At 40.1% G+C, this 102,549-nt stretch overlaps 8 protein-coding genes across 17 annotated transcripts; 5 read left to right on the top strand and 3 right to left on the bottom strand.

Annotated features, from left to right (window-relative positions):
- The first annotated feature begins 2,952 nt into the window (after positions 1–2,952).
- Positions 2,953–23,945, top strand: lepr (leptin receptor). The gene is made up of 21 exons (XM_026345218.1): positions 2,953–3,342; positions 5,969–6,026; positions 7,362–7,414; positions 8,460–8,687; positions 9,927–10,056; positions 10,707–10,897; positions 12,952–13,106; positions 13,749–13,887; positions 15,267–15,427; positions 15,541–15,640; positions 15,735–15,834; positions 17,000–17,214; positions 17,427–17,581; positions 18,197–18,347; positions 18,476–18,558; positions 18,767–18,980; positions 20,605–20,811; positions 20,917–21,000; positions 21,115–21,211; positions 21,675–21,750; positions 21,848–23,945. The coding sequence occupies exons 2-21, from the start codon at positions 6,013–6,015 to the stop codon at positions 22,760–22,762; spliced, it is 3,468 nt and encodes a 1,155-aa protein (XP_026201003.1). The 5' UTR covers positions 2,953–3,342; positions 5,969–6,012; the 3' UTR covers positions 22,763–23,945.
- Positions 23,946–34,866: 10,921 nt separating this feature from the next.
- On the bottom strand, positions 34,867–49,021 carry lurap1 (leucine rich adaptor protein 1). The gene is made up of 2 exons (XM_026346528.1): positions 48,185–49,021; positions 34,867–40,397 (listed from the first exon to the last, which is right to left on the bottom strand). The coding sequence occupies exons 1-2, from the start codon at positions 48,395–48,397 to the stop codon at positions 39,522–39,524; spliced, it is 1,089 nt and encodes a 362-aa protein (XP_026202313.1). The 5' UTR covers positions 48,398–49,021; the 3' UTR covers positions 34,867–39,521.
- A 2,700-nt stretch (positions 49,022–51,721) lies between these two features.
- Positions 51,722–56,498, top strand: ttc22 (tetratricopeptide repeat domain 22). 2 transcript variants are annotated; one of them, XM_026342897.1, is made up of 9 exons: positions 51,722–51,779; positions 51,874–52,157; positions 52,842–53,142; positions 53,389–53,444; positions 53,533–53,648; positions 53,848–53,966; positions 54,989–55,150; positions 55,339–55,491; positions 55,580–56,116. In XM_026342897.1, the coding sequence occupies exons 2-9, from the start codon at positions 51,895–51,897 to the stop codon at positions 56,114–56,116; spliced, it is 1,707 nt and encodes a 568-aa protein (XP_026198682.1). In that variant the 5' UTR covers positions 51,722–51,779; positions 51,874–51,894. The 2 variants fall into 2 exon arrangements, with proteins under 2 accessions (XP_026198682.1, XP_026198692.1); XM_026342907.1 differs by lacking the exon at positions 51,722–51,779 and having other exon boundaries at positions 51,895–52,157; positions 55,580–56,498.
- Positions 56,499–58,065: 1,567 nt separating this feature from the next.
- On the top strand, positions 58,066–60,183 carry LOC113151908 (cornifelin homolog A-like). 2 transcript variants are annotated; one of them, XM_026344775.1, is made up of 4 exons: positions 58,066–58,107; positions 59,237–59,338; positions 59,466–59,653; positions 59,791–60,183. In XM_026344775.1, the coding sequence occupies exons 2-4, from the start codon at positions 59,272–59,274 to the stop codon at positions 59,923–59,925; spliced, it is 390 nt and encodes a 129-aa protein (XP_026200560.1). In that variant the 5' UTR covers positions 58,066–58,107; positions 59,237–59,271; the 3' UTR covers positions 59,926–60,183. The 2 variants fall into 2 exon arrangements, with proteins under 2 accessions (XP_026200560.1, XP_026200561.1); XM_026344776.1 differs by having other exon boundaries at positions 58,068–58,107; positions 59,234–59,338.
- Positions 60,184–68,942: 8,759 nt separating this feature from the next.
- LOC113152846 (cornifelin homolog B-like) lies at positions 68,943–73,033 on the top strand. 8 transcript variants are annotated; one of them, XR_003297925.1, is made up of 6 exons: positions 68,943–69,034; positions 70,589–70,680; positions 70,908–70,949; positions 72,273–72,385; positions 72,492–72,640; positions 72,723–73,033. XR_003297925.1 is itself a non-coding variant. In XM_026346314.1 (3 exons), exons 1-3 carry the CDS (start codon positions 72,322–72,324, stop codon positions 72,822–72,824), a joined length of 315 nt encoding a protein of 104 aa, XP_026202099.1. In that variant the 5' UTR covers positions 72,273–72,321; the 3' UTR covers positions 72,825–73,033. The 8 variants fall into 8 exon arrangements, 1 of the variants encoding a protein (XP_026202099.1); XR_003297928.1 differs by having other exon boundaries at positions 68,946–69,034; positions 72,293–72,385; XR_003297927.1 differs by lacking the exon at positions 70,908–70,949 and having other exon boundaries at positions 68,953–69,034; positions 72,293–72,385.
- A 16,966-nt stretch (positions 73,034–89,999) lies between these two features.
- LOC113152845 (cornifelin homolog A-like) lies at positions 90,000–92,460 on the top strand. Its single transcript, XM_026346312.1, has 5 exons — positions 90,000–90,058; positions 91,325–91,348; positions 91,705–91,773; positions 91,896–92,083; positions 92,165–92,460. The coding sequence occupies exons 3-5, from the start codon at positions 91,716–91,718 to the stop codon at positions 92,342–92,344; spliced, it is 426 nt and encodes a 141-aa protein (XP_026202097.1). The 5' UTR covers positions 90,000–90,058; positions 91,325–91,348; positions 91,705–91,715; the 3' UTR covers positions 92,345–92,460.
- A 95-nt stretch (positions 92,461–92,555) lies between these two features.
- Positions 92,556–99,026, bottom strand: ttc4 (tetratricopeptide repeat domain 4). Its single transcript, XM_026346311.1, has 10 exons — positions 98,750–99,026; positions 98,466–98,583; positions 98,219–98,380; positions 98,002–98,079; positions 97,700–97,824; positions 97,523–97,609; positions 97,088–97,329; positions 96,929–97,013; positions 96,607–96,689; positions 92,556–92,839 (listed from the first exon to the last, which is right to left on the bottom strand). The coding sequence occupies exons 1-10, from the start codon at positions 98,858–98,860 to the stop codon at positions 92,740–92,742; spliced, it is 1,191 nt and encodes a 396-aa protein (XP_026202096.1). The 5' UTR covers positions 98,861–99,026; the 3' UTR covers positions 92,556–92,739.
- A 286-nt stretch (positions 99,027–99,312) lies between these two features.
- On the bottom strand, positions 99,313–102,295 carry pars2 (prolyl-tRNA synthetase 2, mitochondrial). The gene is made up of 4 exons (XM_026346310.1): positions 102,156–102,295; positions 101,068–101,409; positions 100,407–100,652; positions 99,313–100,323 (listed from the first exon to the last, which is right to left on the bottom strand). The coding sequence occupies exons 2-4, from the start codon at positions 101,389–101,391 to the stop codon at positions 99,442–99,444; spliced, it is 1,452 nt and encodes a 483-aa protein (XP_026202095.1). The 5' UTR covers positions 101,392–101,409; positions 102,156–102,295; the 3' UTR covers positions 99,313–99,441.
- Between the last annotated feature and the right edge of the window lie 254 nt (positions 102,296–102,549).

The raw sequence follows: 102,549 nt of genomic DNA, 5'->3' as shown, positions 1-102,549 counted from the left end.
TCCATCTCTATAAATGTCAGTGGGCCGTGAAAGTGCCTCCATCGTGACGCAGATCAAGGAACTCCACTTGCAGATTAATCTCCTCCTCTTCTTACAGGCATGCAGGTATGCAAATGATGCATCCTTTCTACGTCATAAGGTTTGATGGTGACTGTGGGTACTATCTCATTCTGTCGCCCACACAAACACTGCTGCACACAAACCAGTGATACTATACCTGTGAGGACAGTGTTGCATTTATTCCCTCAGGTTTGCCACATACCTCATGTTCTCCCTTCTAACCTCAGGCTGATTATAGTTCCAATAAATCTGGTTTGTAACTAACACTGTTGCCACACTGCAGGAGTCTGAATTGGCTGGCAAGCTGCAGACTTCTCCAAATCTGAATTTTCTCCAGATGCAGTCCAAAGTTTTGTCTCCTAGTCCAATTGCATGAAGGTCTTGATCAATTGGATCCATTGAATGAAAAGAGATGAGCATTTATAACACTGACTAAAACCTACATTATTTTTTAATGTAACAGGAAATGATGCAAGTGCAAGCTCTACGAGGTCATTCAAACTGTGGTCACTGAACTAAGCAAAGATAAAGCGTTTGTTTTAGAAAGTCGAGCAGTATGTTGTTTGTTTTCTGAGTCCGTCAGTGGAGGAGCGCTGTCTGTTAACAACACACTTCAAATTATTATTTTTGTATTTATCTTTATGGTTTTTAATATAGAAAATTGTGACATAGAAGAACCTTCTTACTGTGAATTATTAAATTAATGTGGTATGGGTTCAAACTTCAAACCCAGTTTTAAATACATGGCAAACGGTGTGAGGAGTTTTGTCCAGATAATGTGATACTGTATGTACACATTCAAACTAGTACAACTAGTACAAACGGGGATATTTAAGGGGTAAGTCGTCACATTTGCACAGATTTTTGTTGTCATAACATCAAAAAACTTACTCATACAGTATGCTCACTTTGAAAATCAATATGAATATGACCTAAAATGTCACAAATGGACTGTTTTACGTCATTTTTATTGCCCTTTTATTAGATTTTAAGTTAAAGACCAGTTGCCAGAGTGATGCATTCAGTGCTGTTTAAGTGGTAAACACTACAAATAAATTTTAAGCAAGTGGAAACAACTGATAAGATTCAGACACACATGAGCATTGTTGTGTCCGTCTTTGTTTCTGTACAGTAAATGTCATTCTTTACTCTGGATATGTGACTATAGTGATAGATACACCTTGTTTTCCCACTATGAATCCAGCCCTTTCCTACCTCTGTTTTTTATGGATATACATCTTCAGTTTGTAGTTCTGTAAATCTATAGACATTAGGCGCTAATAGAGCAGATTCAGATTTTCAACTGAGGCAGTGTGGAAATTAAAAATGGTTATTAAAACACTGCTCTAAAGTATAAATACAAATTTACAGATTTGAGGCTACATCACCCAGGACAACAAAATCCTTCTCTCAGTGGACAGTACAGTTATTTATGCAGGATTCTCTGTAAAGCTGATCAATGTCCAGATTTTCTGTTTGCATTTGGAAAAGTATGTTGACTCAGTGGCACTGCCAGTGAGTTCACAGTGAATAGAGAACGTTAATAAATAAGTTTATTGATCTAAAGACCTACATCACAAAACAGTTTCTAAACAGATTGCACCTCCGTTTGTCCTTTACACTGCTGCAAACTGTACACGAGGGGTTTTACCAGACAGTAATCTTTCTCTACTTCTCAAGAAGTCAGAGACATTTCCCAAGCAGAAGGGAGTGGAAGACAGAGACGCTGGGGACCGTAAGGCATTTAATCGTCATCATGACAGCAGTCTGTCATCACACACAGTTGTTGATACATGGGAGTGGCAATGCCCAAAGATATTGTAAAAGGACAGATAAGTTTTCTGCACATTTTTATCTGTTTTTAAAACATGACCAACAGTCTGTGTGAGGAACACGTTCTGCTTATCTAACTACTGCAATGTCAAACCACTGAGTATCTCTATGAATCCTGAAAAATAGCATCTGTGTGTAAACTGGCTCAGAGTTGGACGGTGTCCCACAACATGCCACGGACTGAAGAATCTGTGGAGTGTTACACCTCTCAGGGATGCGACCTTTTTCAGTCTGTCTATCATTACTGGCAAGCGACATGGAGACATTTTAAAGTATTTACTCTGCATGTCTGACCACATTTTGTCACTATTTAGCAGCACTTCACTGGCAGTCGTCTGAATAATAGGATTCACATGCACAGCTGCAGACTCACTCAAAAATGTTGCTTGAGAATCATAAATCAAGAGAGGAAGTTACTAATCCACAGAGACCTCATGCAGGGACTGAAATGTTAAGCTACAGCTAAAACAGCTTTTTAAAAGATATGCCCAAAACTGGATGAACAAATAAACAGTCAAATGTATGTGACTGACTTTTTCTGTCTTACTGTGCAAAGCTGCAACCACTACATCCAACTATGTTCCCAGGGAAAAGCTCTTCTCCCCTTTGACCTTGCACAAGAGAAAGTGAATTAAGATGAATGGCTGGATGAATATCCTTAAAATCTAGACAAAAAAAAGATGATACATGAATATTAAGGCTGCCATTTATTTACATTAGGTTAACGTGTTGTAGTTGCTGGTCCGTAACATTTTAAAACAGCATCATAAACTATAGGTTGATTTACCACATATGTCACATATGGCAATGTTCATTGTAAATGTGTTCATCAAATGCATTTCATTGTGCACCAACATTTTATTTGAATACAGTGACCTATTATATAAATATTCTCAGTTAAGCAATACTTTCTACCCCTGCACCTTAGTTTGCTTTTCAAACATGGCCTGGCACTGTACTTCACATCAGGTGGGAACTGATGTGTTTAACCTGTTCTACTGAGTCTAGTTTACACGCCAACATACATAAATACTCAGGGAGCATAGCTCAAACGTGTGCCGAAACTTAACTTGAGGAAATGCACGGATGAACGAGGTGGCTTTGAGCAATTCGCGACCGGATGGCAACAAGCGTAGGATTTCCGTAGGTGCCCCTGAACGCCCCGCGGTGGGCTGGCCGCTGTGGTGCGTCGGAGCGTCTCTCTCCTCTCTCCTCTCTCCGCTCGTCAGTCTCTTTACTCCGGGAAGCCGAGCTGAGGTTTACGTGGAGGAAACAGCTGCAATGTGACAGAGAGAGACAGAGAGAAACCGATTCATTTGGGGAAGTCTTCAAATCCCAGCTTCGGCCACAGACTCTTCTCTCGGCGTCAGTGAGGATATAAACTCACCTGAATGAACTCGGACTGAAGGAGAGTTGGACAAGAAACCTGCACCAACCTTCAGGAGCCATGTAAGAAAAGTCTCATTTTTATTATCACTCATCATCACTCTCACTTTCTTGTACCCACATCATGACATTTCTCCTCCTTCCTTTTCACACTGACATGGGAAATTACTCACCCACTCTCAGTTCAACTGACAGCTCGGATGTTTTTACATGATCTATTTTGCGTTTTGCCTCCTGTCAATCAGGCATTTAACTATAATAGACCATACCTGACACGACAGGATCTTCTTCCACATATTAAAGTTTCACACATCAACTGTATTATTATTTTTTATTATAGCCTGTTTTCCTTTATTGATGTTGGGGCAGGAAACACTCACTTTTATCAATTCCTACTCCACGTGTGTGGTATTTCTGTGGTTATGTGCGCACCCTGTGTTTGGTGAAGTATGGTGCTGCTGCTGTGGCTGCTGATGGGAGGGAAACAAGCCCCAGCGCGCCGCCGTGCATAGCAGCGCTGCACCGGCAAGGAGTGACTCAGACCAGGATGAATGGCTGGCAAGGTGGAGTCCCCGGAGGACTCACTGCCAAGGGGCAAGATTTCCCTTGCAACTGGAAAATTGTTTCATGTCCCGATCTAACAAATTGTTTCCAAAGTGATGAGGAAACCGGAGAATGGGAAACAATCGAGGTCTTGTTTGGAGATGTGTTGTTCTGCATGTGTGGTGCACAACTCTGAGATGAGGAAGTTTGGGATTGGAAATTGAAATTTTTATAACAAAACACAGCTTCAAGATAAAAATAGCAACAGATAAGCATTTTTTCTTTAAATCTGGGTTATTGACTTCCACTCGCCTTACTTGACACACACATGAGATCTTATGAGGCTGGACTGGACATGGATCCTCTTTTCGATGGTGTCGACAGTTCATCAACCCCTTGCCACTGCTGCTTTGCTTCATCTGTCATATCCTGGTGGCTGGTCTCACGCCCTGCTTGTTCTCGCCTTGGGAACATCTCACTGACTCTCTCATAACAATCAGTTACTCACATCATCTCAATAAATATCTGAAAATGCCCGAAGCCTAAGAAGATATCTTCAAATTCTGTTGCCCAACCAAAAGTCGACAACCCAGTTTAGGTTCAAGACAAAGAGAAGCTGTAAAAACTCATATTTGAGGAGCTGGGTCAAGGAAATGTTTAGTTTTGCTCAATTAGTCAAAATAAACCAGTGCTCAGTGCTCAAGGTAAGAGTGGATTTAAACTAGTTCATGATATTAACACATTTCTGTCACGTCTGTGTGAATGTATCAGAGATGTTGTGATGGATTTTATACTGTGACATCTATCCTATTAATATGTAAAGTAAGCATTTGTAGCCGGTGTTGCAGATCAGTGAGTGGGATTACTTGGCGGCAATGTTATATTTTTTATATTATTTCATATTAATCCTGTTAAACAACAACCTGAGAAAAGGCAAAAATAACAGCAAAATAACACAAACGTTTATATTTCATGTGTAAAAATATATTCTGTGAAGTTTCTGTTCCAGGTAAAGACAAACCCCAGAGATGTATTTATAGATAAGTAGCAGAAACAGAGCACAACAATAACATGTTTTTACTTTTTACATGAGATAATGCTGTTAGTCAGTAGGCTTTGTTTTTTTACACCTGACGGTGGTGACAGTTGTGCACTTTACAATATGGAGGTAGAGCTCTGAAGCTGCACAGCTTTTCTTTTCCATTACACTACTTTACATCCCGGACTCAAGTATCTGTCTTTATTTATTTATTACATTTTATGCCAATCCCTGGGTGACGCACCCACTGTACACACTGACAGCACCTTTAAGTTTCGCAACACATTTTCAGATTGATTTGCAAAAGATCGGCTGATTATACTCAGTTCCTGGCATGAGCATGAACACACACACACACACACACACACACACACACACACACACACACACACACACATGCACACACACACGGTGCTGTTTTGACCGCATGCTGTGTGTTTGTCTTGGTCTAGCATATCAATGAATTAATAGATGTGGTCACGTATTCATTTATTGCCTCGCTGTTCTAGTTCGGCACAAACACAAGCAGAGACGAGCTTTCTAATAAAGCACAATCTCAATCAGAAGGAAGCCCAACATAAATAATTTATACGTTTATAGTGAGTGAGAAGCACTGTATGGTGAAGTATGGTTATGAGAGGAATGAGAGGTTGAAAGGTTAAGCAAAAAAACAAACAGTACAGTAGCACAGTTATCTAACCGCAGTTTGCTGTAAAATAATTCTGTCCCATGTTGACCTCTAGATAAAATACAGGAGTGATTATATTCCTTTCTCATGCTGCATGGCAAATTTGCTTTCTCTTGAATGAGCATCAGCTGTGGGGTTTTTTATCAGTGAAGGGAAAGGAGAGTGGGACGTGCTTCTATCAGCGAGACATCTGCCTCTGAAATAGGATGTGACTGAGAAAGCCTTTGAATATCTAATACCTACTAGAAAAAATCTGATGGTTCTACTGTTGCCAAGAATTTTAAGTTTGTTTTTCTCATTTATGCCCTGTTAGCCTGATTTATTCCTTTTTACGAAACAGGTCTCCTGTGTGATTTAATTGACTTCCATGACCACAGGAAGCTTCTGAAAACCTCCTTTTCTCTCTTCTTCCTCCTCAGTAAGATTCATCCCAGCCAGAGCCCAGCTAGGCCATGCTCATACTATGACAACTACAATGTAAGTATATCTGCCATTAGTGAGATGAGTTGAATTTCCTTTCTGTGAAAGGACGAATGTTTGGATTGTTCATGGTGGGAAGTCCCCCGTTCTACAGATGAAGCTTTCAGTCTTGAAACACTTGTCTGATGCTGTTTGTGACTTTGATTTGAGGAGAAAAATAACACTTGTTCAGCTTTCAAAGGACCAGTGGAATAGCAACACGGTAATTCATTGTAATTATATGAATGCAGCATTTACTGTCTGTCAGTCTGAAGCTGTGAAAGTGTCTTTATTGTCTTTGTGGCAAGAACACATCTTTTACTGAGATTATGTTTTAGACGCAGCGAGAGGATTTCAGGGACATAAATGAATGACACAATGATGATTGTTTCTATTGTTTCTGTCATATTTTCATACATAATCTATACATGGAGCAGACTCTGCAGAATCCTGAACTTATTTCTTAGCAACAGGTGATGTTCTCATTGTTAAGAAGTAAACCTCGAACAACGTTAATGTGTGGGTTTACAAGTGAGATGTCAGTCACAGAAGGATGACAGAAGAGTTAGTCACCTCAGTCTACTACACAGACTAATCTGTACTCTATGGAAGTGATTTCCAAGTAGAGTTTGTGTGTTCTAGGAGGCACCTCTGCAGTTGTGTGAGACTTGTTGTGCAACACCCAGATGAAAATCTGTTTAAATGAACTCATCTGGTTTATATTGACGTGCACTTGAGTTCACCAGACAAAAAGACTGGGATCCACTGCTCTAGAATGAACATCAGCAGACACCGACTTTTTGTCTCCCAGTACCGACCGTTACTGTGAACTGCTGACCAAGGTCTGGTGTCACAATGCTTCACAAGCGCGACTCTGTATCAGATGAGTCATTACATGTGTACAGAAGCTGTTCCACCGGTTCCTCCACTGTTCTGTGTAACTGTGTCACACTGCAGTTGGCATCGGATTGTTTGGTTGGCACACTCCCCACTGCTTTCCCATAACACCTGTTCTTTTGTAATAATTTTAATAAGATAAGATTATAAGATAATCATTCATTGTTATAGCATTAGGCATGAACACTCCAGGATCCACTCGATTTCCAGCTAAAAAAACAAAAACTAACTGACAACAGAGAAGTCATTCCTGATTTTCACATTGCTGCAACATGGTTCTTATGACATTTAGCAAAAAATATAAAAGCATATGAAAAAGTGAATACTTTAGTGTCCCATACCTGACTAAAGATCTGTCTTCTGTCTGTTTTCTCACACAGTTTCTATCAGTTTTATTTGTTCTACAGTCTCTCTATACATTCACCCATTGTTTATCTCTTCTCTGTTTTTCTACAGGGTTCGGTCTGTAGTGCTGACAGTCCTGATGCATATTTTCCTGGTGTCCTATGGTGAGTGCTATCTCCAACACACCAGATGTGACCTCTCAGCTTGTAGGATGTCTTTTTCCAGCTTGTACTAGTTTTCTTTTGAGGGATAGATTTTAGATTATTCAGAATTCGTCCTGTGTTTCAAACACTCCAAAGGCAGTGTTTCATAGGCACTTGAATGTGCTAGGGGATGATATTAACTCCAATATATAAACTCAAAATGATTTCAACTATATCAAAGTTCAGTTAGATTTTGGTTTGTGTGGGTTTGGGTGTGACATTGATGTTATTTGACAGGAACAGACGAGGCATCAACACCTAAAACCTTTGATTGTGTTGTTCTCTGTTCTCGCCTTAATATTAGACACGAGGCTCTAATAATTATCTCTGAAGGGGTTAATTGGGATTCTGTTTTGGGGCCACCTTTGTTCCTCCATAAGTACCGTCTGTTTTGTAAAACATTATCTATATCCATTTCATAAACATACATTTTTATACAGATGACACAGTCTTGTACATTAGAGCTTATGGGAAAACAAAAATGTCAAAGTGAATCAAAGAGTAACAGCTGACATCAAATATTCATGAATTAACGTTAAGGTTGCACTCAACACAGGTCCTATAATCTTCTGATGCACAGCACACAGCGGCTTTGTATTCTTGAGAGACTAATTGTGTTACATTGGGGGGATTTCCCACATGTAGCTGCAGTTGCCAGAATGAAAGCTGTCAAACTCCTCCACCAGCCGTCAAACCACCAAAATGTCTTTCACCTGGGCCCAAATCGATAACATGTCATTTTCACTAAGGTCTTTGTGCAAGATGTTCCAGAGCCGTTGATATTGCATAAGGTTTTGGGGAACAGAAACAAAGCAAAGCAAAAAGTCTCAAAATGTTCTTGATGTATGATGAAACTTGTAACTTGACAAAATGTTATTTTATTAAACATACAATACATACGTGTACAGATTCTGAAGAAAAAGATTAGATATCACTGTGTACATTTATTTATGACAAATGTATATGTAATTTATATAAACATTTAAACTTCTCTCTCTGTGAGCAGGTGCTTATGGTTTGGAGCCTGAGGAGGGAGCCTCTTTCCAGGGAGGTATCCTGGACCTCCCATGGCAGGATGAGTTGTGCTGTGACTCACCTTCAGCCCACCTCGTTGTGGAGGGAGACGGCACACATGCACCAAAGACAAACCGCTCTGAATCAAACCTCCCACACAATCCCCGCTGCATCTTCAGGAGCTTGACAACTGAATCACACCCTCATCAGCCCTCTGGCAGTAAGAGTTTTCAATTAATCATATACTGTATCGTACAGGTTGTTGTGTTGGGTAAAACAAACATTTACCACAGAGATGCTGTGCACATTGCAAGAGAAATGTTGAATTGCGTCTTCATCAGCTTGTCAAGGCTTGTTAATTGCTCCCTTTGTGCTGTACGAGTACATACACAAAGGCCCACTGGTGCTGCTGATAGTTTCCTGATGTTCATGTTTGACCTCACGCAAGATGTAGAGTACATACACAAAGTATTACTAGTTCAGTTTACATGAAACATGTGAATGATACACTTGAGATCCCAAGTAGCAACAGAGTAGCTGTATGATGTGGCTTCTGCTAATCAGAACAAACAGCGGGGTTTGTATGACAGAGCCTCCCCCAAAGATCAGCCTGATAGACTCATTACACTTTAATGGCTTTTTAGCTGGCGTCCCTCTGAGCTTTTCGTCAGGGCGAGCAGCCGTGAGTGCTGTGATCAATTCACAAGATTGTACGGCTCACAAGGATTCCCTCGTCCTTTTATCAGCCAGCACAACAACCACAAATGTGCAGTTCGCCCTTCTGCCACCAGAAGTAGTGCAGCGCTGCTGTGTTATAGCAGGCATTGATAGTAAGACGGTCACGGAGTTTAAAAAGCAAATGGGAGCGAGTTCAAGTGAGTCATAATTATAAAACGCTCCCTTAATATTATGAGCGTGGAGGTGAAGGTGGAGTTGAGGCAACATTGAGACATGTAGGAGGTGATGAGGATTCGTTTGTCCGCATCGATCCATGAGGCGCTGTGACGCATTCGAATCAATGGCGATTAGCTGAACCTTGCAGCCTTGTGTCTCAGCAGTGATAATTAAATAGAGAAGCTAAAGGCCTGCACTCTGCCTACTGATTGCTTTTTAGGGCCTATTGACAATCAGAAGTGGGATTTGACTCCTGGTACACACAGACATACAAACACACAAACACACCCGCCAGGTCAACATGTTGCTCATTCTTGTTTACATGTTATTCATACCTACAGTATTTCATTCATCCCTTTTGCTGCTTTGAGCACTAGTACAAGTATTATGAGTTCTGACTAAGTCAATTAACACGCTTCATGGCTTATAATTCACTCTGCGATTTTATTCTCAGAATATTTTATAGTTTTTCTGAGAAGCTTTTATTAAAAGGTCAACTGGTGTACATGACATCTGGAGATGGCACTGACAGTACTACTAAAATGCAAATGTAATTTCTTGTCAGGCACCTGTTTGGACATACTGTGCAGAATTGATGAAAACTGGGAAAAAGTAACGTGTGACCTCCAGTCTCACAGCCAACCGTCAGACACGCTGGATGCTGCTCTGATGGCGATCAGCTTACAGCGTTTGTTGTGAGTATGCAGCCGTGCCGTCCTGTCGTGCTGCTCACATCGTGTGAATCGGTGTGTGTGTCTAATATGAACCTTTCCCGGCTGCACAGTGGGAGGTTAAGCATGTGTGTGTTTACTTTGATCAGCAGAGGAAAAGCTGCGTGATATCATGCTGGCTCCAGGGCTCTATTGTGGAGGAGAGGAAGAGACCAGCGACCAGCGACCAGCTATCTATCACGTGCTTAATAAGACATGCCAGACATTATGTTGCATTGCAGCTGTTATGTAGTATGTGGCAGTAAATCACACTATATAACTGTCCCAAAAAGAGGAAATGTAAAATAAAATATGTTAGAAAGAATTTCAGTAGTTTCCAACCTACAGAAAACCACATTACCATAAGTTACAAATGGGAAGTTTAAAAAATTATTTAATTTGACATGGCACAAATGACTTAATTTGCTGTAAAAGGAAAAAACAATGAAGCAAAAATGTAATTTTACTGCTTTGAAACATGAAAATCACATCAGTGCAGGAGTAACACGTTTTCTCAAGTCTGTTCAAGTTGGCACACAGATTGAGCGTCTAGCTTTCATGTCATGTTCTCCCTTCACATGTCTCCACACATTGTGCTGATCAGACCTAATAAAATATTTTGTTTTCATTTCCAGGTCTCAGAAAGATGACTCAGGGGTAAACAATGGGCCAAACGCAGACGATAATCCAGTTGTCTGTGAAGCGGTAGATTCCTTCATGTGTTCAGTCGCACTTGGCAATACAACAAACCTTGTTACTGTGGTGACCGTCAGTATTTCGGATGCTGTCGCCCCACCAGTTTTACTTAGGAGTCCTGCTCGACCTGGTAAGAATGGGTGAATATATAAACTCACTAATTTTCCCATCTTCACTATTGGGGCTTGTTGCTATATAACGTATTTATTAGATAAATAAAAAATCCATATAATGATGACTATAATGTTATTAACTTTTTACGGTTGTATTTAGGCACTCACAGTCCTTTTTAAGGCTAGAGAAGAGAAAGTGGTCTGGCCTAATGGAGAAAAAGTTCACAGTAACTTTAAACACACATTTATTCAACTTAAAAAAAAACTCCACAGAATTTCTCCAACCGTAACCAAAGTGCTTTTCTTGTCTAAATGTAACCACACACGGGACTCTTGTCTGGATCTGCACTTTCACATTCCTTCACATTTTTCCCCTCACCTCCCTCCAACCACCTCCTCACTAGCAACTTTTCCTTTCTAAAAGCAGGGCTTCATTCATTCAAAAAAATTGTGTTGCATCAGAACAGAATCATGGGATTACTTTCACTCCAAAAATCTAGTCATTGTTAAAGTTAGGTTTCATAGTCATTGCGGCCACTAGAAGGTTTACCACTAGATGTTGCTTAACAATAAAAATGAAACTATTGGTTGTAGTGAGGTGGTTGCACAAGACAGGCCAGTCTCTACTAACTCTCTTTAGTTATGACTGTGATGAGGTTGGTTCTGATTTCCATAAATCGCTAGAGTTTCGATGAATTGTAACTAACCACTTTTTTAGATTCATATAACAACAACAACTCAAAACAGATCTTTATCAGCCTTATCCTTTTGGCAGTCCATGAAGCAGAATGCCAAAAGCTTCTAAGAGATCTACTAAAGCTTTTGAAAAGCCACTTAATTTACACCAGGCATTTTGAAGTAATTAGGTAAGGCCACACATAACTGTAAAATCTTTAAATACATTCCAGTAAGTCATCAAATATGCATGTTCGTAGCATTCACCTTTTTTCTGGAAGTCTTTCAGTTATCAGCATTAATGCACCAAGAATAAATTCATCCTTGTATGACGATGATGCAGACCTTTACTGTTAATGCACCACATTTTAGTGAATCCAACTTCAAATTGATGAAGCTGGACAGATAAAAAGATGTATTCTGTTGTGACTGGCAGACGTGACTGGAATAAAGCTGAGAGCAGCTGGGCCTTGGCCTTGAGAGTGTGTGTGTGTGTGTGTGTGTGTGTAAGAAAGAGAGACCACATCTGTGCTGTGAAATCTCCACAGTGATAGACAAGGACTTTACATTCTGCGTTTGTTCAACCTGACCTCCTCAGTTAAACTGTCAGAGCAGAACAGAAGCTGAGTACTGACCCTATGTCGTCCCTGTTTTATTAGTGAACATATACTCAAGTACTGAAGGGCAATAGATATTTAGCTACTATATACACACACACACACATTGTAAGACACACATACTGTATACATCTAAAGATACAAGAACCATGTTGGAGGGACATTTAAATCTGAATAATGTATGTAATAGTATGTACAATGATCTAGTAATAGTATAGTAATTTAATAGTGCTGAATGTCTGAAAATGACAATATTGCACCATCAAAACATTTAGCATATTTTAATTGCTTAAATAAGTAAATAAATCATCTTAACAAATTATCAAAACAGTTCACAGTAGTAATAAAATAAAAAATGCAAAACAGCTAAATCTATTATTCATGGTTTATGTTGCTGCTGTTGCTTTTTTTTTTACTTTTTTTTTGGTATAAATGAATTCTTAGATCTAAGACTGGTGTACAGTTCTTTACCCATAACATGAGAGTAGTCTGGAAAATAAATAACTAAGCTATGATTCATAATGCTGAGCAATCTCTCCTCCCCCTGTGGGCCTCTTTGTGGTTTTATGAGACTCAATTATCTCAGGCTGTATTTGTCATAATTGATGGTTGAACTGGGACATCTTTGTTATGTGCGGTGCTACGCCTGTCTCACTTCAGTGTGAATGAAAATAAATATAAGTCTCGCTAGTATGAACATAAGGTTGTATACACCACAGATGATTTATATGAAAATAACTCCAGCTACAGGTTTTGATTAGATTTTTCTTTTTTTACAGAGAAACCAAGTCCCCCAGTCAACCTTTCCCACATTCAGACTATTGAGGCAGAGCTGATTTTACAGTGGGCCGACCCATCCGACTCGCCGGCTGATGCTGGGTCCCTGAGATATGAAGTGCGATACTCCTCTAACAGCACTCATCCAGTCTGGCAGGTAAGCACTGCACTAACCCGTCACAACCTCTCATATAGTATAGACAGTGAAAAATTGGCCTGAAGAATGAATCAAATGATTTAGTTTGTTGCTGATACAACCATGTAGGTCCACATTTAGGCTTATAAAAAGAAATTGGAGTACAAAATGTCAAGCCTGTGCACGGTGATGTAGAAACTGTGTCTGTTACATCGTGTTTTTCAGAGCTCAGGACATATTTATGATGCGTTAGAGAATCTTACACATTATGCCTCGAGTCATGAATCCACTTCTGTTCTCATCACTGCAGCAGTGCTGCCGATTCGCAACACAAATTTCCACTGAAGGTGATGTGTTTATTCAGTGTGGTGCTGTGTTCACAGTCAGCTCCCACCGTATACTTAGCAACAGTCTACTCATTGTTCAGCAGAGGCTTTATGGTCTAATGAGGAAATTTAGAGTGAATATTAAGGAGATAAAATAGCCTTTAAGTCGCTTTTTAAAGTAGTTTACATTATGTTTACTGTACATTTGATGAGACAACAATGACCTCTGCCATCAATCCTAATATAATGATAATCATGATAGATTTTCTTAGAATAATAAAACCTTATTCAGCAGTTAGATGTGTCTGTGTGTTTATTCCCTCTATGTTGTGTCCAGATGTTTGCGGCCGAAGAGCCCAGATTGTCCCTGAATCTTAAACCCAGGTTGAACTACACCATCCAGGTGCGCAGCTCCGGCCCGTATGAGCCTCCGCTATGGAGCGACTGGAGTGAAACCCACCACATCTTCCTGCAAAGTAAGAACCATTCGCTTCCCTTGAGAGTATTTTGGTTTATGACAATATACCTGCAAGACAAAAGACATCAGCTGCCATTCATATATTTGAAGATAAACCTTTATTCGTCCCGCAGTGGGAACATTTTACTGTCGTTTAGGAAGTTTATGCTGCTATGAAACATGTAGTTATTAAAGTTAAATTTGTATCGCATGACACACACAGCTAAAAGCATTTTGGAGACAGTTGTATACAGGATTTTCAACAAATTCTCTCAAAAAGAAAAGCTTACAGTCAAGATTAACATATTGAATGTTCCTCTTTGGGTATTCAATGATCCTAACACTAAAAGTAAAAAGCTACCATTTCATCACTTGGCAATGAAGTTGGCTGGTTAATTATAATCCATTCACATTTTCATGTCCTTAAGGTGAGGACTGAAAAAGGTTCAATTACTCACCTCAGGTGGATTTATGTCAGTGCCAAACCATTCGAGTGAAACTCATTAGTCTGAACCATCGATGAACACATTTCCATAATAGAATTAGAGGTTATAGTTAGTGTCTAATAGTATGGTGTAGAGCAATGGCTTGGAAAAAAGAAAGATGTCACAAGCAGCGTATGTGTAAATTAAAAACAAAGACGCTTGGAATTGAAAACTGAGAGAGTTGTTTGCACACTCCAAATGACAGAATTAAAAACAATAAATACATTGGTAGTGTTGGCCGTTTGGTAATTTATGTCCTGCTAATTAAAATTTTAATCAGCCTCAGGGCTTCAAACAGTGCATCAGACTGCTTTTACTGGAGCCTCCTAATGATTGCGGGAAGTTTTACATGAACAGCAAAGCAAATGAAGTCAAGTAAATGTACGTATGACTGAGTATTAATAAGGCAGCAGTAAAAAATGACTACTTTAATATTCACCAAGTTAAAAACCTGAAACAATTTCATTTTAGTTTTCTATAGTTTTGCTTTTGTTGAGCTCTTCACTTCGCTGAGTCACATGAGAGTCACTTCTTTTTGCTGAGTCAACGCAGATGTTTTGGCTGGTTCTTCTGAGGAGGTGTTTAGATAAAGACCCTCGAGCCGTCATCCTGAATTAAGTTCAGACCCCGTTTCAAACTACAACAACAACAAAAAAAAAAAGTTGATTGTCCCTGAACAAAACTTTTTTCTTTTATAAAATTAAGATTGTGGATGAATGAGAATGACTCAGATGTTTGTTCCACTGGAGGTCTTTGTTTTTTTGTCCCCTTTCGTTTATCTTTTTGTCCGTTACTGAAGAAAAGAGATTCTATGAAAAGTATAAAAGCAGTAAGAAGAAGAGAGATGCTTGTTGTCACAAAACATTTTCTTTGAATAACATCCCACCATGTCTTTTTCCTTCTGTGTGTGCAGCTGTGAGCTACATCCCTGACACAGTGGTGGCACGACCAGGGGAGAACGTTACAGTGTATTGTGTGTTCAATGACCACAGCATCAACGCCAGCACGGCCGCTTGGGTGCTCAACTTCCAACAACCTATTCATCCTAGTCAGTACCACACAGTCAATCAGTGGGTAAGAAAAGAAAATGTCCTTCCAGGACATATGAGACCATTCTCAAAAGCTTGTCTGTATTTTTGGAAAAGAGGGTTATCCCATAGATCTGACCTTTTCCTTATGTAAACCAGGTCAGCCAGGTCACAGTGCGTCCCTCAGAGACTCGGATGTATGACCTGCTGAGGTGTACACAGGAGTGGAGCATCCCTTACAGCCAGATTTATGTAGAGGGTGAGTTTTTCTACCACCTACATACATGTATGCTGCATATTGTATTATGTACCGCTCTTCCTGAGTTTTGTCTTACATATCTTACATGTTTCAGGAGCTTCTATTGATATAACATGTGAAACCAATGGTGACATCGATGCTATGGACTGCAGCTGGAAAAATACGCAGTTAACTAAACCCAAATTTCAATACAGGTAAAGCAGCATTTCCCATATGGTCGTGTTTCTCTCGGGTCAAGTGTTGTTGAATGCCTTTACAGTCTGCGGCTTTGTTAGTGACACAGATATGATAGAAATGAAGGAAAAAGGAAGTAGTGAACACAAGCAGCAGATCTGTTCATAGGTGAATCACAGTAAACGTGACCTTAGTATGAAACGTGTCTCTGTTTGTGTGACTCATGGGGTTAAAAGTTTGTGTCATCACACTCAAATGAGCTGCATTGTCCTAAAGTAAGATAGATGATAAAAACATGTAAAGTACATGTACAGACAGCCCATTACACCCACCCGGGTGAGGTGTATATCAGTGCCATTTCAATCTGTGACACTGTTGAAACCTGAGCTCAGTGTGTTGAAAATCTGGAGGTTACTGAACACAATGTACTACACAACACCCTGGAAATACTTGCCCAACCCTGCTCAGTATGAAGTATTGGTATTAATGTTTTTGACCTCTGAGCTGTGCCAAGTTTCTAGACTCTAAAATATGAAGGCCAAACCACAACCATGTCCCCAGCTGATGGCTGATGTGCCTCTTGTGCAACATCATGAACAAATTCTCCAGTTCTCCTTGCTCCTAATTCTTTTTATTCCAGAGATATTATAATATTTTAAAGCTGTAGTTGGATTAACTCAGATTATTCTTTGTTCTTCTTGGTACAAGGTTAGCACAACTGATCGACATGATGGTGAATAAGCTTTGGGTTTTGCTTGATAGAACTAGTATGAATAAGATGTGTGCAGACCACATTGTAAATCAGCATTTAAAGTTGTCCAAATGTTCACACATGAGGTTGGAATGAAATTGTGGCATCGTAAAGAGGGTTAAAATGTGACGTTATTGAGTATTTGTCATTATGCCACACATTTTCCAGCATTGTTATTTCCTCTTTCCTGGAAAACATTAAGTGAGGCCATTCCTCACATGAATAGTTCCATAAATAGTATTGTTAACAATGAAAATAACAAGCTGAAAGAGAAGTGAAGAACTTGGCCCTTTTCTCTCTACACAGCTGTCCAGTCAGAGCACGATGTGGGAATGGCTTTTAATCAGTTTATCAGATTGTATGTAAATGTGTGAAGGATGATTTGTGGGTAAAGGTAACAAGATTACACATTTCTTTGTATTATTTCGTGCCAGGTGGGCCGACCTGCCCTGTGATGTGATGGAGGAGAGGGAGAGAGCGGGTGAGGAAGTCGGGGAGATGGGGCCTGATTGCCTTCAGGTTCGGTCCAGACAGGAAACCTGCACCATCCAGCCTCTCAGGATGAACTGCTACAAGCTGTGGCTGGAGGAGCCGTATCAGCTGGGCCCTGTCAGGTCCAAACCTACATACCTGTCACCTATAGATCATGGTAAGTAAGACAGATTCTTGATTGGAACAACTATCCACTACAACAATCATTCAAGGTTTATAAGGGCTCCTTCTGAAATCCCTACAAATAATGAGTTTAGAATTTATTTTTTGATTTGATTTTAACTTTTTTAAATGTGTTAACTTACTTTAGATTTACCCAGTTTATCATCAAAATCTGTAAAACTGTCCTGTTTCTTCTTTCCCCTGCAGTAAAACCTGACCCACCCTCAAATGTGAAGGCAGTGAGCCAGAGTAGCGGAGTCCTGATGGTTACTTGGGAGCCTCCGTCTTTGCCCGTCGAAGGGCTCCAGTGTCAGTTTCGGTACCACTCACCGTCCTCTGTGAGAGGCCAGCCGGAGTGGAAGGTGAGCTTGTCTTTTTATTGATTTAATAACATCAACTATGGAATAAAAGCTTGGTCTGATCATTTGAATTGCTGCCCTTTTAGTAAAACTATTTATTCTAAAAATCAATTCACATATAATTATTGGGTAATTAGGAAACAGGATGATTACAGCGGAGGACTAGCAATCTACTCTTTATTTTTTATTTCACTATGAAAACAGGACTATGTTCATATTAAATTACCTTTAAAAATATGTATCTGCTTCTAAGAAACAAGCTGATCTCTAAACAATAACAGGAAAAAACTAAATCGAAGCCCCAAAGGTATAGCACTCTGCTGGTAAATATAAATACTTGTCATATTTAGCTAAATGAAGAAGGCTGCTTTGACATGGACTTGCATATATATTTTCTTAGATTGAAAAATTCTATTGGAGGTTGGGACATAATAGAATAATTATCTATGACCAACCTTCACTCAAAACAATGATAAAAAAAAAAAGAGGAAATCATTGAATCAGTGAATGGAGGAAACAGATGTGCTCTGCAGATGAGATATTTCCTATCATGATGATATTCTGTCGTTTTTTTCCCTATTTAGTTTCCTGTAGTTTCTAAAAATGTCATGTCTGCAGGTCCAGAGTCCAGTGCGGATCCCGTCGGCAGAGGTTGCGGTGCCCGACATGTGCAGTGCGTATGTGGTGCAAGCACGTTGCATGCACACCAACGGCACTGGCTACTGGAGCGACTGGAGTGAGTCAGTTTACTCCACCGCACAAAGCAAAGGTAAAACACAGTAATACTAGCCCTGATCAAATTTTTCTTTGTTTTTCTGTTCCATTATCATTTCCATCACCAAGGGAATCAGAGAGGTAAGAGCTGTTATGTGATTTAATATTATGTGTCCTCCTCAGTTCCTGAGCGTGGCCCTGATTTCTGGAGGATTCTTCAAGACGATCCATACAGAAACGAGACTAATGTCACGCTTCTATTTGAGGTACACATAAAAATGTATTAGCATATTTCATGCTTATATTTGGGCAGGTCTGGTGACCTCATTGGTTAAGTAGTAATATCTGTGTAGCTTAACCCTCGGTTTGCAGAGCTTGATTACTCGATTACTCCACAACCTGAATAATGTGACTCTAAAAACAGTTACCCCTTTATCTCATCGTCATGTTTAAACATTATACGTTGTTTTTCAGCCATTCCCAATATCAGACCACTCCTACTGTGTGGATGGATTTATTGTTCAGCACCAGACTATGAACGGCCCTGTTACGAGGGAGCAGATCGATATCGTGTCCTCCTACAGCTTCGAGTGGAACCAGGAGCTTCACACTGTGACTGTGGAGGCCTACAATAGTTTGGGGAGCTCCGCTAACAACACCATCATGACACTGGACAGGCAGCCTAAACGTAAGTGAGGTGGAAGTGTGACAGAAAGTAAATAAAACTTCATTTATTGCAATGTTAGCACATTATACATTAAACTGTGTCCTGAGATGATTATTTAGAGTTTGCACAAATGTGAAACTTCTGCTTCAGACATAAAATCTTACTGAGGTCAACACATTGAGATCAAGATAAAATAGAAGCGAGAACAGAACAGAAAGGATTCAAATTCTCTCACATGATGCTCTGTCCGGGTAAAGACATCAAAGCGATTTTCCAGTTCTGTTGCATTTTGAGAAATTCACGTCTACAAACGTGAGCTTAAAACAGTTCCTTTCATCAGTGAGATGAATGATTCACAGATTCATGGTCAGTGCTTACTGTACATTCACAGTCACAGTTGTGCTGTCAGCTTTAATCACAACTGCTGAAAAACATATGCACATACTCATAGTTTCCAGGAACCTGTATGTGCACACTAGACACGTGAACCTCTTTTTCCTTTTTTCTATATTATTATTTTTCTCTCAATAATATGTTTCTCAGAAACATCAGTTTACCTACCATTCATTACCGTTACGAGCTTGTCTCACATTAGATGCATTTTTACCTTTTACACAAAGATGTGTATATCTGGGGAGCTTATTAAGACCCCTCTACCACGAGTGTTAGTTTCGTACAGTATGTGCTATTAGATGCACTCAACAGAAGTAACGGAGTTCATTTTTAATTAAGAGCTGTTTATGTGGGAACATTTGTCTATCCTGTCTCTGATAATGCAGAGAAAGGTATTGTCATTAAATCGCTAACTGGCAAAATCAAAATGGCTTTCCAGAAAAGCTGTTAGGCATTTTTCTATTTGTATCCTGAGACAGTGTGTTTTCAGTGCTCTTTCACGGTAAACTAGCAGCACAGTAAATTGGCAAACAGCTGATGTAACTAGTGTTGCTGTTACAGGGTAATGGTTCATATTATTTTCATACTGAGTAAATCATTCAGTGAGCTCTTGTGCCCTGTGTAGAAGCTTCTGCATTATAAGTTCATGCTAATTTATTTCCTTCAATTTGTTACCTGTGCACTGTGAAAAGACACAGAACCTAATGTGACTATAAATCAACATTTTACATTGACAATGGTGATGACAGCGGTATATGTAAGGGTTTACTCACTGTGTGGTTAACTGTCTCTCTAATTTAGCTGCTAATGACTCAGATATCCACTTGCAGTAGATGGAGCATCAATATTGAACACAACTCTAAATTAAGACTTACATTGATTCGCTGGATGTGTAAAGAAACTACACCCCAGTTGGTCATAAAATAATGTATTGGAGGTTTTAATGTATGTACAAAATTGTAATTCTAAATAGAAGCATCTTCATTGTGCACTACTATCAGCCACGGTGCAGTTTTTGATTTAGCCACTGCACATGCTGTTATCAAAATTATATAATGATGACATTCATTGATTTGAAGTGCTATCATCAAGTGAGTGATTTTTAGAGACTTAAACAGTCAAAACCAAGAAGAAATCTTTATTTTATTCACTTCACTTTGAGTTTATGCAGCACTTGAATCCAAAGAACACAAACAACTTGAGCGTTTTATTGCACTGACTCCGCTCCGCTCTGGTTGTTTTTTTCCCATAGGCCGTAGTGTGCGTTCTTTCCACGTGTCGGTCATCAACACCACCTGTGTGTCTCTGTCCTGGAGCCTGCTGGACAACAGCTCTGTGCCTCTGTTCATGGTGGTCCAGTGGTTGCCACACAGGCAGCAGGACTCTGATATGCACACAGGCCAGAATGGAGAAACATGGGTCAGACTTCGCTACACAGAGCATCCTGTTTATTTGAGAGGTAACATGTTCTCTTCCCTTTCTGTTCTTGCCCTCTTCTTATTTCTCACTTTAACCAGCTTTTATTATAAATCTAACCTGGAACTATTTTGGTGCATCCTCTCAGGTGATTTCTTTGACTCTGAGGAATTTGGCTTCTACTTGCACCCTGTGTTTGCAGACGGAGAAGGGGAGGCAGTGTACGCTATAGGTATGCTCACTACTCATGTTTCTGTTTCAGTATGAAATCAAAATGTTTGCATAATTGGGATGTGCTCATTGTATTACTGCTGTAGGTGTGATGTGTGTTTTCTACCTGTTGTAGCCACCGGAGGAAACCCTGCAGCCTACGTTATGCTGATGATGCTGATCTCCTTCCTCTCAGTCGTCCTGCTTGTCACGTTGGTCATCTCCCAAAACCAGTAAGAGCTACCAACCATCAAGTCATGATGGTCAGCCTAAGCTGATCACAGCAAATGTTACTTTTTGACTTAGATTTTGCAGCTTTTTGCGTTTTCTGATTTTTTGGTAGCAATTCTAAAGCATCGGCATACACTGATGTGGGATTTTCCCCACCCCACAAGCAAGATTTGATAAATGATGGTAATCTCTGGGCTGCCATTTAACTTAGGGAGCAGAGACACTGACCATAAAAAATTAGAAGTGTGACATTTAACAGGTCACCAGGGTGTAATTGCACTTGATGTTAGCTGGTGGGAGGCGAAATGAGGCAAGAGTGAAAGGGAGGGAAAACATTAGTGGTTAAACAGTACCAGTATCCAAACCAATGTCTGCAGGTGCTGGACCAAAACATACAACAAAGACAAAATGAAAAGAGCCTAAGTCGTAAATTCAAACTAAATATCTGTTGCATTTTGTTTCCAGGATGAAAAGGTTAGTGTGGAAGGATGTTCCCAACCCAAACAAGTGTTCCTGGGCTAAAGGTCTAGACTTCAAAAAGGTAAGAGCAAGAACTGCATTCTTTTCAGCAAATTAGATATGCAAGTTCATCCAGTCGTCACTACATTCACTTAGTTGTTTATCGCATCTCTCCCTAGGTTGAAACCTTTGACCACCTGTTCCGAACTGCAGAAAGTCTACAAGCTTGGCCACTGCTGCTGCCCTCTGAAAATATCTCTACTGTTGTCATAATGGAGAAAGCTGACCTCTCAGCTCTGACTACAGCCTTGATCCAAACCCCACTAGTGTCCCTGAGTCCCGATCCAGCAACTACCTTGACCATGTCCCCTCCTCCAGGGTTCGACTCAAAAGTTGAACAAACTCAGTTCATGGAGAATGAGGAGCTCCCAGGTGGAGTCCCTACCTTTGCGCTGCACCCAAGTATAGATGAGTTACTGCCAGTCGACCCCCCAGCAGACGAGCTCCCTGTCGCCACGGACAGCTCTGCCCAGTCTTCAGTTACATATGCCTCTGTGCTGCACTCTGATCCAAAGCCGCCGTCGCCCCTTCCTCTCAACTACAAGGATGGTAGTGGCAGTAGCTCCAGTGATGAAGGCAACTTCTCAGCCAACAACTCTGACATTTCCGGGTCTTTTCCCGGCGGCCTGTGGGAGCTCGACAGCTGCAGGGGTGGAGAGATGGAGGACCCGCGGCGCTCCTGCTCCTATAACTCTGTGGAGGAGCTTTCAGAAACAGAGCAACAAGATGAAGGGGACGTTAAAACAAGGAAGGACTTGTATTATCTAGGAATGGACTATCCAGCAGAGGATGAGGAGAGCGAGGAGGAAGAGGAGCAGCGAGAAGAAGAAACAAAAACCGAGCTGCTTAAAAATGTGGTTTTGAACAGTGAAGACTGTTGTGTGGAGTTACACCCTTTGCTGGGTCCTCAGGATTCAAGCAAACCCACTGAACTGCCATCGATGTCCACATGTGGCTTTTCCCCAATGTACCTGCCACAGTTTAGAACTGTTCCATGTACGAGACAGCTACATGATAGCAAACCAAATCAGTGACCATTGAAGCGGTTGTGCTGGGCACTGCGTCATGATTCAGTAAAGCAGATTTGCATGTTCCTCTCAGACACAGTGAGGTGCGGAGCTGGAAAATGTAAAAATACCTCGACTTGGATTTAAATCAATGCTGCTATAGTGTTCTGGGGGGAAAAGACGTACAGTGGCAAAAAAAGTATGTGAACCTTTTGAAATTCTGTAGTTTTCTGCATTAATTTCTCATAAAACCTGATCTGATCTTCATCTAAGTCAAGAGTATGATGTCTTCTAGATGATATAACAATGTTTTATGAGAAATTAATGCAGAAAATCACAAAATTCCAAAAGGTTCACATACTTTTTCTTGCCACTGTACATGCAAGCAGGGCACAAACCTCACTTACAGATGTTTCTTTCTTTCTTTATGAGGCTTTATTGCTGCTGCTGCTGCTGCTGTTGCACTTGCACAGTATCAGTTACAGATGCGGGAGCATTTAGTGGAGAAACGGCAGGCTGTGCAAGTGATTGGGGAGGTAGTCATCTTGTGACTTTAAACATCCTGTACATATTGTACTGTATATTACAAAAGTGAGGACACGTTAAATGCATATCCAAAAGATGTGGGGAATGCAGCGTGTGCATACATTTGCTCCATTGCTTTATAATGTGGAAAACATGCTGCCTTTCATCCTCTTGGCTTCATGTTAAGCAAAGAAGCTTCAATATAAATAAATCAAACAAATGCACAGAATGCAGTTTTGATTTTCTCAAAGCACATTTGACTGTGAAGGCAAAACTGGAGCAACTAAATACAAACAGTCGATAATCATTACAAGTGAAGGGGATTAGGTGCTGCTGGTGATGGTGGATGGTGGGCACAGGATTTATGGTTTTTGTTATCAGCTTTCTTGTCAACATTTACATGGACTAACTCACCCACCAACATAAAGAATGTCTTTTTTTACATTGTGCTGTATTGTATTTGACTTTGTTGTCAAAGTATGTGAGAAATGTGATCTATTTTTTCTGTGTTTGACCATTAACACAAACACCTGCTGTCGGGTGTAAAAGAAAAGACAAAAGAATGTATACAGCTGAAGCAGAGGATGAAGACACAAATGAAAACTAAAGGAAATATGGTTGAAAGAAATTGTCTATTTTGAGCTTTTGTCTATTTTTCATGGTGAAAATAAAGTATTTATTGTGACTATGTCTGGTTTCTCTAGTAGGGATATGTGAACTGTTCAGACTTACAAAAGATCAACTTCTGAAATAAAAAAAACAGGCTTCAGGTGATCACATGCAGGAACAGCACAAATGCAGAATTAAGAAATTCAGGATAAGTGAAATATGTTACAATGAACATGTGCACTGAACAGCTTCAATGTCTTAAATGTGATCATCGCCAGTGTTACTGAGAAAATTTTGTAGAACTCCTCCTTGATATAGAGCCAACGTCGGTTATAAAAACATGGACAAGTGATTTTATTGTCAGCGTAATCCTTCTTATTGTGCAGCAAATAGTGGCTTTATTGAGATTTTCAGCATCCCTGAACGAATAGAGGAACAACTTGCCAAGTGCCGCAGGGTTACACACACCATCTGTGGGAGAGAGAGAGTGTGACTTCCCGCTGTCTGGTGTTTTTTACATGGACCCAAAAGTTGACAGAAATATCAAGGATCAGACCTGTACCAGAAATCTCTCTGATGCCTTAATGCTCGTCTGAGTATCAGTGTTTCCATTGTCAAGAGAAACTTGTGAATGGAAACATTCATTTCTTTTTCAATTCAAACATATAAACATAAAAATTATTCTCTGTGAGGTTAATCTATCCTGGATGTTAGCAGACAAAAGCATGCACCCTCATCAAATATGCATATCACGCTGTCACCTTGAGGCCTTGAAGCAAAAACAGTACTTCACAATGAGGGTTGAGCTGCAGATATACACGTGGGAAGAGGATGCTTGCACGGTGAAGTACTTTTAGGTATGTGACAAATAAAAAAAGAGCAAAGTAATAGGGATACTTTGCTCATTTGTTATTGATTTTATAACCAGACTGCACACATGCACAAAATTAAGGTTTGTTGTTTTTTGAAAATGCACAACCATATGTTGGCTTCAACAATGATTTATGTGCAATGGCTCATAATTGCAGTTTTGTGCGGTTATATTCCACTAGAGGTCACTCTAAACTAAATCAAAGAATAAACATGCTCCAACAGGCCTTTTGTTATTAAGGCAGCCTTCACTACAAAAACTTCCGTTGTTTAAAGGTTCACAAATGTCTCAACTCACCTCGAGCTAAACACAAAATGATATTGGTCAACTAAAATTCACTTTGAAAGAATAAGATCAAACTATTATTGTTGGGAGAACGATTGTCCTGCAGTGTTTCCAACTATATGCATTTCCATTTTGCAGCCACAAGGAGTCAGAAAAGTACCACTGAGAGAATCAGAGGGCTGGAAAGCTGTATCCTTAAAGGCCCTCCCTGTTTTGTCTATTATATTTGCCATAGAAGGACATGATGGTGCAGAATGGTGCTGGCTTTGGCACAGAGGCTTGAAAGTACTGAGGCTTGATGCTGTGCTAGGTTCAAATATGGTAACAGAGAAAGAGGAAACAGAGAGGTGGAGAAGTTACAGCATGTTGATAGTCCTGAATATTGTGGACTCTATTTTCTGAACTGTGAGGTGACTTCAGGGATCTCAGTTTGAACGCTATCGGACACAAATGTAAGAATAGGAGAGCAGACAAATTACATTCCACTCATAATCTCAAAGATCCACAATGAGAACTGGGCACTAAGAGTGATGTCATGTCTGGTCAAGTGACTAGCAGACTGCAGAAACTATTCCTGATCTTCAGACCCCGGGAGTTAATGAGGCTGTGAGACACCACGGCCTGTGGAAGAAATGCTGCACATGTGAAAGCTGATCTCTCAGCTGTGATGAGTTAACCTCATCAAGATCTAATCTAAACAACTGCAGAGGTGAATGACCTTTCAGTGAGAATAAGCATTTTTGTAGTTTAAAGTTCAATAAGAAAAACACCTGCCTTGTTCCACTGTGGGTTCATTTAATCTACTCTCTTTTTCTCCTCGTCACTTCCTCTTTCCCACGTTGTCAAATCCCCCCATGAGCATTCCTGGTGTCACCATATCCGACCGATCATCTTCCAGCTTGTGTCCCTTGAGCTGAACAATTTTTGGATGCCATTCCTGAAATATCACTACATTTCTATCACGCAACTCAGTTACTCCACGTCCCTACTATGACCTCCATGATGTCCAGAAACATTTTCATCATCAAGAACGCTAAAATCCTTTTTCATCTCTTTTCTTCATGGGCCTCTGCTTAATGATAATGTATCACATCAATTTTCTAATTGCCAAAAATCTGTTGCTTAATTTGCTTCCATTTCACTCTCCTTATTAAACCCGTGTGATTGAATTTGAAGAAACTGTCTTTGAAACTTTCACACTTTGTAGTGACTTGGTGCAAACAAATTAAGAAGCTGTGAAATGTAGTAATCTTGTTCTCAAGATTGAGATTTTGTTAATTAGTGGAGTGACTGTGAAGATTATGCACATTAACTTCCCTTTTAAAGACTGTGTAAGCTGTTGAAGGTTCTTGGCACAAATGAGTTTGTTAAAAGCCATTAACTTTGCTGTGAGTGTTAAAAATGCTAATTAGTGAATCGTAACTAAAGAATGTTCTCATAAAACTCATTTTCACAAACAAAACTTTGCACATACATTGTAAGTTCAAGCTCAAACGTGCTTTATTTGCATGAATGTATATGTAAATTAATCAGATTAGTGTAACTAGAGTCAATCCCAGACACTGGGCAGGAGGCATGCACTATTAAACAGAAGCGGATTAATAATATATACTGTAGGTCATACGTGCATGATTTATATTCTAATATCAACTTGATTCTATGAACTTTCATTTAAACAATTTCTCCATGACCTCATCATCGTCTCTACCAGGAGCCATCCATCTGGAAACAGGAGTGCAGTCTTGTCCTGTACAAACACTTCCACAGAAGGTTTCCTCACTTCGAAGGAAATATCTGTCTGGTACAACAACGTGCTTCAAAAACAAAGCTACATGCTGGAGCTGATTTATTTCTGAGCTGGATGGCGGTCATATGGAAGTGATTGAACTGAGGTGGGAGGTGGAAAAAGAGAGAAAGTTATCTGGATGTGTTTTTTTCCCCATCATTCCAGGTATTCACTGGTTTAATTTCACAGCCTTTAGGTAAACTTGTTCTGAGGTGGTGCAGTAGACTCATATACATACAAATGTGCTAATGTAACACAAATGCACAATGTAAACATGATCATTTACATTATTTGTAGGAAGGATGTTAAACTGAAAATACTGTATATCTGCAAAATCAAAACTTCTACACTTACTTTTTTGTGTCTGCACCAACTCCTGAGGAAAAAGATCTGACTCTGTAGTTTAGTTTACTACAACAGATTTACCTGACTATTAGATTAGATTAAATAGCAGTTATCACAGTTATCTATCTATGCATTAAAGGAACTGTAGAGTACTCGTTTCCTTATTAATTAATCTGACTGATCTGAATTACATCCAGAAACAGTGAAAGTTCCCATCACAGTATCTGAGAGAAAACTGTCTGCAAAACCTGAAAATCTAAAATATTCTTTAACCTAATGTCAAGAAAAGAGGCAAATTCTCACATTTTGATTAGTGCAGGCTTAATCTAAATATTTTAACACTGCTATCCTCGACAAAATGTTGACATGAATTCTGGCAAATAGTGGCAGTAAGTCTGGCAGCCCAGGAGGAGTTGAAATGTTAGAGTGATGAATTTCACTGTAGTTATGCAAGAAACCACTTACAACTGCAAAATAAATACATATATTCAAATTAAATGTTAATTAAAATATAATTTACCTAAGCCCTGACTACATGATATGTCAAAGTACAAATATACAAACAAATAGACATCACTGACGTCACTGCTCATGCTCTGGCTGTCGCCATCAACCATGTTAATGGGAATCAGACCAAAGATTTACAAGCTCGACTTTGTTAATCCCTCATTGATCATCTGGCATTCATTTCTGTAGCGATCACGAAGGGCTTTAGCTACTGATGTTTATCCATGATGGCTTCGAAAGCTTTAGCATCTGTGGTAAAGGTCAAATTGTGGCAAGTTCACGACAAAACTCCACAACCATGACAGAAATGAGGAAAATCTGCCTTTGCTGGTGTAGAACCACATGTGCACGCTGCACTGGCCGTCCTCCTCCTTTCAGTAAACAGGGTTTGGTTGCCAGGCACCGCAGTTAGCTGGATAGATTTGGGTTCTCTGGGAATTTAAAGCCTCTTGCTCTCTGTAATCTGTAATCTTAGCTCAACATGGTGTAGTGAAATCAATGTGATGAACATTCATAACAAATGTAGAGAAGCCACAATGAAAAGGCGCTGGAATAAAACTAATTAGGTAAAAGTATCTGTAGCCACAGGTTGAAGAGAGCAAACAGAGTGAGGCAGTGTAAAAAGGGGGAAATGGGGTGGGGGTGGGGAAACAGAAGCTGTTTTGACCCCTGGGACCCTCTCTTGGGGCCCTTTCTGTGCAGGAAGCCTCTGAGAGGATTTGGGAAGATATGCACATTGAGCTCTCACCCCATTGCTCTCCAAAAGGGTTGTAAATATCTGAGCTATTTAATGCACGTTGCATGATTTATCTCATCAGACACTTGGGGAATATGTTGTTTCAGGTCATGGGACTTTTTATAATTCACTTAAAAGAATTTAAAGGAGTAAAAGTTACAAGGTTTAGATGTGGTCCAAAATTCTTTGTCCCCTTCTCGGAGGTCACTAAAAGAGTCTGCAGTGTATGACGTTTCGATATTTATCATTATTCCGATAACACATTTTATGAGCTGCTACATTATGAATTCCATGAGATAGTGATGCAGGGCCTTGACTCATGATGGTCCTGCATCAGGACTATGCAGACAGCCCTGAGTTTGACTCTAAACAGCTAAAGAATGAGCTGAATGCTGACACTTGTGGATCTTTAAAAAGACTAAGAAAAAAACCTTGTTAGTGTCCTCAAAGTAGAAGTTGGAGTTGATCCTTTAAATATTTACAGCAAACCTACATTATGACCTGTGGGGGTGGATTATGAAATATGGTTCATATCTGACTCACTTCTTATCAAGCATCTCTTCATTTTCCCCTCTGATGTACAGATCCAAACAATGCCAACAAGAGTAATCACTGTGCAGTACTGTAGGGTTCAGTCCAGTAAATATAGACCATCCTATTACCTCTCTCAGCCTTTCAACATTCTTGTTTTGTTGGCGACTGGAGACAAAATAAAAGGGTCACCCAAGCTTGATTGTGACAAAAAGAAACATCCGTGCTACTAGCACCAAACATGCTATCAAAGAGCTCAGCCTTCAACCAAAACCATTTGCATGGCCAACCCATTTGTCCAGTTGTTTGTGGGAGGAAAAACATGAGATGCACGAGTCTTTGAAAGCTACCCGGGGCAACCTTTTTTCCAAGCCTCGTCTGTTTTAAGTGGGTCAGATGAATGAAATGCCTCCATCAGCCAGTAAATGTGTCACAAAGCATGCTTGTCTCTGGCTAATAGGGTGAAAGAGGCTCAGCTGAATGCGCCTCCTTTCATTTTGACACTCGATTAAGGCCTAATTGGTTTGGGTTCCACTACCAACATGAAGAAGGGCAACACCCCAGGCTTCTGTGCACTTGCTCCCCATGTTCCGATTCCCCTCTCTGGAAACTAGTCCTTTGATCTGTGGGCAAGCAGAGCAGGTTTAAGTCCAATGAGTTGAGCCTACATTTTCTTTGAACATGTGTTGAGTCATGAATGACGTAAGCAATGAGAGCATGACACAGGACAGAGGGGAATACAGCTAAGTGCAGACATGGATCCATTTATCTTTGAGAGTCTTTATGTGGGTGTGAAGGTACATCCTATGCACTTGGGTGTGCACAAAACTGTGTGTATGTGAGACACTTCCATACAGTAAGCTGCATCAGCAGTACAGAAGCCCCCCTCTTTATGGTGTCTTACACATTTACTGTAATGCATTACGTGAAAGCTCCTTCACTGCTCTCCGGAGGCCTGTTCCACCATTCCGCCTGCCTGTAGTCATGATTAGGTCTTGGCAGATTAAAGTCCTCAAAGGCTCTACCTTGCCAACAAATCGTTTCCTGTACACTGCCTTTAAATTTAAGAGATCATTTTGCATGTTTCTTAAAGATTGCAACTATTTTACTGTATCATAGAAACCTGTGTAATTGTATAATGCATGCTGCTGCCTATCTCTATTGCACATTTCCCTAATCTCTTATTCTATTATATTCACAATTAAAAGAGGAGAACAAGATAAATCAAAACGAGGACCCCTTAAATGTCTCAACACTGACCTGCAGGCAAGTGTGTGGTGTTTTAAGCAAGGCTTGAAAACATGTTTATGCTTGCAATCCTGCTCACAACATTTTTCTTGCCCGACACACCAGATTAAGATTTTAGCGTCAGAAATCAGATCTGACTTCTGCTGAACAAGTTCAACTGAATCAACAAAAGAGACTGTGCTTGGTTGACATTTCTCAGTTTCTACTCACCCACTCATTCCTCAGAAGAGTGAACACATGGAACAGGAACTCATGCGTGACAACACCTGTGGAGTAATAATCTTTTTGAATCTCATTCTGTTTGCTGGGTGTCCTGAAGGATTCTGTTTCAATATGTATTTGCAAGGTATTTTTTACTTTGACTTATTTTGATCTAAGCTCAAAAAAGTGGCTTCTCGTGCCCAAAGTGATGAAATAATTTACCGGTACATCTGTCTCATTGGAACAATAGTGAATTGAAAGAGAATAATCCTTTTCTACACTGCTGTTTGCTTATTCATCTTCCATGGTGTTAAACTGGAGAAGGAAACAAACCATTAAATAACTTTCTTTTGTTTTGGTTGCAAATTCAACAGGGTACAATTTAACATTTTTGTAGTTTATGGTTGTTTGTTTATACTTCTGTGAACAACAGTTGTGACAGGAAACGAGAATATCGTGGAGGGATAATATACAACATCTGTACTGCTCTTCTGTGTTTCGAAACAACCAGTAGTTCAATTTGAGGTTCATTTTGAAAACATTAATAAATGAACATTCTTACTTGATAATACTGAAAGAAAGATGACAAATCCTTAAAATAATTGAGCCGTGGAAAGCCATGCCTGCTCGGAATACTGTATGCTCAAACAGGCCCGTTTGATCTGACAATCTGGAGACCACAACATATCGACCGCACAGGATATTTTCAAAATGAATAAGAATGAATCTGGGAACCTTGACTTTGTGGCCACGGATTAAATAATCAATACTCCATTCAGTCTTCAAACAAACTGGAAGTGATGTAACATTGAGGTTAATTGTCAGTGAGATATCTGATGTTTTCTCTGTCAGTTCAGTTCACTGTCTGGAAATCTGACGTCTACCTATAAATATATTTACATTGTTCAATGGGATCAACCACAGTGAATCTGTAGAGTACACCAGGCTCTGGCACTCCTGCTGAGAAACTGACACACACACGGACACACACACACGGGGACACACACACACACACACACACACACACACACACACACACACACACACACACACACACACACACGATTGCACGTCTGCTAACACAAACCAGATGGCTTCATCCCCATGTTGTGAGTTTCTTCACCACAAAATCGTTGAGTAGCCATTGGAAACTCCCAAAAAGCATGACTTCTGCTGACCTTGACCCATGTTGAATTACATCACTTGGTGGGAACACCAAGGCCTGGTTCTGCCCCCTTGTTTGTTTCCCTCGGAGTCCCATGGAGCCCTGGGAGCTCTGGAGTAAAAACACTGAACAGTAGCAGCCAGCTTGGGGGACGGCCGTCCACATTTCACAGTCTAGGAACGTCCTGATGTCCTAGGATTCAAATACTGCAGTTTTTAATGTGAGGAGGAAGAAGATGTACATAGACCTTTTCAGTTGGATGACATGACAGATCTAGATTTAAGAGACTGGGACTAAACTGTCTTTATTTGTGTTTTAATCATACACATACCAAAGGTGGACTAAAAAAACTAATGCAGTGCACAAACTATATCCTCCAAAATGGTTAGGAGCTAGGTATACCTAATAAACTGGCAAATGAGTGTAGAAACATGAAGGAAAAAACAGCTGATATATGATAAGGGCAACATGGAGCCATTAAAAGCTAAAAAGCTATTTCAGACAGTTGCATCAATGAATTGGCCTTAGATAGGAAGTTGTTATTCAATTAGATTTGTGGAAAGGAAGCTGGTGCCCACGAAATGTGAGCAGAAAGGGAAACTAATCCACTCCACAAAAAACGTCCAATTAACAAGGCCAAAAAGGAAAAGTTTGTTGGACGGAGAAAAGTAAGAATGAATTCACTGCTCTGTCACACTGTATATAGAGTTTCAGTCATAGGATTTGTCTTATTTGCTCCTCATATCCTGTTGCATTACTCATACTTGTAGCAACTGTTGTCACATCAGATTTTCCTCATGTCTGGTGAAAACTTATAAGCTACAAACAAAGAGGAAGCTAAAGTCTGGTATTCTGGCTTTGACGCTCACAAAACCCCGACAAATTTCATTAAATTTACTTACTTACTTTAGCCCAGTGAGCTCATACTCTTTCTTTCTTTTTCTTTTACAGGCCAGGTTTCTTTATCCACTCAAACTAAACTGTGAAATGAAAACTGGAGTGTGACTCACTATATAATAGTATAACAAAACACCTTTTTCCAGTTACACAAGACGTTGCACTCCTCTTCTATACTCGAGTTTTGTGCATTTCTTTCTTTCAAATATTATTTTCTCATTTATTCGGCCTCACTGTTGAAATATTTATTCTCTGTGACTCTTGAGGCAAAAGAAATCACAATGTGGTTTCCTGTCACATCACACTGAGGCTGAGCAAAGGAGGGCCTGTGGTGTTTTTCTCCCCAGTTTTGGAAGACCCAAACTATTTTGAATGGTTGCTGTCATGACATTGAGGGATACTTGAAGAGATTAGTGGTGCTGTGTGGCTCATCACAACCATAATCCTTAACCCGACTGGATGGGTGACAGAGCGGCAGGACAGCTGTAAGCGAAAGTGTTCTTACGGTATCACTTGGATTTAAGTGGACAACTGAGATCTGCTGCATGTTATCATGTACAAACATTTCTGTACAGGCAGATTTAATCTTGTTCATGTGCTCTAATTTACACCAGCCACCCCAGTGTGCTGTGTTTCTCTAGTGTCCTCCACCCTGTCTTGTGAGCAGGAAACCTTCCTCCTTCCCACTGTGCTTTTACAGCCTCCCCACACTGTTTGCTTGCACTGAGCCACTGTGGAAAACACACGCTCAAGTGGAAGTAAAAATACCCCGACAGAGCTCTGAATGAGACACAGGTTGAAGCAGGGGCATTGACATAATCCGTCAATAAAGTACACAATATAAAGTGCTGCGCTACAGTCTCCTTAGCATCAGCGGGTCCGATGGCTTTTTGTGGTTGTTGGTTTTAAAACGAAAGTCTTTGCTGACACAGGCATCAACAGCCACAATTGCTCAGCCTGTGTCAATTAGCAGAGCTGGGCTTTACCAGACAAAGCCACTGTCCCTGGACGGCTGACACAAACTCCAGCAAGCATCAGACTCATACAGTACACTGTCTCACAATCTCACAGTCTGAGAGGTTGAGACAAGGCTTATACTTTTGTAGTAATAGTGGAAACTCTCAAGCATGCATTAATTCATTTAAAGTATTTCCACTGCCCCGAGATTAACTGTGAAACATTCAGTCTGGATGGATGTTTCCCAGTACGACTCAGTACAACATCAATGCTTTTTCCATTTACTGTTTAAACATCACATACTCTACTGTGACCTTAATGCTATTTAATACCACTACGATGCTATTAGAGATGGCTGAAATGTGTTTAGAAAGAGAATCTGTTTGTTTTGTCCTTAATACTCTAATCCTCACAAAATAATCACAGAACAACAGAAATAAAGTGGCAGCTGGCAGCAACAAGGTAACTGGAAAAAAAAGGTGTCAAATAAGTTTGGCTGATGTGGAAAGAGACAACACTCACTGAAAAACAACAACAAAAGATGGAGAAGACATCAAACTGTCTCTTCTTGATTAAGATTCATTTGTCGTTTTAAAGAACTACACTGTTCACTCCTCACTAATCTACATTTTAGCTGCGACAGCTGGAGTGTGGCTCTCACACACCCACAGGGCACCCTCACACCCGTCCTCTTACCACTTTTTCACCCACAGATTATGCTTCGATTCGGAGAGACCACAGCACTGCATCACACCTCCTACCACCTTTTTAATCCCTTCAGTAATTCCCCACTCAGTCCAGTCTGAGCAGATTTACCCAGCAGACAAAAGCAGCCCAGAACTCATTGTTAGATTACATGTTACTGATACTGTCTGTCCTCTTTTAGCGCAAACAGGGGGATCAGGGACACGAGTAACACTGGATTTATATACGGCACACACTGAACACATACGCACAAGTATTTCAATGTATATATGACGTTGATATGTGTTGCAGGGTGTCCTGGATAAGGACATGAGTCATATAAATGTAGATAAATAACTTGTGTATTGTAGTATCTGTGCTGAGAATAAAAGCGACGCCTCTTCTGCATTCATCAAGCAGCATTGAGGTTGTTTTGGGAAATGACTATTGAGTGCTCTGACGGCTAATGCATCTGCATTGATAAACCTTTCTGATGTCAGGGCCAAGTATTGACCTGCAGAAAGGTTCACTAAAAGCACTCAGTAGTTTGCATTAAGAGATCAGGAGAGACAAAACAGCAGCTGACGAGCAGAAGGTGGACATGTTCTTGGTTTTGAAGGTCTCATTTGCTTTCTCTTACAGGACGTGTGTGATTCAGAATAAAGAGTTTCCCCAAACTAAAGAATCAAGGTCGAACAGCTGAGTACGATGTTTTCATGAGTATTGTATTCCTGATTTGATAAAGGAATAAAAACACAAGCAAAAGCATTTAAAATATCTTTAATCATTGGATAAGTTTGCGTAATTCACACACTGCATAATACAATTCTCCACATTGAACATAATCAGTTATTTCTTTAAATTTTCCACTTTACAAAGAAAAAATAGGAGTATTTTCTCTGCACACGTTGCATAACAATATAACAAAAACGCATCATACCATGGAAATAAACTGTTCCAATCACTCAAGCAACTTATTTTATTCGACTGAGCCAGTGAACTGCAAGTGTTTTTTATCTCCAAATCCTCTAAGCTGTGTGTTCTCTGTTGAAGATTTGGACATCGATCACTTATCAGTTTGGGTTTATTTCATTTTTTTTTAAATTTCTTTGAGCAGTCTGAGAACAAAACACACCCAGCAAAGAAATAAAGTATAAATTAGATTCAAGAACCTTTGAGAAGGTGTACCTAGAGATCCACGTCAGTCCTGGATAAACTGTGCTCGTGTGCCTGTTTGTGTATAAGGCAGAAGAAAACAGCAGGACACTGGGAGCGGAAACTTCCTGTTATACGTCTGCATTTTAGCTTTCTACAAATTGACTAAACTGGCAGGCAAAAGGCTCTCGACAGCATTTCAGGTGCATAATAGAGAGGGTGACCAAGCTGTGCACCACTGGTGAGAAGGAAGTGGGGGAGGAGTGAGAGAAAATGAAATAAAAAGCAATGACTTCTGTATGTACAGATTAAATTACAGTAATTTAGTTTTCTACAATGAAAAGGGAAAAAAAGAAATAATGTGTTCTTTTATGTGAAATATTAGGGAAGTTATAGCTGTCATTGAATGGTTGGTACAACACTTGAGCCCAAACAGTGTTTTTGTGACCCGGGGACTCAAGTAAGTAAGAAAATGAAAATGTTTTCAGATTTTTGAGTGTGAGGAATCACGTTAACATTTCGATGAGAAAGATGTGCCTGTTTTTCACACAATTTGTTCCAGCATAATAACAGTTGATTTTCTAACCACAAAATGAGATTTAATCTTTTTTGTGACAAAACATTTTCATTTCCAAGAAATATTAAACATTCCCTCTGCCAATAAGTTTTACATAATAATTCAGTGGTGTTAAATCAACTTTTTGGTGCTTGGCAGGTTAAACTTCGTACACGAGGCACCTTTGTGTCATTGTTTATACACTGTAACTACTGACTTATTTATTAATGCTTTATGGTTAAGTTCGAAGCCATTAATAGGAACAAATTCTAAATTGTAAGATTATAAATGGTTGCACTGTTTTCCCAGCCCCATAACCTCATATTTACTCATAATATTAGTTTACAAATAGGTGCCTTGTTGGAAAGATGTATTTGAACATGTAATCAGAATAATCTATAAAAGAGTTTATCATCCTTTTAATTATAATTCTGATTCTATCTGATGATCCCCTCACCTGTCATCCCTTACCGATACTGACTCTGCAGTAAACATTGTTTTGTGTAGCCCCTAGAACTGAAGCTGACTTGGTTTCGTTGTCATGGCAACAATGCGGCTAACCACTCGTCTGTGTTATCATGCTGTTTGCCTTGTGCCCAGAATAGCTGGAGGGCGCCTGGCACCTGAAGCCAAGACAAACACTCATCACGCACTGGGCATCTGACATAATCCTGGTCATCATAAAAGGATAGAACAGAAGAGAAGGATTTCAGGGAGCTTGCCTGCCGAGTTGTTTACCTGCATATTTTCAAAAAAATTCAGAAAAGTGAGATGTTTTTGTTTGAGCTTTGACTGAAAGGTATTTTCCACATGCTCACACACAGAGAAGCGATCATCCCTGTGGTTCAAAAACAACCAGGCCACTAGTGATGCTTCATGGCACCTAGACTGTCAGTAATCATTAAATCAATAAAACAATAAAACAATGTTCATACTTCTATGTTAGACTGAATGCACCCAGTGAAAAACACTGTGGCTCAACTTGGTTCATGTGGTTTACAGTACACACACTATAGCTTCATGTAATGTGTTTTACAGGTTTGTTCCCAGCACTCAAATGTAGATTTGTTTCCCATATGGTTTTGCTAATTTAGAAAGAAAACCATAAATTAGCAGAGTAGACAATCTTTCTGGCATGCAATATTGTTTTACAGCCAACACATGTTAAAAAGGGAAGGAGGGTTCAAATGACTTAATGTCTATACTGTGGTTGGATCATATACCATGGATGAAATACTTATTCACAGATGGGTAGAGGCTCCGTTTATATTTAGGGAGAGAGAGAGAAGGAGATTTTGAACTTGTTCCAACTTATCTGAGAGTTCAAGGTCCAGTTTTAGTTCACTTTTCCTTGCCTGTCTCCAGGACTAGCCCGTTTCTGTGGTGCTGGCTTTATGGTGCCGTCTCCAGTGAGAGGGCATTGTGTGTGCATGATGTGTGTGTTGGCACGGACTGAACATTTCCATCAAACCAGTGTGGTGGTGGAAAGTAGGATGAAAAGAGGCAGGAGGAGAAGAAGGAAGGAAACACTTCAGAGGCTCAAACAAATTGAGATGCTGCAGTTCACATCTTGACGTAGCTGCATATAAAGAGAGAATTTACAGACACTACTTACTGTACACACACTTATACAGTGCCTTTTACAAGAACCTTTTACAAACCTGTTTGTCTTTGGTCTGTATAGACAGTTACGTGCCAATTATGCAATCTGTGGCCCTCATGTTTGATCACGTGGAGCATTACTGCTTTAGCATTAACATGACTATCTGCATCAGTGGTACGGGGTGTAGTATTGCTATGATGAATGAGCTTAAAACCTTTGGGACTCGTATACTCTCATCAAAATCTGGCAGGTAGTCGATATCTGTCTCTCTTATTCACAAGTGCGTGCACACACACACACACACTCTCTTAGACACACACACACACAAGCTGTGAGCAGGTTGAGCAGCTCCTGTAGGACAGACAATATTATTAGTTTTCAATTGCTGTGAAGAGGCTGCTTATGTAAGCCAATAGAAAGACATCAAGAAATATTGCTTTTCTTCTCTGATTGTGTTGTGTCTTCCGCACATTTCTCACAATGCAGCCAATAAAGCTCTCGGTGCACAGCATGCAATACCCCACCAGCCTACATAACACATTTACCACTCAACACTCAAGAGCACACAGACTGTTGGAGGAGCCTTTTGTACACGCAAGCATAGGACAGGGGGATGCAAAAATAATATTTTAACTCTGATTATCATAACAACAGTGCAGTCATCTCAATAGGGGAAATTACAGGCATATGTAGTTAAGGTTTACATCGATCAGGCACAACATCTGCTTTTAAAAACGAACACAGCTTACCATAACTGTTAAAAAGAAATAAAACAAAAATGTTCAGCCGTGTTCAGGATTTGTCTACAACCAGTCACAACTATTACCTGATGCACAGAGTAGCTGTATTGTAATTCAGTGACTATACAATATTGCAGTTGGTTTCTTTAAGCACTGGAAGTATCAGCTCCACAGACACACTAATGCTAACAGCGGGTACATTTATATGTCAATAAGAAACTTTTACTAACCTCATTTTCCTGTGTTTTTCTATTTTGTTCCTTGTTTGCAGGAGAAACATCCAGATTCACATTATAAGATTGTATCACTCAGGTGTTTGATGCCTACAGTGTATTTTTTCTGTTGTTGACACTCTCACAAGTAATACTAAGTATTCCATTATATTTTCCAAAATTAAGGGTCTGTACAATACATTTTATTTATGTTTATTGAGAGGTTTATATAACAGTCAAACTTGGGTCTTATACTATAACTTTTAAGTTGAATCAGTGATTTACTTGTAAAGAGAAAGTGGTAAGTGGTTTCTATCCCAGGGGTCAAGATAAATCCAAGTGGTCAGAAAGGAAAAAGAACACAAAAGAAAAACATCTATCATCCATTTAGTTTATTCTTTGCTTTTTTTTCCAGTTAACTACGGTCAAATTTTTCTTTAAATTGCCCCAAATTTAACAATCCAGGAAGGAACATTCTTTCTCTGGTTCAAACCCATGGCCACAGTAAGGTCATAATTTGTAATGAGAGACCACAATTGTTTGACTTTACAGAGTCAAAACAGAATAAAAGGGATAAAAGGTTGGGAACCACTGCTGTAGAAGACCTACAAAATGTCAAGGGGACATATGAAGTAATCACGACCCAGACCAGAGCTCTGGATAAAGTATAGTACCTGTAGTATTGGACTTAGTGAAATTTGTTTTTAATGGGTTAATACTGTATACTACATGTCAACCTGAAATCCTGTTTCAGCTCTCTGGCAGATCATCTCGCTGTGCTTTGTTTCAAGGAGGAATTAAATAAAAATGATATACAATCAGGGAATGCCAAGAAAGACCCTGAGAAAAATGATGACACAAGATTTTGAAATAGATTTTTCTAAGTTTGTGTGAGGCAGCCTAGTTTGGCTGTGTGTGTGTGTGTGTGTTTGTCAAAATCCTGTTATGTGCATCCATCTTAATACTGACATCAGTGTTTTATAGCAAGTTAGTGCAGTCACAGGAAGGAACAACAGAATAAAAATGTTATTTTTTGTCTTTCAACAAAGAAAGCGCCACTATGTGCATTTCACAACAGCAGGTCGTTCGTCTTCCAACCTTCAATGATCTGGTCTTTTATATCACAGAGGGATTATTCAATCATTTTATAAGTAGCCTCTGTTATTATCCTTCTTACAAGAATGTCACGTCTTCTTGTGACTGTACCCATCGCCAGTGCGCATCGTACTCTAGATGCATTTTACCATTCATTTTGCAGGTATCCAAGTCGATCTTCCCGTTTTTGTAAGGCTTGAGTTTTGGGCTCTGGCTGGTTCCCAGTTTCTCGGTGAGGCTGGAGCAGGTTGGGCTGCCTGTTTGTGTGGTTGAGTTCCCAAGAACACCATTCACTTTAATTGACTGGGTTTTGTCCTTAGCAATGGGGCTTTCCTTACCAGTCTCTGCAGCCTTCGTCCACACGGTAGCATCTTGTTTGGGGACCTCAGACTTTTGTTGTGAAGACTTGATGAGAGCAGCTGGTTTCCCATTTCCAGTACTTCCAATCCCAGTTCCACAGACAGCATTAGTAATCCCAGTACCTGCTCCATCCTTCTTATCTGTCCCATTTCTAGCTCCAACTACATTTTCATTTGCAGCAGCCTGAACCCCACTTCCACCCCCACTACCAGCCCTCACCCCTCCTCCAGCTCCGGTCCCAGCTGCTGTGACCGTCCGGCCCCCAGCGATTGCTTCTGAAACCAGTGGTGTGGTGGAGCATATGACTGACTCTGAGCTAGAGGGGCAGTATTCATCCATGTCATCTGCCAGGGTGTCCAGATAGCTACCGATGGAGATGTTGTCTAGCTTGTCATTGGGGTCCTGCAAACTGCTCCAGGAGCCTCTCCAGGACGTGTCGGGGCCCTCTCCAAGGCTGTACTGGCTGCTTGTGAGGCTGCTGCACCGGCTGGTTAGTGTGCTGCGTTCCTCCAGCAGCCATTTCACTGCCTCTATGCCCTCATGGACCGCCAGCAACTGCTGCAAGATCTTCACGTCCACAGAGCGTAAGTGGGCCTGAGGAGGGGTAGGGGGACAGGGGGAAGTTGCATGAAGACAGTAAAGTTCAGTATTGAGCACAATGAAAAAGTAAAATTCATATTTGGATAGCAGTTTGCAATAGGAAAAAAAGTTATGTATGACACCTAGACACACACTCAACCTCAGGAAAGAACCAGGACTCAGCAGATATTTATTTAAAGTGTTCAGCTTTGGCTCATGAGACAAGTGCAAACACCATTATAATGCTATTAAACCTTTGTAGATTACCATAATTGGAAGTAACATATAACAGAAGCTGGCAGGTCAAGTATGCACTGCAGCCAAAATGGAAACAAATAAGGTTAAGATAGAGGGGAAAAAGCTTATAGATGGAAAAATCAGAGGGACAAAGAGGCAAGAGCGGGAGAAAAGTTGTGAAGAGTGCTCTAAGTGGTGATTTAAGCTGAGTTAACTAAGCGTTAACACTGAAATATGGCCAAAACTAACAGTGAAGGAGCAAATGTTGAGATAGAAATCCAATTCTGTGGAAAATAAGACACCTTTGAGAGAAAACTCGAAAGCGAAATAACACGTTGAGTGAGATGTCTAATGTCCTGCGAAAAGTGCAAATTATACTCAAATGTCATCTGGTAGAAATAGATAGAAGTAATGATTAATCGACAGCAACTGCAATTTTCTAATGTGACGTGTGAGGTTGAAAAAGCTGCACAGAGAGAGAGAGAGAGAGAATAAAAGGCAAAGAAGATGGTTGCGGCCATGGAAAATTCCTCTTTAGAAGACATTAACAGAAGTCTTGGGTGAAGTGCAGGACCAAGAGGTGATATATGGCTGTAGAGTTCAGAGCTAGGCCTGATGATATCCACCCTGCTGTGCAGATTGCCGTCTCTTTCGAAACTGAAGTCTTCAATTTCTCTGTGTCCTTCATATTATCTTTATTACTTTTTCTGTCTCTCACTGAGCTCCCAGCTCTGTGAGCAGTTCTGCTTCTATGATTCTTATAGACTGTAAATGTATATACTTATTCTTCTTTTTTATTCTAGCAGTATTTTTACTAGTGAAAGGCAGAAATGCAAGGACCGTAATGCACTTTGACCTGTCGGGGTCTTTAAATACCTCTTATTTCCTTACGATTCAGCAGGTTAAGTCAAGATATTTTTCAAGAGAAACATATTGATTATTCAGACTTGCAAACCTCCTCATTTCTTATTTATTATTCAGGAATTGGAATTCAAAATCACAAAAAAACATTTTAAAATCCCTAAAGAGTTCCCAAGATAAAGATAAGAAGTGAAAGTGACTTGAGACAACACTGTTATGACTTACATACAAGTATCTAGTGGGTTACCAAAACCTAAACCAGAAGAACTACATGTCAAACCCCAACCCTTACCTAAACCTTAACCTAACCCTGAGCACGACTTTATTGCTAACCAAGAAACCAAGTCTTAATCCTAAAATACATAAATGATTAAGGTCGTGGGGACCTACCCCTTGTCCATGGACAGGAGATGAGTCACACACAGACAGACAACAGACATTAGCCGAGAAGCACAAAAGACATTTAGCGCAGGAGATGAAGCAGAACATTGGAGATTTTGAGCCCATTTGCAGGAAAGTAAAGGCATCAGCTGTATGGTCAATGTGGTGCAGATCTGCTGACGTCAAACCTGCACTGTACATTAAATTACACTGGCAGACAGACTTCTAACAAAATGCGGTGAAAGGCAAACAGATTAAAAGGGAGACCAAATTTAAATACATATATCTTATGCCATTAATCTACTGTACATTCAACACACGACTTGAAAGCAGAGACAGATGAGGAAGTGCAGAAGATCAACAACCACCACGGCTCTGTGTCTCTGTGTGTATGACTGTAAACCCGCTGGCACACAGACATGTGGGGTGGGGTTCAGATTTGAGGTTTGAGGCTTTGGGCTGGCAGAGACTGAATGCCTAATGAGGGTGGCAGTAAAAGTAGCTCCATGCCTGTCAGCGCTGAGGTGGCACAGTGCTAACAAAGTGCTGCTGAGCTGGGCCTGTCTAAGTCTATAGATCCAGTAAACTCATTGCTGCTTCCACTACCCACTGTTTTACTGATTGTTGTTTAGTTTAATGTGTACTAAGAGGTGGTTAATTTGCACAACAAAACTAATATTCAGCAAAAGATGTTGCAAGGGATGTGTAATCAAACCACAGCTGTTTGTAAAACGCATGCTACTGAATTTGAGCTTTTACATTCATAAAAAGTTATTTTCTCTAAAAATGGCAGAATACATATTCTAAAAGCTTTTGTGGTGATTTACAATAAATTACACAAGCAGTATAACCAAATGCCAGATTAGTTCTTTTCATCATTTAAACTTTATTACTAGTGCATTTTTGTTTTTTAAATGCTATCCAGAAATCTACATTGTAGGTATTTCTGTCTTGCTAAATACAAATATGCAAATGTGTCCTTTATGCAAAGTGGATTTGATATTTTTTCAGAGGATGAAAACACTCTTTGTGCTAACAGTGGAAACCATCCAGTTTGTATTCATGCCAACAGCATCCTGCACTGTGTATTATGCTGCTGCCCCTGGAGGGATTTCTTTCATCTCCATTATTTTCATTATTTCTGGATTGATAACAGCTTTTAATTACACGATGAAGTCAAACATACTCATTACAGAAAGTACTCTGGGAAAGGTAAAAGGTCAAACTGGGGCCAAAAGGGTTTTTTCTGATGGCATTTAGGATTGGAGTGGCCGACTGTGAAGCCTTAAGCAGAAACACTATTATTCACCTTTTCTCATTATTTGTGCCATTGGTACACAACAGAGTTGAGATTTCCTACTCGGACATAAGGCCGAGCACCTCCTGGCTGATCCATAGGATTCTGGAAAGCTCATTTTCCTGCTTTTTGCATCTTGTACACCTACAAATAAAGCAATGCAAATATCACCTGTGTATTTCACCAGCATTATTCATTAACCTAAAAAAATATATTACAAAAAAAGGATGGGAATGTTTTTCAACCATTAGATTTGATTTAAGAAGATGACTAGTTGTGGTTCTCATACACATGTACATGTGTACATACATGTACTTAGAGAACATGGTTCCCCAGTGTTGCACTGAGATTGAGGAAAAAACACTGAAACTGACGGTGCTGAAACCACTAACTTGGACTTACTGATTTCTTTGTGTTTTAAAGTAAGACTGAGAGTCCTATAATACCATTGAGAATACAGTGAGAACATTTCCAAGTGCTCGAAACGTTGGTGTGTTGGATATTATGTTGAACTTTGGTTTTCAGACACATTGTAGTTTTCCTTGGATACTTTCTTCAACATTTTTTCTGCCAAAATTTAAATTTGAGGCAGAGAAAATTGTGGTGTAGCCCTTTGGATCACATGTTCAGACCATGAACCTTGTTTTTTTTTTACATGGTTGCACAAGACACACAAACTGGAGCTACAGCTGCTGCCAAAATCAGACACAATGCAGATAAAAACTGTAGATGATTCCTGTCAGATGCTTTGTCACCTTGTGTACTTTTCTTTCTAGAACATATAACATGCAGCTTTTGTTTCCAGATATTGCGTATTGGACTTTTCCATGAAAGTCATTGATGTCACCTGGCTGGTGCTATCGAAACAACATTTAATACATATACTAAACAATTATTGGATAATAATCTTTAGCAGCCTAGATTGACATTCAGTGAAGATAAAGCACATTGTGAGAACATACTGTATGCACAGTTAAAGCCTGACGCATGATGCAGATCATCCCATGTGGTGAAAACAGCTTGCCAGTGCCACACATCTACCTAACAGCCTGCTGAATCACTGCCAACAGGGACAGCACAAACACACGTTCCCCTATACCAGCAAAATAAACAATCTCTCTCTCTTTTCGCCTTCCATCTCCTTCGATATCACTCTCTGTCGTTTCACCTTCCTGATCAAACTCAGGCTTTCTGCAGAGACATAACGTCCTCCAGTCTCCATAATACTGCAGAAGGTTGTCGCTGTTTCCCCATAATTCTCTAACTGCTTCATCTGTCTGTGTTCATCCCTCTGCATCATCTTTATCACTCTCTTCTCCCTTTCAGACCACCCAGCAGACATGTTTTGAAAGTCTGATCAAATCAAAGATAACAATTTGTACGAAATTACAGCACAGATGGAAATTTTCAGCTTTAAATTTGGCCTCTAGGTTTCCACTTGACATCTTAGTGCAGGGTAGCTGCCCTCTGCAGATACAACCCCTCTTCATGAACAACCTAATGTTGTGGCTGACAGCACATTATGATATGAAACCTGGTTCTGGTTTTCCTCAGCTGTGAAATCTGATAAGTTCAGGTTCATTTCGTAAGTTAAAATATATACTTACTAAAACAATAGAGATAGTGGGAGGACATAAAACACAGCAAACCAAATGTAATGTAGGAATAAAGGGACCCAGGTCATTTGACAATTATTTAATTAGACTGACTCTATCAGCAGCCAGGCAGGGAAAGAGGATTAAATTGACAAGCTCCAGTCTGCACTGAGAGCTGACTTTGCAATGACATTAATCCGCCCAGAGGTGAAGGAGTGACAGGGAAAGGCTACAGAAAAGGAGTGTGACATGCATGGGGCAGTAACACAGCATTCACCCTGTACTGTGCTTAAAATACAGGTCATCAACAAAGTGCATGAAGTAGCTGGTACACAAAGGGCCTTTACTGTGTGCATGGCAGACTGCCAGTCTACTGTGGTTTTAAATGTGTGTCTCTGTATCCAGCAAGTCTGTTTAGATCAGCGGAGAGGGTGTCTTTCATCAGACAGCTGGAGATTAATGCAAAACACAGAAGCTTTAAAACCGTCCATACAGAAATGAACTGCAACAATAAAGTTATTAATAACAACATTTAGCAGCTCATAGTTCTCTTAAACGTCTACCATACGACACCGAGCCGCTGCCGTGAAGAAGTATACGGTATACAGACTCCGTGTCAGCAGACAGTCTGAAGCCAGATGTCAGAAGCCAATAAGATCACATCAAAGGCTCTTCCATTAATCAAGTGCACTCTTTGCTCTGTGTATTAGTATCTTTTTTTTTTTCTTAAACATTTCTTTCCTTTCATGCCCTTTTGTCTGACACCCACTGTGTAATTCATGCTGATTTGTCAATGTGTTTTACATAAAATGAGCTTGTAGTTTGCCGAAGCGCTAACGCCAGGATGTTTGTTGCAGTCTATCACACTGTAAGGAGCAATGAAAATGCAGCAAACTGTAACACCCTGTTTTTCCTGACAGTTCAAAAGATGCTGAGCAGCATTTCATTACTGGTGGTGACACGGTGACATTGTGGCCCACACACATACAATACAGTAAATCCTTGATCTTATAGCAGACAGATGCTGCAGCCCTCTATCGCTGTGCTGTAAAGTTACAAATACAGAAGAGTAACAGATGACTGTCTAACAGAAGGGCGCATATGGTATACACACAAACAAACCACCTCAAGTGAGAAAATGAAGCAGATATTAGCCTGCTGTTGAACATCCTGTCCACGTATGGATGTTAGTATGTGTTTTATGAGCTTATCAGCACAACAGAAATCAGAAGAAGAAAAAAGTGAGAAGAAAACACATCATAGGACGCTGCCAGATTAAAAAAGGCTGCATGACAGTGTGTAGATATGAGCTTTTCCCTATAGCATTACTCTGCAGACACTCTGCACGTGTTTTACTGCACATCTAATTTCTGCTGAAGGTGCAATGCTAAGATTTTGTGCTTCCACACTTACATTACACTGTCGTTGATGAATGAAACACACACACACGCACACACACAAAGAGGAACAGCCTGGCTCTGGCCTGAAGGTTTCACTCCCAGGAAGTGGCTCTTTATCATTAACACTTCTTCCTCTCAGCACTCCCTCCTCTGTAGCAGGTCTGATTGAAGACTAAAACTGTTAACAAATCAGTTCTGGTCCTCTGCTCTTAACAAATTTATAGATATTCTCTGGATGTTTTGTGAACATAATCTTGCAAACATGCTATCATCTGGAGGTTACAACTATTTTTCCTACACTAGTCCCATTTTGATATCCTAATAGTTATATTCTTCCCTGAAAATAACAGGCAGCTGAGAAGGTTGGAGACCAAATACCAGCATGGATACTAAAGGAAGACCGAGTGGATACGCTTGAACCTTAGAGTTTGATGGGAACACAATGAAAATAAATAAATAAATCATTAATAATAAATTAATTTATGATAGTGTATTACAATATTATGATATACGATGCATAATTCTTCCCACAGGCATCCCACATAATTCTAGTTTGGTGCATACCAAATGATACTGTTACTACAGTAAGAGTTCAGTTACAGAAAGGACAGTGCTGTTTCCGCTTTAAGACAGAACAGACTCCTGCATTTCAGCTCCCAGCAACCTAAAATCCTTGAGTCAAATAGGTTCCCTTTCTCTGATGTGGCCAAGCTGATAATGTGTTTTGAATATCTGGATGTAACCAGTGTGTTTTGAAGCAACTCTCTCAGAAGACAGCTCGCTTTGTTTGGGAGGTCGGTTGTGGCGATGCAAGTGCTGTGTCCCAACCACAGACTGGGTGCACGCCTGCATCTGCCACAGGAATGTATGACATACGTGATGCACAGAAGGGGGAAAAACAACTGCAGGATGGTGTAGAGTCATTATTGTTACAGAACTCCACTGTTTAGATGAGGCTAGATCTGTGTACACAAGAAGACAGAGAGACATTTGAAATGAAGAAGCCAGTGCTTAACGGGAAATAATCTGCTGTGTAAATGAAAACAGAGTGAATTCATCACATTTCTACATCTGGTGGTCAGCTCATTACCTAATAACCACAGCCATCAGCAGCTGTTGCCATGAGAGTATGATTAGCCTTCATCTTTTATCAACCATGATGACTGAAATTAAAAATATCATTGATGCACATGTCTTAAAATACAACTTTTATAAAGGTTAGGCCTAATCATCATTGAACAAACATGGGACTGATGCATGTAACTCATCAGGTAGATACAGTGTTCACCATGTTGAGAGTTTCTTCTGATGATCAACCAGTAAACCAGCAGGTTGGTATTATTATTATTAAGTCAGTGGCTTATTACACATATACTAATGCTGGCATATACAACAGGTAGACTAAGTAAAGCTCCACTGTAAAAGCAAAAGTAACTGAGCACTGGTGGATGATATAATACTGGAGACCTACTGCAGGTGTCAATACCCCGGTGTTCCTGAAGTGCCATGCTATGGATACTGACATTTAATAGGGAGTTCCAAAGTAAGTGTGCAAAGGTGGGAATAAACGCTACGAGTACATCTCACTGGAGTCGAAACACAAACATCAGCTGCAGATGTTCAATAAAGAAGAAGAAGAAGACCCTTAAGCCCCACTGTCTAATCAGTGATGAGTTTAACCCCACAACAGAAACTCAGCACTAAACAGCATCAGAAATCAATAGTACAGATGTTATTTGAAAGGCCGGCTGTATTGTTTTTCATTGACCAGAAGTATAGTGGGGTGATTGTGCTGCATACAGTAATACACCATCTATGCACATTTTAAACAATGCCTGAGTCATGATAAACTGATCTGCTGATAAATATTTTAGAGCTCACAATAGTAGTGTCCAGTGGAGCAGAGAGCTGGCTCAAATTCACAACCTTAGTGGAGCATCACTATATTATCTGTATACAGTGGTGGGTCTGCCACTCCACCAACAGCCTGCACCACCACCATCACACACACACTCACACACACACTCTTACCATCTCTATCTTTAATTTCCTGATCTTTTCATCCAAACTCTTCTTCCCTGTATCCTTACTGGGGTCGTGAGCGGTCGCCAGCTTGGCGTCTCCGCGGAGAGAGGGCGCCTCCTCCCGCATCCACCTGAGCAAACCCTCGGGGGTCTTTCGGCCGATCTTCACCTCTATGTCTTTCAGATCCGGGACGGCATCGGTGACGGTGCCTTCATCCATCGTGTCCGCGACTTTAAACACAGAAGATCCACAGGACAGAGGTGACGTCCCTTTCGCGTCTTGGGAATCGCTGCGAGTCACTTCCTATAGGATTGAACGGCATCGTATGCGCCCCCAGCTGAGGAGGACTGCGCCAGGAGGCAAATCATATGACAGCAGCATCACAACAACGTGTGGTCAATCCAGACTAAATGCAAACAGACGTGGGTTTCCTTCAACTATATCATAGTTTCTTCTTAAAATGACCAAGTGCCTCTGAAGAACTGATGATTACTAAGTAAAAGCAATAAAACCTCTTATGATTTGCAGCTTATTTCCCGTGACTTGTCCTCAAATACAGCCTGATCTCCAGAGTCCAGTATCCTGTGTGTGACCGCTGTAGTCAGATGAAGGGCTGATGTGGCTTGTTGGAGATCCTTACGCTGAGCTCCATTGCGCATATTCCACCTGCATGATGACAGTGAGCAGCTACTGCGGAGTGGGAGAGTGGACCCCAGACGGTGAAGACGGAGAGAACGACATGGGACAGCTTCCAGCAGGAGTTTCACAATAAAATGTGTAGAGGAACTACCAGAATAAAAAGGCAAAAGAGGGGACTGAGTGAAGAAAAGGGCTGTGCAGCACAAAATTATCAGTGGAGCACATTTAAAGCAGGCTCGACTTAACCTCCTTTGTTTTTATTGTGCACTAATGGTGCATGTTCAGTGACAAACTCACTACTGTGTAATCACTTTCAATCGTAATCACTGGGAGCAGATGGTTTAAAAATGGAGGAAAAGTCTAATTAGCGTAATAAATTCTGACACTAAAGATCTCATTACTCTCAATAAATGTATGCAACTTTATACCCTGCAGCTTTATTGCACATGGCAACTTTTCTGCAGACAGATTTTCTCCCTGAAGGGGGGGCCTGGACCTCCTCATGCAGAACCACAGGTACTGCAGCTGCCATAACACATCAGAATAAAGCTTGTGGTTGTGAGACTGGGGAACTGGCATAGTGTATTGGCAATGATTTTGGGTAATGAAGATTAAATGCTGCTGTCAATGGAAATAGATATGGTCTGTTAGAAACTTAATAAGTTGTGTGATGAGCATATTTCCCCTTCTGACATTTTCCTTATGGCTGTAAAACACTTACACTCCCCGTAAAGCACAGGGACACATGACTAACAAAGGTTTTTACCATCAATGTGTTACCTTTGAAATTGACAAGCAGCTAATACCATTATTCATCTTTTTTAGTCAAATTTCTTTGCTACAGTTTCCTCAAAATGCTTGATGAATGTGTCTGTTATACACAGGCTTAACAAAGAGACATTCAGTGGTGTAATTTGCAGTCAGAGAAGGCCTCTGGAGAGCTGAGGAGATGCTTTTCAATGTGAACAATCACTCAGGGTGCCAGAGACAAGCTAAGAATGGAAATACAGTCATAGTCAAAGGTGATGAAGTGGTTTACAGAGGCAGAGGAGTTCTCAGCTGCTAAAACCGACTGGATGTACAGTGTGATACTGTCTCAGAGGAATCAGATGGATAAGGTTGAAGTCTGTAATAAAACTGGTCATTAGTGTTAAAGAACAACACTTTTAAGGCAGAATTCAGGATCTAAGGTGGATTAGATATAATAAAGTCTTTCTGATATGATATGAAGCCTGAATACAATGCAATCCCTTGTTAACAATACTGTTGGATAGTGTTACTGACAGATACTGAATATGTAACACAGCTCAGCCTGGTGGGAGTGGATATGAATGTGTAAAGTCTGGTGTTACCAAGTCTTTTCTGTGATACTGTGATTCTTTTTACTACACTTATTGTAGTATTGTAGTGAGATTATCTCCCCAGTAATACCTTTGTTTTGTCTCCCGGCTGCCAGAATCCAACTTCTATGATATAAGTTGCAGCTTTTATGAGCAAATTGTTGAAAAATTGTCCTTAATTAAAGGCTGCACAGTCACACAAACAGGCCTCTGTAGTCATTATGTTGCTATGCAATCTCACCGGTATCCATGATGACCACCATGGCAACCGTTGTCAAGAGGAGAACATTTTCAAATTTCTGCACACCCACATGGTACAAATGGAAAGAAGGATGCCCACTTAGAGACAGAGGTACTGTACACGTTATGTAACACATGGCAGCTCTAATCTTGGGGCTTCAGGAGCAGCGCTGCTGGTTCAGCACATTTCAAACCTGACAGAGGATCTGTTGTGGGTTTGTACTCTCTCTATTTACATGGGGTTAGGTTACAGGCGCTTCAGGCAATCCTCATTTTCAATTTGTATTTTTCTTTGTTTGGTCACTAACATTTCATGTATTATAGCTTATTTATGACTTTTCCAATTTCAACACACCACATACTGATACAGATTCTGTATTTATATTTGTACAGTTTTGCTTTAATTAAAAACACTGTCGCCACATATAGCTGCTATTGCACCACAGCGGTCAGGAAACACTCCTCGTCCGGTCCAGCAAGTGTGAATTATTCCTCATGGACACTTTCGACGCAGGCCTAAGCTTAGTAGCTTAGCACTCTCATTGTCTTTCTCTTGTTCCATTTTCATTCTGCTTGGCTGAATGTAAAAACAATCAGAAACCAAATATGTGCTTATCATTTGTTTATCTGATGTTCTAACAGTAATGGAACTAGGATCCCTCAGATTCATAATGATATCTTCCTTTTGCTGAACCTCTTAGTGCTTACTGCAAGCATTTCTATCAGTGGCTCATCACATTGCTGTGTGTTTTCCTTGGGTATTTAAGTCATGTCTAAACAATTTCTTTCTTTAAAAGCACTAACATAAATGATACAGAATGTTTGATTGAGTTTCAGTGTTTCCCAATTCACACTGAGCCTGATGGTTTACATTCTTGTAAACTACAAGAATGTCGTTACAGCTCACACAGATAGAGGCGGAGAGGGGCTAAAACAGCTAAAACCTTTAAAAACAATTTCTTACAAAGCCCAAGATGTAAATAATACCATGTTGTCAAAATGGACTTTAATGAATGTCAGCTGGTTCTTCTGTGAGTGAGTCTATGAGTCAAAAGATAAAGATAAAGAGCAAAGATAAAAGAACTTCCAAGAGCTGCAGTCTCCTTTTTGAAAAAGACAAATGAATACAGATAAAAACTGAGAATTTATGTGCTTAAAAATACAGAGAATGTTATAGATGATGACCGACAATGAAGCAGTTACAAAACACGTGTTAGAAAAACATTTATCCACAGTTATACATTATTTCCACGTTGCACTCTGTTCCACTCCCTAGTCACTCCCAAGCCTAACCTGTCCAACCTGTTTGTACCTGGATGACAAGAGTGGGTGGGGGAGTTGTGTCACAATAGGTTAAACCGTACGCTGAGGAAGACAGGAAGGTATTTCAATCAACTGGAACTTCAATCAAAATATATAAAGGCAGTGTTTTTACTGGATTTTAAGGTTTTGTGTCCTATTGTCATTTTCATCAAGGCTGTGGAGGAGACGTCGGCGATGGAGTCGGAAAGCACAGAAGATATTGAGTCTCTTATAGAGGACATGGACTACATCCCTGGCCACTTTCACCTGGAGCTCAACCTCAACTGTGATCCTAGTGGGCCTGTGAAGCTGCGACACAGGGACACCTATCTGAAACAAGAGAGCTTGCGAAGCGAGCTAGAGACTGAAGTTGGAAATCTGCAGTATGCTGTCCGAAATCTTCTGGGGCTCCTGGCTTTTCACCTTGAACAGCTGGACACAGCAGAGGAAATATTTAGGTGATGATACACTGACAACTTTTGATGGTATAGTGTTTGGAATATTTGGTAAGCAGGTTAGTTTTCAGAGACATAATGGTGAAACAGGTTCACATAAAGAGCTTGACAGTTAAGGTTGGTTAGCTTTGCACTGACTCGTCCTATTTTGTATTATTTATGGCAACTTAATTTCCTTCTGTACAACACAGTATTGTATTATTACATTTACAATCAGTAGATGAAGCACTATATTTTATTCATTCATAAGCTATAGAGCTTGCAGTAGTATTTCAGTGTCTTTCAGTTTGCATCTGATTTTGTACTTTCTCTTTCGGGTTGAGACATTTTGCTTAATGTTTACCACATTTGGCATTTTATCTAGCCAAGTTACCACTTGCTAAACAGCATTACACACAAACCATAGCTGACTATAACAACCAAAGTTACAAGTTGAACAACAGAAAGGAGCACCAACACTGTCAGAGTTCATCCTAATGTGGATATGAACAAGATGTCATGGTCATCCAACCAATGAATGTCAAGAGATTTCCTTATAACACAAAAATTTCCACCTTAAAGCCATGCTGGGAGATTTGTTTTGTGCAAAGCAAGAAGAAAGATAAATTTTAAAATGACTTTGAATTCTCTCTTTCTCAATGGATAATCATTTTGTAACCTCTATATTTCTGTCTTTTGGTCTTTCAGGAGCATTTGTAAAGAAGATCCTGGAAACCTCAACGCCTGGGCTAACCTGGGCTATGTGTACGACAAGCTGGGGAGAGAGCTGGATGCAGGGGAGTGTGTAGAGAAAGTGTCCACCCTCATGGGTTTAAATGGTGGCGAGGCCTCTCAGGAAGAGACGAGGCTACTAGCTGCACGCTGCCTGGCTGAGCAGGCCTACGTTTATCCGTATGATGTGGAACTCCACAATGAGGATAACCTGAGAGAGAGGCTGATGGTAGCTCTGACATTGTACAACAGAGCCCTGGACTACGGTGGACAACTGGTAAGAGGGAAACACACACAATGCTGAGAAAAATATCTGGAAATGTCAGTTCAGGGTTATGTGAAGGCAAAGTTCAGACAATAACTGCATTCATGAGGATATGAAACTTTTATCTTTTTAAGTTTCATATCACATTTCATAAACAGATGCAAATTTTTCTTCAATCCAGGGTAAAAGTGTGTTCCCCCTATTCCTGCACAGTCGATGTCATTTTAATCTCTAAATAATAAGGATGATTTTTTTCAGATACCAACCGAGGAAAAACTAAGCTGGTTTTTCAAAATGGGAATCATCTACGTAAGGTACAAAACTGTTTTTAAAACTGAATTTTACAAATAACCACAGCACAATTTCATGTTTTCTGTTTACCAAGTTATTCTCTCCTCACAGATTGGACGACATAGTAAAGACCAAAGATGACTCTGAATACTCCAGACTCCCTCACTTCAATAAAGGACTAAAGCTTCTTAAAGAAACACTCAAATCTGACAAAATACAACACAAAGGTAAACATAGCATGTTTATATGTATGTTGTATGTATTTATGTAAGCTCATACTATATCTTTTCTATTTTACATTAAAAGATGTTATGCAGAATATACAGTACAACACTTCAGGCTATATTTGATTTATGCAGTATATTGGAAAAAGCTATTATAATAATAGTAATACATTTAAAAATCCTAATTCTGATATGCCTTCAGCTCTTGCCTGGTGTTATGTTGGCATCATGTTGGAGAGGAAGGACGAGTTCACCGTTGTGCCTATGTCTATACATGACTGCGGCCTCTCGGCCTCTGATCCTCTTACCTGCTATGGGACTGTAAGTTAATTCACACATAAACATTGTTTACAGAATATAAAGCAAGCTAACAGAAACCCATGAGGACTGTGTTACCTAGACTGGCTCCAGGAGTCACTAAATCTCTGTTCTAGTTCTGGTCCTGATGCCATCAACAGCCTAACTCTCAGGAATTGTGCCGAGCAGCTTGGTCACATTTTTACCTAGATTTCCAATTTGGCCCTCAGCCAGCAAAGAGTGCCAACTCTGTGGAAACGATCGACTGTAGTCCTTATTGCCAGGCTCTCCCACTCCAGGTCACTGAATGATTATAGGCCTGTAGCATTAACCTCAGTGGCTATAAAATCATTTGAGAAGTTAAGTAGAAAGATCATATTAAGCCTCACAGATCACCTTCTGGACCCCTTGCGGTTCGTCTATATAACCAATAGGGGAGTGCATAATGCAACCATAACACTCCTTAACCAGTCTATAAAAACCTGGAGAGGAGTGGAAATCATGCTCGACTGTTGTTTGTGGATTTACCATCAGCATTTAACACCATCCAGCTCCAAATGATGGTAAAGAAACTCAGTGAACAGTTTGGTTTGGACAGATCTTAGACTTTTTAACCTGCAGGACTCAGAGAGTGAGAGTGAACCGACACTTCACAGTATCAGCTGGTTCATCACAGGGCTGTGTTCTCTCTCCTCTCTAATATATCTTAAAACACAAATGACTGTATCAGCAGGTTTGAAAATCGTTGTATCTTGAAGTTTGCTGATAGTCAGCCCGCTGAGCAATGACGAGTTTTCTCATGGTCCTGTGGTGGATGAATTTATTAATTGCTTCTCTGAGTCCTTGCTTGAGTTGAATGTAAATAAAACTAAGGACATGAGTATTGATTTTAGACGTAATGCACAAGGTTCTGTCAGCACTGTAATAAATGGCCAGGCTGTAGAAACAGTTGAGTCCTTTAAATACCTGGGCACCATGAATGAAAATAAACTGAACAAAATACAAAAATGCTGTGTACAATAACATTTCACTGTCTGTCTCTCCAGGCTATAGATTTGGCAAGTAATGATGCATTCATCCTGAACCTTCTGGCCAGGGTATTCTTTCTGATGGGCAAACATGAAATGGCCACAGGGATCTGCAACATGGCCCTAAGTGTGCTGCCAGACCCAGAGCTTAACTGGCAGGCCTACTGCACCCGTGCTAAGGTACTGCAGTCAAATTATATTGAGTCAGCGTATAAACCCAGTTACCATGCTAAGTACCTTTAGTGTTAGAGGATTTTTAATAGCTTCAATTCATTTTCACTGTCACTTGCTGTAAAATATGATCATACACCTAAATTTGAGAAGATGTTCAGTGTGCATTAAAATATTTATACATGTTTTCCTTTTAGATCAATGTGATGCTCTACATCAGAGACCTAGAGAAGGCAAAGTATGGCCAAGGTCCCATCCCCGACCGACAAAAACTAACTGAGGCCAGGAAAGATTTGGATAAGGTGCTCACTGTGCGTCCATGTCTGAGAACTCACCTGGAAATGGCACAGGTAAATACACAAACTACTGATGGTAATATACACTATATATATTTTTTCTTCCCTGCCAAGTGTTTCAGATTCATGTGTTCCCCTCTAGGTGCTCTACTACATGGGTGTAGATGCCCTCCAGGAGAGCCTTATGGTGGATGAAGGAGCAGTGAACAGTGCACTGGTGAGTTTGTCTCATGCCCTGCAGTTTGAGATGGGTGACACCTTGCCAGACCTCCATGTGCTCAGAGGGCGCTGCCTTCTGTTGAAGGGTGAGGAGCAGAACGCTGCAGACTGTTTCAAACAGGCCATGGACTTAGAAAGGCCAGGGAGTACAGACACCACAGCTCTCCGCTGCCTCCTGCAGGCCCTCCTGGCTTTGATCATGCTGGGAGGACCTGACTCCAGTCCTGCCATCACTCAACTTGAGATGTGGGTGCACAAGGCAGAGAAGATGTACTCTGTAGACCATGTGAAGACAGAGCTGAGGTGCCTTTACAGGACTCACACAGAGGAGGTCACACAGTTATCCAGGGCTCTGATCAGTACAGGACGAATGGATCTCGTAAGGAGGCTCCTGGACACAGTCGTGCCTAAACAACTGGCTAAGAAGAGAATAATTGCAAGATCTTTCTCCTTAACATAAAGCCAATATGTGACTTTGTATATCTGTCACATGTGACTGTGACAGATATACAGACATGTGACCAAACAAAGCCAGGCATGCAGTAATTAACCTTTTGACAACATTTCACGGATAAAAATAAACAGCAGAGATGCACTGTAATTAAGCTGCCTTTGCCAAACCTCAGTATGATGTTAAGCTGTGATTTTGCTCTCATTGAGTTGCCTTTTATTTGGAGGTCATTACCGCTGCTGACCAGCAGATGGGGATATACACTAAGTAAAAGTTGCCTGGTGGACGGTTTTGTTTTTTTGATGCAAAGATAATTTAATTAATAAGTCTTTAGAAGCTTTATGAACAAGATGTTTGATGATGTGGCAATAAATAAAAGGCTAATTTCTCACTCATTGTGTGATCTATGGTCTTGACCTACAGACTGGCGACTAAACAAATGAAAAACCTTTAAATAAGATGATTAAATAAATTAATACAGGGCACCAGGGGTTCAACACCAAATGAGGGGATGTGTTTTGAAAGACTGGTGTTAATAACTGCAGCATTATTCATTTTGCAGTGCAGGTGAAAAAAGGAGCTTTAAATACTCTTTACAGCCTTTTTTAGTGGACTGAGTGAGGTGGAGTTTACCCTGATGTCATGATGATACAGTCAGGTTCCATACACACTGCTCAAAAAATAAAGGGAACACATTATAATTCCAATGTAAGTCCATCACATTATCAACCTGTCCAGTTAGGAATCAATTTCACCTGCTGCTATGCAGTGCCCTCACCACTAGAGGTAGCATGAAGTGGTGTCTGCAACCCACAGAAGGGGCTCAGTTAGTGCAGCTCATCCAGGAAAGCACATCAATCCACAGTGTGGCAAGAAGGTTTGCTGTGTCTCCCAGCACAGTGTCAAGAGCATGGAGGAAATAACAGGAGACAGGCCTGTACACCAGTAGATGTGGAGGAGTAGACACTATGTGCTCCTTTGTGCAAGGAGGAACCGGAGGGGCACTGCCAGAGCCCTACAAAATGACCTCCAGCAGGCCACTAATGTGCATGTTTGTGCTTAAACTGTCAGAAACTCCATTAGAGCGTATGAGGGCCCTTATAACTTGTAATAAAGCTTCCAGCTCACTGTCGACATTGTTCTAATCTTCTGATGAGTTGTCCAGCTTACATATACAATATATGTGGTGATTCAGAGAGGAAATCGTTCTCCCAGGAAAAGCAACATCGGCTGTTTCAGCAAATTACCAAAACATGTTTTCATTTTCCAACGAGCCCTTTGCACCCACAGGAACTATTCATACTGACATTTACACATTGTTTTTTGCAAGTTTCCACTCCTTCCTTTATTGTATTTTAAAGGTTGTTATCTTCAGAATCTATCCCCATGTGTCCCCATGGGGATAGATTTTCATATACATTTGTATGTGTGCAACTACTTTCATTTAATATTTTTATATATTCAGATATAAATGTGAATAACTCTGTAAAGACAAGCCTCAAAAACCGTGCATCACACCTGCACCAGAGCTCATGTGGCTTTTAGTGATGATTAATGGTGGCCAAGTCATGCCATGTTGGGTGTGATCCCATACTACATGTTGTACCTCATTCCTCTTCTGTGGACAGGTGTCACAATGCAGAAATATGGTATCTTAATGTAAATCATTCTACATTGTAATACTGCTTTCACTGTTTGGGTCAAATCTGTTTTTAATATCTTCATGTTTCAAAGCACTGAATTAAAATGATCTTTACTGACACAGTATAGAGACATTGTCCTAGAAGCCAGATTTAATACATAAAAAATTTTAATGTTTAAGAAGATACAGCTTTTTTGTGATTGTCATTAATTGGGAAACAATAGATGCTAGTCTTCACCTCTATATAGCCACAGTTTCAGGTTCTGCAGCATTATTTGTTCGAGTTTCTCTCACTCCTCCCTCACTGACAGTCTTTCACAGCTTTCTGAGGTGACAACAGGGTTTCCAGCTTGATCAGGTAAGAGCTTTAATTTGTCTTGAATAATATCAGATATACCAGTTAAAAGGAAAATAAAAGTTGGATATGAGTGATGTGAAACTTAAATAGCTCAAGCTAAACCAAAAGAAGTGTCCACAACAGGGCAAACTGACTTTAACTAACTTAACAGAGGCCACCAATCATTGCATTTTCTTCCACTTCAGTTACTTATTCACAGTAATTACATACTCTAAGGAAATTTTTGGTCTAATTGCTAAAACATACAGTAAAACCTTAAGGCATAAGGCATATATATGTTATATATATATGTCATATTTCTAAAATCTACCATTATATGTGTATGTTTTGTTGTGGTTATTCCTACTGAATTGTTGGTTGTCCAAACTAAAATTGGGGTCATTCACAGTATTATTATTAGTGGAAAGCTTCAGTCTGACTCTCACCACAGTCTAACCCAGGGTTCTGCAAAAGGCTCCAAAGCTTTAGCTCCAACAAGCACACACACCCATGAAGGGTGTGTTAGCTCACACACCCTGCAGAATGTAGCAGCCAAGTTAAGGTAAAAAGTTGTTATTAAAAGGCAGTTGTAGGCAGTTCTTCAATACATAGGTTGATCACGGACAGACAGTGATGATTCATGTGGATAGACTGATTTTGATTTAATGATTTCGCTGCACACGTCTGTTACATATCACATACCTATACTATATCACTCAAAAGATCCAAAGAACACTGTTTGTTAATAATAGTAATTGTGCTCATATTGTAATTCTTGATTTTTTAAAATTAGCATTTGGCACATGGCATTGTTGTCAGTATTGCTGTGATTTAATCCTGATGCAGATTAACAGAGGCTAGAGGCTAAACATCCAACAGAAATAATTTATGAATAGGTGGATATGCCAATCTACAGTAGATCCCATAAATGTGCCCTCACAGACATCACTAATAAAGCAGAATGGATCACTGGATAACTATTTACAATGTCACTGTATTTTATTTTCTATGAAACTGAGAAATTGTGAAACCAAAACATTGTAAAGTGTTAAGAATGCTAATCTGCTGTGAAAATATAATTCATTTGGTTTGCATAATTTGTGCCCAGGTTTTCTAACTATACATGATACTGATTTCTGTGCATCAGCAGGTTAGTTCTCTATCTGTGGTCAACTTCAACAACTAATGGCAACTCAACCGATGACAAACTGGAGCACCGGTCTGTTGGACTGTTGTGAGAGCATGAGTACCTGTAAGAATAAATTTAAAAACTTGATAATATTCAAATTTATGCTATATTTTTTCTCATTTGTATTTTCTCCTTCAGTCATTATGAGAGTTTGAGTTTTTGCCACTGTGTTAAAACTTTTGTTTTTCAGGCTGCTATGGTTTCTGGTGCTGCCCTTGCCTTGCTTGTACAGTGTCAGCAAGTTTTGGAGAGAACCGTTGTCTCCCATTATGTGACATGTTAAGCCCGGCCATAACGTCTGCCCTTGGAATACCTCTGTGTGTGCCTCCCGCAGTTTTGTCCATGAGGGTTGCGATCCGGCACAGATATGGCATCAAGGTATCAAATGATTTGAAAAAGTTTTGCAATTTAAATGATGATAAATTATAAAATTGCTAAAAATGTGACTCATGATTATTAATACATCACATTTGTGAAAAGAGCACAATTTAAAACAAGGCTTTGTCTCTGTTCAGGGTTCTCTTTGTAAGGACATTGCAACTTCCTGTTTCTGTGAGTGGTGCTCCTGGTGTCAGATGCATCGTGAGCTAAAATATCGCAACGGTAACACCACTGTGATTGTCAACGTGCAGCCTACTCAAGTGAGATGAGTGGATACTGAGCATGTGCCGCTTCTCGCCAACCTGTTCTCTCCTGTGAAGGAAATTTAAATGATCACAGATCAGATAGTGTGGTGGTAACTGTGCGATGGTGGTTCACTGTAAAGGAAATATTTTTATTTGTTTTGCTTTTAAAGTTTTTTCTTGTCCATTTTTACTAAGGACACAGGGTGTTGTGTGCTGTACACACTGTAAAACCTCTTGAAAGAAATTTGTGAATTAATTATACAAATAAAATTTTACTAGACTAACTTGCTGCTTCTTGTTTTGTGACTTTGGTCTCAGAAACACAGAGTTGTGTCCTCATGCTGAGAATGAGTGGACATGATGCAACTCATTTGAAAAGACCATTGATTTAGTAGACTTGGCAGAAACATCGCAAGTCACCCCACTGTGGATGAAGATGATGAGTGTGAGAGCACAGTTAAGTCTAATTTGTCCTTCGCCTTGCTCTAAACAAGATCAGCATTAGTGATTATCTTGATCCATAATAAACGTTGTTCAGGCTTTCTTCCAGCCCAAAAAGACTTACTTTTTTACAGGCTTCTTTCAGGCCTGCTCCTCTTCTCAGGCTCCTGGCTCTCAACTTGTCAGTGTGGGCATTGGCTTTTAATGTCCATACTTCTGCAGCCAGTGTCACATGTGCTACTGCTACTGATGCGTTTGTAATCTGACGTTGGTTTGTAATGGCTCCAAGAGACATTCCTGACTGTGACTCATTTCTACACTGACCTTTGGGGACTTTTCAATTGTACTGTGTGCTGGTTAAACCAGGGAGTGCTGACAATCAATCATGAAGAAGAAACTACCAGCTGATAATAATTATAATCACTAGCAGAAAGTCAACACTCAGTCAAAATTAACACCATTTGGATGAGATTTAAAAAGTCTAAAAGTTAAGTTAAATATTCATTATAAAAAAAAAATCTTTGACAGTCCATCACTGACAGTGTAATGTGACTTATCATACAAATAAAATACTTACTGGCCCCAACTGGTACAGTAAGAAAAGCACAGTAGGTGCAGCTCAGGGCATTTAGCGGAAAAGAGAAGTTAATATTTGTATTACTCAATCTTTTTGTGACTGTGAGTAAATATTGTTGTATCAGTGATGAAAACAGGAGATGTGAAGACGTGAATAGAGGGACAGGAGAACTGCAGTGTACCTGTCATGAAATGACAAAAACTCTGGTGAAATCCTCTATGTTCCTGTCAAATGTCGTTAAGTCCCGGCATTCACAATAAAAAAATAAAAACAAACAAACAAAAAACTAACACTGATGATAATTCACTATTATTGAGCTGAAAAAACAGAAACACCATCACAATGACCCTTAAGAACTCATAGGTAAACATAGAACGGTCACACTATTCATGACGTGCACTCATTTCATTCCTCTGTGCCAACAGATTCTGGTTTTGCAGCATTGTTGGCGCTTAGTTGTCCAACATCCACAGTAAAAACCTCCTAATCCAAGGCGTAGCCTTTCATTCAGTCACAGCTTCAGATGTGCTAAGAAGGCATCAGCTCAGAATCCGGTAAGATGTTTAAGTCTGTTCACAATTGAATTTTTATCCTAACACTTAATCTCACAAATTGAAAAAATTAAATGTACTGAAAAGATAAAGAGAATCTTTGTTTAAGCCAGAAGAATTTATCATCCTTTATGCATCAGTCCTTGACAATACTTATCAACCTGAACAACTGAAGGGATTGCTGACATCTATTATATATATTGAAATATAAAACTAACAACATTACAGCTTGTAAAAACTGGATCTCAATGTTTTTGTGCCATTTTTTTTTTTTATTTAGAAGATTCGCTGAGAATCTGTTTCCTGCTGATTCAGAGCATCGTATTCAGTTTCAACTCCTGTATAATCATTTATATGATTTACAGAACATCTTTTGTAACTCAGCACATAAAAATGAGGGTTACACTCTCATATTTAATCATTAGATTATTCGGTTAACTGATGGATTCTTGTGCAGACATCAACAGTTTTACGAGAGCCTGTAACTGTTTCTACTATAAATGAATTATTTTTTACAATTTATTCACAAAATAGTGAGAAATGTGCTATTAGCAATTAGCCAGAGTAAAAAATTTATATTTTGTTAACTAGTAGCAAATTATTTTAAAAACAGAGACATTTCTCACAATAACCATAATTAACCATATTTTATAAATCAGTAACTTTGTAAGAAAATGTGTGGAGTGAAACTATTTTCCTCTAAAATGAAAAAAACAAAACAAAACAAAACAAAAAACAACACTTAATTACAGTAGTTGAGTAAAAGGATAGTACTGATTAACAAATAGCGAAGGGGTTTGTAGTAGTGTAGTTTATCAACAACACAGCCACAGGCAAAGGTTAAAAGTGAAAGGAAATTCCTTTGCCCTGAGTGAAAACAGTAACATGATCTCTGCTTTTCACACTTTACTGAAAAGCCGCAATCTAGTAAAACAACTCATGTAAGTCTTGTTGTCACTGGTTCAAATATTGTGTGGAATTAAGAAGACAAGTACAATATAAGGTTCTCCTGAAAAACTTTGCGTTTCATGAGTAACATAATGACATTGTTTGAACATATGTTTGTGATTTCTGTGCAGTAACAGTGTGTTGTTGACTGTCCGTAAGTTCAACATCCAATGGCAAACTCCTTGACAGACTGGGACAGTGATCTCTGTGACTGCTTTGAGAACGCGAGTACCTGTAAGAATCCATAACACAAATTTGACCTCTGTGTTTTTATTGGGTATTTTAATTTGAAGAGCGTATTCTAGTCATACTGAATCGCTTGAGACAGACTGAACCTCTCTGTTGTATGATTTTTAGGTTGCTATGGCTTCTGGTGCTGCCCTTGTCTTGCGTGCACAGTGGCAGGACAATTTGGAGAGAACCGCTGTCTCCCACTATGCGACCTACTGAGCCCTGCAGCAGCAGCAGCCTGTGGGATACCTCTGTGTGCTCCTCCTGCAGTGCTGTCTATGAGGGTCGCTATGCGAAACAGATACGGCATCAAGGTATGGCATGCACGTATAAAAAAATTACACATTTCACAAGTGACTTTATAACTTCACATATATTTTTTGGGTTCTCCTCAGGGTTCTGTCTGTAAGGACATTGCAGTTTCCTGTTTCTGTGAGTGGTGCTCCTGGTGTCAGATGCACCGTGAGTTAAAACATCGCAAAAAACAGCCAACTGTCATTAATATTCAGCCTGCTCCAGTGATGATGATTCCTGGTAACCCAGCTCAAGCTGGCTTTGCAAGCCAACCGGGTGTTATTGTTGTTTCCCACTGAGAATAGCACAGTTTTAAATCTAGGTAGAAATGAGATTCAGATGACCTAGTATGTGTGTATGTACAGTGTCTATATATATTATAAATCATTCATGGTCAATAAAAGCTGGCAACTTTATAAAAAATGAAAAAATACCTCATTAATGTCAAAGTGAAAACAGGTTTCTATAAAGTAATGTCAATTAAATAAATATATACAAGGTGAAATCTGTGTTTGCATAATATTCACTCCCCTCAGGTCAGTATTTATTCAGGAATACTGATGAACCAATGAATGCATCTTCCAGACACCCTTTTTTTTCCTTTGGAGACACCCGTTTTCACTTTGACATTAAAGTATTTTTCTAGTATCTAGTATCTAGTATTTTTTCTGATTTTTTTTTTGTCAAATTCTCCAACTTTAATTCACCATTATTGCTTTATAATGTCAATAAGGGATGAAACATCCAAGGGGGTGAATACTTTTTATAGGCACTGTAGGTATGCACTGAAACTAATGCATGAAACTAATTAACATTCTCCACAATTTTAATAATAATGACTAACATGACATATATATCACATTTATATTTACAGTAATAATTAAAAGATAAGTCACCAATCTGATAGCTACAGCTGCAATTCCAATTTTGGAGATCCTCCTCTCCAAGCCAGAGTTTTCTATGTAATACTGTTTTGCCAAATAAATGTCCCAAAAATTCATATGAAAGGCCTGGAAATGAATGTCAGATGATCACAGAACGGTGTCAAAAGCCCAGTGCCCAAATCAGAGAGGGTGTTTTTTCTTAATGAAACCTACAGATCTGTTTATCAAACCTACACAGCTGTCGACAGGAGAATACTCCAAAAAACAGAAAAGCATCCTGACCAAGCTTGAAAAGCTAGTTTACTAGCTGTGCTGGGCACTACCCACTACAGCAAGTCCTTTGTCAAGGATCTGATAAGCAGCTGCACTGGATTAACATAGTTTAGTATGGGACTAAGTATTTAGTAGACTGTGCTGTCTTTAAATTACAAGCACTTGCTTATTTTACTGATCTCTCATTTATCTAATAAATCACTTGAATCAAAAGTCTTAACATGGTTTTCAATCTGAAACTTGAACTTTCATGTTTGATTAAACTGGTTGAAAAGATTGTGTGCATAGGTAATCAGAGATTGTTCTTACAATCCTTATAGTTTAGTTTATTTCGGAAGTTGGCGCTAAGAGAAAATACCCTTGAGATATTTAATTTTTTACTGCACTGTTTTATCAAGGTATGTATAACACAAGGTGCATACAGGCCAGAGATTGTTAACCTGATTTCAATAATGTGACATGTGTCTGGCAGGTGGCCACCTGATCCTGTTCCAGTTAACAGTAAAAGATGATGAAAAGATGATTTAAGGAACGACTCATTGGACAGGTAATTATTGTCTATTTTAAGTGTTTTCACAGTTCAGCTGACTAAACATCTTTAAAACTCTCCTAAAAAATACTTACCGGGAGCCTTTTGCGATCTCGTAAGCAAACAATCTGTCTTGGGACGATACAATGGTGAACTGTCCCCAGACCGATGTGGTATATGTTTTTTTGTAATTCCTGTCCCCAACGCGAGGCAATGGCGTTTAATTGCGCCTGTTCTGCTGAGGTTTCTTCCCAGCGGAGTTTTCCTCTCCATGTTTCTATGCTTGCCAGTTCTCTTTTGGGCTACATGGTTTTTGTTGTCTTGAGCACTTGACTAGTTTAAAAGTGCCTATAAATAATTTATTATTTATATAGAAGCAGGACAAATGTGGTTAATGAGGATTTTACTTTCATTATTGTAATTTCATTTGTCAAGGAAACTCTTTTTGGCAGTAGCTAATCCATGTATCATTCATTCATTCTGTTACTATTTACTGTTGGTTACTTGTCCTAAATGAATTTTTAAAACTATATAACCATATATACTAACAAAAACTTTGATTGCTGAGTTTACATCATGTTATTTAAGTACAAACTGGTAACAACAGCACTAAGTCCTAGTGTGTGCATATGATGAAGAAAGCCATCCATCTTAAACAAGAGTTTCCTGCTCCGACTGAGGGGAGACGGAAATCCTCCCAGCAAAACTGAAACATGCTGCAGTGATTCGTATCTTCCTGTAAGCATGCGTCCACTTTGTCCATAATATAGTTCAGATCATCGTCTCTATTTGTGGATGATGCTGCCATCTGGAGGAGAGAATATCAATGAATAGTACGGACCGTTACGGGGTAATGTAGGGGTAAAAAAAACAAAAAAAAAAAGCTAAAAAAAACTTTGTAGGTAAAGATACTGTGATATTTTGCGTGCTGTTCCTAACCTGAGGTATTTTTTTTTTATTTTCTGCAGCCTCCTTCAAGTGTAGTTTGTTTTAGGGGGTTTCTCTAGTCAATCAATGCATATATGGTGGTAGCTGTGCTGTAACTCTTTTGGCGTATTCCCTCGTCCATTTTTACTAAGGACATAGGGTGTTGTTGCTGTACACACTGTAAAACCTCTTCAAACTGATTTGTGATTGAATTATACAAAAACATAAGGAGGTACCTAACTAGCTGTTTCTTGTTTTGTGACTTTGGTGTCGGAAAAACAGAGTTGTGTCCTCATGTTGAAAATGAGTAGGCATGATGAGCTACTCCCTATTTTTATGATTTAGCAGACTTGGCTGCAAAGTGAACATTGCAGCGGTAACAACACTATAAATGAAGATGGTGTGTGTCAGCACAGTCAAGATTAATTTGTCCTTAGCTGTTCTTGTTTTAGGTTTACATGTTGAAATAGTAATTAGACAAAACATAGTTCTTGATAATGACCAGAAACCCAAACAGTTGAAGGAATTGTTGACATCTACTGTATATTGAAATATAAAAACTAACAAAATAACAGCATGTAAAAACTGGATATCACCGTTTTTAATATTTAGTATTTTAGTAGTAAGTATTTCTGAGGAATCTGTTTTCCACTAATGTAGAGTGTTATTGTTTATTATTCAATTATAATTTGACGAGGATTTGTATGCATCGGTTTCAACAGCAGGTGGTGATAATGCCCTGTAATGCTACCTGGCACCTGCCATTTCTCAGCATAGAAGAAGCTAATTGAGCATGGAGAAATACAAGTATGTGTTTCACTAGAATATCAAACCCGTGTGTTTTGTCTTTGGAGAGTGGTTTTTATGCAAATAAACTTCAACTACAAGAACTATTTGGTGATACTATTAAAAAAAAACACACACACACAGCATCCGGCCACATCAACTTGTGACCACTATGTCTGTACATTTAGATAACTCCAGTTGTCTTCTGATGTCTGTTTTTAACACTAGTAGGAACTGTTGTCTCAAAAAATAAAAATCTCCAAAAAGCCAGCAGTTCTGCCTGGATGGGTAAGAAATTCTCAATCAAATTCAGTTTTATTTATATAGTGTCAAATCACAACAAAATAATCTCAAAACACTTCACATAATAAGGTCAAAACTTTATAGATTTATAGAAATAACCCAACAATCCCTCTTGAGCAGCAGAGAGTGACAGTGGACAGGAAAAACTTCCTTTAACGAAAGAAACCTCCAGCAGAATCAGGCTGAGGGTGGGCGGCCATCTGCCTTGATCTGTTTCGGTGAGTAAACAGTAGAGAGAGTAGCGGATAGTAGACAATAATAAGGACCAGACAGCAGCCTTGTGGCGCAACCAGCGAGCAGGACCTTAGACATTCAGCCTCATCCCATGATGAGAACTGGCATAAGGTCAGAAACCCACCCACCAATGAAGTACTCGTAACTGCGTGTAATTGAATATTAGGGTGTGGAAATGCGTTTTCCGTTTTGATTTTAGAACTCTACAGATGTCAGGGAGGTTTTTCCATTAATACATAGGTATGTATCCGGCCTGGGCACCTGACCGAAAAACCTGCGCTGTGCTGTGAATGATGAAATGAAGAGGTTTATGATTTCTATGTGTTGTTTTAAGTTGAACATCCAACGTAAAATTCCTTAACAGACTGGAACAGTGGTCTCTGCGACGTGTAACAATCCATACCACAAATTTCACCAATGTGTTTTAATTCATTTGCTGTTTTAAACCTCTCTGTTGTGTATTTTTTTAGGTTGCCACAGTTTCTGGTTTGGCCCTTGCCTTGCGTGCACAATCTGGAGAGAACCACTGTCTCCCACTATGCGACCTACTGAGCCCTGCTGCAGTAGGAGCCTGTGGGACACCTCTGTGTGCTCCTCCAATTGTTGCTGAACCAGGATTCACATAAAAAAAAAAAAAAAAAAACCAACAAAAAAAAACATGCACATAGGATAGAATGGAAACATAGAATGATCATACTATTAATAGTGTGCACTCATTAAATTTTTCTGTGCCAACTGATTCAAGCTTTGCAGCATTATTGAGTGAGTCACCACCTGTAACTGTTATGTTAATAATGGACCAAATTAAAACACTCAAACAAGTACATGAGAAAAAGGCTTAGGTAAGTTCCAACTAAACTTGGTAGCACGAAGTAACAACCAAAAGTAATAACAAGTACAGAAAGGGAACAACAAAAGGTGCGGTAAGGACCAGTAAAGGAGTAAAAAAATCACTGCAAACATGAGCAGGCTAAAAAACACACAGGGAAATCCAAAAGGGCACACAGGGCCCAGTGATTTTTCATAAAAAGAAAGTTAATTTAAAGTTAATATTCAAGCTGCCCAGAAACCATACTGACCTTCCAGGTGCATTTCACCTTAACATTTGACTTGACAATTTGCACCATTTTCATAATGTAATGCTTTCTTGTTAACACAAAAAAAAATAATAAATTAAAATAAAATAAAATAAAATAAAAATGCTAGATTTTATCTTTGTACTTCAAAGACAACTGTTTTCACAACCTGTCCACTGTATGGAGTTTGTTACTTCAATAATACAAAGCCAGCATACAGCCAGGACTTAATATGTGGCTGGATTGTGTAATGGTAAGATCACCCTTACTCTTACCCTGCAGAACAGGAGAAATGCTCAATCAATCAATCAATCAATCAATCAATCAATCAATCAATCAATCAATCAATCAATCAATCAATCAATCAATCAATCAATAAGGCTTCCAGTAGAAACTGGCCCTCCTTGCTAAACATAAAGCCTGAATCACCATCCAGTGCATCCAGAAAGTATTTACAGTGCTTAACTTTATTATTGTTGTTACAGCCTTATTTCAAAATTGATTTAATTCATTGTTTCCTCAAAATACTAAAAAAAAATACCCCATTATGTTAATTAATAATAATAATATAACTATTTTGGGGTAGTTTATCCCAGTCTTCTTCACAGTATCTCTCACGCTCAGGCTAAGGATCATCAGTGGACACAAGATTCACCAGAACTCAAAAACACCTCTTTCACGCTGACAATATGGGATATTTTTTTGAGAGTTTTAGGAAAATAATGAATCTATGTTGGATTAAATAAATAACAATAGTTAAGCACTGTGAATACTGTCCATTAGTTGATGATGACACAGCCTGATAACAACTACAGGTCCTATCAGGTTTTATTATTAGTTCTTCGTGCTTAAACAATGATGATACATTTCCAAGGCACATTTGCTAAAATACCAGCATAATTCATTTCTGAAGAACTGTTGTGCTTTTCACTGCACTGGTCTCTGTGTGTCTAAATTCAGGTTCTGCAGCATTGTTTGTTGTTACAGGTGTTCGTAAACTCCTGTATAAAATCCCTCCTCTCAGAATAGACAATTTCACAGAGAGAGACAAGAGACGACAAGACTCCCATCATATTCAGGTATGATCTTAAAGATTACTAGTTCAAATTATAGATTTGTATCCTAAGATTCTAAACATTTACAGTATTTACAAATTCAAAAAAGCAGGCTTATTAAAAGCAAACAAGACATACAAAAAAACTGAAGCCCAGTGATTTTTCATAAAAAGAATGATTAGCAGCCACCTGGACCTCATTCTCACCCGAAACTGCAGCTCAGATAATATCTCAGTCACTCCTCTATGCATCAGTTCACTTCTTCATTCAACTCACAGCCTTTCCTCTAAACTTTACATACTCCCACTCCACTTGCCATTCGTTACTCTTCCATATACTGTATTTTAAAGAAAGTTATTTATGAAAATTCACACACATGAATGTCCTGCTGTAGAAATACTTACAAATACAAATTTGTTTACTTTCATTTCACTCCCTGATTGGATTGTACCACTTAAAGTTAATACTCAAGCTGCCCAGAAACCATACTGACCTTCCAGGTGCATTTCACCTTAACATTTGACTTGACAATTTGCACCATTTTCATAATGTAATGCTTTCTTGTTAACACAAAAAATAAAATAAAATAAAATAAAAAAATAGTGCCAGATTTAAGTGGGTCGATTTAATTGACTTAACCCTGTCTTCTGGTGGAGCCATCATCAATGTGCAGCTGTTCACCAACAATTTTCCCATGGGGATTGATTTTCATAAATTTTTTATCTGTGTACTTCAAAGACAACTGTTTTCACAACCTGTCCAGTGCTGGTAGGTTTTTCCCTGTAAAACAACGTTATGCCACTGTAAGGAGTTTGTTACTTCAATAATACAAAGCCAGCATACAGCCAGGACTTAATATGTGGCTGGATAGTGTAATGGTAAGATCACCCTTACTCTTACCCTGCAGAACAGAAGAAATGATCAATGAATCAATGAATCAATCAATCAATGAATCAATCAATCAATAAGGCTTCCAGTAGAAACTGGCCCTCCTTGCTAAACATAAAGCCTGAATCACCATCCAGTGCATCCAGAAAGTATTTACAGTGCTTAACTTTATTATTGTTGTTACAGCCTTATTTCAAAATTGATTTAATTCATTGTTTCCTCAAAATACTAAAAAAAATACCCCATAATGTTAATTAATAATAATAATAATATAACTATTTTTGGGTAGTTTATCCCATTCTTCTTCACAGTATCTCTCACACTCAGGCTAAGGATCATCAGTGGACACAAGATTCACCAGAACTCAAAAACACCTCTTTCACGCTGACAATATGGGATATTTTTTTGAGAGTATTAGGAAAATAATGAATCTATGTTGGATTAAATAAATAACAATAGTTAAGCACTGTGAATACTGTCCATTAGTTGATGATGACACAGCCTGATAACAACTACAGGTCCTATCAGGTTTTATTATTAGTTCTTCGTGCTTAAACAATGATGATACATTTCCAAGGCACATTTGCTAAAATACCAGCATAATTCATTTCTGAAGAACTGTTGTGCTTTTCACTGCACTGGTCTCTGTGTGTCTAAATTCAGGTTCTGCAGCATTGTTTGTTGTTACAGGTGTTCGTAAACTCCTGTATAAAATCCCTCCTCTCAGAATAGACAATTTCACAGAGAGAGACAAGAGACGACAAGACTCCCATCATATTCAGGTATGATCTTAAAGATTACTAGTTCAAATTATAGATTTGTATCCTAAGATTCTAAACATTTACAGTATTTACAAATTCAAAAAAGCAGGCTTAAGCAAAATTACTGATCTCCACTTATTGTATATTACATAACTACACAATTTGTTTTTAGTTTTTGCCAACAGAGGGATTGACTATCTTCAAAGTTCTTTAAATTGTTTTGATAATATCCTTTTATAATGTTACAGGTCTAAGACAGTGTAACTCTAAAACTACAAGATATATGTATTGTAAGTACTCTTGGCATCAGCATCAAAACATTAAAAATTAAATTAAAGAACTTATTAAATCCCATGCAGACATCATACTTTGGAAATATATATAAAATCTACATTTGATGTTGTATAGATTTTACTTTTAGTATTATAATTTCAGAAATATTCAAATAGGTAAATGAATAGACATGATGAGCAACTCCTTATTTTAAAAGACCATTGATTTAGTAGACTTGGCAGCAAAGTGAACATCACAAGAGTCACCCCACTGTGGATGAAGATAATGAGTGTGAGAGCACAGTTAAGACTAATATGTCCTTTCCTGTTATTGTTTTGGGTTAACATTCTGAAAGAATACTATATAAATACTCATAATAAATACTCATTACTTTAATGAACGTTGTTCAGGCTTTCTTTCAGCCCCAAAAAGACTTTTACTTCAGGCTTCTTTCAGGCCTGCTTCTCATCTCAGGTTCCTGACTCTCAACTTGTCAGTGTTGTCAGCATTACTTCTGCAGCCAGTGTCACATGTGCTACTGCTACTGATGTGTTTGGAATCTGAAGTTGGTTTGTGATAGCTTCCAGAGACATTCCTGACTGTGACTTATTTCTACACTGACCTCTGGGGACTTTTCAATTGTACTTTGTGCTGGTTAAACCAGGGAGTACTGACAATCAAACATGAAGAAGAAATTACCAGCTCATAATTTTAATTATAATGACGGACAGAAAGTTAACATACAGTCAAATTAACACCATTTGGAAGCACAGTAGTACAGCTCAGGGGATTTTAGGGGAAAAGAGAAGTTAATATTTTTATTACTCTTAATCTTTTTCACTCAGTTTTTAATCGGTAACTTTGTTAGCTGTAACTGTTTTTACTATAAATTAATCTACTGATTATTTTTACAATTAATCCACAAAATAGTGAGAAATGTGCGTCACAATTAGCCAGAGTGAGAAATTCATATTTTGTTAAGTAGTAGCAAATTACTTTAAAAAAAAGAGCCAATTCTTACAATAGCCATAATTAACCGTATTTTATAAATCAGTAACTTTATGTGGAGTTAAATTATTTTCATGTGAACTTAATTACAGTAGTTGAGTAAATGTATAGTACTGCTTAACAAATAGGGTAGTATGATCTCTGCTTTTCACACTTTACTGAAAAGCTGCAATCTAGTAAAACAACTGATGTAAGTCTAGCTGCCACTAGTTCAAATATTGTGTGGAATTAAGAAGGAAGACATACTGTACAATATAAGGTTCTCATGAAAAACCTTTTTCAAAAGTAACATAAGGATATTTGTTGAACATAAGTTTGTGATTTCTGTGCAGTAACAGTATGTTGTTGACAGTCCGTATCTAAAGTTCAACAAGTTCAACAATGGCAAACTCCTCGGACGACTGGAGTAGTGATCTCTTTGGCTGCTTTTCAAGTGTGACTACCTGTAAGAATCCATAAAACAAATTTGACCATTGTGTTTTTATTTAGTGTTTTCTAGTCATACTGAATCACTTGAGATAGATTGCACCTCTCTGTTGTGTGATTTTTAGGTTGCTATGGTTTCTGGTGCTGCCCTTGCCTTGCATTCACAGTTTCAAAAGAATTTGAAGAGAACCGTTGTTTCCCACTATACGACCTACTGTTTCCTGCTGCAGGGCTGTCTCTAAGGGTCACCATGCGAAACAGATACGGCATCAAGGTATGGCATGCACATGTAAAAAATTATACCTTTTACATGTGTATTTATAACTTCACATATATATATTTTTGGTTCTCCGCAGGGTTCTCTCTGTTCTGACGTTGCAATTTCCTGTTTCTGTGGGTTGTGCTCCTGGTGTCAAATGCATCGTGAGCTAGACATTCGCAAAGGTAACACCAGCTGAACTGCCAACATGCCCAGATGAGTTCCTGGATACTGAGCTGTTCTCTCCTGTAAATGAAATTTAAATGATCACAGATCATATATTGTGGTGGTAGCTGTGTCATGATGGTTCACTGTAAAGGAAATATTTTTATTTGTTTTCCTTTTAAAGTTTTTTCTTGCCCATTTTTAGTAAGGACACAGGGTGCTGTGTGCTGTACACACTGTAAAACCTCTTGAAAATTTGTGATTGAATTATACAAATAAAGGTTTACTAGACTTGACTTTTTCCAAAGAGGTGTCTAACTTGCTGCTTCTTGTTTTGTGACTTTGGTCTCAGAAACACAGAGTTGTGTCCTCATGCTGAAAATGAGTAGACATGATGAGCTACTGCTTATTTTAAAAGACCATTGATTTAGTAAAATTGGCTGCAAAGTGAACATCGCAAGAGTCACCCCACTGTGGATGAAGATGATGAGTGTGAGAGCACAGTTAAGATTAGATTTGTCCTTCGCTGTTATTATTTTGGGTTTACATGCTGAAAGAATACTAAATAAATACTCCTATTTTCAGGTATACTGATTCATATTCAGTAAACAAGATAAGCAGCTCAAGTGATATTCAATCGATAAGTCTAAAATTATTTCGTGATTATCTTGATCCATAATAAATATTGTTCAGGCTTTCTTTCAGCCCCAAAAATACTTTTACTTCAGGCTTCTTATCTCAGATTCCTGGCTCTCAACTTGTCAGTGTGGGCATTGACTTTTAATGTCCATACTTCTGCAGCCAGTGTCACATGTGCTACTGCTACTGATGCGTTTGTAATCTGACGTTGGTTTGTAATGGCTCCAAGAGACATTCCTGACTGTGACTCATTTCTACACTGACCTCTGGGGACTTTTCAATTGTACTGTGTGCTGGTTAAACCAGGGAGTGCTGACAATCAATCACGAAGAAGAAACTACCAGCTGATAATATTAATAATTATCACTAACAGAAAGTTAACATCCAGTCAAAATTAACAACAATTGGGATGAGTTTTAAAAAGTCTACAAGAAGTTAAGTTAAGTTCAGTTGCCACTAGGTAGGATCTTTGGAAAAACCTTGATCTTGGTGACTAAGAATCACTATAGACATCTATTTAGTTCCTTAGCAGCCTGTGGGATACCTCTGTGTGCTCCTCCTGCAGCGCTGTCTCTAAGGGTTGTCATGCGAAACAGATATGGCATCAAAGCATGGCATGCACAGATCATATTATATTATATATTATATAAATATTATACATTTCACATGGGTATTTATAACTTCACATATATTTTTTGGGTTCTCCTCAGGGTTCTCTCTGTAAGGACATTGCAGTTTCCCGTTTGGATAGGTCTCAATTAGACTTCACATCATGCCACTCCTAAACATTCACCTTGTTGTCGGTAAACAATTTCTGTGTAGCTTTCGTTGTATGCTTTGGGTCCTTGTCTTGCTGGAAAACAAATCTCCTCCCGTAGTTTTCTTGCCAACTGAATAAGATTGTCCTCCAGGATTCTTCTATATTTTGCCGTATTCATCTTTCCCTCTACCTTAACAAGCCTTCCAGGGCTGGCTGCCCAGAAGCACCCCCACAGCATCATGCTGCCACCGCCGTGTTTTACAGGAAGGATGGTGTGTTTGTGGTAACGTGCAGCGTTTGGTTTGCGCCAAACATAGTGTCTTGTCTGATGAACAAAAAGCTCCATTTTGGTCTCATCAGGGCAAAGAACCCTCTTCCACTTGACTATGGAGTCTTTCACATGCCTATTGGCAAACTAAAGTCATGATTTAATATGAGTTTTCTTCAAAGTTGGCTTTCTCCTTACCGCTCTCCCATAAAGCTTTGACTAGTGAAGAACCTGGGCAACAGTTGTGGTATGTGCAGTTTCTCCAATCTCAGTTCCTGATGAGTCATCAGAGTCATCAATTCAATGCAATTTATTTGGAACCCATCCTCATATGGCTGATTACATACTATGTGTTAGGCAGCAGGCAGTCCAGTATAACAGTTAATGTCTATAAGCTATGTCATCAGTGGCCTCTCTCACTACTCTCCTTCTTGCACGGTCACTCAGATTTAGACATGTGCTATATTACAATCACTGGGAGTGTTCCTCTGTCTTCATGGTGTAATAGAAGTCAGGAATACTGAAGAAACAGTGACTGGAGCTTCCAGATATTACTACTTTGTAGAAACCTGTTTTCACTTTGACATTGAGGGTCGCAAAGTCGCAAACTTTAATTGACCATGATTGCTTTATAAATAAAATAAAAGGATGAAACATCCAAGGGGGTGAATACTTTTTATAGGCCATGTAAGTATTCACTGAAACTTACACATGTAACAAATTCACGTCTTTACTGGCTTCTCGTTCTGTAGCTTCCTGAGAACTAAACAACACTTTATGCTTGGATGAAATAAAAGAATCAAATGCCAACAATACATCACTCGAGCCAAAGTCAACTGAACTCACTGCCAACTGAGAGGAGCTACGAACACAAACATTAATTGCTGTGTTTACATCATGTTTTTAAAGCACAAGCTGGTAACAACAGCACATCTATCTTTGTTTTCTGCAGTTCACAGCGGAGCAAATAACAGCAGCATGGATAAATTGGTTAAACAAGAGCTTTTTGCTCTGACTGGAGCAAAACTGAAACATGATGCAGTGACTTATATCTTCCTGTAAGCATGCTTGTAAAAAAAAAAAAAAAGCAAGACATTAATTGTTCATGTAGTTCAGCTCACCATTTGCTGATTTCTAACATGGCAGGATTCCACTTAATGACTCAGGGCACCATGTGGCTCAGAGTATAGTAAAAAGGATCAACACAAAACTCTCTAATGGACTAAAAACATTCCATGTTTCCACAATGTTATTTGGTACTGGAAACACATGGACACACACAACATGCTATGGGCTGTGATGAAAAAAAAAAAAAAACACATCTAGAGCTAATTAACCCAGATTTTCCTAAACATTAGTAATGGTAATTAATATGGTAAATTATCTTTCATAACGATTGCCAGTGTTTTGACTCGTCTCTATTTGTGGATGATGCTGCCATCTGGAGGACAATAGAAAATATTAATTATTTGTTTTCTCAAATTCCAAAGGCTTTGAATAGTACGGAGTCCTCTAGGGGCAACGTAGCTGTAAAAAGATGAGATTCATGGTGTCCTTTTCTCCAAAGACAGCACTCAGCACGTCATTGATTGTTTTTAACAACAAAGGGAATTTTCACGGGTAACGCACAAAAATCTACAAAATAAAATTAAGACAGCACTTGTGTTTAGCTGTGATGTTTAGCCTATAAATGTCTATGGTAAATGCTATTCATGAAAAATATAGACATTAAATAAACCAAAGACAAGGCAGGTTTACTGCTTGTGTTCTGTTAAATACAGTGCGAGAAGGATTATACAAGGATAATACAGTTAGTTAAATGGCACAGACAACACTGAAGGTATCTCTAAAAAAAACTAAATCATTAACTTACAGTGATATTTCACTGAAGAAAAGGTGAAAGGATGACGTATGAGAAATGCCTTGGGCTGGAATCCTCCACCACGTTTATGAGGACAAGTCAAACAAGCATCAAACCTTTTTATAAGCATCATTTGCCTAATAATTGTGTACAACTAGCTGTCTCTGTTCTAATTTTGGGAAAGAAGTTATGAAATCTAATCCAATCAGCTTCTAATTTCTCACAAACAAGTTTGGGGACAAAGAGTGGTTTCAAAAGATGAAGACATACTTGTCTAACCTTCAGTGAAACTCATGCATGTTATTTTTTTCTTATTCTCAACTTCGAGCAGCATCAAAGTGTGCTGAATGGATGTAATAATATTATTTCCTTTAGGTTACAAGTTTCCCTATTAATGATCCAGTTTAGTAAGAATTGAATCTACATCCCCTCCTGTCCACTGCGCTCAACCAGGGAACGATGTCTGGTGGTATCAGCACCACACAGTCGACACCAAGGAAAACTCTTCAGCTCAGTGATCCCACGATGGTAGAATGAGCTGCCTATCTCTGCACGCTCAGCCACCTCAGTTGAAATCTTTAAAAAACTGCTGAAAACAGAACTCTTACGCATCTTCTTTTGCACTTAAGAAAAAAAAAAAAAAACTTTTCTACTCGTTTGTTCTCACATCTCTTGAAACAGAAACACTTTTTGATAGCACTTTGCTTTGCTGTTGTTTCTCCTTGATTTAGATTTTGTTTGCTTGCCTTGTTCCTCACTTGTAACTCGATTTGGATAAAAGCTTCTGCTAGATGACTAAATGTAAATGAATTTATTACGTTTGTTTTTTAGGCTGCTATTGTTTTTGATGCTGCACTTGCCTTGCTTGCACAGTGTCAGGAGGTTTTGGAGAGAACCGTTGTCTCCCATTATGTGACATGTTAAGCCCGGCCATAACGTCTGCCCTTGGAATACCTCTGTGTGTGCCTCCTGCAGCGTTGTTCCTATTCCTGGATACTGAGCATGTGCATCTTCTCGCCAACCTGTTCAGTCCTGTGACTGACATAAAAATAAAAATGAGCACAGATCAGATAGTGTGGTGGTAGCTGTGCTGTAACTCTTTTGGCGTATTCCCTCGTTCATTTTTACTAAGGACATAGGGTGTTGTTGCTGTACACACTGTAAAACCTCTTCAAACTGATTTGTGATTGAATTATACAAAAACATCTTACTAGACTTTTTTTTTCCCCCAAAGGAGGTACCTAACTAGCTGTTTCTTGTTTTGTGACTTTGGTGTCGGAAAAACAGAGTTGTGTCCTCATGTTGAAAATGAGTAGGCATGATGAGCTACTCCCTATTCTTATGATTTAGCAGACTTGGCTGCAAAGTGAACATTGCAGGGGTAACAACACTGTGAATGAAGATGGTGTGTGTCAGCACAGTCAAGATTAATTTGTCCTTAGCTGTTCTTGTTTTAGGTTTACATGTTGAAATAGTAATTAGACAAAACATAGTTTTTTTATTATCTTTAATGATCAGCAGTCCAAACAGTTGAAGGAATTGTTGACATCTACTGTATATTGAAATATAAAAACTAACAAAATAACAGCATGTACAAATTGGATCTTACCGTTTTTTCTGTAGTAGATTCTGTTTTCTGCTAATGTAGAGTATTATATTCAATTATAATGTCTTTTGAGGAGGATTTGCATGCATAGGTGTGCCATCTATTCTTTCAACAGCAGGTGGTGATAATAGCCTGTAATGGTACCTGGCACCTGCTATTTCTTAGCATAGAAGAAGCTAATTGAGCATGGAGAAATACAAGTATGTGCATTCACTAGAAAATCAAACCTGTGTGTTTTGTCTTTGGAGAGTGGTTTAAGCAAATAAACTTCACCTACAAGAACTATTCGGTGATACTATACTATATATATAAAAAAAAATAAATAAATAAATTTAAAAAAAAAACATCAACTTGTGACCACTGAGTCTGTACATTCAGATAACTTATAAAGATAAAGTTATCTGTTTTTAACACTAGTAGGAGCTGTTCTCTAAAAAAACAAATCTCCAAAAAGTCAGTAGTTCTGCCTGGATAGGCAGTGCGTTCACACATTGGACTCCGTATCCAGCCACTGTATTGAGATCAGTGTATTTATCACAATGCGACATCATTGCAAAACTAATGACACATGTTCCATTTGATAAGTAAAAAAAAAAAAAGAAAAAACACAGCTGTGGTAGGAAATTTTCAATCTAATTCAGTTTTATTTATATAGCATCAAATCACAACATGAGTGACAGGAATCCGGGAACTCCGGAAGAAACCTCCAGGTGAACCAGGCTCAGGGTGGGCGGCCATCTGCCTTGACCGGTTTGGGTGAGTGAACAGCAGAGAGAGTAGAAGATAGTCAGGACATAGACAGGACATGATCAGACAGCAGCCTCATGGTGCAACCAGCCAGCAGGACCTGGAACATTCAGCCTCATCCCATGATGAGGACTGGGAAAAGGATAGAAACCCAACCACCAATCAAGTGCCCCCGGCGTGGGAACCGGAAGCTTTCGCGTTACATTAAAGTACAGTACAATAAACACATGTAACCCGAGATCGATGCTAAGACAAAAACAACACAGCGTGTTACCTTCAAACTATAAGTTCAGAACAACCATTTAGCATTTAACTACGTTTTAACTTTATAATAACGGGAGCACCGACCTCACCTCACTGATCCTCAGCGACGCCTCGTGGTGACTGAGGGAAGCGGCGCCGATCCACCGGAAATAACGTCACGGAGGGGTCAAAGGTCACGCAACGAAAATTAATTAATTTAAATTACATTTACAATACGGACAGTCAAATGTACATGTGAAGAAACATTTCTCCAGACACACACAGATGGATTTGGGTTAAATTTAAAACACATTAATGCTCCTGCTGCAGGTAGACATGATGCTGTGTAAAGAGCCATCTAAATCCTTTTCTTTCAGAAACTCCTGTACGCGCAACAAATTGCGTCGGACTAATTCTTGTCTTTCTTGACAGACCATTTAGCAACACATGTTTGTGTTAATAGTGTATGAAACCAGTTAAATTAGATAATTAAACAATTTGCTCTCTTCCTGTTTCCAACTGCCGTAACTAACAGCAACGAACGACGCATTCGGACGTCGGTCACCAGTTAACGCGCTCACTCATAAATCTGTTACACCAGTGATGATCGACACAGCTGGACAGGTGTTATGGCGAGTTTTTCATCCCTGCCGAGTTGTGCGTTACTAGCATAAAACAGTTTTGTTTAAATAATAGGGGATACAGCTGAGAAATCATCCTCCCAACTTATTTTATCATTACTTTTTTTTATTTTTTTTTTACCATTGCAGGTCTGATATGCTTAAAATCTAAAATTCATCAAAAAAGCTTTGGGAATTTTAAATTTGATATAGAAATGCTGCTTGATAATTAAGTTTAACCTAATAAAACCCTGAAGATGCAGATGCAAAAGTCACTGTGATGGCCGCACTTGCTGCCACACAATTGAACTGTGGGTAACTTCAGGTATTGGTTTAGATTTATATACTTTAACCATCATATTCAGTTTATACATATAGAAAGATTAAGTTCATACCTGTAGAATGTAAAGCAAGACAACAGTCAAAGTTTATTTAATACACTTTATTTAGTTTGTTTGCCAGTACATTAGTTTCTATTTGTAGCGCGCACATTTAGTTATCTTCTGTACTGTCATCCTATGTTTGATAATTTTTGCCTGTGTTGATTTTTGTTGTTTTGAGTTACCAGTGCAGAGGTGGCCAAGGCTAGTTGCTGTTGCTGCTGCTGCTGCTGCTGCTGCTGCTGCTGCTGGTCATCTTCTCAGGCTGAGGGTAAAGGATGCGGCCCTGAATACAGACCTGTTTTATACAGGAAGAAACTAATTGGACTGTACCATAGCCTACCACCTGTGAGGGGGATTTAGGTTGGCATGTTGTATACTATGTTGGTCTATGTTAATATTAGTCCTTTGAGGGAGTTGCTTTTGATTAATTGTTTAATTATTTACAACTGAAAAGACTTACTGTTATGTTAGTGGGTTTTGTTAGTACTAGTTGTTTGTAGTTACCCCCTGGGTGTGTGTGTGTGTGTGTGTGTGTGTGTGTGTGTGTGTTAAATGGTCTGATCAGCCATTATATATGTTCCCTCGTGTGTTCCTTTAGGGAGGTCAGTTGGTTTTTGTTAGTCTGTTTATTCAGTTGAAGTTAGGTTTGTCTAGTCTATTTTGTTATATGTGGTTTATTTTGTTGACCTCTTTTATGGGCCCTAAGACTTCTTAAATATTTTGTGTCATTTTTCCCTCACATTTTTGGATAAATAAATTCCTTTTTTGACAATCTACCTGTATTTCCTCTTGCCTGGCTGCTCGGTCCCTTACATATGGTGGCAGCGGTGGGATCAACTGGTTGAGGATACAGGTGTTTTTTTTTTCCTCTTTTCTCCCTCTTTTCTCATCATGACTCGACAATTTGTGCTGTGAGCCATGCAGCGTGGAGGAAGAACAAGAAGTCAAGCAGAGAACAGAGACCCACACAGTGGACAGGGAAATCACGTGGATCAGGAAGATGAGACGGAGACTGAAGGTTGTGGAGTGGCGTCTACTACTAAAGGTGAAGGAGCTGGAGAGCCATCACTGAAAGACTTGGCTGGCATCCTCCAGGCCTTCATGGGGCAGCAGGAGGCCCGTGAGTTACGGCTGAAAGAGGAAGCCATGCGACAGGAGCATCGGCTTAAGACGCTACAACATCAGTTCCAGCTCTTGCAAATGGAGGTGCAGGTGCGCACGTCTCCCATTCCAGAAATCTCTCCAACCGTGCTGGATCCCTTGGAGACTTCCAGTGTGCATGACCATGCTTTACAGGCCCAGGCCACACCTCCCCCAGGAAATGTTTGCCAACCCCATGCGGCCTCAGGTCAGTCTCGATTTTCTGTTGATCCAAGATTAGAAAAATTAACAGAAAGTGATGATGTTGAACACTTCCTGATTACGTTTGAAAGAATTGCGACAGCATGTCGGTGGTTAAAAGCGGACTGGGTCTTTCGCCTAATACCACTGCTCACTGGTAGGGCCAGAGGTGCCTACGTCAACATGGATGTGGATGATTCTCTGGATTATGATAAGGTGAAAACTGCCATTTTGCAAAAATATGACATTAATCCTGAGTGTTACAGGCAGAGATTTCGCTCCCTAGATGTTGGATCCAGTGAGAGTCCCAAGGAGTTGTATGTGAGGTTGAAAGAGATGTATGGAAAATGGATCCAACCCAAAGGTAAAACACTCCAAGAAATTGGTGAACTCATTATACTGGAACAATATTTGAGAATGTTATGCCCTGAGCTGCAGGTTTGGATTAAGGAACATGGACCTAAGTCAGCTGCTGAGGCAGCCAATTTGGCTGAAGTCTTTGTGGCTGCACGGAAAAGGAACCAACCATGGAGCAACATCGCTTGGAAGACGTCTAAAGACACTCGCAGGCCTATACCCACTTATCACCAGCAGAGGCCAACGTCAGGAGCGGGTAAGACTCCTGTAAAGGAGAATCAGCAGGCCAATGCACCAGCAAAACTCCCTGGCAAAGCACCAATCTGTTATTTGTGTGGACAGGAAGGTCACATCAAACCATCATGTCCAAAGAATCCAACCAAGCTCACTCAAATGTGTTTTGTTCCACGTCAGAATGTCGAATGTAAGAGTAACCAGTTTATGAAAATGACAACTGTAAAGATCAATGGGGAAAAACTCAGAGCCTTGATTGATACAGGCAGTACTCAGACTCTTGTACACAGGCAGTATGTATCACCAAATGTTATTTGTACTCTCGAGACCATTCCAATCTGTTGTGTACATGGTGATGAGAAGCCATACCCCACTGCTGATCTCTATGTTGAAGTGCAAGGGCAGACTTATCTACTGAATGTGGGAGTTGCTGATAATTTGCCCTTTCCAGTGGTTTTGGGCCATGATCTGCCAGTTCTTGTTGATTTATTAGGCACAGAACACCACTGTAATGTTGCAGTTACCAGAGCACAAGCAAAGCATGTGCAGGAGCATTCTCCAACTCTTAGTGTGTTGCCTTTTTACACTGCTGAGCTGGAGACACAACCCGGGAAGTCTCGCAAGTCACGTAGTCAAAGGAGAATAGAAAAACTTAAACGCACTGCTGTAGATTCATCGGTTGAGACTGCTCCAGACATGCCTTTGGGCTTCCCGTTACCTACCAATATAATTGGAATGCAGCAGAATGATCCGACTTTGTCCACCTGTTTATTGACTGCAAGGGAGACGGGGCTAGGGACTGAGCCCGATAACAAAGAGGAATACTTTCTGCAGAAGGGGATTCTTTATCATCAGCAGGGCCAGACAAAGCAGCTAGTGGTTCCTCAAGAAGCCCGAGATATGATACTTAACTTGGGACATTCTATTCCTTGGGCTGGCCACCTGGGGAAACATAAGACCACTGCTCGGATTAGACGTCATTTTTACTGGCCAGGCTTAAGCAGAGATGTTGCTCAGTTCTGTAAGAGCTGCCCTCAGTGTCAGAAGACTTTTGCTAGAGTCCCTTCCAGAGCTCCATTGCACCCCCTCCCAATCATTGGGACCCCGTTTGAACGCCTGGGGATGGACATTGTTGGTCCAGTGGAGAAAAGCAAAGCAGGAAATCGTTACATGCTGGTTATCACAGATTATGCTACTAAATACCCAGAAGTATTCCCACTAAAATCTGTTAAAGCAAAAGCTGTAGCATTCTCATTAGTTCAGTTCTTCTCAAGAGTGGGTTTTCCCCGTGAGATCTTGACAGACCAAGGTACTAACTTTATGTCTACACTTCTGAAGCAGGTTTACAAGCTGCTGGGCATTGTGAGTGTACGGACCACTCCTTATCATCCACAGACAGATGGACTGACAGAGCGCTTCAACCAGACTCTTAAACAAATGCTCCGTAAGTTTGTGAATGAGACTGGATCTGACTGGGATCAGTGGCTTCCTTATGTTCTCTTTGCCTATAGGGAGGTACCTCAGGCCTCCACTGGCTTCTCCCCTTTTGAACTGCTCTATGGGCATGAGGTAAGGGGACCGTTGACCTTACTTAGAGAGACGTGGGAAGGAGACCAGGATAGTGTGGAGCCTGTTAATGTGATTTCTTTTGTTCTTCAGATGAGAGAAAAACTACAGAAAATGAGCGAATTGGCCCAGGCACACATGAAGGAGGCCCAGAAATGCCAGAAAACCTGGTATGACAAGTCAGCCTGCCAGAGAAGCTTTGAACCAGGTCAGAAGGTTCTGGTTATGCTACCTACCAGTGACAGTAAGTTGCTGGCAAAGTGGCAGGGGCCTTTTGTGGTGGAGAAGAAACTTGGACCCACCACTTATAAAATCTCTACTCCAGGGCGTAAGCAATCCAGCCGTGTTCTTCATGTGAACCTTCTGAAAGAATGGATTCCAAGAGTGAAGGAGGGTGCCGAGGTGTTGCTGATCCAAAGTGTGAAAGAGGAGGAGGAAATGGATGATCAATACCTGCCCTCATCAGAGTCTTCAGAGTTGGATGTGAGTCATCTTTCTGAAGAAAAGCAAGCTCAGGTGAAAATGTTGCTAAATCCAGAAATATTTCAAGAATACCCCGGCCGTACAGGGCTTGTGGAACATGAGATTGTGTTAAAGGACAATGCAGCTGTACGACGCATGAGTTATCGGATACCAGAGCGTCTTCTTGTGTCACTGAAAAAGGAGGTGGACCTTATGCTGTCGCTAGGGATTATTAAGCCTTCAAAAAGTGAGTGGTGTAATCCGATTGTTTTAGTGCCCAAGAAGGATGGAACAATCCGATTTTGTATTGATTTCAGGTATCTTAACTCTATTTCTAAGTTTGACTCATATCCAACACCACGGATTGATGATCTCCTTGAACGTTTGGGAAAAGCAAAATATTTGACCACTATTGATCTCTGCAAAGGATACTGGCAAGTACCCCTAACAGCCCAGTCCCAAGAGCTGACGGCTTTTCGAACACCCTGGGGGCTCTTCCATTTCTCAGTTTTGCCATTTGGGCTACATGGGGCTCCAGCAACTTTCCAGAGACTGATGGACCAGGTACTCAGTGGCGTAACTGCATTTGCATGTGCATATCTTGATGATATTGTTGTCTACAGCACCACCTGGGAGGAGCACTTGGGACATCTGAAGACGGTACTGGAACGCTTACATTCTGCAGGACTGACCGTCAATCCAGCCAAATGTGCTCTTGCTAGAACAGAAACTGAGTACCTTGGTTTCACCATTGGAGGTGGGTTGATTAAACCACAAGTTCATAAAGTCCATGCTATTAAATCATGTCCTCTTCCTCAAACTAGGAAGCAGCTCAGGTCTTTCCTTGGGATGGCAGGTTTCTATCATCGCTTCATACCAAACTTCTCTGCCAGGGCTGCACTGCTAACTGATATGACTGGCTCACGTTGCCCAAACCAGGTGCAGTGGACAGCAGAAGCAGTAACGGCTTTTCAGGACATCCAGCAATCCCTGAGTAAGAGCCCAGTTCTACACAGTCCAGATTTTGAGAAAGATTTTGTTTTGCAAACAGATGCCTCGGAAAGGGGTATTGGAGCTGTGCTTTTACAGGGACCACCAGAAGATCAACATCCTGTTGCTTACATCAGCCGCAAGTTGCTCCCCAGGGAGGCTCGCTATTCAACCGTGGAGAAGGAAGCTTTGGCAATCAAGTGGGCCCTGGATTCCTTCAAATATTACCTCCTTGGGAGGGAGTTTACGCTGGAGACCGACCATAAGGCATTACAATGGCTGGAGAGGATGAAATATACCAATGGACGGATTACCCGGTGGTACTTGGCTCTGCAGCCATTCCGGTTCACAGTGAAGCACATTCCCGGCAAGAGCAATGCCACTGCAGACTATCTTTCTCGCTTTCCCAGCGAAGACTCTGAAGGGGAGGGGAATGTGATGGCCGCACTTGCTGCCACACAATTGAACTGTGGGTAACTTCAGGTATTGGTTTAGATTTATATACTTTAACCATCATATTCAGTTTATACATATAGAAAGATTAAGTTCATACCTGTAGAATGTAAAGCAAGACAACAGTCAAAGTTTATTTAATACACTTTATTTAGTTTGTTTGCCAGTACATTAGTTTCTATTTGTAGCGCGCACATTTAGTTATCTTCTGTACTGTCATCCTATGTTTGATAATTTTTGCCTGTGTTGATTTTTGTTATTTTGAGTTGCCAGTGCAGAGGTGGCCAAGGCTAGTTGCTGTTGCTGCTGCTGCTGCTGCTGCTGCTGCTGCTGCTGGTCATCTTCTCAGGCTGAGGGTAAAGGATGCGGCCCTGAATACAGACCTGTTTTATACAGGAAGAAACTAATTGGACTGTACCATAGCCTACCACCTGTGAGGGGGATTTAGGTTGGCATGTTGTATACTATGTTGGTCTATGTTAATATTAGTCCTTTGAGGGAGTTGCTTTTGATTAATTGTTTAATTATTTACAACTGAAAAGACTTACTGTTATGTTAGTGGGTTTTGTTAGTACTAGTTGTTTGTAGTTACCCCCTGGGTGTGTGTGTGTGTGTGTGTGTGTGTGTGTGTGTGTGTTAAATGGTCTGATCAGCCATTATATATGTTCCCTCGTGTGTTCCTTTAGGGAGGTCAGTTGGTTTTTGTTAGTCTGTTTATTCAGTTGAAGTTAGGTTTGTCTAGTCTATTTTGTTATATGTGGTTTATTTTGTTGACCTCTTTTATGGGCCCTAAGACTTCTTAAATATTTTGTGTCATTTTTCCCTCACATTTTTGGATAAATAAATTCCTTTTTTGACAATCTACCTGTATTTCCTCTTGCCTGGCTGCTTGGTCCCTTACAGTCACCATAACAACGGCAGAAAAATATTTAACAAAGAAAACGATCACAACACATCTGAATAAACTTCTGGAATGACGACTGGATATGTGAATGGAAATGAATGGAAAAATCCTTGACAGACTGGAACAGTGGTCTCTGCGACGTGTAAAATCCATACCACAAATTCTACCAATGTGTTTTTATTCGTTTGGTGTTTTAAACCCCTCTGTGTGTGTTTTATAGGTTGCCACAGTTTCTGGTTTGGCCCTTGCCTTGCGTGCACAATTTGAAGAGAACCACTGTCTCCCACTATGCGACCTGCTGAACCCTGCTGCAGTAGCAGCCTGTGGGACACCTCTGTGGGCTCCTCCTGCAGCGCTGTCTCTAAGGGCTGCACAGTTTTATATTTAGGAGGAAATGAGATTCAGATGACACAGTTTTGTTTTGCTACTCTAATGACAAAACCTGGTATGTGTGTATGTAGGTATTCACTGAAACTCACACATGTAACTATTTCACATTCTTCTCTTCCAGTAACGTCAGAGTGTGATGAATGAAAAAATAATGACTACCATGATAATTATGTCATAATTACTGTAATAATTAAAAGACAAGTCCCCATTTGATCTTTAGCTATAGTTCCAGTTGTAGATGTACTGATTCATAGTTAAAGGTCAAACAGTACTTGGTACCATTGGTATTCTTCTACTAATTTAGAGTAGAAAATCGATACAGCTGAAACACTGTGCAGAACACAGCATTTTCTATTCTCTCGATTACTGAGATCTATATATTCAATATCTGAGGGGACTCAGAGAGGAGGTGGTCTTCTAAATAAAAAAGGACAACAACAGTTCTCCCAGCAAATATACCCCAAAATACTATGGGGTCACTTTAAAGTGACAAAACTCTTTGACAGCCAGAGGAGTTCACACTGATATTTCACCTGTGTAGCAGTTATTTCCACTATTCTGTAAATTATTTATTTATTTTAAAAGCAGCTGTTTGTTAAAATTTCCCACACATGAATGTCCTAATGGAGATACAACTGAAATACTTACCAGCTACTTTTGGTTTCATTTTTACAGCATGTAGAGATTGCGTCACTGTTTTAGCCCAAGTTGCACAAGATGTCATTTATTTTTACTGACATTTCCTTCCGTTCTGTCATAACTGAAGAACTCGTCATTCCAGCTTAACGCTTAAAACTTGCAGCTGCACATTTTTCACGGTTAAATGAAGAATTTAAATTCATAGAAAGCGTCTTTGTTAACACAATGAAATAAAGTAAAACCAGCTTTTGCTTAAATAAACATTTAGGCACACAATTGCAATGTGATTTATTCCTGATTTGTTGCAGACGGAGAGGCTTGACATCCAGCAGAAATAACCTATGGTTATGGTTAATAGGTCTCGATCCCATAAATGTGTCTTTATACAGACATCACTGATAAAGCAGAATGGATCTTACTAACTGTATTTATAACTTTATATATAACTTTATTTATAAAAAATGTATTTTCTCCTTCAGTCATAGAAAACATCTTAGATTTTATGCCACTATGTTTCCTGGCTTGCACAGTGTCAGGAAAATTTGGAGAGAACCGTTGTCTCCCATTATGTGCCATGTTAAGCCCGGCCACAACGTGTGCCTCCTGCAGTTTTATCCATGAGGGCTGCGATTCGGCACAGATGTGGTATCAAGGTAAACAAAACATACAAAACTGAAGCCCAGTGATTTTTCATAAAAAAGAATGATTGGCAGCCACCTGGACCTCATTCTCACCCGAAACTGCAGCTCAGATAATATCTCAGTCACTCCTCTATGCATCAGTTCACTTCTTCATTCAACTCACAGCATTTCCCCTAAAATTTACATACTCCCACTCCACTTGCAATTATTACTGACATTTCCTTCCGTTCTGTCACAACTGAAGAACTTGTCATTCCAGCCTAACAATTAACACTCAACAGTCTGCATGTTTTTCACGGTTAAATGAGGAATTTAAACTTCATGGATTGCTTTTTTGAAGACATTAAAATAAAACGTATGATGTACATTCCCAAAGCACAGTCGCTATAACACCGGAGTAAATTCATTTCTGAAGGGTTTTTCACTGGTCTCTGTTTATAAACTCAGGTTCTACAGGTGGCGTTCTGCAGCATTTTTAAGGGACATCTGCATGTTGTCAAAGTTTACACTCTTCCGTATACTGTATTTTGAAGGAAGTTATTTAGAAAATTCACACACATGAATGTCCTGCTATAGAAATACCTACAAATACTTTTGCTTTCATTTCACTCCCTGCTTAGATTTAAATTTAATACTCAAGATTCCTAGAAATCATACTGACCTTTCAGGTGCATTTCACCTTAACATTTGACTTGACAACTGACACCATTTTCATAATGTAATGCTTGTTAACACAAAAAAATAAAATAAAATAAAATAATACAGTGACCCACTGGTGTCAGTGCCAGATTTCAGTGGGTCAATTTAATTGACTTAACCCTGTCTTCTGGTGGAGCCATCATCAATGTGCAGCTGTTCACCAACAATTCTCCCATGGGGATTGATTTTCATAAATTTTTTATCTGTGTACTTCAAAGACAACTGTTTTCACAACCTGTCCAGTGCTGGTAGGTTTTTCCCTGTAAAACAACGTTATGCCACTGTAAGGAGTTTGTTACTTCAATAATACAAAGCCAGCATACAGCCAGGACTTAATATGTGGCTGGATTGTGTAATGGTAAGATCACCCTTACTCTTACCCTGCAGAACAGAAGAAATGATCAATGAATGAATGAATGAATGAATGAATTAATGAATGAATGAATGAATGAATGAATGAATCAATCAATCAATCAATCAATCAATCAATCAATCAATCAATCAATCAATCAATCAATCAATCAATTAATCAATCAATCAATCAATCAATCAATCAATCGCTAAGGCTTCCAGTAGAAACTGGCCCCCCTTGCTAAACGTAAAGCCTGAATCACCATCCAGTGCATCCAGAAAGTATTTACAGTGCTTAACTTTATTATTGTTGTTACAGCCTTATTTCAAAATTGATTTAATTCATTGTTTCCTCAAAATATTACAAAAATACCCCATTATGTTAAAGTAAAACAAGTTTGTTCAATATTTTATTATTATTAAACATAAAAAATGAAAAAGCTCACATGTACATATGCATTTACAATCTTTGCTCAAAACTTTGTTGAAGCACCGTTAGTACAAACTACAGCCTCAAGTCCTTTTTAATAAGATGATGCTACAAGCTTGGCACAACTATTTTTGGGTAGTTTATCCTATTATTCTTCACAGTATCTCTCAAGCTCCATCAGGTTGGATGGAGATCGTCAGGTGCTGAGGATACCTGGTTTCATCCAGACATCTCCGCCCTTTCAGAGTGACCAGCGGGTTCTTGGTCACCTCCCTGACTAAAGGCCTTCTCTCTCTATCGCTCAGTTTGGTTGGGTGGCCCGATCTAGTAGACACATATTAAGGATCATCAGTGGACACAGGATGATACTGTGAATACTGTCCATTAGTTGATGACGCCACAGCCTGATCACAGCTACAGGTCCTATCAGGTTTTATTATTAGTTCCTCGTGCTTAAACAATGATGATACATTCCAAGGGACATTTGTTAAAGTACCAGGATAATTAATTCTTGAAGAACTGTTCGTGTTTTTCACTGCACTGGTCTCTGTGTGTCTAAATTCAGGTTCTGCAGCATTGCTTGCTGTTACGGGTGTTACTGAACTCCTGTATAAAATCCCTCCTCTCAGAATAGACAATTTCACAGAGAGAGACAAGAGACGACAAGACTCCCATCATATTCAGGTATGATCTTAAAGTTACTAGTTCAAATTATAGATTCTAAACATTTACAAAATTCAAAAAAGTGGACTTACTTAAAGCAAAATTACTAATTGACACTTATTGTATATTACATAGCTTCACAGCTTGTTTTCAGTTTTTAACCGTACAGCAACAGAGGGATTGACTGTTCTCAAAGTTCTGTTAAATTGTTTTGATTGTATACTGAATAATGTTACAGGTCTAAGACAGTTTAACTCTATAACTACAAGATAAATGTATTGTAAGTGCTCTTGACATTTTTTATTAAAACATTAAAAAATCAAATTAAATCCCATGCAGGCATCATGTGTTGCAAATTTATATAAAATCTACACATTATGTTTTATACATTTTACTTTTAATATTATAATTTCAGAAATATTCAGTAGTTTTACTGAAGACACACTGCCCATCCAAAAACAAAACACTTTAGTTTGACAAATAGGTAATTACTGCATGGATGATTATGTTTCAGCTGCCATCAAGTTATTTAACCCTAATTGATGCAGTAAGTAGCTTCTCATTTTTTAAACACCCATATCTGAAGACACTGATCCTGTGGTCGTTCATCTGTTTCAGAAGGGTCAGATCAGATTTACCCTGTTCCAGAGTGATGGGTGCATCAGGGTAAGAAGAGATGCACCCATCATGCCTAGTGCCAATGCCCGTGGGGGCAGTGCTATTAACATACCTGAATATACTGAATGACCAGGTTATTCTAATGACAATGTCAGGATTCATCAGGCTCAAATTGTAGAAAAGAATTGTAAAAGTAGTTCAGGGAACATGACACATCATTTTCACACATGGATTGGCCACCACAGAGTCTAGACCTTAACCCCAGTGAGAATCTTTGGGATGTGCTGGAGGACACTTTTTGGTCTGACTCTCCCATCATCAATATTAATGCAGCTCTGGGAATAAATGTAACATTGCAGAAGCTTATTGAAACAATGTCCCTGTGAACATGTGCTGTAATCAAAGCTATAGGTGGTGGTGGAGTGTTTGACTTTTTAGACGAGCAGTGTATTTGTTCTATATTATCATATATTAACATTAACACGAGGTGGTCAGCAGGTGTCAGCCTGGGAAACATTTAATGCTGGCTATGACTGACAGGTGTCGTCTGAAAAAACAGAAACACCACAATATTTTCCTCTGTAACAAAAATCCATTGAAACCAGTGGATAAACTAGAATGGTCATACTAGTCACTGTGTGTACTCATTTCGTTTCTCTTTGTCAACAGATTCAGGTTTTGCAGCATTATTAAGTGAGTAGATGGAAAAACCATTTTCCACATTTCCTTCTTCTGTCATATTTAATTATTAGATAATTATAACTGATGGATTCATGTGTAGACATTACGTTTTATGAGAAGCTGTAACTTGTTTTTACTATAAATAAATCTACTGATTATTTTTACAATTGATCTACAAAACAACTGATGTAAGTCAAGTTGTCACTGGTTCAAATATTGTGTGGAATTAAGAAGGAAGACATACTGTACAATATAAGGTTCTCATGAAAAACTTCACGTTTCATAAGTAACATAAAAATATTTTTTGAACATAGGTTTGTGATTTCTGTGCAGTAACAAAGTGTGTTGTTCACTGTCTGTATCTAAAGCTCAACATCCAATGGCAAGTGGCAAGTGGAGCAGTGGTCTCTGTGACTGCTGTAAGAGCGCGAGTACCTGTAAGAGTCCATATCACAAATTTAACCAATGTGTTTTATTTGGTATTTTAATTTGCAGAGCCTTTTCTAGTCATACTGAATCGCTTGAGATAGATTGAACCTCTCTGTTGTGTGATTTTTAGGTTGCTATGGTTTCTGGTGCTGCCCTTGTCTTGCGTGCACAGTTGCAGCACAATTTGGAGAGAACCGCTGTCTCCCACTATGCGACCTACTGAGCCCTGCTGCATTTGCAGCTTGTGGGATACCTCTGTGTGCTCCTCCTGCAGGGCTGTCTATGAGGGTCGCCATGCGAAACAAATACGGCATCAAGGTATGGCATGCACATATAAAAATTTACACATTTCACATGTGTATTTATAGATTCACATATATTTTTTTTGGTTCTCCTCAGGGTTCTGTCTGTAAGGACATTGCAACTTCCTGTTTCTGTGGGTGTTGCTCCTGGTGTCAGATGCACCGTGAGTTAAAACATCGCAAAAAACATCCAAACGTCGTCAAAGTTGCCAACACCCAGCCTGCGCCAGTGATGATGCAGCCTGCGATGCAACAACAAGTTGTTGTCGTGCATTAATTCGCTCAGTTTCATCTCAATAAAGAAATTTATAATAGTTTAACTGACTTTGCTGCTTGTTGTGTCCTTCAAAATATATTCTATATATCTTTATACTAATCTATGGAGCCCCACATACACATAGCCCAACATACAGGAACTAACATAACTTTCTTATATCTATTATTAGTTCAATTTTATATTCAAACAAAAACACCTTGAACTCCAAAGCATTTGTAAAAACATATGTATGTTTTATAGTTAGTTTCGCTGATATAAGGTGTTGTACAGTGCACCAAGCTCTTTTGCACAGTAGACATGCATTTATTTGCCATGGTTCCATGGTTATTCAGGAACAAATCAGTCTTTTCAGGTTGAAAACAGAAGCTTGTGTATTAATGGTTTTTACAAAGTTTTTACAATCCTTGAATTTTCTTTCCTGTTAAAAACTGTTTGCAGAACGATGAGCCATTGACCAAAACGATGAAGCTGGGACTTCCTGCTTTGACAAAAAACCTGTTAAAAGAAAACAAAAACATGTGAAACAGCTTTTTTTTTTTTTTACATGATGAAGTTAACTGATAAAAACATCTAGTTGTGCATTTCACAACCTTTCATAAACCCCTTATGACGAGTGAAAGATCAAGGTCGGATACGTCGCCCGGATTGGCGTCACCGGGGCCCCACCCTGGAGCCAGGCCTGGGGTTGGGGCACGTAGACGAGCGCCTGGTGGCTGGGATCTCTCCCACGGGACCCGGCCGGGCGCAGCCCGAAGGAGCGACGTGGGACCGCCTTCCCGTAGGCCCACCACCCGCAGGAAGGCGCATAAGGGGTCGGTGCAGTGTGGATTGGGTGGCAGCCGTGTGGAGGTGCCTCGACAACCCAATCCCTGGACAAAGAATCTGGCAATTGGGACATGGAATGTCACCTCACTGGGTGGAAAGGAGCCTGAACTTGTGCTGGAGGTTGAGCGGTACCGGCTAGAGATAGTCGGGCTCACTTCCACACACAGTCTGGGCTCTGGAACACAACTCCTTGAGAGAGGTTGGACTCTCTTCTACTCTGGAGTTGCCCATGGTGAGAGGCGGCGGGCAGGGGTGGGCTTGCTTATAGCCCCCCAGCTCAGCTGCCATGTGTTGGAGTTTTCCCCGGTGGACGAGAGAGTTGTTTCCCTGCGCCTTCGGGTAGGGGATAGGTCTCTCACCGTTGTTTGTGCCTACGGGCCAAATAGCGGTGTAGAGTACCCAGCTTTCATAGGGTCTCTGGAAGGGGTACTGGAAGGTGCTCCGACTGGGGACTCTGTCGTCCTATTGGGGGATTTCAACGCCCACGTGGGCAATGACAGTGATACCTGGAGGGGCGTGATTGGGAGGAACGGCCTCCCGGATCTGAACCCGAGTGGTGTTTTGTTATTGGACTTCTGTGCTAGTCACAGCTTGTCCATAACGAACACCATGTTCAAGCATAAGGGTGTCCATCAGTGCACGTGGCACCAGGACACCCTAGGTCGGAGGTCTATGATCGACTTTGTGGTTGTGTCATCTGACCTCCGACCATATGTCTTGGACACTCGGGTGAAGAGAGGGGCTGAGCTGTCAACTGATCACCACCTGGTGGTAAGTTGGATCCGATGGCGGAGGAGGGAGCGGGATAGACCTGGCAGACCCAAACGTATTGTGAGGGTCTGTTGGGAACGTCTCGTGGAACCCTCTGTCAGAGAGGTCTTCAACTCCCACCTCCGGGAGAGCTACAATCAGGTCCCGAGGGAGTCTGGAGACATTGAGTCCGAGTGGACCATGTTTTCCACCTCTATTGTCAATGCGGCTGTTCGGAGCTGTGGCCGTAGGGTCTCTGGTGCCTGTCGTGGCGGCAATCCCCGAACCCGGTGGTGGACACCGGAAGTAAGGGAAGCCGTCAAGCTGAAGAAGGAGTCTTATCAGGCCTGGTTGGCCTGTGGGACTCCTGATGCAGCTGATGGGTATCGGCAGGCCAAACGTGCCGCAGCCCGCGCGGTCGCAGAGGCAAAAACTCGGACCTGGGAAAAGTTCGGCGAGGCCATGGAGGAGGACTATCGGTCTGCCTCAAGGAAATTCTGGCAAACCGTCCGGCGCCTCAGAAGGGGAAAGCAGTTTCCCGCCAACACTGTTTACAGTGGAGGTGGGGAGTTGCTGACTTCGACTGGGGACGTTGTAGGACGGTGGAAGGAATACTTTGAGGATCTCCTCAACCCCGTCGTCACGCCTTCTGTTGAGGAAGCAGAGGCTGGGGACTCGGAGGTTGATTCGTCCATTTCCCTGGTCGAAGTCACCGAGGTAGTCAGTAAGCTCCTCGGTGGCAAGGCACCAGGGGTGGATGAAATTCGCCCCGAGTACCTTAAGTCTCTGGATGTTGTAGGGCTGTCTTGGCTGACACGCCTTTGCAGCATCGCGTGGAGATCGGGGACAGTACCTCTGGACTGGCAGATCGGGGTGGTGGTTCCTCTTTTTAAAAAGGGGGACCGGAGGGTGTGTTCCAACTATAGGGGGATCACACTCCTCAGCCTCCCTGGGAAAGTCTATTCCAGAGTGCTGGAGAGGAGAGTTAGGCCGCTAGTCGAACCTCGGATCCAGGAGGAACAATGCGGTTTTCGTCCTGGCCGTGGAACACTGGACCAGCTCCATACTCTTGCTAGGGTGCTCGAGGGTTCATGGGAGTTCGCTCATCCAGTCTACATGTGTTTTGTAGACTTGGAGAAGGCGTTTGACCGTGTCCCTCGTGGCATCCTGTGGGGGGTACTCCGGGAATACGGGATTCGGGACCCTTTGTTAAGGGCCATTCGGTCCTTGTATGACCGGAGTAGGAGCTTGGTTCGCATTGCCGGTAGTAAGTCAGACTTGTTCCCGGTGTATGTTGGACTCCGACAGGGCTGCCCTTTGTCACCGATCCTGTTCATTACTTTTATGGACAGGATTTCTAGGCGCAGCCAGGGGTCGGAGGGAATCCGGTTTGGGAATCACAGGATTTCATCTCTGCTTTTTGCAGATGATGTTGTCCTGTTGGCTTCATCAGACCGGGACCTCCAGCAGGCACTGGGGCGGTTTGCAGCCGAGTGTGAAGGGGCTGGGATGAGAATCAGCACCTCCAAGTCCGAGGCCATGGTTCTCAACCGGAAAAAGGTGGCTTGCACCCTCCAGGTTGGGGGGGAGATCCTCCCTCAAGTGGAGGAGTTTAAGTATCTTGGGGTCTTGTTCACGAGTGAGGGAAATAGGGAGCGTGAGATTGACAGACGGATTGGTGCATCGGCAGCAGTAATGCGGTCGGTGTACCGGTCCGTCGTGGTGAAAAAGGAGCTGAGCCGAAAGGCAAAGCTCTCGATTTACCGGTCAGTCTACGTCCCTACCCTCACCTATGGTCATGAGCTTTGGGTCATGACCGAAAGGACAAGGTCGCGGATACAAGCGGCCGAAATGAGTTTCCTCCGCAGAGTGGCTGGGCGCACCCTTAGAGACAGGGTGAGGAGCTCAGTCACCCGGGAGGAGCTCGGAGTAGAGCCGCTGCTCCTCTGCATCGAGAGGGGCCAGTTGAGGTGGCTTGGGCATCTGTTTCGGATGCCCCCGGGACGCCTCGTAGGGGAGGTTTTCCGGTCCTGTCCCACCGGGAGGAGGCCCCGGGGAAGACCCAGGACACGGTGGAGGGACTATGTCTCTCGGCTGGCCTGGGAACGCCTCGGTGTCCCCCCGGAAGAGCTGGAGGAGGTGTCTAGGGAGAGGGAAGTCTGGGCATCTCTGCTAAAGCTGCTCCCCCCGCGACCCGGCCCCGGATAAGCGGAAGAAAATGGATGGATGGATGGATGGACTCTATAATACAACAACAACTTATACATCATTACTTTTTTTTTTATACAACAGCGTCCTGCCAGAAGCATATCATCAAATTAAATACGTCAGTAAACTAATGACGTTTTTAATTTCTTGCCTGTTTAAAGAGTTCCCAAACTCCGGATGAAAGCAGGATGTATTAAACATGTAGTTTACATGTTTCTCATGAGATTATTATGTAATTTTTGAATGGCTGCTGAAACCTAAAATAATAATATAATAACATAATAATAATTCAGCAAAACAAATTAAGCACATAAGCACTGACATTACTTAAAATTGCTACTTATTGTATGCCTCGTAAGACATAAAAAAGAAGAAGCCTTAGAAGCTGTTGGACACTTGCCGGCTAATCAAAACGAACAATCGGCAGAGGTCATCGCTTAAATCAAAATAAAAATCACACTTAATCTTAGTGGATGTACCTTTTATGCTGCAACACTTGCAAAAGTGACATTTCTAGATTCACTTGGTAAAGCACCTCCTTCTCTTCATCTTCAAAGTACAGCTAGAAGGTATAAAAAGTCAAATGTGATTATTTAGGATTAAAAATGTAACATTGTCATTTCATTTATTGATATAACTCCCTTTAACATTTACTTTTTACTATAACAAAAATAAAATATAGTACTGTAATATATATATATATACACACACATACATATATACATATACATATATACACACACACATTATAATATCATATAATCTTCACCAGATGTTGTAGCGATAGAACAAAACACAAACCTGCATATTCTGTGGGATGTATTTTTTGTCTGTGTCCCAAGGTGGAAGTTCTTCTCCAAACATAACGGTGAGGTGATCTATGAAACTGAGAAACAAAACCATGACTGTGAAGCAGAAATTCACAAACAGAAACCACAGTAAGGATCAGGATCAGCTTACCAGTTGCTCTCACAGAAGGCTGAGATGAAATCACTTTGCTGGTGTTCAGGATAAAGGAAGAGCACAGGCCAGTGCAGAGAGCCCTGCTGGTCCAGGAAGACCTGAGCCCCCGTGGCCTCTTGAGAGCTAAGGCCGTGCAGGCTCAGCTGTGCTATCGCTGCTGAGGAGCCTTCATCTTCATCCTCACTGTCTGAGCCGTGCTGACGAGGCTTCGTAGACTGGAGGAGCTTGATGCCTCGATCCTGAAGGAAATGCACAGTACACCATGTTACCATACACTTATTACAGTAAGGAAATACTGATTTACAATAACACTGATTCAGGTAGAATAGTGATTTTCAAACTGAAATTCACAATAGAACTTTCACAGGTTAGATGCTTATCTGACCAAGAGCCAGTTGAATTATCCTCTTAGTTTTAAAAAAGGATTCTTACCTTTATAGCAGCCAGAAGAGCTTCGTTCTCACCATGCAACTTCTTTTCTTTGGCCTTGGCTTTTCTAGCGTCTCTCTCTGTGGCTCTCTAAAGAAAATAATCATGGCTTAATGTTTGACTAGAATTAGTTTCACCAAAATACAGACAAATACCACCAATGCACTCAGGCCATTATACCTTGTGCTTATCTGCAGTAGCTCTCAGCTCCTGCAGCTTCTTCTCTGTAGGGTGGGCCTTGAGACCCTCGTCACACCACTTGACTGCCTCCGAAAAGATACGCAGTTCTATACAACACTGAGCTCCTGCAGAAACATGTACAAGGTATTAGTCTGGTGCATGTGGATGAATGTATGTTCATAACCACATACTTAAACATTATCTGATAAAAAATTAAAAAGAAATCACCTTAATGATAATATGCAACGATTATTTTACTACTCATTTTAGTATCACTAACATTGACCAACTCTGTTACACACCTCTGATCAAGGCTTTAAGGTGGTCTGGTTTGATCTTCTTTGCTGATGCAGCATCATTCAGTGCAGATCGCATGTTACCTGTGTGACATGTGTGAGTGAATTCACCAATTCCACCATCACTTAACAGGACTAGAAACACACTAATGTCTTATAATAAGTTAGAAATAAGAAAGAAATCACTGTAAATCTATCAAATTAACACCAGAGAAGTGTTTACCCAGATAAAAGTGTGCTGCAGCTCTGTTGGTGAGAAGAACAACGTTGAGGTCCTGGTCTCTGCATTTCTTTTTCAAACCTGCTGTATATGAAAGTATGGCCTTCTGGTAGTTCTTCTCTTTGAAAAAGGCATTTCCCTCATCTTTCAGGCTTCGTGCTTGCTCTGAAAAGGAACAAGGTTCATTGAAAACATCATTAAACAACATGTTCTTCAGCTGATTCAGGGACTAAAGCTGTGGTCCACGTACCCTCCGGAGGCCTGTCTTCATCATGGATAATGGCCTGGAGACAAGCCAGTTCTGGGTATTTTTTAGGGTCAATCTCTTCAGGGGCTGTTTTCATGAACATTGGTACTTTATTAAACTCCTGGATGAAGTAAAAAACAAAAGAGTCACTGAAGTGGACACAACATTGACCTCCGTAACATCAGGTACGTTAGCTTGCTAGCTAACAACAAGAAAATCTCAGTGAACAGCTCTGTTAGGTAGAAATATCTCTCTGCTTGATGTTGAAAGCTGCATGTTATTAATACCTCCTCCCAACGATCTTCAGAAAAGGCATTTTTATATCTCTCAGTCTTGAATTTATCCATGAACTCGTCCATGCCATCGTCGCTGTCAATTTGCTCCGTTGAAGACGCCATTTTCGATCAAAATGTATTTTTCAACCACCGATTTTTTATTTAACAATCTTACAGAAATATATTATATCATGGGATTATTGACACCAGCCTATTGGTTTTACTACAGTTAATCTGAATCTACAAGTTGCCGAGCTCCTTGTTTACACATGTGCGTCGGCAGTGCAACGTTAATAAAGGTCCGTGTGGAAACAGATGAGTGATGCGTTCACTTCCCTCTGAACGATACGTGATTAGACAACTGTGCTTTATTCTTATTTTTAAGGCAAAGTATTATAATAAAAATTATTATTTAAGATCTGCAGATTAAGGTTTTACACACAACGTATATGTAAATAAATGTGATGCATAGATTTTAGAACTCTAAATAATGTGTGGAGATTCAGTATTCTAACAGCACCAGTGTTTTACACTTTTGTCATGACAATCATAAAATAAACTGCAGAACCAACCAGAAACTTCCAGTTTTTTTAATGACATAAGACAAATTATTAAAGGTTCTTTTTCCATTCACCTCATTTAATGTATCATAAGCTTGTTGTACAACATACACAAAGACATTTCCTCCCACATTCAGTTGTTCTTCACACAGTTTCGACTTTTCCCAGTAGATCTAACAGTCCATCTTTATTAAGAAACACTGTCTCTCCCGTCTGCTGACAGATCACCTCAAACCTGGGTATCTCCTCTAAAGTGCTCTGCCCTACAACAATAACATACGGGTAGCCCAGTATGCTGGCGTCCTTCAGCCTCTTTCCAATCGTCATCTGTGTGCGATCATCGAGAACAACCTCACCTCTCAACTGAGGCAAAGTCTCTCCCAAAGTGTGAACAAGGTCCTCAGCTATGACTGTCGCCTCGTCCACCTTGCTGCCCTTCTTAGGAGATAAAATACAAACCTGGTAAGGGGCGAGAAGCCCGGGCCAGCGAATCCCCTCCTCTGTTGACATTACCTCAATGGCTGCAGCGAGAATACGTGTTACTCCAAGACCGTAGCAGCCCATTTCAGCAATGCTAGGCTTGTTTTGAGCACTGCTGAAGGTGGCACTGAATACATGAGAGTACTTCTTCCCCAGGTAAAAGGTGTGTCCTACCTCAATACCCTTTGACTCTACCAGTCTGCCTGTTTCACACTGAGGGCAGTCGTTTCTGTCTGATGCTATGGTCTCTACATTAGCAGAGAAGGAGCAGTTCTCACATTTCAGAAGCCTGTCCTCACCGATGTCTGCGGGAAGCTGGAACTCATGGGAAAGTTTACCGCCAATGTTTCCTGTGTCTGCCTGCACTTGAACGCAATGCAGGCCGAGCCGGGTGAACAGCCGAGTGTAAGCTTGGCACACAGATTCGTAGGTCTGGTAAGCGGCTTCTTCACTGACATCAAACGAGTACATGTCTTTCATGTAGAACTCCCTTCCGCGAAGAAGACCAAACTTTGGCTTCGGTTCATCTCTGAATTTCCTTGTGATCTGTTGTATACAAAATAATGTGAATATGTAAAACTGCAGCTTATTACAAGTAAATACATGTGTTACAACTGGATAGATCGTACCTGATAAAGAAGCAGAGGGAGCTGTCTGTAGGAGAGATTCACCTGGTGAGCAACAAGAGTCGTCACCGCCTCCTCATGTGTGGGACCTAAGCAGTAGTCAACTCCATGGCGGTCTTTCAGACGGAACAGCTCCTTTCCCATTAAATCCCAGCGCTCACTAGTTTTCCAGAGAACAGCTGAGCACAAACTGGGCATGTCCAGCTTCTGTCCCCCAATGCCCTGCATCTCCTGATCAATCACTCTCACCTAACGATCACAGAGCAAAGCAGCAACTGAATCAGAATCATCAAGATTATTAGCCCCCCTTATGTTATACATTACAAGAGGTCATAGATAGTTGCTTTGTTTCAGGTTACAGCCAAAAAGCTTCGTAACCTTGGCTCTAATTTAAGCTTATGGATAACTACAATAGTTTGTGAATAAGACTGTTATAAATGTTTTAATTAAGGGTTATTTTGGATCTAGGTGGGGGTTGTATGATACTGGACTGTATAGATTACAATATAATTTGTCTTTGAATCACTTTGTTTTCTCTTTCTAATATTTTTTATGTTGTAAAGTCATATTCTCGTGTCAGAAGAATTTTTATTTTTGTGAACCTGGCACAACCAGATGTTACTTACTTTTATTTTTCCAATTACAAAATAAGAAGTCATCTCACCAGCTTCTCCATGGAGCGGACAGCGGTAGGAAGGTAGTAGTAGCACCCTGGATTGGATGGGTGAATGAGGCCGGCCTGTTGCATGAGCCTCTGGCTTTTGCAAGTCATTTCTCCTTGCAGCCGGGTGTCCTGGCCCACATCACGCAAGTTTGACGGCTGGTAGAGTCGGGAAACCAAGAGTGTGGGTCTGATATGTCTGGAGTGGCTGGAGACAGGAGCGGTGACGTGCTCGGCACAGCCTGAATGGCTCCTCCTGGGAAGTAATGAGGCTCTGTGGAGATGCTGGAAAACTCTCAACCAAACCCAAGGCTTTACAGGCTCCATGGTAGATCAAGATGTCCCCTATTTCAGAGAATATATATGACAAATGAGTTAGAGCTGAAACAATGACTCATGTAACAGAGATTTATTGGAAATCATGCATCAGTCACTACAGACTATAGTAGTCTCTGTGTCTGAGGACACTTGCTAGTCTGTCGCCAAAAAGTAAGTGAACAAGCAGAAAAACCCACTAGTTGTGATCAACTTCAAGCACTGAAAAGGCGAGAATCAATCACATGTGATGATATTCAGCTCACAGTAATAAAGAAAAGACTGTAAATACAGACTCTTTGCATTAAACTGATTTGCCAATAAAAGTCATTGAAGCTTACTTTTAGATTTCAGAGAGAAATATCTTGACAGCACGCCGAAATCATCATAGTTTATTGGGTATTTTAACAGACAAAGTGAATAATCTGCAGCAAGTGTTATGTGTGTGACATTAAATAATAATAATCAGCTACACTAGAACAGAACAGGTGAAGTCAAGGCTGTAGCAACAAGGAAATCTCCTAATCTATTAGATGGTTTGTTTAGGCCGTAGATGCACTAAACTAACAGATTAATGAATAAGCGTGCGATGTGTAATAATGTAGAATAGATTTCACTGACAGGTGACAGCTTAGCTAGCTGAGTTAGCTTAGCTAGCTGAGTTAGCTTAGCTAGCTGAGTTAGCTTAGCTAGCTGAGTTAGCTTAGCTAGCTGAGTTAGCTTCCTCGGTTTGCACACAACAACAAGAACATGCGTAGCAGTGATAAACAACTCACCGTCGGATCGACAGCTACATTCCCTCTGTTCCGACTAGATTATGTAAATAAATAAGCAAAGAGTGGGATTTTTACTAAGTTGACAAACTGCTCAAGGTCCCTACAACATGCTGCCTTTCCTCATTAGCTCCACAACTACAAGCTCGTCGCCCCCTGCAGGCTCGGAGGAGGAAGTGCACATTTCTCTTTTTAGAGGTTTAAAGTAAATTGTTTCTTCAAATATTCCCCAACTATGAGCACCACCAAGTTATTAAAATGTCAGCAATACTTCACTGATGTTTATTGTTGATTTAGGAATCAGTTATGAGACAATAGTCACAGACAGGACAGGTTATTCATGATCATATTCTAGTCTACATGTATTTGTGTGTCTGCCTTTAGTCCCCCACCCCCC

Source organism: Anabas testudineus, chromosome 4 (genome assembly GCF_900324465.2).
Source record: "Anabas testudineus chromosome 4, fAnaTes1.2, whole genome shotgun sequence".
Classification (NCBI taxonomy): Eukaryota; Metazoa; Chordata; class Actinopteri; order Anabantiformes; family Anabantidae; genus Anabas; species Anabas testudineus.
This window is presented reverse-complemented; position numbering and strand designations above follow the sequence as displayed.

Excerpts from the sequence above, each read along its gene's own strand:
- lepr (XM_026345218.1), top strand. Across the intron at positions 17,215-17,426 it reads CCTGTCACCTATAGATCATG|TAAAACCTGACCCACCCTCA; the intron begins GTAAGTAAGACA and ends TTTCCCCTGCAG. Across the intron at positions 18,981-20,604 it reads ACTGGACAGGCAGCCTAAAC|GCCGTAGTGTGCGTTCTTTC; the intron begins GTAAGTGAGGTG and ends TTTTTCCCATAG.
- lurap1 (XM_026346528.1), bottom strand. The coding sequence starts at position 48,397 with ATGGATGAAGGCACCGTCACCGATGCCGTCCCGGATCTGAAAGACATA. Across the intron at positions 40,398-48,184 it reads GGAAATTAAAGATAGAGATG|GCCCACTTACGCTCTGTGGA; the intron begins GTAAGAGTGTGT and ends ACCCCTCCTCAG.
- ttc22 (XM_026342907.1), top strand. The coding sequence starts at position 51,895 with ATGGAGTCGGAAAGCACAGAAGATATTGAGTCTCTTATAGAGGACATG. Across the intron at positions 53,143-53,388 it reads TGGACTACGGTGGACAACTG|ATACCAACCGAGGAAAAACT; the intron begins GTAAGAGGGAAA and ends GATTTTTTTCAG. Across the intron at positions 55,492-55,579 it reads CTCACCTGGAAATGGCACAG|GTGCTCTACTACATGGGTGT; the intron begins GTAAATACACAA and ends GTTCCCCTCTAG.
- LOC113151908 (XM_026344775.1), top strand. The coding sequence starts at position 59,272 with ATGGCAACTCAACCGATGACAAACTGGAGCACCGGTCTGTTGGACTGT. Across the intron at positions 59,339-59,465 it reads TTGTGAGAGCATGAGTACCT|GCTGCTATGGTTTCTGGTGC; the intron begins GTAAGAATAAAT and ends TTTGTTTTTCAG. Across the intron at positions 59,654-59,790 it reads GGCACAGATATGGCATCAAG|GGTTCTCTTTGTAAGGACAT; the intron begins GTATCAAATGAT and ends GTCTCTGTTCAG.
- LOC113152846 (XM_026346314.1), top strand. The coding sequence starts at position 72,322 with ATGGCAAACTCCTCGGACGACTGGAGTAGTGATCTCTTTGGCTGCTTT. Across the intron at positions 72,386-72,491 it reads CTTTTCAAGTGTGACTACCT|GTTGCTATGGTTTCTGGTGC; the intron begins GTAAGAATCCAT and ends TGTGATTTTTAG. Across the intron at positions 72,641-72,722 it reads GAAACAGATACGGCATCAAG|GGTTCTCTCTGTTCTGACGT; the intron begins GTATGGCATGCA and ends GGTTCTCCGCAG.
- LOC113152845 (XM_026346312.1), top strand. The coding sequence starts at position 91,716 with ATGGCAAGTGGCAAGTGGAGCAGTGGTCTCTGTGACTGCTGTAAGAGC. Across the intron at positions 91,774-91,895 it reads CTGTAAGAGCGCGAGTACCT|GTTGCTATGGTTTCTGGTGC; the intron begins GTAAGAGTCCAT and ends TGTGATTTTTAG. Across the intron at positions 92,084-92,164 it reads GAAACAAATACGGCATCAAG|GGTTCTGTCTGTAAGGACAT; the intron begins GTATGGCATGCA and ends GGTTCTCCTCAG.
- ttc4 (XM_026346311.1), bottom strand. The coding sequence starts at position 98,860 with ATGGCGTCTTCAACGGAGCAAATTGACAGCGACGATGGCATGGACGAG. Across the intron at positions 98,381-98,465 it reads TGAAGACAGGCCTCCGGAGG|AGCAAGCACGAAGCCTGAAA; the intron begins GTACGTGGACCA and ends GTTCCTTTTCAG. Across the intron at positions 97,825-98,001 it reads CCTTAAAGCCTTGATCAGAG|GAGCTCAGTGTTGTATAGAA; the intron begins GTGTGTAACAGA and ends ATGTTTCTGCAG.
- pars2 (XM_026346310.1), bottom strand. The coding sequence starts at position 101,391 with ATGGAGCCTGTAAAGCCTTGGGTTTGGTTGAGAGTTTTCCAGCATCTC. Across the intron at positions 100,653-101,067 it reads TCCGCTCCATGGAGAAGCTG|GTGAGAGTGATTGATCAGGA; the intron begins GTGAGATGACTT and ends TGTGATCGTTAG. Across the intron at positions 100,324-100,406 it reads TCCCTCTGCTTCTTTATCAG|ATCACAAGGAAATTCAGAGA; the intron begins GTACGATCTATC and ends TGTATACAACAG.